General features: G+C 36.2%; 6 protein-coding genes and 1 long non-coding RNA gene across 8 annotated transcripts; all 7 read left to right on the top strand.

Annotated features, from left to right (window-relative positions):
• The first annotated feature begins 27,592 nt into the window (after positions 1-27,592).
• Positions 27,593-31,316, top strand: LOC121412514. The gene is made up of 5 exons (XM_041605309.1): positions 27,593-27,774; positions 29,040-29,281; positions 29,719-29,850; positions 30,491-30,691; positions 31,157-31,316. The coding sequence occupies exons 2-4, from the start codon at positions 29,072-29,074 to the stop codon at positions 30,677-30,679; spliced, it is 531 nt and encodes a 176-aa protein (XP_041461243.1). The 5' UTR covers positions 27,593-27,774; positions 29,040-29,071; the 3' UTR covers positions 30,680-30,691; positions 31,157-31,316.
• A 5,824-nt stretch (positions 31,317-37,140) lies between these two features.
• LOC121412513 lies at positions 37,141-39,210 on the top strand. Its single transcript, XR_005969627.1, has 3 exons — positions 37,141-37,326; positions 37,743-37,939; positions 39,170-39,210. It is a non-coding gene; the product is annotated as an uncharacterized LOC121412513 (long non-coding RNA).
• A 1,061-nt stretch (positions 39,211-40,271) lies between these two features.
• LOC121412512 (type I iodothyronine deiodinase-like) lies at positions 40,272-48,163 on the top strand. Its single transcript, XM_041605308.1, has 3 exons — positions 40,272-40,450; positions 41,232-41,404; positions 47,745-48,163. The coding sequence occupies exons 1-3, from the start codon at positions 40,277-40,279 to the stop codon at positions 48,013-48,015; spliced, it is 618 nt and encodes a 205-aa protein (XP_041461242.1). The 5' UTR covers positions 40,272-40,276; the 3' UTR covers positions 48,016-48,163.
• A 4,284-nt stretch (positions 48,164-52,447) lies between these two features.
• On the top strand, positions 52,448-58,800 carry LOC121413240. 2 transcript variants are annotated; one of them, XM_041605990.1, is made up of 7 exons: positions 52,448-52,571; positions 53,109-53,160; positions 54,548-54,736; positions 55,275-55,406; positions 56,563-56,760; positions 57,717-57,889; positions 58,516-58,800. In XM_041605990.1, the coding sequence occupies exons 3-5, from the start codon at positions 54,551-54,553 to the stop codon at positions 56,746-56,748; spliced, it is 504 nt and encodes a 167-aa protein (XP_041461924.1). In that variant the 5' UTR covers positions 52,448-52,571; positions 53,109-53,160; positions 54,548-54,550; the 3' UTR covers positions 56,749-56,760; positions 57,717-57,889; positions 58,516-58,800. The 2 variants fall into 2 exon arrangements, with proteins under 2 accessions (XP_041461924.1, XP_041461923.1); XM_041605989.1 differs by lacking the exon at positions 53,109-53,160.
• On the top strand, positions 57,318-58,786 carry LOC121412438 (type I iodothyronine deiodinase-like). The gene is made up of 3 exons (XM_041605249.1): positions 57,318-57,365; positions 57,717-57,889; positions 58,516-58,786. The coding sequence occupies exons 1-3, from the start codon at positions 57,318-57,320 to the stop codon at positions 58,784-58,786; spliced, it is 492 nt and encodes a 163-aa protein (XP_041461183.1).
• Positions 58,801-63,097: 4,297 nt separating the features above from the next.
• LOC121413239 lies at positions 63,098-72,965 on the top strand. Its single transcript, XM_041605987.1, has 5 exons — positions 63,098-63,365; positions 64,340-64,471; positions 69,102-69,302; positions 70,245-70,417; positions 70,885-72,965. The coding sequence occupies exons 1-3, from the start codon at positions 63,108-63,110 to the stop codon at positions 69,288-69,290; spliced, it is 579 nt and encodes a 192-aa protein (XP_041461921.1). The 5' UTR covers positions 63,098-63,107; the 3' UTR covers positions 69,291-69,302; positions 70,245-70,417; positions 70,885-72,965.
• Positions 69,667-71,152, top strand: LOC121412437 (type I iodothyronine deiodinase-like). Its single transcript, XM_041605248.1, has 3 exons — positions 69,667-69,696; positions 70,245-70,417; positions 70,885-71,152. Exons 1-3 carry the CDS (start codon positions 69,667-69,669, stop codon positions 71,150-71,152), a joined length of 471 nt encoding a protein of 156 aa, XP_041461182.1.
• Positions 72,966-113,956: the final 40,991 nt, after the last annotated feature.

Raw genomic sequence — 113,956 nt, 5'->3', positions numbered from 1 at the left:
AGTGACACTGGCTGTCAGCAACAAGTTGCTTGAACCTCGGCACAAAAGGTGTAAGGGAGTTAGTTCTTTAAAACCTTCATTGTGGAAAACGCTCTTTCAAACCTGTATGTACAGATCAAAACATGGTGAGAACAGCGCTGGTAATCTAATAAAGAAAGTATATCGAACAGGCAGAAAAGACTCCACTAAACTTTGTTTTATAGTTAAATTTATTTGACTGTCATTACTTTTTTTACGGTTAGGTTTAACATGGATACACAATGTAATCATATTGAGCGGTGTTTCATATTGTGACTTAAAAATGATTTTTAAAAACCCAGCAGAGTCTCGCGAGCCTGACTGAGAAGCTCCACGGGCCCGATCCGGCCCGCGGGCCGTAGTTTGAGAACCCCTGCTTTAGTTGGTTATCAATGTATTTTAATATTGGCAACTCTTGTTGTACTTTATGTAATTATTATATGATTTTTAATATTACCACCTCGTGTCAGTTAAGTGACCATGTCCTTAGGCTCTCTATTGTGCCTTATTTAATGTATGCAATTTTACTGTTATGTTTAAACTGTTTTTATTCGTTTTTGTACAATGAGGTGATACAAAACACTTTCATTATTTATACGCATTGTAGTAAAGAAAAGCTTGATTGTTATTGTTTTTACCCTTAGTTTATTGATATCATTTTAAATCCTTATACAGCATATTATTTCCTGTTTATATTACAGAACTTCTGGAACATGGCTACATCGTATACACCTTCTGGCATTGCAAATGACATCAAAAGTCTCACCTGCTACATTTGTTTTTCAATGTTTAAAGATCCTAGGTTATTAGTATGTGGTCATACATTTTGTCTTTCATGCTTAGAGAGAGTAGTTAAACGGGACTCAAAAATAATTACATGTCCATATTGCCGTTCAACTACCAATGTACGCAATGGCGATGCAAAAAACTTAACAAGTAATATTACGGTTAAGTCAGTTGTCGAGGATGTATTAGATTTGGAAAAGAAATGCGATATGTGCAATGCACTGTTTAAAAGGGTGTCACTTTTTTATTGCTACCTGTGTGCCATATCCATATGTGTGAAATGCAAAGCGAGCCATTCGGATCACTTCAAAGCCCAAAGTACTCACATGGATCACGTCACCACAAAAAACTTTCAAAAAATGGAAAATATCGAAACTCGGTGTAAAATTCATGATTCGATGATAAACACGAAAGTGTGTGTTACATGCGGTGTGCAGTTTTGCAGTCTATGTAAACGAACCCATCTTCAACATGAAGTCCAACATAATGATATTTTCCTTTCTGAAAATCAAATTCAGATTAACAAATTGCAAGAAGATTTCATAGTCTTAGAAAATAATTGCAAACAGTTTCATCAGTTTGTTTATCGAAATGTGAAAGATGTCAATACCGTCCTCAAAAATATTGAAAGTGAAATTAACCTTGAGTATGAAGACTTGATTGAAAAGATTAAAAAAAGAAATGAAAATATTCTGAAGTCTGTAGAGATTTTGAGAAATAAAGCTGAACAATATCTAGAGAGCGTAAGAACTTTTAGTGTCGATTGTTCAAATGCATGCATGCAAATAGGTGCATCAGCGAATGTTATGATGCAATCACCGTTTGACCAAATTTCTTCGCACATGGAACAATTAAAAGAAAGCCAAAATTTATTAAAACAGATGAGGATAAAAAAAGACAAGAAAAAACAGAAGTTTTCGGAATTTTTAGACACCATACATAATACTTGTTTTGAAAAGCCATTTTTTCAGAAAGATGTTGAACTCGGGTCACTTAGAATAAATGACTGGAAGAGAACAGATTTCCCTTTAAGAACTAATACCATGTCATGCGCAACCCTTAGTACAGACGGCCACATAGTTGTTGGATACGCTGACGGCGGAATCTCTCGGTTTGCTGGAAACGGATCACAAACGACCGCCTTGACTGAAGAGACTGTTATGGCAATTGCTTATCTGAAGAGTGGTGATCTTGTCCTCCGAGATTGGGATAATAATATTTCCATCTTTGGCAAGACACTTAAAAAGACTCGAGTACGATTTCTTACTTGCGGGAAAGACGGTGGAGACGGAGACATGGTGGTAAACATAAGAAATGAAATATTGATTAGCTACAAACATATCAAAGAAATTCACGTACATAATGCGCAAGGTGGGAGGGCAAATCGAGTTATCAAATGTAATATAGTTCCTCAACAAATATCACCCCTACCGAATTTAGGCATCGTGATTATGGATGCATCACTGGTGAAATTAGTTGATGAGGATGGCACTTCCATATCAACAGCGAATCGGCCTGGTTTTTTTGGCTATCCTTTTGTCTTTTCAGATAGCTCAGTTTTTATAGCTTGGGTCCACACACGTGAAAGTAACGTCCGAATTATGAAAAGTTGTGATCAGTTCAAAACTTCCTCGTTAGTACTGGCAGATTACTCATTTCCCTTGATACCGAGAAATTGGTGTCATCTACTGGTAGTTTCACCTGAAAAAATCGTATTGATTTCCCCAGGAACTATGCACATCTACTCTAAAAAGAAATTTGCGTTCACTGACGTCAGTCATGCATAATGACCAAGAAAATGATTGTATAAACCTACCGACGGGCTTTAATTAAAGTAACAGTATATATTTTTAAATATTTTTATTGCTATTGCCATGATCTTGGTAATTTACTATTGCTATCATCATATCCATTCAATATGCTCTAACTGCTTTTAATCTGTTGACTAGTACCTGATTTATACTAGTATTATGTTTGAATGCGGAATGAACTTAAGAAGTGAATTGAAAAGAATTATTACTTTAATTATTATGAATATTATCTTCATTATAAGCATTATTTTTGTTTTCATTATCATAACTGTCATTATTATTATCATCATTATCAGTATTATTATCATTACTATTATCATTATTATTACTATTATTATTGTTGTTTCATTATTATATCATAATTATGAGTATTCCTTATGATATGATCTACGTCAGGTGGGGTAAGTTCTACAAATTGCTCAGCTCGCACAAGGGTCCATTATTTCCGACTGAATCCAGAGAGCTTTCTTTGTTCTCCCAAAGTTCTTTCCAGTGGTCTTTCATATCTTTCATCTTATTATTTTGGGACGGATTACCGACATCCGACGACCATGAGCCATGAAAGTTCCTCATTCCCATCAGTCACATTTTATTTCGCCATACCCAGGGGCAGTTCCAGCTTACATCAATAGGTGGGGGTTTGAAATAGATTTCCATTAACATTTTCCCAGATCGGCCGCCAAAATCTAATATTCGTGTTTATCAATTAACAATTTAAATTCAGGATTTCTCCTAACCAAAGAGAGCAGCTATAAGTTCATCTTATATTTACTCTTGCAAAAAAATTACTTTATGTATTCAGACGTGAAAATGTAATATTCTGGGCATTTTTTGTTTTAATCATGAACAAGATGCGTATCTAACTAATCAATTCAGCCATGTCATGCGAGCGCGAAAGAAGAAAAGAAAGAAAGAGAAAAAGGGGAAAGACAGAGAAAAGGAAAAAAAAGAAGATGGAAGGGAGAAGGGCAGACTTGATGTTCGAAATAGCGGGGGGGGGGGCACAGAATTAATGTTCGACACAAGGGGGCCGAATCGATGTTCAACGTGAAATGATACTGACTTGAGAGTTGAGAGTTGAGAAGGGCTCTTAAGATCTGGTTCATCATCTTGTATTTTCCCCCTTTTTTTTCTTTTCTTCCCCTTCATCAATTTGGTGCCCCCTAAGTTGAACATGAATTCGGTGCACGTAGGTCGAAAAAGAAATCGTCGCCCCCTAGGTCGATCAAAATTCGCCCCCCCCCCCAAGTCTATCATCAATTCGGCTCCCATAAGGTTGAACGTCAATTAAGCGCACCTACGTCGAAGCTAACTTTAGCATGTTTAGCGCCCCTAGGTATAACATCAATTGGCGCCCCCTTGGTCAAACAAAAATTCCCCCCGCTATGTTTAACATCAATTTGGCACCCCCTACACTGTTAAAAAACCCGTGATTTTACAGAGAAATAAAAGAATATTTTGCAGAAAGCAATTACAGAATCATTCTGTAAATTAATAAAACATGATTTTTTCCTGCAATTTAACAGAACAGGTCTGTTTAAAAAGGTGAAAAGACTGTTTTATTCAAGGAAATTTGTAAGATGCCATACACCAAATACCAATTTCCTGTAAGATTACGCAATCTGTTAAGATTACAGGTGTTCTCGAGACTCTGCTGCAGGAACTTCTTTTATTTTAAGGATAAATTTTCTAACAGTGTAGGTCGAGCATCAATTCCGCCCCCTCCCTTTGTCGCGCATCGATCCGGCGCCCCTACATGTAGGTCGAACAGCAATTGCGGCGCCCCCGAATGTCGAACACATATTTGGCTCCCGTATATCGAACATCAATTCGGCACCCCACCATATGTCGAACATCAATTCGGCGCCCCTAGGTTGAACATTTATTCGGCGCCCTTATGTCGAACAGCGATTCGGCGTCCCTAGCTCGGACATCAACCCGGCCGGTGCCCCCTTTGTCGAACATCAATTTGGCGCCCCAGGTGAAACACCAATACGGCGCCTCCTCGGTCGATCAACAACTCCGCCCCCATGTCGAATATCAATTCGGTGCCTCTATAGTTGGGAAAATCTATTCGGCGCCCTTAAGCATGTTAAGTAAAACATCAATTCGGCGGCGCCCTTGTGTGATCATTAATTCGGTGTCCTACTATTTCGAACATAATCCCATCACCTTTTTTCCCTTCTCTCTGTCTTTCCCCTTTTATCTTTCTTTTCTTCCTTCTCCCCTGTTTTCTCCTCCCCTTTTTCTTTTCATTTCTTTCCTTCCCCCTTTGCGTCCCCCTTTTCGTCGACCCCCAAGGGGGGGGGAGGGCTGTCTCCCAGAGTACGAGCATGATTGTGGTATAGCAGCGTGATGAATGCAAATAGAATATGGGTACCATCTTACAATTTCCAGTCACTATATTACAACATTCTAAAAAGAAAATAGGCTATTTAGTGTAAGACAATTTGAAATAGCGTAAATTATGCTCAGATGTGTGCTAAACGTAGACATGGCACAGACATTTATTACTTTAAAAGAACGTGGATAACTCAGGTATAATGTGAAAAGCGTTTTGAAAAATGAACGGAAATATTCAGGTCTTCGAAAAAAAAATGTCATAGATGGGCGAACAGTATTTAGGAATATTAAGTATGACAAATTTACTCAATTCTCATGTCTTTCAACGTTAAGCAAGTTAAAACATTCCTCTACAACTTATTCTTCTCTCCTTTAATATATGTTTCGTATCTGTACTTCTAGTATCCCGTAATTAGTAACCATCTGAAATAAAATCATTGGAAATGTTTTTTTGACTGATTTGAGAAGGTATGGGTGTCAACATTTACCAAAAAATGTTAGGAGGAATACGGGTTGGGGAAAGTGCTTTTTTTAAAGGTCAAAGGTCAATGACCTTTTCATACATGTATATACTGTATAATGGTATCTCTGAGATGGAAAGGCACAGGTTGGTGATAATGGTGTCAAAATGCACAGATTCTTACCAGAATATCAAATAAAATCAAATCAAGTACCTAAAATGCTCATTCACTCATGAAATTCAGGGTCACAGCCTTTCAAAGGTCAATGACCTTACATATACGGTATAACGGTATCTCTGAGATGAAATGGCGCAGGTTGGTGATCTTGGTGTCAAAATGCACAGATTCTTACAAGAAGATCAAATAAAATAAAATCAAGTACCTACAATGCTCATTCACCGATGAAATTCAAGGTCACAGCCTTTCAAAGGTCAATGACATTTTTTACATTATATACCATATACAGTATAATGGTATCTCTGAGATGAAAAGGTGCAGGTTGTTGATCTTGGTTTCAAAATGCAGAGGTTCTTACAAGAAGATCAAATAAAATAAAATTAAGTACCCAGAATGCATATTAATCCATAAAGTTCAAGGTCAAAGGTCAATGACCTTTTTACATAGGCTATATATCGTGCGATTGTAGTTCTGAGATAAAACGCTGCATGTTGTTGATTTTGGTGTCAAAAAGCAATTTTTTCAAGAAGATAAAAAGGCATAAATTAATCATAATTGTTTTATCCTTCACCTTTGATATCAAAAGTCAAAGGTAAAAATTAATGAATCTTTATATATCCATGCATGATTCCCCCCAAAAAAGAAATCAATCAATGATATTCACATTTTATTTGTGAATAATAGAAAGAAAGATAGCTATTGGTAATGAAAACTTGGATGTTTAATAATTTCACTCTGAAATAAGGATAAATAATGGCCATGAAAAATATGTCTGGGGTTAGAGGTCAATCAACAATGTCAATAATGTCAATCAGGGAATATAAGTAAATAGGTCGATAACTTGATTGTGGCATGTAGGTACATGTATATAGCGATTCTGATGGGAAAAAGACTGATCTGCGTGAAAAATAAACACAAATTTAATAGTTGATTCCTTTACTAATAATGATGTCAAAATACAAGTTCGAGGTGAAATTGAGATCAAATAGCACTTTTTAATATATATTGTAGTAATGCATTGCCAAAAGTGTAAGAAAGATCATGTACGAGGAATGGTGAAGTTGTCTAAAGTAGCAGTATTTAGATATGCATTTTAGAAATCTAAATTAAGGTACTAATTTCTCTGTAGCAATATGTCACTAGCATCAAATGCTACAACCAATCTTATAAACTATAACTTAATCTGTAAATGGAAAGGATAGGCCTTACTCTTATGGCAAGCATCATCCAAGATTATTTTCATATAGCCAGAGACGTTTTTTTCAAGCAATCTGCTTATGATGACAATCCTTCTGCTACAGATTCTGGCAGCTCGCAATGAGTGGTAATTGATAATACTACGAGAATTCATCTTTGTTGAAATTGAAATACATGCCATTTACTATGACAGAAGCTGCAGCTCTAATGATGGCCTTTGTTTCATCTTCATCATCATCAGTCTGCTGTTTGGAAATGCTCTCAGATGATGCTAGCTGTGACATGAGAGTTAGACCTATATCCTATCCATTTTCAGAAGACTAAGCTAATAGTTTATAGTATTTATTAAAGCATTGAGGTGAGTGGCCTATGGAGAGAAAAAGACAATACAACCTTGATTTAGATATTATGATGAATTAAATGATGCTACTTAAGATAAAAATCATTTCAAATTATATACTTGATTTCATTTTCTTTCATTGCTTTTGGCAATGCATTGCAGGATATGAAGAAGTGTTGTTTGGTTATCAACGTTTTTTTTTTTTACTTAATTTCCACTGATATTTTGAAAAGAGTTCATTGACATCTGATACCTAAATACATTCTCCATGACCTGCATTATTTCGGACTGAAGAATATGAAATCTCCATGTTTTCATTACAAATTAGCCATCTTTATTTACATTATTCACAAATATGAACACAAAGAATTAATTTTTGGTTATTTTTTTATGTCATACAGATTAATTTATAGGGTGAAAGTTTATTCTTTGTACTGATTTTGGTGTTTAATCTTCTTGTACAAATCTTTGCATTTTGGCACCAAGATCACCAACCTGCCATGTTTTATCTCAGAGATACCATTATCATTATGTGAAAAGGACATTGATCATTGTCCTTGAATTTCAAGGGTGAATGTGCATTTTCGATGCTTAATTTTATTTCATTTAATCTTCCTGTAAGAATCTGTGTATTTTGACACCAAGAACACCAACCTGTGCCATTTTATCTTAGATATAACATTATATAATATGGTATATAATGTATAAAAGGTCATTGACCTTTGGCTGTAAATTTTACGGGTGAATGTGCATTCTAGTACTTAATTTTATTCTATTTGATCGTCTGGTCAGAATCTGTGCATTTTGACACCATGATCACCAACCTGTGCCTTTTCATCTTAGAGATACCATTATGCAGTATGGTATATATAATGCAAAAAGGTCATTGACCCTTTGAAAGCTTTGACCTTTAATGTTATTGGTGAATGTCCATTCTAGGTATTTACATTTTATCTTATTCTATTTTTTGTAAGAATCTGTACATTTTGACACCATGATCACCAGCCTGTACCTTATCATCTCAGAGATATCATTATACAGTATGGTATATAATGTGAAAAAGGTCATTGACCTTTTAGAGGCTTTGACCTTGAATTTTATCGGTGAATGTGTATTCTAGGTACTTAATTTTATTTTATTTGATATTCTGGGAAGAATTAGTGCATTTTGACACCATTATCACCAACCTGGGCCTTTCCATCTCGGAGATACCATTAAACAGTATATATGAAAAGGTCATTGACATTTGACCTTGAAAAAAACCATTTTCCCCAACCCGTATTCCTCCTAACTTTTTTTTGGGTCAATGTTGACACATATACCTACTCAAATCAGTCAAAAAACTATTTCCAATAATTTCATTCCAGATTGGCTATTTTAGGGTCTAATTTAGGGATACTATTCGGGTTTGCTGAATATTATGTTATTTTATAACGTGTTATCATTTATAACTTATCTATTAGATTTATATTTTAAGTGCAATATTTTCAACTACATCAGGCATGTCAGAGTTTTATATCATCATGTTGATTATTTCTACCGACATACCTTGAACAAAGAGTGGTTTAGTTCTACACTTGTGCACTATTTTGTTGATATTGTGTTAGATGACAGTTTGTGATAATTAATTAGCTAGTATTCGGAGGTCAAGGATCCCGGATCTCGTAATGTATACATCCAGTAAAAGAGATGATCAGATGACATGATCATGGATCGAAGATCTTGTCATCTTATCATCTCTTATTAAGGATGTCGACATGACGAGATCCGGGGTCTTGTCATCTGATCATCTCTTCTATAAGATGTCGACATGACGAGATCCTGGATGTTGTTATCTTATCATCTCTTCTAAAAGATGTCGACATGATGAGATCCGGGATCTCGTCATCTGATCTTTTGCTATCATGATGTCGACTTCCCAAGATAATTATCTCAATATCTCGGTGGCATGTTTAAGCTTCCAGAGTTTTCTCAAAATATTGACAAACTTGAAAATTCAATAACTTTATTATTCGTTATCCAATTGTAATGATATTTTCAGCATTTTGTTTTGTAATTTCTACCCTATTTGTTTGTTTTTTTAATTTATTTTCAGCCCGCACCATCCCCTTTATTGTTTAAGTGCTCGTCATGACTATGGAAACGTTTCCGTGCAGTGATTCGTATGCAAATTCGATTGCTGTTTTAGTTTAAGTTCATTTTACCAGTCAATTCCGAGTAAAATTAATTAACCATTACACTGAAATTGTAATCGAAATCGGATGTGAAAGTTTAATTCGCTTATTTTCGCAAATAAAATGTTAAGCAGTCACAACACAGCTGAATGATATGCAAACGAAGGTCTGATTTGATGAAGTCCCATACTCACTTGTTGCTTTGAATTTATTATATGAAATTAAAAATATGTTATATCTTATAGATATGACCCTCTTTATTCTTCAAAAGGTAACAACAGAATACTCATCCTCCCACAACTTCCGACATGTCCGATCAAGGAACCAAACACTCTTAATCGTTCCTGTTATGCAATACTTTCTTTGTTGGGGAAGGGGAGTGTTGCACCCACAAATGTAATAACGCCTACAAAATAATGTAATAATTTCATCCAAAAGTGTAATAATGCACTTTACCCACAAATGTAATAATTTTTGATCGCCCACCAATGTAATAATGACTTTACCGACAAATGTAATAAATATGAAGGGATTTTTGGCGAATCCGTTCTAAACAAAATTCCTTTAGTAATGCGATCATAAAGAACAAAAATGCAAAGTCTTTTTTCCAGACCCAGTTAATTAAAAAATTATGAAATAAGTCCAAAGACTTTTTTTCCAGATCCGGTCGTTTCAAGAACTATAATATAAGCCCAATCTTTTTTCCAGATCTGGTTGTTTAAAAAATTACAGCATATTGTAGACTTTCCTCCAGACACAGTTATTTCAAAAATAAAAAAACAATAAGACCCAACCCCAAACAATGAATCTAAGAAACAACAATCCTCCAAATTAAGCATACATTCTAATTCCGAGGCTTCGTTATTCCTTAGGTTCGGATATTCCTAAGGTTCATATTTCCAAAGGTTCGTAATTCCGACGGTTTGTTAGTGCGAAAACGAAATGAGGTTCGTAATTCCGAAGGTAGGGTAGTCTGAAAACGAAGTGAGGTTCGTAATTCCGAAGGTTCGTTAATCCGAAAACGAAATGAGGTTCGTAATTCCAAAGGTTCGTTAGTCCGAAAACGAAATGATTAACGAACCTTATTTCGTTTTTCGGATTAATGAACCTTCGAACATTATTTTGTTTTCGGATTATCGAACCTTCGGAATAACGCCACAAATGTTCGGATTAACGAACTCCTTTACGTTTTCGGATAAAGGAACATCGAGGTATAGGTAATCTACGTGTTTCGGAATTACGAACCTTCGGAATTACAAAGTGTAACCCACATTAAGACCATGTAGAAAAGCACATATTTAGATCGTTGTCTTTATCCCAAGCCCAGTCATTTAAAAGTAATTTATACAATACTAAAAACATGAGACTTTGTCATATTCTCAGTCCTGTGGAATAACACGAGTATTATGCTTAGTCTTTCGTCTAGTCCCGGTTATTTAAAATATAAACAAATATTGAAAAAAAAAATCAAAGCTAAGACCAATCTTCAAAAGTACACCCAGTTAAAATGCTTGGGTTTAGATTGTTGTCTTTACCCCACACCCAGTTCTCTTAAAATACAAATTAAGCGAAACATTAGTCTTAAAACTTAGACCCCAGCATCTTCCAAACTATGAAAACCCTGTGATAACGCATACCACAAAAACGACAAATTAATCATAGGCGTAAATATTCATATCTGAATGATACGCGCCTTAAAGCCCAAGATAATGACAAGAACAACAATTTTATTCTATATTAATGATATTTTGGGGTCTTCAATTGATCATTATCTATCTTTTATATGACTTGTTTATCTTAAAAACTGGGTCTTGAGGAATGACTACGGTATATTTTCACGTTATTCAAAATCAATGATATTGTGAGGTTTTTGTTAATATTGTTTGTTTGTTGCTATTTTGGGTCTGGACAAAAGACTACACCATATTTCCATACTATTCTATGCTGATAAGATTGCACGGTGGTCTTCGTTTTGCTGTTGTTGGTTTGTTTTTTAATGATCTTTTATAACTTGGTCTGGAGGAAAGAGTACGCTATATTTCCATGGTATTCAACATGAATAAGATTGTGGGTCGTTGTTTCTTTTAATTATTATTCATTCATTATCATTATTCATCATTTGTTGTTTTAAAATAACTGGGTCTTGAAGAAAGACTACGATATATTTTTAAGTTATTCAACATCAATGAGATTGTGGGGTCTTTGTTAATATTGTTCTTTATGATTTGCTATTTTGAAATAACCAGGGCTGGAACAAAGACTACACCATATTTCGATGCCAAAACTGGGTGTTGTGGCATGCGCCTGTAATGCAAGCTATGTGGGGGAAGTTACAAATTGATGCAGAGGTTCGTGGTTCGAGCCCTGGTCACGTCTTTCGGATGGTGACGTTAAAGGTCGGTCCCAGACGTAAATAATCATGTCTTGCAAAACCCAAATACACACACACACGCTATTCAATGTTGAAAAGATTGTGGGGTCTGTTTTTGGTTGTTGTTGTTGTTTTGTTATCGAATGATATTTCTATAACTGGGTCTGGAGGAAAGACTGTGCTATATTTACATTTTGTTCAACATTAATAAGATTATGGGTGTTTTTGTTATTATCATTTTTTATTTGCTATTTGAAATATTTGGGTCTGGAGGAAAGACTATGCTAAACTTCTATTTTATTCAATATTAGGAATAATTAATTCTTGGATCTTTATTTGGAATGTTTATTTGGATTGTCTAAATGTTTATAAAACCGGGTCTGGAGAAAAAAGACTGTGACTTTGTGCCATATGAACGCATTACTATAGGGTTTTCGTTTAAAACAGATTCGCCAAAATCCCTTCAAATTTACAAAATTTGTGGATAAAGTCATTATTACATCTGTGGGCGATCAAAAACTATTACATTTGTGGGTAAAGTGCATTATTACATTTGTTGGTATAGGGTTTTAGTTTTTAGTTTTAAGTAGCCGGGTCTACGCTTGATTCTCAATTTACTTTTAGCAAATATATTCGCATTGCGCGCCTTATAAGCTAAAACAACAACAAAGACATTCATCCACCAGATTTAATTAAATGGGTATGGAGAAAAGACTCGATTCTTATATTTATTCCACTGGAATATCAATATCGCATCTTAGTTTGGACTTATATTACAATTTTTGAAATAATCGGGTCTTGGAAAAAGACGTTGGATTCATATTATAATTTTTTAATTAACCGGGTCTGGAAAAAAAAACTGCACTTTTGTGCACTATGAACGCATTACTATAGGGTTTTCGTTTTTAGTTACCGGGTCTGGAGAAAAGACAATGCTTGATTCTCAATTTACTCTTAGCAAATATTTTCACAATACGCGCCGTATAAGTTAAAACAACAACAAATCTTTAATTCCACCAGTTTTAATTAACTAGGTCAGGAGAAAAGACTAAGCTCGATTCTCATATTTATTCCACTTAAATATCATTATCGTATCTTAGTTTGGATATATATTACAATATTTGAAATAAACCGGTTCTGGAAAAACGACTTTGGATTTATATTATAATATTTTTAAATCAACTGGGTCTGGAGAAGACTTTACGCTTTTGTGCTATATGAACGCATTACTATAGGACTTTAGTTTAAAACGGATTCGCCAAATATCCCTTCAAATTCATTACATTTGTGGGTCAAGTCGTTATTACATTTGTGGGCGATCCAAAATCATTACATTTGTGGGTAAAGTGAATTGTTACATTTGTGGGTGAAATTATCTTGTGGGTAAAGTGTTATTACATTTGTGGGCGTTATTCCATTTGTTGGTAAAGTGTTATTACATTTATGGATGTTATTACATTTGTGGGCGATTATTACATTTGTGGGTGTAACAGGGGGGGGGGTCTGATATTTTTTTTAACAGGCGAGAAAGAGGAATTGGAAGAGAGAGAGTGAAGAAGGGGGATAATATCTGAGGGTGTAAGAAACATGGGGGTGACACATTTGGATGGTTAGGCAGAATATACTGCAAAATCAGTTAATGTGTTGTTGGCAGTCCATCTTTGTTTAAAGTTTATATATTTTGTGTTGGGTCTAGGGTCTAAGATTGATTTCAGATTGACAAAACATAGTAAAACAAAATGTTTACTTCTTATAATCATATGATTCGACAGTGAATTTAATTTCACTACTCAAGAACTAAGCAACGTATTTGTTTTTGTGTCAATATGGTTTAATAGTATACAGATATTGCCTACCTAGAGTTTGAATATAACATTTCCTCTCCCCGACGGAGTAATATTTTTCCCAAGGGAATATATTTTGCCCGAAGCGCGCAGCGCTGAGGGAAAATATTATCCCGAGGGAAAAATATAGTTTCGGAGGGGAGTTGAAATGTTATTTATTAAAACGATAGACCAGGCAATATCTGTTATATTATATGTGGATTCGCCATCAGAAATTGCATTCATCATCTGGTTCAAAAGCGAAATTCTTGCTAGAGCTCTGTTCCATCTACGTCATAATAGATTTTTTTTTGTTGAAAATACATCAAGCGCGTTCTTAATGCAATCGACGCGTTAACACTAGCGCGTATATCAAATAAACTACCTTGTTGCGCAACTTGTATGCAGCGAGTGACGTCACCTTAGTGGCTATAACGCCGCAATTGAAAATACTACGCAATATATTCCCTGAGGTGACGTCAAAACCTAGAATATAACAAATGCGATCCTCGCAGCTATGGTCACGTGATGGCGTATTGACCTATCACTGATTCGAATCTACATAGCCTATGTAATATAGAACTCTATTTTACTGTTTAAAGAAATAATTAAGCTTTACCCTCCCCCAACTAAGAGTATGTAGTGCGGCCCGTTTATTTAATATCCTTTTGAATATTACTCCATTTTGCCTTGGACTTGACGTTTTCAGGCCTTGGCCTTGGCTTTGGGTATTGAAGCCTTGGCCTTTGGGTATTGAAGCATTGGCCTTGGAGGTTTGAGCCTCAATTACAACAATGGAACAGACTCAAGATTTTTTTTTTTAACATTCTTGTAAATTTATTTAATACCTTGGTCTTGCCAAACTTTGCTATGCATCATACTTATTCCAAAGGTTTTATTAAAAAAACATGCAATATGCGTAATAAATTGCCTTTTAGAGCTCATACCCAGATTTTATCTTTTTACATTACAAATATTAACAATGCGTCTCGGAATAGATTATTTCTAGATAGAAAGAAAGATAAATGCCTGTTATTATTATTAGTAGCATTATTAGCATTATAATTACTGATCGCGATATGCGAATTACTTAAGTTAAGAAAAACTAAAAATTCATAATTTCATGTATTTCATTGTACTTCCGATTTTGATGTGTTATGTTTGTTTTGACTTTTCTTTATTTTATAACAGCAATTTCATTTTGGAATACTTTGTCTTTAAATAATTGTTCAGCAAACAGTTTTGGACATTATATTGTATGACATCATGTGTTATGTGAAACATTTTCTTTGGTTAGTTGATATGTCACACAATTGAATTGTGCATTGGAATTTTAGGAAAATTATTTTTATGTTTGTAAAAATGTTGATACAAACTGTTACAACAAACACGAATATATTGTTCACTCTTTAACATGTTTAATAATACATTTTTTTGAATAAAAGTTTTTATTTTAAGTGTGAGGGCAGGCATGAGAAACAAATTATGAGGTGATTGACCCCCTCCCCCATCATGTGTCGAGAGCGTTGGTCTTACTAGAAAGAGCACAGTGTCATAGAGTGTGTTCACATTGTGGACTTTGTCATATTTGTGGAGATGTGAGCCAATCCAATTTTTACAGACAGTGCAAAGATAATTTCACACTGGACATCTCTATATTCGTGTGTTCATTGCGCCCATGCACAGTAAGAGAAGAATCCAGATGTGTTTCAAACTGAAAATTCTCACCTAAAAAAAATAAAAAGAAGATTATTTCGCACTAGGTTTCAAATTTTGAAGAAATAGAATCCATTATAATCGGTAATCGGACACTGTAATTGTTTGCAAGCAAGGAAACATAAAGTTGAACAGCGAGGCCTCAACGTGAGAGTTTCCTAGCTGTGCGAGATTCTATTATTGTAAAATGAAACAATCGTTTGTTCTTGCTAGTTTGGTACGAACTAACAATAGAATCTGCAAACAACTGTCATTCCATATTTTTGTAAGGCAATTAGAAAAAAAATATGGAAGAATACTCGACGGCCTATAATTCCCTGCCAAAACAAAGGAAAAAGGAGAGGCGAAAAAATAGAGAAAGATAAGAAAAGAAGGGATAAGGGATAAGAAAAGGAGGAGGGGTAAAGGGACAGAGAAAGCATATGGACAATGGAGAGGCGATAGAAAAGGAAGGAGAAAGAGAGGGGGAAAGAAGGATAAGAAGGGAAAATGGAGAGAACAAAACGAAAAATAAAAGAAAATAATAAAAGTGAAATAAAGAGAGTAAAGAATTACGAGAGAGGGAGAGAGGAGTTCAGGAATGCAAAGAAAGAGGGAAAGGGAATACGGACAGTGAGGAAAAGAGGCAAAACAATAAAAAAGAAGAAATGAATGAAGGGAACGGAAGGAGAAAAGGGCAAGCAAAATAAGGGAAACAGAGAGGGGAAAGAAATTAACTGATTAAGGAAAGTGAAAAGAAGTGGAGGAGAAAAGGTGAAGGGATAGGGTAAAGAAGAGAATGGAAAGAGAGAGACAAAGAGATATATTCAAAATACAGTGAATAGGGAAAAGGGGAGTAAAATGAAGGGAAAGAAAGATAGAGAAAAGCAAAAGGTGGAAACCGAGATGAGGAAATAAATAAAATGGGCTTCTGTCTTTGAGCATAGGTTGATAAAAAGGGCATGGCTCGCTTACCCTTTTTTTCATTTTGAAAAGAGAAAAGTAAAGTTTACGACGTACGAATGCGAATGGACCAAACCCCTCTACCTCCATCCCACCCACAGTAAAATCAAAAGAAGAGACCCCCAAATATACATATATATATTAAAAACTATATTGGCATTGAAAGCATTACCATTTATCTTCAGCATATTTTGTTACTATATATATATATATACCAAAAGCGAATTAGTAGGGGAAGGCGGGGTAAGTTGTGACACTTTTTGCATTTGGCATGTTACAATTGATATGACTAGTAATATTGTAGAAATAAGTACCTTACCTTTAAATTTGATTCTTGGGAAATCTTTTTCACCTATAGATAACTTTCTACCCCCACACTGAAAGTCATCGTGACCTTTGAAAAAAACGATGTCAAATGGCTTAACTTGCCCCATCTGTGGGGTAAGTTGTGCCACCGTCTGGGGTAAGTTGAGCCACAGACACTATGTAAAAAATGTATGCGGGAAGAACCAGGATGTCAATTTTTCATTTAAAGTCTTTTCACTTGCTAATTCTGTATAAATACTAACATTTTCTAAAAGTAAAAGAACTTTCATGTGAATTTGCTCCTTTCTGCCTGCATATCAATGGCTTTTTACATTTTTATTATTTTTTTATTATACATCACCATAAGAATTACCATGGCTCAACTTGCCCGATGTTGATTTGGCTTAAATTACCCCAGTCCAAACTTATTGTGATATTTTCACATCACACATTTCTCATGCATTCATTATGTAAAAGACTGACAAAAATGAGATCCATACCTGGACTAACAATATTGTTCTGATTTCTTTAATATATTTAAATACGTGTGGGGGTAAAAAACACTAATCTATTTTACACCCTTTTTTACTTTTTTGGCTGAAATTTGTATTTTTCCCCTCTAACTTTTTGTTTCAAAGTTGGAGACAAAGTGGTGGGGTTAGGGGTTATGCTATGAGTCATCAATTCATGACGCCACCACAATATCTGACTCATTTATTATTGGCCTGTGGTGGTGACTCAACTTGCCCCTATGCTAAACTTACCCCGCCTTCCCTTACATATTCCTACTAGGCAAAATAGAGCGAGCTGAAAATTTTTTGTCAGCATTAAAAGAATGCGCATCTGAAAAAGGGAGTTTTCGCGATGCAACGTTGACGGATTCAAGAATGCAATGAATGTATTCCAAAATGCCCGTCAAATTCTCTGTAAAAAATGTTAAACATAAGCAGCAGTGTCGTCCTAATTTTCGGAGCTGACGAAAATTGCAAATGTAAAACTGCTCTTTTCATTCACTAAATTTAGATATAGACTTTTTTGTTGGGCTTTGTCATGAAGAGAATTCGGAAATATAATCTTTTGAATCCGTCTTACGTCATGGAAGAGAGTGAAAACTCTCTTCCATGAGATAGCGCGCAACGGCGAAAATTGTATTTACACGATGACTGGTACTACTTTCCAATCATTTCCGTCCCTGATTCATTATGCTTTCCTTCCTCGTAGAGCTCTTCTTATTTATCTCCTCTCCTTTTCTTCTGTTTTTCCTCTCTTTCTTCTATCCTTTTTGGCTCCACCAAATTAAGTGGGGGGGGGGGGGGCACTTAGGCCTCCCCTGGATCAGCTTTGGCACCCAGGGAACTGAGATTATTTTAGGTGTTTATTTTTTTTTTATTAGCTCTCCCCCCCAAAAAAAAATACACTAAAAATTATTTTTCAGTTTGGTCACGAAAAATTCGAAATGCACAAAAGATGTTTCGCTAGAAAATGAGGGCGATTTTTATCTAGGATAATTTTTATAATCTCAAAACACAAACAAATAAACGAGCAAAAAAGGGTTTTACTAAAAAATGAAGGTCATTTTGGTCAAAATAACTTTGAAAAGCACAAATAAGGGTTTTGTTACAAAAATGAAATTATACTGGTTACATTTCGGCTAATACATCCCTACTAGGTTTTCAGGGGGTAATGCAAATGGTGAATAGTACACGCAGCATTCCTCCCCTCCAGGTAAATCTTAGGGGAGGCTTCAGCTTCCCCGCTTCCATGGCTAATATTTGCGCCGAGTATCTGCAGACCCATTACGCAATGTTTGTTGATTCCTTGTCATATCTAAACAACGAAATTAAAAAGAGGAAAAAGAACTTTACCCTCACAATCCATGCTTTGTATGGGGACCGTCGCACTTGTACAAAACGTGGATTGGACCTGCATGAAGACATACTTTTAGAGGTGAGAAATATTCTATTTTCATATTTTCCTTCAACGATGAAACCAGATCGTTGTACCCATTCACAGACGCTCTTGGTCCCTTTAAACAGCCTATTATATTTTCATACAAACATGATACCAATCAAATGATTATCGAAATAAATATGTCGTTAGATATATTGTCCTCTTAAATCAAACGGGTGAAGAATGTCATCAGACATGGCATAGTGTTTTTCATGAAGTTCATTATCAATCCAAACTTAGAGAAAATCGTTCCTTTTTAAGATTTTTTCACAATTTCATGAACTCTGGATTAATAAGACGTATAATGATGAAAAAAGACGAAAGAAGATGCAACTATTCTATTTAGAACAAATATATTTCCTCCATGGCAAATATTGCTTACAGGATTGTCAAATTATGTGCTTCGCAATCTCGATCTGAATATGCTGAAAGGCTTAGAATTCTCCATCCACATAATTATTGCAGGATTATGTTGGATAACTGACGATCTCAACGTAGGTGAGGTTGTCGTCAGAGATGGCCGATGCAAGAGCGACCATCCTCGATCAAGCTGTTCGTTCTTTCAATGGCCGAGGGGAGCCAGGCCAGATGCCACAGATTCTTGGTTCACCTGAAGTAGCAGTAAAAGCTGTCAATGAATTCCATCGACTGGTGGAGATGCAACAGAAGTACAATGAAATTTATTTTACAAGTCCAGAAGTTATGCTGGACGTCAAGGTAGGGATATCTATAACATTTCAATCACAATCAAACTGAACATTAGTTAAGCTGTTATTGAGAATAACGTGAACAATGGCGTTAGCTCATCATCTGGGACCCGATTATGAGCAAAATATGAAAGAGAAGTAATGCACGAAACGTTGTAAGAGTCATTTTCGTTCACAACCCAGTGAGTGATTCATGAAGCTGTTCGCAAGTTACGAGCGACTTTACATGCGATTGGTACCCTTTATTTTAGGAAATGATGTATACCAAAGATTGCCATAAGTATGGATTTAATTACCGAGATATGGCCACCAATCGCATGTAAGGTTTTAAAGTCGTTCATAACTTATGAAATGCTCACGAGGATTTCAAACAAATTATATTGCGCGCTTAAAAAAAAGATTTAAAGAAAAAAAAGTCATTTGCAGTTCCCTAGTTATAATATTGGTCATGTTAGATTGTTAACGGATATATAATGAGCTCATTTATTCGATTCTTGGTCTCCAATAAAAAAATGCGGATGGTATAATATCATTTTGGATACGTGTGCCGATTAGAGCTATAATAATCAGAAAATAAAAATTGGGCGTAAAGCCATGGATATGATGTCTGCATCTTGTTTCATATTGTATAACTTGTAAGCATGGTAGCGTAGTAATACGGATATTATTAATGTTAACCTTTAAATGTATTTTTGCATCCATAAACACCAACGTATATCCTACCCATCGTAGGATTAGATATATTTATTTTAAGTTGCGATGCGAACCACTTGTCCAAATCATCACTAGATTTTTTTTCTCTTAAAGAAAATGATGCTCCAGCTAAGTATCACAGCCCTTGAGAACCTTGGTTTACATAACGTGACCCCGATGTTTGGTCTTGATAAAATCCCTCATCTTATGATGGTGGCGCTCAGTGCATATCGGGATTCACCTGAAGTAAGTTTGTCTAGATCCATTATTTAATTTGATACCTGAATTTATGTCGCTTAGTACGTCAATTTTACTTCACAAAAACCGATTCGGAACCTGAAAATAATGTATTAGTTATGATTGATCTCTTAGCGTTTTCATGAGGCCTATATTAACATGTTCTGGGGAACTATTAATAATAACATAATAAAATCACCAAGCCTTAATTCTTTCAAATGTAAGTTCAAAAAAAATTTCCAAGATAACCATTGAATTTAATTCTTCATCACTCAAATTCTTGTATTTTTTAAAAAAATCAAACATGATTATCATGTCATGTACACTTTTCCATCTCTTTGGTTTCCTGTTGATCAGTGAGGTCCGTCTGTGAGTGTTGGGACTGGATTCTGGAGACATTTAATCTCTCTTTCTTATTTCTTTTTCTATTTTAATTTCCCCTATTTCCTTTTAATTTAACTAGTTCATGCTCAAATTGTTACTTTAATTTTTATATGCTATGCAACTGCAAGATTATTCTTTAGTAGGCTGCACTCTACAAGCTCCGCTTTTTAGCAACCTCCTCCATTTCCAACCTGATATGTAATAATCTTGAATATAATTTTTTACAGGGATACTTGAAATATGTTATGTTATTCATATGTCAAAATGTACAATGCAAACTGTAATTGTTGAAAATGGAAATAAACGAAATGAAATGTATACATGAATTATTAAAGCGTTACTTGGTTTTTAATTAACATCGGTTAACAGTAATTCGAGAGCAATATTCACCATATACTTCTGATTGTGTTGTCGGTATTACTAGTATATAATTCTAATTTAACGGGGCCCTCTGGCAAGGGTGTACTTTGCGTTCGAGCTCCTTGGGGTTTAGCCACGTTTACTTTAATATTTCATAAACAGATGTACACACGATTAAGACATGAGTGGATGAAATTATTTCAGTCTGTCATGTAATTATTTCTACTGAATAACCTTAGGTAATGAAAGCTGCAGCGTATTCCTGACGTCCGACTGTACGTATTCCACCACCTTGCCTGATAGTAGTTGGCGATGATGTACCGGACATGAGGCTTGTATCTCTATCTGGTGACGTCACCACTCTTTCTGATCTTCATATCAACAAGGATAGACCGATGATGATCATGGCTTCATCAGCTTCCTGACCTCCGCTTATGGTAAGAAGTGAAGTAAATATAACAACAGATATCAAAGACCATGACAAGAGCAAAAGCAAATAATAATCGCCTGTGGAAAGATACAAACAAGTACAATGATACAAAATTAATTATTTCCATCTGAAACCTGCTATTCTTACTACCGTACATGTATAAAAGCTCGAATTCGTGAGCTTCGAAAAAGGTTGTATATCAGTTTGTCAATGGCATTATGTTATATAACGTCATAATTGTGATTACGTAATGTTTGCTTGCAGAAATATTTCTTTTTTTCTCTCTTTGTTGGATTACGTACTATAAAAAAGTGTGTTTCCTATAAATTTTTGAAGTTAAAAAAATCAAGACCGTCTTTTCGTATATTTTGAGTTGTATATCATTTGGCTTAGGTTTATATATTTATGTGTCAGCAATTTAAAATTTTATAATGCAATTTGCTCAACATAGCAACCATCACGAAATAACAGGCAAGCCTGATAATGTCAAATATATTTTCTAGAGCTGAGCGAAGCCGTCTATTTTAGTCCCGGAATATTTCTTTCAAATTCGTAAACTTGAACACAAGATAAATCAAACATGTCTAAGAGCTTGCCAGGTATTGATCTTTTTTTTGCGGAAACGAAAGTGATTGAGCAAAGTAACGATTATAAAATAGGCAAACCTAATATTGGGAATCTTGATGTGTGCCCAGGTAAACAGTGTGACTTGACGCATCAATTTAATTGTTACAAATAAGTGAATTCATACATTATGTATACTACTTGTATTTTTTCCATGACATTTTGTTACTACTCCTTGTCATATTTCTGTTCTACTTCTCTTTTCCACATAAAGGCCTGTTTAGTAGGTGGTACGCTCGCTCGAATTGTTCTCGACTACCGAGGCCATGTCGATTTCATAGCTGTCTATTTAGCAGAAGCTCACTCGAAAGGAAGAAATGCAATGGCGAGTAATCTAAGCTCACAAGACCAGTATAGTTCCCTTGAAGAACGAATCGTTCCGGCAAAGTAAGTTAGATATCGTAATATAGTACAGTAAAGTATCATCTTCATCATCACGATCATCACCATCATTATCATCATTTTTTTAATTTGATATTGCTGATTGACAAAAATGAATGAATATGATTGACAATATAACATTGATTCTAGGGAGGGTACCTACTGAACTTCCTTTTTCCTCAAATTTGGGAAGATATATCACCACTTTGGAAATATTTTTCTTTTGAATGGCAGAAGATTTAGGTCCATTTTACTGTCTTAAGTGATGAAATTGATCCTATCAGGTGTAGCCTTCATAAATGCGGATTTATATTTAAAATGAACTTGTCGATGTACCCATTTCTGGTCAGATATGGAATGTCAGACATAAATTGTATATCATATCCACTGGTAGTAAAAAGAAAAATAGTTCCAAAGTGGTGATATATCTTCCCAAATTTGGAAAAAAAGGAAGTTCAGTAGGTACCCTCCTTAAAATTACATTTTTATTTTGTCAATCATATTCATTCATTTTTGTCAATCGGCAAGATTCCTTCTTTGTAAGCACGGTAAAGGACTGGAATAACATCCCCTCCTCGATTGTAAATTTCCCCTCCCTGGAAGCATTTAAACTAAAAATGAAACAACTTCAATACAAGTCATTCCACACACGTTGCGCTACTCTTCATTACGTTAGCGTGGATGTGTCTCCCAACGGTATTTGCTGACCTTAGATTCTGATTCAGATTAAACATTCAACCCTCGTATTTCAACTTTATTTTTTATTATTTTTTAAGTGCCACTTTAACAATCGAGTCTATGGGAAAAGTTTTAGGACTGTGATACCTTGCCTCCACGCTAGGGAAAGCTCTGATACTATGCCCCTTTCCCCCGAAACCCGCTTTAAAGGGATTACCTAATTGACACACTTGCATGATTCTAACTCCTTCAGGGATCTTTTCCAGACATGCCAGATAGACGTAGACACATACGATTGTATGACCGATGACGTCACTGATGTTTCACGATTCCGCGCCGTCGCTAATCAGATGGACAACCTCTTCTCCAGGATGTTCCAGGCGCACCCAGATCGTGTGATATTCATACAAGATGGCAAAGTAGTTTAAATCGGGAAAAACATCATTGAACATGTGGATAACTCATTACGATTGATGACGCACGAAGCTCGTGATTGGTTGGAAGAAAATTTCGGCCCAGGAATGAAGAAATAAGGATTTTAGATCGTGCACAAAATAATAGATCTAATATCTGTGGCTAATTCAGTATCTTACAAATATGAAGTATTAAAGATCAAAAGCAGGGAGCGTAATAAGGTTTATCGATTGATCTTCGAGCTGATATCTACGATAGATTAGATTGATTATTGTGTGGAATCAGTCGTAAAACCCGCCCCATTGTCTATTGCTATTTTAAAATACAGCGCTGTTTACTTTATGTACCTTACAGTATTTTTTTTTTCATTTCAGACAATCGTTCACATAACTTATCGTGACTTGAATGTTTGACATTCACTTTCGTTGTTTAAGATTTTGAAAACGTGATTAAACCGCTCAAACAACTACCGTAAGGATCATATGGTAAACAGCGCTGTATACAAATTTTATACAATGTTTTTGTTTGTATAATGCTCTCTTGTACGTTAACGGATACATGTGCTCTGCAAACAAAGGAAAATACAATACTACATAATTTTTCGAATAATCAATAAACATAAGGGTCAAAAATAAAAGAAAGAAAGATAGTAAGAAAAACAGTAAGAAAGAAATAATAACAATCCTTCAGAGCTACTGTAGTAGCATCAATTGTATGTAATCGTACATTCAGTGTATGTAGAGACTTATTAATTTTGTTTTATAGTAACCGGGAAAAACCAAATATATGAAGTATCCGCAGAAAACTTTTTCTGTACGGACAGATGAAAGTAAACTGCTTTCCAAGCTTTATTATGATACCGATTAACGAATTCTTTGTTCATCTAAATTTGGTGATTAAATCATGCAAAAACAAAATTTACCCTTTTCCAGTTTTATTATTATTTTTTTTCATATTAGATCCATATTTGTTAACACCTCATTAAAGTGATATTCTGTATTCAGTAGTGAAAGGAATATTGCCTTTGGAATTATATAGTTCAAAAGTTTTTGGAATAGTCACATTTATTTTTTTTTTCATTTGCCCAGAAAGGTGAAATTATTTGTCGAATTTCATGGAATGAGGAAAATACCCCCTTCCTTCCGAAAAAGAAAAGAAGTGGCAAAGCAAAGAAACATACTAAAGAAAGAGTATTTCTAGATAAAGCAGAGAATGCCTAATAGGTTTCTTAACCAATTAATTCCCGTGGGAACCAATAGGGCACACAGAGCGCCGAGGCAACCATTATGGAGTATCTGCACCGCGACGAAGAACACTTTCAAGACCATGCATTGTCAAATACTCTTCATGACAATGTGCAACTAAAATGTCTTTGTCGAAGAATGTGTAATCAAAACAGCAGTTTTGTCTGGACAAACGACATATTTGCAATTTTGAGCTCTGAAACTTAAGACGAACTGCTTTTCTGGTTCATCAAATTTCGATAAATTCCTCTTATCTATATATTTCTACGGCAATTTTCACTAAATTGGTCGTTTTCTTGAATTCGCTCTCGAGCTTGTGCAAAAACTCGCTAGTGTCTCTTGATACGCCCCTCCATTGAGGCAAGGATAAAACACACAAGCTGTTCAAACAATGGTAAATATATAGATGAAGAGAAAGAGATGCGAACAAAGTGGAGAGGGATGGGAGACAGAAAGAGAGGGAAAGGTGTGTGCAAGGGTGTGTATGTGTGTGTGAGATTGAGAGAAGGAAACAAAGCGATTGAAAAAAGAGAGAGGGAAGGGGGGGGGGTGAAGGGGAAGGGGAACGCCTTAATTATTTGTCATCATATGTTTTCAACCACACCGACTCTCCCCCATTCTCACTGAAATGTCATGACTCATTTCAATTAATTCAGGAAAACATTTTCTTTCTTTCAACTGACATTCTTTTCTGTATACATGTTGATATAATATATAAATCAGAAGTACACAGAAATACTTATTTATCCTGGCAGCATAAGACTTAAACTGGATTCACGTGTAACACTGCAACTAAACAACAAAACACAGGCAATACAACACAGATAAGCATGATAAGTGAGAATTAAAATAAGGGAAGAAAATAAACATGAAAAGTTAAGAAAGTAGAGATGGGACTAAGTTGAAGACTGTAATAGTTTACACATTTTTAGCGAGAAATATCACGTACATTCCATTATTTCAATCTGTTCCCAGAAACTTGTTTAATTCTTCTGAAAAATCTCCCTCCCCCTCTCTCGGTAAGTTGCTGATTCGTCTTCTGCCAACTCGTCTACTTCCCACATGGTCTCCCTGAAGTCTAATGCTCTTCCGTCCATAAACATTTCGTCGAACAACCAATTATTTTGCACAGTTAACACTTGGTTCAATTAGACCGAATGATCAATACATGTAGACTAAATGGCTAATGGATGGACTGGTTATTAGATGAAATGATGGCTGGACGAAATGATGATAGACCAGATGATAGTAGATGAGTTGGTAATTAGACGAATTAGCATTAAACCAATTAGAAATACCCCACCCCTCTCTTTTTATTTCGATCTATTTACTTTCTTTACTTAATAACAATCCTCTCACTGTGACTCCATAAAAAACACATTTTAACCGTACAAGATGTTTTTTAATGGTGTAAGTGATAGTCTTTTCATGACATTTGTTGCTTATTTAAGTTAGGGATTCCAAATGAGCAAAATATCTAACATAACAATCCCAGTGTCAAAGTCTATGGCCCATGATTGCTTACCCAGCCAAAATGTAAACAGCGCCCACTTTCAGTATAAATAATATAATCCCACTAATATCACACCATTCCTCATCTAATTGGAGTTCGTTGTATTTTTGTTTATCTAGTTTAAGCGAAACTGAGAAATAATCTTAAATTTCAAAAATTAAAAGAACCTGTTCTATTACACAATGTCTAATCCAAATATCTGAAAATTTCAGATCATTTTAAACTATTTGGTTTAAAGTTCTTGTAAGGTTCTGTAGCATCTTCATTCTCCTGAAGACGGCAAGAACACACTTGTCATGCTTGTCGAAACGCCAAGTTTGGGTGGTCCTTTTTAGGACCAACAATTGCCCAAGAAAGATGTATGGTGTACCGTGAAACCTATCACACAATTCTTCTTCACCTTGGAAACCTTCAGAAATTACAGCTTTAGAAGCAAAATAATACCACTGGAGCAAGGCATAAATTCTGCTCATGATTATCCCAAGTTAACCGTTTTGGGCTCTTTTATTTCCAGTTTGATCCCGAAAATTCACATTTGCATCCTATAAGATAAAACAATGCGCCCTTTTCGGCGTAACATTTCTAGCATATTCTAGAACCCACCGCACAATTCGATGCTAATATTGAGACATGGAATATCTTACTTGGTAATATTCAAAATCATCATACGAATACCTTTGTTCAAATATTTGACTATACTATCATCCTTATTAGAATAATAACCCCCAAAGTATTAATGATATTCCCTTTTTATGCTTTGTGTATTTTTTTAATTATAATTTGATACTGCTATGTTTAATGCTGTTTTTTATGTAAAAGTTCTGTACAATTCACCTCTTGCTGCGAACAGTCTTTGAATAAAATACCATTATTATTATTATCGAATTTAATACACTGTAAAAAATGAAGTGATAATTTAGCACTTACAGTGCTTGTATAAATTGGTACTTCATTTGTTTGTAATGTATCTATAGTCGTAATGACGTCGAAGGAATCGTACGATTGTGTACAATCTGAAACTAATTTGACCTTTACTCCGAAATAAAGGCTTGCAATCATCCAAAATTGTTAATGTATTCATTCAGTTACTTTGAACTTTAAATAAAAATGCAATTTTTATTCTGAAAATAAGCAAACTGCACTTTGTTCCATAATCGGTTCGTGGACCAGTTACAAGATGTGCGGTGGCCGGCAACAAAGCACACAGTACAGTGTTGTATTAAATTACTCATTTTTTCTGCATGTGTAGGGATAGGTTGTATAATATACTGTACAATGCATCACGAATAACGAAGTTAAAATGACACTATTATTATGTGATACAATGTAAAACAAATAGAAAAGAGGAGGTTTACAGTGAGTTGACTGTGGCTGTTTAATACATTGAAACTTAATTTACCCTGGTAATGAAGGCAAACGTCTTCCTGTTTCGATATACACATATTACTTACTACCTTCAACTTCACATTGAAAGGTGAATTGTAGTTGAAGTTTCTGGGTCTCTTAGTAACACACTATTGTTTAGATAGTTCATGTACTATTTGCATACCGCCTATCATATCATCTGAAATAACAGTTGTAGAATTAAGCAGGACATCGTATAACCTTTAGCTTTGACTGTCGGGCATGAGATTTGCACAGGTCGTGTTCGACACTCACATAATAGATTTCATATGTGACGACGTGGTTTAAAGGTAAGTGTGAAAAACATGCTTGGTTTTCAGATTACATTTGAAATGTGCTGTTAAGAAATTTTCGATACGTGACACAAATTGGGTTCAAGAACATCGACACTTATTATCAAATTCCTTTCACAACAATGAAAAACCAAAATGTCTTGTCAAAGATTCGTTAACCTACATGTAAACAGAAGTTTCGCCCTTGACTCTGGACAAACGCCACATCTGCAATTTTTCGTCAGCTCCGAAACTCAAGAAGAAACTACTGTTTCTGTTCACCAGTTTTCGACAAAGACTTCACATATGACTGTCTTTGTCATTTGACGGGCATTGTTTAATACAGTAACTACGTTCTTGAATTCGTCGTGCGTTGCGATGTTACGATTGTACGAACTTTAAACCTTAAATGCGAGATCGGTAAGAACCGTCATTTGAACCTTTTTTATGTTCATTCAGCAGGCTTGTTCCCAACATGTTTTTGTTTTTGGAAGTACGTTTAAAGATAGCCCCAAACAAAAATTGATTCCGATTTATTTATCATGTTTATGTTAGTTTACTGTATGTACGTATCCAAATATGTTTCGTATTATCTTATAGGGAACAGATTTTACATTTCACCGACATTATTTTTAATCATAGACATGGTGTCACTTAAAATATATAACATAACATTATGCACCTTGCCATACCAACGTGCTTTTATTAGCCCATTATCAATTGCCCGATGATGACACACTGTAAAAAATGAAGTGCTAATTTAGCACTTACAGTGCTTGTATAATGACTGCACTTCGAGTGCTAATTTTCTAGTTCAAATTTGAACTAGTAAATCAGCACTGGTAGTGCAGTCACTATACAAGCACAGTGCAGCAGGGTTGTTTTTAAGTCATCTAAAAATCTACGAAACATGTATAAATTATTTGTTTCTGCTGTTCAATGTTTTTAGGGAGGGTTGCAAGGTCCGATTAACTGATTCTGATAGTGATATTGAAGTTAGGTATTTGGAAAATCATAAATGTATGAATGTATCGTTTTCCTAATCTCATGAATCTGTTGTTGAACAGGTATAGACGGAACAATTGGAAAAAGTTGGACATATTGGAAGGACTTATGAAACCATTTCTATCTTATCCAAATAAATGATGCAGATATGGTATCTGCAATTTAACTTGTAAATTTAGAATTTACTGTGAAGGAAAATAAACTAAATACACTAAGGAATTTACAAATACAGTGTTCCAGAATTAACAAGTTAACTTATTGTCTTCCTCCATTTACAGGAATATTGGATGAAGTCCTGTCATCCTCAGAGATGGCGGAGATCCACACTAAAATCGTCGACCAAACAATACGGTCCTTCAATGCCCAAGGTCAGAAAGTAGACATACCAAGAATCCTTGGATCACCTGAAGAAGCTTTGAAGGCTGTCAATGAGTTCCTTCGATTGAACTCGCTAGAAGAGACTCAAAAGAAGTTCGATGATCTTGACTTCACAAGTCCAGATGTCTTGTTGGATATAAAGGTTAGAAATAACTGACTAGTTCTAATCTTGGTTTCATAATATTATTTCATAACATGCAAATATAGTGGATATAATTTGAAAATACAAGAGCACGAACAAGAATTTTTTTTATTTCCTTTGATAAGAAAACTAGGTCTTGTTTTTGCAAAGAATTTTGACTAATCAAATAATCTTCAACTTTTTAGTTTAAAAACATTATCTTTAGTGTCCCTTTGGAAACACAGAAGAGCACATTGATTCGCCAAGACACGAATGCATGTAAGAGTATACATCTATAAAAATATTTAAACAGATATATTCCTTTTCTAATTTTTTAAAACAAAAATCTCACAACAAGCACGCATAGTAGGACTGTCGTGGTTTATAATCTGCAAGTTGTATTGGCCTAATACATAGCTCTATTGAATTATTTTCTATTTTTCCATTCTTTTCGGCAGAAAATCAATGTTAATCTGAGCATTACTGCCCTTGAGAATGTTGGGTTACATCACGTGACATCGATGTTTGGAGTTGATAAAATTCCCATCCTTCTGATGGCTGTCAGTTCAGCATATGGTGATTGCCCAAAGGTAAGCTTTCTAACTTTCTCATAGTATTAAGAAAAGTGAAATTGCATATTTAAAACAAACAAAATATGCCAGCTCGAAGGTTGAATTACACGTAGTTTACATTGGTAAAAAAGTTTAAAAAGTTAGATACACGTTTATCCGATCCGACCCAATCCAAAGTTCATTTGATATAGTGCCTTTTCCTATCAGTTACAAAGCGCTGTACACACTACTTCATGTGTGGGCCACTAAAACAAATTCAACACCTCAGAACGGTAAGCTTAGCATTTACATTTGGATAGTCTAACAATTATGGTTGAAATATAAGTAATCATCTGTGCAATCATTCACTTATATTCATTTTCCATCATGTTCATCTTTTTTTTATTGCAAACACCTTTTATAATTTTTAGTTACTGATTATCAGGATAGTTAATCATAAAGGTTTAGAGTAAATGTTTTTCATTCCTACTTCATATTCCTCTAACTTTCATGTGGCAATTCCTGTCAAAATTATGCACCTGAAACTGTTTAAGCATCATTCCGGAATAGAATGAACTTGGTAACTCAAATCTTGTGATTTGAAATAAAGAAAATAGGAGATTACAAGAAGACCAGAAACATTTGCAAACTATTTTTTTGCATGAATATTTTTGTTCAGTTGAAGGAAGCTATGATGGCAGTCGGAATCGATCCAACTCCAAATATAGCTCCACCACACGTAATGACGGTAGGTGATGCGATCCCTGATCTTCAACTGGTATCCTTGTCTGGGAAAGCCATGGCGCTTTCTGATCTTCATATAAACAAGGATAGACCAATGATGATCCTGGCTTCATCAGCCTCCTGACCTCCGCTTAGGGTAAACCTCATTCAGATTTAATGTTTTGTATTTAATTTTGTTCAGAAATAGATGAGAATGATAGTTAAGGGTCATTATCCATGTGCACTGGGTCTCAAATATGGTTCAAATGAGTGCATGATTTTGAGGAACTTTCTATGGAACTTCAATAAAGTTAACCGAACTAAAATTTAGATGATAACACCATCAGTAGATTTGAACCTCTGTTAGATCTCATTGGATCACAAGGTTGACCGTAAGTTGACTGTAAGATTAAAGTACTGGAATTGAGATGCGCCTTGAAATCCAACTTGTTTTTTTCTATAAAACATCCAATGTTGGTGCTCATGATACGCCTAGTAGTATTTTGCATTCAAATTAGCTAAAATTGACATGACTATCATCTCAATGTTTCATATTTTCAGTAACAAGTATTTTAATTTCCATTTTAACATGTTTAATGCGTAATACTCTATATTTATTTAGGCCTGTGTAGTAGGTGGTACGCTTGCTAGAATTGTTTGCGACTACCGAGGCCAGGTCGATTTCGTAGCTGTCTATCTCGCCGAAGCTCACCCGAAAGATGGATGGACCAGGGGAACTAAGTTAAGTCCGAGAGATCAACATAAATCACTTCAGGAGAGAATAGCCGAAGCAAAGTGAGTTTACGGATTGGTGCTAATTTCTGGTAGGGTGCAGGTTGCTCCCAAAAGTGGGTTTTGTTTTTCTTTTTGACTGAAGCCCCCCCTCCCTCCCCAAAACCAACATGAATATAACATCTTTCTTTTCACCCCTCAAAAAAGCACCATTTTGACGGCATTTGGGCCCTTCGCTCCTTCCCAAATACAGGCACTATTTGAAAATTTACGTTGACCTTAGATAACATGGTCATCAGTTTTACTTTACTTTTGGCAGAGCCCCCGAAATCCCTGTTACTGTTAAAGTTTATTACTACGTCACGCCCTAAGGTTGGCCTGAATGATATAAACGAAACACACAAAAAAAGGTTTCATTGGGGTTGAAATCAAAATTATATTCAGTCAGGTGCAGAATCGAAATAAAATACTGTATTCATATTAAAGATGATTAAGCATGGGAAGGGCTGAAAATGTCATGATGTGATCTTTGTCATTATTTTAATTTAATATTTTAAGAAAATGTACCGATGGATATTTGAAAGAAGATAAGAAACAATACCGAGAGAGGGCGCTAGATATTGATTTAGATCCCAACTGCCGGAATTGCCTTTTTTAATTTGAATGGGTTACAAATGCAATCGATAACTACTTCGGTTTGTAACGTTGTAAAGTTCAATGAAACTCGTGTATATCACAAGTTACTGACCTCTCACCAATAATAACAAAATAGTATATTTTACGCAGGGTAGCCCTTCAGTTCTGAAAACCATTTCCAGGGGGGCCTTCTTGACATGATAATGATTACCCAGACTTTAGCACGCCTACTAAAGCTTTACAAAGTCATTACATTGCCAATTTTCTATCCAGAAATCTTCTTCAGCTAGATACTGAAACGCATGATTGTATGACTGATGACGTCACAGATGTTTCAAAGTGTCGCATCGTCACGGATCAGATGGACAACCTCTTCTCCAGGATGTTTCTCGCGCAACCAGATCGTGTGATTTTCATAAGAGATGGAAAGGTTGTCTACATGGGGACGAATATCATGGAACAGGTGAAGAACCCCACTCGATTAATGACGCATGAAGCACGTGATTGGTTAGAAGAAAACGTCGGTCCAATGGAAAAGAAATAAAAGTTGCTTAGACAGTTAGCTCCAAGATAGGAATGTTTCGTGTCCGGACCCAAATATAAATGAATCGGTGTGAGAACAATCATGCATTATATCACATGTTTCATTTATGTTAAAAAAAGAACTTAAAGCGGTTCGTCAGGCTGAGAATAGGTAGGTCTCAATAAAATAAGTAAACTTTAACGAGCTCAACGCTGACAATTCCACAAAATGGGATGCTATTGATTGGATATGAAGTATAATAATGCATGATCAGTATCATGGACACGCTCAATGATAAAAACATGAAAGGATTAAGAAAATTGTAATTCATAAAACTCGATTTTACTACATTTAAACTGAATTTTGTGTTTTGTTTTAAAGTTAACTCAGGTATGCTGGTGGAATGTTAATAGTTCATATGTCCAAATTAATTTAGTTTGATTGATTGGAAGATTTTCTCAGTGTGGGCTTTGCCTAGTAGCCCCGTACATTTATACACGTAAATATTGCTGATAACGTTGCGAAGTAGGCGTAGATATTCACACGCGAAACACACGATTTAAATGTCTGAATTAACAATGTCGTATACCTGTCAAGTCGTTTCTAATGGTTTAAATGTGATAGAAATTTGAAAATAAAATCATGCTGTTTTCCAATATATATGTTCAATCTGCACAAGTATGATATGACTGGGTGGCAGTCCCTTTTGAACACAATATCTGATCCGTTAAAAAGAAGTAGAAAAGCGATATGCATATTTTTTCAACAAGATTCTGAATATTATCAAATCCTGAGAAAGATTTTATGAGGTTAGCAATAATACACGATAACACTCTTCATTATGAATTACCTTTTATAACACAATTAACATTTATCTTGTGGTAATTAATAGTAGGCTGAAATGATATGTCAAGAAGGTGTTGTTTCATAGTACATGGCGAAACAAAGCAAATGAAGTATCCATAGCAAAGATTAATCTGTGGGAACGGATGAAGGAGTTTGTTTCGTTCATGCTCACTATGAAATTATTTCCTTTTTTTATAACATACGTTTCTGACCCATTCGAGTTTTGATTAAAAATGATTTTGTAAACCAAATGCCAAATTTCTCCTCTGAACTTCTGTTGTCTATTGATTATGATCCTTGAGTGAAATATAAAATGTATCTTCTCCCTGCAATTTTTAATGCACATTATCGTCTACTTTAATAGGGGGCTCTTAAATCACATTCGTATTCTTACAGCTAGCCACTTCGCTAAGTGTATCCTTATTAATATCCCCAAGGTCTATACAGTGGAGTAACTACGAGGGGGCGCACGGCGGCATGTGCCCCCCCCCCCCCCCCACTTCATCTTTTGACGAAAAACGGTGGAAAAGGGATAAAAGAGGGAGAAATTAGACAATGGAAAGGAGAAAGAAAAACTAGTAATATATAATATTACATAAACAATATTGTGTTCATAACTTTATGAAACAAACATAATTTGCTTCGGGTCTCTGTGTTTGATTAGGTGATCCTGCTGTTTTCAAGTCAATATTGTATTTCGAGTTAATAGCTTTTTTATGTGGTGACATATTTTTAAGGCTACTTTACCGGACATGGTGGCTCAGTGGTAGAGCGTCCGCCTCATGAACGGGAGGTCATGGGTTTGGTCCTCGGCCGAGTCATACCAAAGGCTTATAAAAATGGGACCTTCTGTCTTCTTGCTAGGCGCTCAGCATTTAGATTGGAGAAGGGTAATAATAACATATAATGTTATGCAGGGCCTGCTGGTAGAGCAGTTTCCTAACTGAAGTGGCTACCCTGGGTAAATAAAACGTTATCATTATTATTATTATTTATTATTAAATAGTTCTTAAGATTTTCCTTTGTATAGTCTGAATTTCAGAGATTTCCAGCTCGCGCATCGCACTCGAATGATTTAATTGTGAAATACGTACGGTCTTAGTAAATTCAATTGTTTGTAGGCTTGATATTTTCTTATTGTGATACGTATCATGTTCATCATTACAATGACTATAAAACAAAGTACGTCATGATGTGTTTAGGAATAATTTTAACAAAATCAGTAAGCGCCTGGCGCTTGCGGTAGATGAATTTGGTGCAATGTGAATGCCCTTCATGAATTTTCAGAATATAGTCTATGAAATAGACTTGCTTGGGATCAATATGTGGAACAAATATCAGCTCGCGCTTCGCGCTCGTATTGTTTGTTTAGTCAGACAGGTGCGTATCGTGATTACATTAATTTGCTTATAATTTCCCCTTTTGGATCTGAATATCAAAGTTTTTTTAGCTCGCGCTTGGCGCTCGCATTGTTCATTATTGGCACAGACCGTGAAATATTTTCATTTAGTCAGTTTACCTGGCAATTGAGCGCCTACTAAATGACTCAACATTTTTGCTGCCCACCCCCCCCCCCCCCATTCCATGACCCAAGATACGCCACTGGGTCTATATAGCACTGGTTAGTCCAGGTAGGTCTGGACTATCAAGCTATTTCATGTTTTCGTGAAATAGATGGGTTGAACACTAGCTGAGGGTGTCCTCTTATCGGAGTTAAAGGGGAAAACCGTAGTAAGAGGGGGAGGTGGAAAGAGTACGAAAAACTGTAGAATAGGGGAATGATATAGATAAAAGAGGAGGGTCGGGGGGGGGGCTAAATAAAATGGGGGAAATTAGGGTAGACTGCTAGAAAGACCACATTGTAACGTGACAAGACGGAAACAGCATTTCGAAGATATTCATGTTGCTTGCCCATCAATGTCAATAATTGTATGTAGGCCTGCATTAGTATTTATAAAATGCCCTGCAATTCCATTTAAACAACAAAAACACAAATTACTTTGTATACATAAAGTTTGCATGATTATGCTGCATTCCCAATGGGCCTGGTTAACCTGGTTAGGGTACGTGTTTGTTTAGATTTTCATGTCTATCATGCAATTGTATATTGATAATATGGTAAACTGAATAAGGATTATCACTGTCACATTTATCTTTAGGCTTTCAAAGAGTGATAGGCCTATTCAAATAGAACTTTGTTCCGTATAACAAGAAGGACAAGATCAAGGACATCTCGAGAGAATGCTTTGTCATTATTGGTCATGTGTAATCTCAGCTTGCCGTAAGGAGACAATCCACTGTTTGTGATTCGAATACAAGAGTATGATGATAGAATTTCATGACATTAGCCACACTGTAAAATAGTTCACATAGCGCCTTGTCATGAGATAACAAAGCCTTTTCCCTTTTTAACCTTCCATAAGGTCCCTTCTTTAATAATCAACTTAAACATTTTTATACAATAACATTATTGAATACTCAATACAATTAATATGTCACAAAATTGAAAAAAAAATATTAAGCAGTATCAATTCATTGGTAAAAGAGACCCAGCTATATGGACAAAACGGACCACTTTGCACCCGTAGGCCTATCAACTGGATTCTTTGGAGATTGTGCTACCTGCACTATAAAAGGTCATTAACCTAAATTTGCTAAGCAATGCACTATTCAATCAATACCATATTTCCCCCAAAAAGTACTTTTTATATCAACAATTGTCTAAGTAATATAAGGAGGCATAATTGTCTCTTAATCAGGTTTCATTGTCAGATTTCATCAGGGGTTCTTGCTAAATCTTAACATTCTTTATCTTACCTATATTGATATACATGAAACATAAATTTGATTGTTCTGGCATAATGTGCTGAAATCTGCAACAAAGGGTGAGCCTTTGTAAGAAGTATTTCTAAATCCATTGGGGCAAAACGGGCCTATGTTACGCTGATTTGCATTATATGCAAATATCTGGAAGTCTCAATTATGGTGTTAGAGGGAACTTCATGAATATCATAACATTGACAGGACCAATTCTGAATTCAGAACAAGAGTGACTGATCCAATGTATATAGATCGCCTGTCCAGCGGGTAGTGAATGAGGCCCGGGAGGTGCAGTCATATTTCCCCAACGACGTCCTCACTGCGATTCGAAAACAGCCCTTTTATTAAAGATCAAGTCCACCTCAGAAAAATGTTGATTTGAATCAATAGAGAAAAATCAGACAAGCACAATGCAGAAAATTTCATCAAAATCGGATGTAAAATAAGAAAGTTATGATATTTCAAAGTTTCGCTTATTTTCAACAAAATAGTTATATGAACGAGCCAGTTACATCCAAATGAGAGAGTCGATGTATCACTCACTCACTGTTTCTTTTGTTTTTTATTGTTTGAATTATACAATATTTCAATTTTTACAAATTTGACGATTAGGACATCCTCGCCTGAAGCACAAAATGTTAAAATAATGGAATTCCACGTGTTCAGGAAGGAATGAAACTTGATTTCACATGACAATGACGAGAAAATAGAAATATTTCATATTTTATATAATAAAATACAAAAGAAATAGTGAGTGAGTGATGTCATCAACTCTCTCATTTGGATGTAACTGGCTCGTTCATATAACTATTTTGTTGAAAATAAGCGAAACTTTAAAATGCCATAACTTTCTTATTTTACATCCGATTTTGATGAAATTTTCAGTGTTATGCTTGTTTAATTTTTCTCTTTTTATTCAAATCAAGTTTTTGTTGGGGTGGACTTGTCCTTTAATTTTATTCAAACCAGCTTTGTATACGTAGCTGATACAAAAATGTAAAAACTGCTGTTTTCGACTCCCTCTACGGCCGCCGTAGAGCAAATGCGACTGAGCTATGTTCATGCCATGTTTGTAGTTCCATCGGCTATGTTTGTTGGTAGATAAACCTTTTCACATATTGACAAGTGCTTACAATAATCTAAACATAGAGAGAAGGGCTACAGCCTTTCATTTCAAAAGGAGTGGTTGATGTGTATAGGAGAAACTCAATATTGGATGAAGCGACAAGTCATAGGTGAGTGTATCAGTAAAAAAAAAACAATAATCATATCATGTTTTCTTTTAATGAATTGAATGAATATAATCTTCACAATAACCTCATTTCACATGTCACACACCTGACGTGGTAAAATGTTTATTAAAACTACCTGTAACTGAAAGTGTATTCAACACGATTTGATTGAGCCCATCTTTTATGAAAAAAAGACCACTTTGCACGTGCTTATCGAAATCGAGAATATTGAGCATGATGACTGTTATGATCGCTGGGATTGGAAATGATTGTTTGATCTTCATGAATTCAGTGGTGCCTCGTTTCTCAATGCCGGATTTCGTCGGAGCTTGTCAATGTTCATATTGTCTTAAAAAGACTTATTTTTCCCATTGTCTAATTAGTCCTTTCAATGTTAAATCAATGACATATAATTGCAGGCACGTTTTGAGGTTTAGGAGAGGACCTTCAGGACTCCAAAATGGCAGAATCCAAAGCTCCACCGAAAGTCTTTAGTTCTCCAGAAGAAGCAATCAAAGCTATCATGGAGGTTAATCGATTGGCGACGTTAGAGGAGACTCAGCAAAAGTACAATGAGCTTGATTTTACTAGTCCCGAAGTCATGCTCGATATAAAGGTATTGCGCTTCTATCCAATGGTAGCGGTGTTGGGTGAGGGGCGGGGTATGGGGTTGTATTCGCAGATGAATACACGGGGCTATATGTCTCTGGCAGGGGCGGTAGAGCGAAGTTGAACATGGTGAAGGGGGCGCAGGAAAAAGGGCATCTTTTCTTGTGAAAGGGGCAATATCTTAAACATGGTCGTATACAGTTTTTTTGCAGGTAGGGGGCACCCTGGCAGCATGCGTAAACGATTTGAAACAAACTTGAAAGCAAGGAAGCGAAGCGACCGAGCTTATAATTGAGGCACTTTTGCACTTTGCTAACTAAAATTGATGGATTTTGTGCATAATTTGGGTGAAGTTGGTGAAAATCTGCAGTAAAAAAACATGCGAGTTAAAAAAAAATCGGGGGGGGGGGGACTACGAGAAAGGGCACCTATAAGAAGGCAAACGGGCACTTGCTAAATACATAAAATGGATCCTTCTCAGGTGAAAGGGGCAAATGACATGTTCGTGGGGGCATTTTTCTTTGGTAAAAGGGGCAATTAAAAGAGAGAGGGCACTTGGCAACACCTAAACTTGGTTCTATTTCGATGAAAGGGTCACAGTATACACGTCCGTTAGGGGCATTGTTCTTGATAAAAAAGTCACATTTCGTTGCTTGAAAGATGGGGGGCACTGTTGTTCTCCTGACCCCCCAGGATTGCCGTCCCTGAACTGGGAGCTAGTGGATGATGCTAGAGGTTAATTTACTGCAATATAAAAGGGTAGTAGGAATATGTTAGGCATGATTATTAGGATTTTTTTTTCAAAAAGACATCTGACAGTAATTGTGATATGTATCATCTATGCTTATTTATAAACGATTGCGTTTTTAAACTTATGACGTAATCGCGTTTACATTATTATCAGTACTAATGCAATTCTCCAGCCTTCGCTTTCTATAAATAATGAAAGTACCATGCATGGGCGCACGCACATCACCCGCGTTGCAATGGTAAGATACGCAATGTAGCGTATCATCTATAGATATGCAAGATAAAATTTAAACTGAGAGATCATCTGAGAATACCAATCTCATTTTAAGAGATAAAATTAGATATTTTAAAGATAAAATAACCTCAGAATACCGCCCTTGGACGTTATATTGTCAATAAATATCAATGTACGAGTAATTCATATTTTGCCCTTGATTTAATTTTGACTTACGAATGGATGTCTACTTTTATTTTTTTTATCTTTCAGAAAATAATACTTGATTTGAGCATTACTGTGCTTCAGAACCTCGGCTTAAATCACTTGATTCCGATGTTTGGACTTGATAAGATCCCAAATATTATGATGGCAACTATGGCATATAAGGATTCACCGGAGGTAATTCAAAGCAATTTAGTGAGATAAATTTTTGTGTTGATTGGGCATGCTATTGATTGTTAGTAGTTAAACAATGAACACAAAACATATTTAAAATATCATGAATAAGGTAAAACATATACCAAGAAATGAAGAAATCTCTTTCTTTGGACTTGCTCTCTTTCAGGCTGAAAAGTAAATACTTTGCACAAACCTATCATTTTCACGGATGACTGCTAAGAATGTTACCATCTGGACACTGGAGTAATTTTTAACTTTTTATTACAGTTTTTGCCATCACATTCATCGCGTCTGGCAATCGCACATCCCGATCATTCGAGAAAAAGGGGCCTTTTAAATTCCCGAATCGTCGGATCCAGTTTACCCAATCATTCAAAAAAAATTCACAAAAAAACAGGTAAACTAGATCTGACCATTCGGGGATTTAGGGGGCCCTTTTCTCGAATGGTCTGGTTACTTGATTGCCCGACCCGACTCGATAACCCAATGTGAGCATACAGGCATCTAAGACTATACAGTACTGAAGTAATGACGTCACAAACGACCTTTTTTTTGCATTACAGCGGTTTTGATACCATATTTGGCTGAGCTTGACACCCCCTCCCCCCACTATAACTCAAATTTGGTGGGAATCGGTCTATAGGGGCCTTAAATATGACATCCTGAATAAACATTATTTTAATCCCTATATTGTATAAATGTCTCACATTAGAACCGGGTCAATAATACATTGCCTTCAACGGGTCTAGTTATGTATTCATGAGGTCATATTGGGGCCCAATGGACCGATTCCCACCAAACCTGGGTTATATATATAGGTTTTTTCTTATCATGCTCTACCAGAATATGATATCATAAATGCTGAAATGCAAAAAAAATGGAAGTTGATGATGTCATAATTCTCGTTACTCTAATATCATCTTCTGATTATGTCTATTGATATCATTTTAGGTGATGAAAGCTGTTACGAAAATCAGAATGAACCCAGCCTTGCGTATTGCACCACCTCGCCTGATAGTAGTTGGCGATGATGTACCGGACATGAGGCTTGTATCTCTATCTGGTGACGTCACAACTCTTTCTGATCTTCATATCAACAAGGATAGACCAATGTTGATCATGGCTTCATCAGCTTCCTGACCCCCGCTTAGGGTAAGAAATGTAAAGCATTGTGTAAGGGCTGAGAAATGGGGGGGGGGGTGGGGGCTTCAGCCCAAACTTGTATCTATAATGGGCGCTTGCTTGACGAAAATGCTCCACTCAATCTCGAATTCGATTATGGTAAAAACCAATTTGTTTTGTATGCTGTCTATGCCTTGTCTCTAATCATTATTTCGTCGCTTTACCACAGAAAGGCCGTTAATGCGAACGTGTGCAAAATGTACATTTTCGACAAAACTGCAAATTATGTTTTGATTGTTTTGATCTTATGTGCTTTTAGTAGCTACTGGTAGTGTACTTCTTCTGTCCTAATTCTCCTGCTTTCTGACAAAGCAATGTGTTTTCTTCATTGATATTTATATATTTTATTTCAAACACTCTAAACGCATTTTAATGTTAGGAATGAATACCTCACGCCCTTTTCCAGATAACACAAATACGCAATCCACTGATCCAGTGACCGCATAAAGGCCGCTTGCGCGAATCGGTTAATGCGCGTACGCAACGTTGAACGCAGAAGCGTCTTGTTCCCAGAGAAAGGTCGCGTCTAGCACATGGAACTGCTTTTGCTTAGAATGTCACAATGACGTCAAATTTAGGTTCGAGGGTGGATCCAGAAGAAAGTTTATAACATGCCTTTTTTCATTTTAGCAATAAAGCACAATACGATTTTTGGCGCCAAAATACGTTAACGGCCTTTTTGCGGTTAGGCGACGATTTCTACCCGCCTTAATTTGACTTAATTTATGCTTCATATTTTGTATTTATCAAGGCCTGTGTAGTAGGTGGTACGCTTGCTGAAATTGTTCGCGACTACCGAGGCCAGGTCGATTTCCTAGCTGTCTATCTAGCCGAAGCTCACCCGATAGGACCTGCTGCGATGGGAACCAATATAAGTCACATTGATCAGCACAAAACCCTTGAAGAAAGAATTTCTGCTGCAAAGTAAGTTGATTCAGGAAGGGGGAATGCTTACAATATCCCCAAGATTTCCTTTGGGGATGCTGCATGTACACTCTAAATAAGAAATGCTAATTAAGCACTTATAGTCTAGGAGCCAGGGGGCTTTATTCAGAATTTTTGGTGGGGAAGGTTTGACAAGCTTATCCGGGGTAAAATTGTGCGCTGATTCCAAAAATGCCACTCTTATTGACCGTACTCACGCCATTTTGGTCATTTTGGCAAAATTTTGGCAAAAAATGACCATTTTGACCACTCTTTGGAAAATGGTCCCTTAACAGACTGCTTTTGTAGCCACATGCAATTAAAAGGGTCTATCTTAAGTAAAAATGCACACAGATTCCAGATAAAGTGCTTTCATTTGCCAAATCACAATAGCAGTGGTCATTTTGGCCATAATTTGGCCAAAAATGAAAATTTTCATGATTTTTTGGCCGAAATGTGTTACAAATATTGATCAGAGCTACGACTGGATGTTTTTAGAAATCCACATTTATTTTCAAAATGTGCGCTGGATCATAACCATCAACCTCATGTAATTTATTCCGTCAGTTTTGACCTATGAGGGTCATTTTGGGTACTTAAGACATAACTGACCATTCGCGCAATTTGCATTATTAACTGTTCAAATAGGCAGGAAATTGAGGTCTTCAGCGTGTTTTTTCTTCTTCCCTCATAAAATGAGAAGGCATTTAAATGTCCTTTAAGTGTAAAATTTTATGCTGATTCCAAATATATCATTTATAATAACCCTATTTAATAGCTTGTGGTAATTTTGACCACTTATGACCCTCAATATGGCCAATGACATAGGTTCATTTTACCCCCAAATACTTCGAACGTTACCAGAACCACTACAAGGTGTGCTGTGACACCTAACATTGGTGTGTAAATCCTTTAAATTGAACATCTCACAAATTATTTTGACCTTATGTAATTTATTCCATCAGTTTTGACCTATGAGGGTCATTTGGGGTACTTTATACATAAGTGATCCTTTACGAAGTTTTGCATAATAAAGTGCACATATACATGTAGGCAGGAATTTGAGGTCTCATAGCGTGTTTTATCTTCTTCCCAATATAAAATGCAAATGCGTTCAAAAATCCATCTTGTGTAGAATTTTATGCAGATTCCAAATATATCAGTCTTATTGGCCCTATTCAATAGGTTATGGTTATTTTGGCCACTTATGGCCCTTAAAATGACCAATGACATCAGATCATTTTACCCCCAAATACTTCGAACGTTACCAGAATCGTTACAAGGGTGTGTTGCGACACCTAACATTGGGGTGTGTTAATCCTTTAAATTGAACATCTCAAAATTATTTTGACCTCATTCCATCAGTTTTGACCTATGAGGGTCATTTTGGATACTTTAGACATAACTGACCATTCGCACATAGGCAGGAATTTGAGGTCTTCAGTGTGTTTTATCTTCTTCCCTTATAAAATGGGAATACATTTAAATGTCCCTTTTGTATAGAATATTATGCTGATTCTAAATATATCAGTCTTAATGACCCTATTGAACACCTAATGGTCATTTTGGCCACTTATGGCCATAAAAATGACCAATAACATCAGTTCAATTTATCCAAAATACCTCAATGTTACCAGAATCGTTACCAGGATGTGCTGTGACATCGAACATTGGTGTATTAATCCTTTAAAATGAACATTTCAAAAGTATTTTGACCTCATGTAATTTATATCATTAGTTTTGACTTTTGACCATTTTGGGTAACTGACCATTCGTGCAATTTTGCATAATAACTGTGAAAATCGGCAGGAATTTGAGGTCTTCAGTGTGCTTTATCTTCCTCCTTTATAAAATGGGAATGATGCATATGTCGTTCTTGTGTAGAATTTCAAGCTGATTCCCAATATGTCAGTCTTAATGACCCCATTTAACAGATTATGGTCATTTTGGCCACTTTTTGGCCCCAAATGACTAATACCATCTGTTCAATACTTCAATTTATCCAAAAATACTTTGAATGTTACTATAATCGTTACAAGAGTGTGCTCTGACACCTAACACTGGTGTATTAATCATTTAAATTGAGTGTCCCAAAAATATTTTTGACAACCTTGGTCATTTTGGCCAGATTGTCCCCTGCCCAATGTGTATACTAAATTAGCCTATAGTGAACATAGTGAGGAGACAATTCAGGATTGTGTTAATATTAGCATCAATTATTGTTAAATTGGAAAAGTTTGAAAGCTTTGGGGTGATAATCAATGCAATGATTCCATATAAATCAGTGTTATTGGCCGAACTATTGGACTTTGTGGTAATTTTGATCACCTTTCCTCAATAATTTCTCGTGACCACACATTATTTGATTTAAAAAGGGCTCAAATGTTGCTTAATATTATTTTCAGCTTGAGCTACTACACCAATAAACATTTACATCAAGTACACATAAGGTTGTTTGACCATGCACTTTGGTCATTTTCATGATTTTAGGCACATTAACCATTTTGTAATTCATGGAAACGAATTCAAGAATGATGTTAGATAAGACATATTACAAAAACTTTCTGCACCAGATTAATACAATGATTTAGAATATATCAGTCTTAATGACTACTTAGTGGTCATTTTGGTCCCTACAATTAGCACTGACAAATTATTTAATTCAATATGATATTACTAATAGTACATAATAAAAATGTGACCACTTTGGCCACTTTGACCGTTTATCCAATGTGTGAATTTTGAAATAAACATGACTTAGCAGCAATTGTAGGTCTATGAACATGATGAAATGCGTAATCCCTTTTCATGGGAAATATTAAAGGCTCACCTTGAGTAAAAATTGTGCCAGATATCATGTGACTGTCTACTGTGGCCCCTTTGATCACTGTATGTTCCTAAATAGCCAGAATTATTTTCCTTCTTTAAAGTCAAATTGTACTGAGAATCATTACAAAGCAAAATAGGTCACAGTGAAGTTCTCAAAGAGCTTTGACTATCATTCATTTTTACAATCTTTGTTTTATCTTGTTCAGTGATTCACAAAGCTCACATTGGCATGATTGGTGAGCAGCAAACTTACCCTCAATTCTTTTGAAGACGTACTGGGTAATAAAATACATTCTCCATATGAAATTATTCTCTGTGCCGAATTTTGGTCACTCTTTAACAATTTAGGGCAAGTTTTCCACTTTCAACTTTACCAATCATGCCAATGTGAGGTTTGTGAAACATTACACAAAATGGCAAAGGTAATAAAAATGCACCATGGTTAAATCTATTCGTGAAATCCACTTTGACCAATAGCTTTGTAATGACGCACCTTTGAGTTCAGGATTAGTGCCTTCCTCTAGAATATAGTTATCTGTATAATTTAAATAAAAAGGAGGGAATGATGTTATGGCTACTCAATGACCACACAATAACCAAATGGTGAGGTATTTGGCACAATTTTTTTACTCAAGGTGAGCTTTTAATATTTCCAATCGAAAGGGATTGAACGCATTTCCACAATTGCTCCTGTCATGTTTATTTACAAAAGTCATACATGCGATAGATAGTCAAAATGGCCAAATTGGTTTCAAAATTTTGATAATGTGCTATTAGTCATATCATATTGAAATCAATAATTGATATAATACATCTTATTAACAATACGGAGCGACAACAACATTTGAATCCTCTTTGATACATGCAAATGTGATTGGTCATTTTCGGGACCAAAAGCAACCAAAATGACCACTAGCTCATAAATGGTCATTAAGACTAATATATTTGGAATCATTAATCTACATTAATCTAGAAAAGTGTCTTAAAATAACATGTAAATGATGCTAAAGTGTCTCATTCCTGAATTTACTGCCCCATATATGTGAGGTTTCCATAAACACTTACTGTGTGGTCAAGGTGGCTAAAATCATGTAAATGACCACAGTGCCATGGTCAAACAACCTTATGTATGCACGATGTAAAGGATTTATCACAATTATCGACACTCTTCACCGATTATTGGTAGCTCATGCTGATAATGATACTGACCAGCATTTGAGCCTTTTTGATTCATCAAAGCATGCAAGGTCTCTCTCTTATCAGATCTCTCCACTAATTGGAGATTCCTAGGGTCCATGGTCACTGGTCAATATTGAGGGAAACGTGGTCAAAATGACCACAGGGTCCAAAAGTTATGGTCTGTGTGGAATAATTTCATTGATTTCCACCAAGAAGCTTTCAAACTTCCCCATTTAACAATAATTGATGCTAATATTAAAGCAATCCAAAATTTCTCCTCACCATGTTCGATATCACCTGAATTAACATACACAATGAGCAGGGCTGGCCGAGGGGATCAAGGTGGCCAAAATGACCAAGGTAGTCAACTTTGGGGATGCTCAATTTTAAGGATTCATTCACCAGTGTTGGGTATTACAGCACACCCTTGTTAAGATTCTGGTAACATTCGAAGTATTTCTGGATAAATTGAACTGATGTTATTGGCCATTTTAAGGGCCATAAGTGGCCAAAATAATCTATAGCTGTTTAATAGGGTCATTAAGACTGATATATTTTGAATCAGCATCACATTTTACATAAGATGAACTTTTGAATGCATTTCCATTTTATATGGGAAGAAGATAAAACACGCTGAAGACCTGAAATTCCTGTCTATGTGCAGTTTATTATATGCAAAACTGCGTGAATGGTCAGTTGTGGCTAAAGTACGCCAAGTAACCCTCATAGGTCAAAACTGATGGAATAAATTGCATGAGGTCAAAATACTTTTGAGATGTTCAATTTCAAGGATTAATACACCAATGTTAGTTGTCACAGTATGCCCTTGTAACGATTCTAGTAACATTCAAAGTATTTTTGGATAAATTGAACTGATGTCATTGGTCATTTTAAGGGTCATAAGTGGCCAAAATGACCTTAAACTGTTAAATAGGGTCATTTAGACTGATATATTTGGAATCAGCATAAAATTTTACACATGAAGGACATTTAAATGCATTCTCATTTTATGAGGAAGAAGAAAAAACATGCTGAAGACCTCAATTTCCTGCCTATTTGAACAGTTAATAATGCAAATTGCGCGAATGGTCAGTTATGTCTAAAGTACCCAAAATGACCCTCATAGGTCAAAACTGACGGAATAAATTACATGAGGTTGATGGTTATGATCCAGCGCACATTTTGAAAATAAATGTGGATTTCTAAAAACATCCAGTCGAAGCTCTGATCAATATTTGTAACACATTTCGGCAAAAAATCATGAAAATTGTCATTTTTGGCCAAATTATGGCCAAAATGACCACTGCTATTGTGATTTGGCAAATGAAAGCACTTTATCTGGAATCTGTGTGCATTTTTACTTAAGATAGACCCTTTTAATCACATGTGGCTACAAAAGCAGTCTGTTAAGGGACCATTTTCCAAAGAGTGGTCAAAATGGTCATTTTTGGCCAAAATTTTGCCAAAATGACCAAAATGGCGTGAGTACGGTCAATAAGAGTGGCATTTTTGGAATCAGCGCACAATTTTACCCCGGATAAGCTTGTCAAACCTTCCCCACCAAAAATTCTGAATAAAGCCCCCTGGCTCCTAGACTATTACAGTGCTTGTGCAGTACTGCACTACGAGTGCTGATTTTCTAGTGTGAATTTGAACTAGAAAATCAGCAGTCGTAGTGCAGTCACTTTAATAAAAGCACTGTAAGTGCTAAATTAGCACTTCATTTTTTACAATGTTTCATTATCCATTGGCAGCACCTTCATGTATTCTGGAATGCGTGTAAAATTTGAAAAATGTAACTCATGTCCTTCATTTTTCAGTGAAACCCCTTTTTTCGCTTTTCAAATTCTCGGTACCAATTTAACCTACATGTTGTAAAGAAAACGTTCTAACAATTAAAGAAGACCAAAATGAACTCGGATTTGTATTGAAAATATGATATTTGTTTCTTCAAATTAATATCAGCACCCCGTATGAATAAAAATGCTTGCCATGGCCCTGCCGTAGACCCAAGGTTTACCCGGAAGAAGTCCAGTTTAGACCTTTGTGAGAGGGAAGTCACATTCCGCTATTACATACATGGAGGGATACTAACTTCTTCGCCCCAAACCCCCACACAAGAAGTTTTGACATTCAACATGTGGGTACTTTAGATACCCAATACACACCTTAATTTGGGATATCATTTCACGACATGGCATCCATGACAAATAATAAATAGAACACAATATTAATGCTGAAACATGGTCTTCATTATAAGAAATCGAAAATAGGATATTTGAAAGCTAAATATCCCATATTACTTCAGGATATCCGTTTGATATATTTCCAGAGATCTTCTACAGATAGATGAAGAAACACACGATTGCATGACCGATGACGTCACTAATGTTTCACGGTTTCGCATCGTCGCTGATCAGATGGACAACCTCTTCTCCAGAATGTTCCAGGCGCACCCAGATCGTGTGATATTTCTACGAGATGGCAAAGTGGTTTACATCGGCAAGACTGTCATGGAACACATGATGAAACCGTTAGAATTGATGACGCATGAAGCACGATATTGGTTAGAAAAGAACGTAGGTCCTCCACTCAACAAATAATATACACATGGTCAGATCGGTTCTATATATTGATAATAAAAATGCATAAACATTAAAAATTGCTCTTTAATTCATCCATAATGTTTTCTAGACGTGTACTCAGTTTTGTGGGTACGTGAGTGATTTACAGCCCAAGGCCGCCAAGCAAGTCTAATTCCCACCTTGGCTACTTGTCATTCTGCCTGTTGATACACCGTTTTTTTTATGTATATTTCGACTATCTGAAAAGGGTGTTACAGTTTGAAAGCTTAATTGGTAATTCGACAAAATGGTAAATTGGCTAACTGTCAATAATAACACATGGCTAGAAGATGGTTGTAGAAGAATCATGATTATTGGACCAAAGAAAAGCAGCCCAAATGTAAATGTACTGGTTATACAGGTAGGTTAGGATAAGGGTTCTGTATTGGGATCTGTGCAGTATTTGTATAGATCACTTTATAGACATCATGCTAGCACAGCATTACAAAACGACTTGAAGCTGTTCCTGACATAGATATGAAAGCCGTAAAACAAATCTCTCAAGTTAAGGATTTTCATTGTAGGCCTACACTTACCAGAGGCCGCAAAACGGTGTGGGGGCTGAGCCAAAAGTGCGTGTGTCTGGGGAGGGGGTGGGACTGACCATGCAAAAATTATAATCAGAAGGTCGTTTTTACGTTTTGTACACGGTTTTGGAAAAAAAAACAAAGTGCTCACTACCATTTCTTTATTACGGACTATATCATTTCTTATTATCATTTATGATTATTTTTTTTGGGGGGGGGGGATGTGAAGATCGTTAGTAGTTCTATATTATTGTGGTATGATTAATTGTCTAGAGCATGTAAAAGGTGCTTCACGAAATGAAGTTTCCTTGGGGTATGATTAAGTGTTTAGAGCATGTAAAAGGTGTTTCACGAATTGAAGTTTTGTCAAACAGGATGTTGTTTCATAACATAAATCAAAAACAAAGTGAATGAAGTTTCAACAGAAAAGTTAAACCTGGGGAAACTGAAAGTAAGATTTGTGTCGTTTATGATTAATATGAAATGATGTCCTGTGTTTATTCATTCGTCACCATGGCCAGTAGATGTTTTTGCTACTATTAAATATTGTAACGAAAACTATTCACTGTCTTATGTTATCTGTGATTGTAAATGTTAGCTATGACTGTGAGAATGCTTACCGTTAAGAATTTCTCCTCAATTTTTTTTTATTGAAAAAAAAAATATGTAGGAATTTATCAATTGGATTCTTTGAAAATTAGATAAAGGAATAACTGGTAGATAGATGCTTTTCAGCAGAATGAGGGCATTCACAGTGTTATTTGTAGTCTCTCTGACTCTCTCTTCCTGGATCCAGATATTTGCTGTCCTCTAAATTCCACACACTACTGGAATGAACACCTTCACCCCTACCGTACAGTATACCCTTCCATAAATCTAGCATAAAAGGCCCTATTGCAACCCTACCCCTAACCCTATATCTTAAATGAAAATAAAGCCCGGAGCAATTGCCACAGGAGCATATGTCATGTCAACCTCTTCTTTACCTTTTCTACTTCCCTCTCACATGCACATACATACACACACACACCCTCACACACAAACATCACATGAAGGTGGGGGGCTAGATGTTATGACCGATTAGTTTTATTTCTTGTTGTTTTGGTATGTTATTTATATATTGTGTATAATTTATATTTGTGTAATTTTCTTTTATGCTATATGAGGACCCCTCGGTAGACCAGCAGCACCATGATTGATGCTGCTGAGTAGGGCCATCCTCCCGTTTTCTATTTACCAATCCATATGTATAATTTTATATGTATTGTTATCTGGTTTTTTTAACGGAAATAAATTCAATTCAATTCAAAAAACACGACAGACAGTGGAAGATTAACAAATCTGGAAAATAAAAGGAATAATGAGAGCATTGCTTATTTGCACTGAGAAAGACAGGTAAAGATCACGTGATCACAAAAAAAAAATAAAATCATGTACACGTTTACAAGTTTGCAACAAGAAAAAGAGTGGGGAGAACTGAACCGCCAAAGTGATAATTGCAGTCTTTAAACATTTATACTACCCCGTGAGAAGAAATGGAGAAATAAATGCAAAGAAGTGGAAATGTTCGAGTTGATGTATACTTGGAATGCTATGAATTCAGTGACCGGGTAATAATAATTGTGAAGCGCTTTTAACAGTCGTAGATTGATAAAGCGCTATATAAATGCCAATTGTTATTATCATTGTTACTGTGGGGATAAGGAATAAAAAGGTGAAGTAGGATTAGATAAAGCATGCTAAATACAATGCACTGATAGCAAAGGTTAGAAAGATGATATGTGGGGAGTGAGAAAGATGGGGGGGGGGGGAAGAAAGGAGAAGAGGGTGGTGAATACAATTGAAAAAAAAGAGAGTAAACATACATTTGATTAGCAGGGGACAACAAATGAATGGTAGCAATTAATACACTGAACATTTAATCGTTCAAAGTGTTACTTGAAAATGCTAGATGGTTCTGATTTTTTTGTTGTTGAAAAACTCTGTCTCCGTTCACATTGACCCCATGCCCAGCCATGTACTAGATATTTTGTGCAAATGAAATTGTTTATTGTTTATTGTTTATTCAAGGGGTAGCCCATTCAACATCAGTTGATCTCCCATGGGGCCCCTATACACAAGAAGGTAAAAACAAAAAATATTTACAGATAAAAATATTCAAAATGACATAGTATATGCAAGAAAATGTAAGTAGAATTGCGAATACCTCAATAATGGACATCGTAAAATTAAAGAGATTATTTCAAACATTCAAATATATAGATTTTACAAAGTAGCGGGTGCCATCGAAAACCTTAATTATCAATCGACCTGAGATGCTTTTTAAGATTGTATTTAAATGACTGTAAAGATAATGATTCACGTATGATAACCGGCAGGCTATTCCACAGTTTTGGACAGGCGTAAAATAAAGTATGTTTGCCATAATCAGAACGACACCTTGGAATAACAAGATCGTGTCTGACGGACTGCCTCGTATTTTTCGAATGGGTTTTATTAAGATCCTGAAAATAATTTGAGTAGTATTCAGGTGCGAGTCCATGAACACATTTATAAACAAATATATATCGAAAATACATGATTCTGCACTTGAAGGCCGTCCAATCAAGATTAGAAAACATTTCTTTAGATGGGGTATATATGTGACATCTAAGGATCAAACGGGCTGCTCTTTTTTGGAGCTTGGTAATTCGATCCACATGACATTGAAAACGATTTCCCCATATCTCACAACAATAATTCATTTGTGATTCAATAAGGCACATATATAATGATTTCAGGGTATCATTTTCTACAAAGGGACGAATTCTTTTTAACATAGCAAGTCCAGCAAATACTTTTTTACAAACAGAATGAAAAGCTGATACGCACCTTTTTGAAAAGCGATAAAATCATAGATGATATCAATGAATAGTTCGACTATTCTGAAAAATATCAATACAATGTATCATTATAGAGCACTTATTGATAAAATGCGTATACATTGCTGTCAAGCGGTGAGCCTGTGGCACTGATCACTACGTGACGTTCCATCATTATTTTTAGCAGACAATACATATGTGGTTCTGCTAAGACTCCATGCTGTTAACATTACTCAAAAGAATTTCCTTATAAAAGAGAATCTATCACGTATTGTGTTTGATTTCGTCCTTCTTTATTTCAGCCTTGATTGTAATCGTCTGGTTAGAGCAAATCCAATCTATATTCTGTTAAATATGTTCATTAACGCTACAGTCACATTTCCCCTTGCTGTACGGCCTAGGCGAAAAAAAAAATCATTTTTTTTTTCATTTTTATTCAAATTAACAGGTATAGCTGGTACATAAATGTTAAAACGGCTGTTTTCGTATCGCCGTAGGGTAAATGTGACTGCGTCATAAGTGTTGTATCAATCACATGGTGACATCAGCTTCTGTGCTGTAATTTCAACTGCAAAAATGACAAATAAAAACAAACGTAATTATCTGTGCTAATTTCCAACGATTCCAGAATTTTGAACTGTTGATGTTTTCCTTTCTCTTATCTTACCTTTTTCATGTCATCAATGATGATATTTTAAAAAACGGGTTTAATATCAAGCGTTCACTGAATGTTAGCCTAAACTAGAGGAGTTACCGATACAAAAATATTGAATAGTTGAATTACAAGTTTTGTCACTAAACATTTCCAGTCATTGTTGTATGCAGACATGTCTGAATTGAAATGGGCTGAACAGAACAATCGTCTCTGTAAATACAATCCAAGCAGCAACGTGCACGCCAATTGAATTGAATAAAACAGATTGGGAACAGTTCGCCTAGGCTAGGCTTCCCTGAATACATAATTCATTCTTTTGTTATTGCATAGTTCTTAGCTCGTTGTTTGCTCACTATCAAGACGCCATTTACCGTTTAAGTAAGTGGCTATCAAGGTCACGTGTTTTATTTACATATTACCGTTCAGAGAGGTGGCACAGTAAGTGTGTGGAAGGATCACATAGAATACTGCTGAACAGAAGGTATTTTACAGGTAAGAATGACCCCGTTTATATATCATTGTAATCTATTCATTTAATATTACATATTCAATGTCCGTTGCAAAATGTCACTAGAATAACTTGGCCGTTTATCCAAGTAATACAACACTTAAAGTATGCATTTTGATATTAATATGAGTAAAACTAAACTAATAACAGACCAACATCCTGAGTCGGTGACGTCTGTTGGATGACTGGCATAGCAACACGCGATATAATGCGAACTTTATTTAAGACAATTAACCGCCCTTTCGCACGGTACCAAAATCGTAATTTGAATGATGATTCCCGTGAAAAAATAATTCTTATGACGAATTTTAGCAAGTATAAAACCAAAATAGGATCACGAACGCTAATCACAGTCACGAATTCAAATTCTACACCAAATTGCGGTACGAATTTTACGCCTTAAAGGGCTGACCTCCGAAACATTTTTTTGAGGGGGGGGGGGGCTTACGTGACCTCTCAAGGACTTCCATAGATAATGCAAATTGTCATGCACTCATCGTAGTTTCTTGTTTGCGATGCAGTGCTTTGATCGGGTTTGATTGACAAGTCATCACCAATACCACCTTCGCTCAGGTATATATTCGTATTAAAATTACAGTTTCCAAGTGAACGTGTGAATGGTACAATGATTCTAAAGACGAATTGCAATCATCATCGCAATGATGATTCAAGATTCTCATGTGAAAAGGCTCTAAGGCCTTTAAAGATGATTTTGCTTGAATGGACTATGAGGTAATCAGGGGCCTTTTCACACGTGAATCTTGAATCATCATTGACATGTACTGATGATTACAATCCGTCTTTAGAATCATCGGACTTTTACACAGAAAATTTGTACCGTAATTTGAATGAATTTAGAGGAGAATGAAACCTTGGGAACAAGATAGCTTGTGTGAAAACAGAAAAATGAAAGAAACAGATCAACAACAGTTTGAGAAAAATCGGACAAATAATAAGAAAGTTATGAGCATTTGAATATTGTGATCACTAATGCTATTGAGATAGCAAATTGGCAATGCGACAAAGATGTGTGATGTCACTCGTGAACAACTCTCCCCATACTTTAGTATATATTTCACTTGAATTGCCTCTTTTATCACATCTATCCATAGATCATGTGTTCTTTCTACATGAGGGCATGTAAAACATATTTTTTTAAGAATACATCATGGATAAAGAGTTTGTATGATCATAAGAAAAAGCAAAAAGACATTTTGAGGGTATTTTACAGTCCACCAAAGGGAAAGTTGTTCATCAGTGACATCACACATCCATGTCGCATTGCCAATGGGAGGATCTCCATAGCATTAGTGATTGCAATATTCAAGAGCTCATAACTTTCTCATTATTTGTCCGATTTTTCTCGAACTTTATTATTATTCTATGATTTTTCTGTTTTTACACAAGCCTATTTGTTCCAAAGGTTTCATTCCCCTTTAAGTTCATGATTGTAATTAGCGTTCGTGATTCTAATTTGGTTACACACGTGCTACAAATTCGCCATTAGCCTTATTATTCATTCGAGTCATCATTCAAATTGCATGTTTTTTATTGTGTGAAAGGGCGGTAAGATTGTTATGCTACTGTTCACTTACGGTACATTTCATGATACCAAGATGTGGGAATTCTTTAATTGAGAGAATTATTTTTGTTTTTCTTCTGTCCGTCTGTCCGTGGTACACTCAGGGTTAAACATTTCAGGAAGGGAACTTAAAGTTATCCATGGGATACTTCTTTCACTTCGGAGGACGGGAGAGGGTTTTCTTAATAATGCATACAAGTGAACATTTCAATTACTAACGACTAAATGAGTGTGAAAGTACGGGTGATGGCCCTCTGCAATTCATTCCATAGTACAGGTGCTGCTGACTGAAAGGCACGATGCCCAATTGAACAAAGGAACATCTTTCAGTATGTACAGTATTATCTCGTATCTTGTGCCTTTCTGATTACTGCATAGAAGATGGAGGTTCCGGAAGGGCCTGATGATTTTGAAGGAATCCCAAACATACCGAAAGTGTTTGGCGATGCAACGCAGGCTGTTAAGGTATTCTCAGAATACAATAGACTCGCATTCTCAGATGAGTTTCAGCAAATCTTTAATGAAAGGATGGATTTCACTAAGCCAGACGTCCTAGAGAAATTACAGGTAATTGACACACAATATCAATAAAATGATTAATTAGTTAATGAATAAATCGATTAATTAACTTGTTTATTTATTTCGATTTCTTTGTTTTATTTTTTTTGGGCTGACAAAGGAAACCACAATGATAATATTGTATTTGATTGCTATTTACTCGCCAGTAAAACATCAATCTATATTATTCTCCTAATAAAATGCATGTGCTATCTTAGTCACATTTGTTCTACGGCGGCCGTATGGCGAGTCGAAAACAGTCGTTTTATTCATTGTTATTCAAACCACCTATATGTAGCTGGTACAAAAAATGTTAAAACGGCTGTTTTCGACTCGCCGTACGGCCGCCGTAGAACGAATGTGACCAAGGTATTAATAATAGTCTCGTATAGAAAAATATTGTTTTTGATAGAATACGCATGATATATAAAGGAAATGATGTCTTCAGAATATATGTAAATGGAGAACGAAACAAATACCCAGTATCATGATTATGATTATGACGGTCAAATATTAATATCAGCTGTTTTCTATTATTGTTCCTCAGAGTGTCTGGCTACAGGCTAGCTATAAAGCACTGGATAACACTGGATTTGGTCATCTGAAGGATATGCTAGGACCAGGGAAGATACCAGACCTCCTTAAACTGATGTTCATGGCATACAATGATTGTCCAGAGGTAAAATACAATACAGACCTTTTTTAATGGGTATTAAGTACCAAAATTACAAAAAGGTTTTTAAAAAATCGTTGTATATATGAAATAGAAAAAAACACGAACAAATTTTTTTATTACGTGGCCTATAGGGGTGATTGTAGAAATGAACTTCATGAAAAAAACTAATATTACTTTAAATAGTTAACAACATTGTTAAAAATGATGGTGTGAATGTTTGAGACAGACGCAGATAATAGGTGGGGGCAAACGCATGCAAGGAATAACAATCACCGAGTACCAAGATTTTATTTTGTTTTATCTTGTTCATCATGTTCGTCATGTTCGTGGTCTCATTTAGAGGGAAGGTTAACGTAACTAAATACTGGGTGCTATACTGTGCCAGGGGCGGAAATCTCTCCCAAAAGGTAGGGGGGACACAGCTCTCGAAAATGTGACAAGCAAAATAAATATATATTAATTTAAGGTCATTTTGACGTAAATATAGTTGACAAGCAAAAAAAAAAAAAGTTCATCTCGTCCCAAAACACACGTTTTATTCCAATGTTTAGTGACATAATTCTTAGCATCACCAAAGACCCAAAATAGTAGGGGGGGGGGCAGTTGATATTGTGTCCCCCCTGGGATTTCCGCCCATGTACTGTGCATATAATGATATAAAACGCAAATTAAACAGACACTACCACGAGATGATGCATCAGACATACATTTCAAGTCTATACCCGTTGCATAGCTGATTTGTAGCAATTTATCGAAATCGGATGTAAAAATTGAAACGACACAGTTGTGAAAAGTAACAAAACCCCAAGAATCGGTGTCAGTGGCTTGCTTTTTGGAGAGTCTGTAGTCATGATGGTAAATTGTAAAGATTGGGAGATATTGTGTACTCTTTATATTTTCCATCAGGTGATAAAGTGCGTTTTTACGCGGTTCTTATGCCCGGACATCTACTCGTGATAATGGAGAGTTATATAGAGGGGGGGGGGGGGGGGTAGCAATTTATCGAAATCGGATGTAAAATTTTAAATGACATAATCATGATAGCAGTAAGAAAACCCCAAGAATCAGTGTCAGTGGCTTGCTTTTTGGAGAGTGGACAGGTCATGATGGTAAATTGATACGATTGGGAGTTATTGTGTACTCTTCTATTTTTCATCAGGTGATTAAATTAGGGGCGTTTGTACGGGGTCCTTATGCCCAGGCACCCCCTCCTAATGTGGTCACTGTTGGAAGTAGCATGCCGGAGCTCAATTTGATCTCCCTGGCCGGCGAGACTGTAGGACTTTCTGATCTTCATATCAACAAGGATAGACCGATGATGATTATGGCTTCATCAGCCTCCTGACCTCCGCTAAGGGTAAGAACTATCATGGTCCATGGAAATATCAGCATAGGTTACCATCCACATAGTCTATAGCATAATTGCACAAGTTTCAGATCGTCTTACACCATCTTGGCTATGTAATCATGGACACGAAGTTCTATATGACCAAGTTAACTATCTGATTATAAATAAGACAAACTGGTAAAATTAAATAGGTAAATGTCCCGGGGGCCACTTCCATTCACGAGTGGATACCATGCGCGACCATGGGGTCTCGAAAAGCACCCTAAACACGTAATTTCCATATTCTGAAAATGCACCCCTTAACAAGTATTGGCGTGTGAAACCCTACCCTTAACAAGTATTGGAAACAAAACGATACTCTTGGCAAATATTCCCTGAAATGAACCCCTCAACAAGTACAGGAATGTTTTATTGTTACGGGTCCTTCGGTCGTCGGCTTTACCTTATTTGGTTTAGTACGACCCCACCTTCTACACCTCGCGCAAATCGAACTCTAAATCACGTTACGTACGTAACGTGCCCTATCGTGAAAAAGACATCCTTTTTATGTCTTTTTTTGGTCGCGCATGGTACATTATCTACTCGCTAATGTTAGTGCCCCCCCTGCAGTAAATGTAAGTTGACAAGCTGGTTTGGGGCTGACTTAGATTAGACTATACAGGATAAGACCAAACGTCCATGTAGGACATAAAGTACATGTGAAGCAAAAGACAATTCACCATAGATTCATTGAATGTAGTACATTTTGGCATACATGTACGTCAGCCATTTATTACATTTGAATACGAAGTTGTTTGTCCCCTCCCATCGTAGATGCCTGTTATGAAATCATCCTTTCTAAAAAGAAAGTGATAGTTCAAATAGAATAATTCATATATCTGATAATGCACTAAAATTACACGACGTTAGAATAGTATGTGCATTTTCTTGTTAATGTTATCAGAAACCTTTCTTTCTCCTCAAAGGCCTGTGTAGTAGGTGGTACGCTTGCAGATATTGTTCGTGACTACCGAAACCAGGTCGATTTCTTGGCCGTCTACCTTGCTGAAGCTCATGCAGGGGAAACATGGCCTCTAGGAAGTAACACCAGCTACATGAAGGAACATAAGTCGCTTCAAGAAAGAATGTCTGCAGCAAGGTTAGTGAGAAGATGTAACATCGTCAGAAATTTGTCAAAAAAGAGCCCGCATGTTTGTTTGTTTGTTTTTCAATTAGATAGCAGTACATGTTATCACATTATTAGAGACAAAAAAGTATCAAATTCAAGAATGATGTTGATATTAAAAATCTAACACAAAATAAAACTAGTGATGCATATAACACAAAACGTGACAAGTATAACAACAATGACCATGATGATACGACAAAGAAATAGAAAAAGAAGGAGGAGGAGGAGAAGAAGAAGAAGGATGAAGAGGAGGAGCAGGAGCAGGAGCAGGAGAAGTAGACGGAGAATACTATTAATAATGTTTGTCCACATTGAGTGTTTGTAAAACAACAAAGGTAGAACAGCCAACAAAGTTTGAACAGGAATGATCATATCAACCATTTAAACCGGATATGGTAACTCATGGCGGAAATTAGGCTGAATAAATCGTGGGTTCGGTCAACGGTCATGCCAAGAACATCATTCTGCCTTCTTATTAGGCGCTCAACATTATTTTGTAAGGGTAACAATCAAATATTAGTACAGGGTCCCCTGATGGAGCATTATGTGGCAATCCTGGGTCCAAGAAATGTTATCATTTTTTTTTCTTCTTCCAGAGATCTTCTGAAGATAGATACAGAAACACATGGATGCATGACTGATGACGTCACTGATGTGTCAAAGTTCCGTCTCGTCGTTGACCAAATGGACAACCTCTTCTCTAGGATGTTCAAAGCGTTCCCAGATCGAGTGATATTCATCCGCGAAGGGAAGATTGTGTATTTTGGTAAAAACATCTTGGGACAAATGCAGGACCCTTCAAGATTGATGACACACGAGGCACGTGAATGGTTGGAAGAAAATGTTGGTCCTGCCTTGACGCAATAGGCCAAGTTTGATTTTGTCTCTATTAAAAAAATATTAACGTGTTATATTGTGCAAAAATTAAATAGAATATGAAATCTTAACGTAATGTTTCAAATTATTCGACATTTATACTTACCACGGAACGCCTGTATTGGGTCTGGTCTTCATGTAGGTAGGCCTATTACTCGTGTTTATTATAAAGCAGTCATTGCCTCTGGTTTTTAAACGTTGGACCGACAACGTTTTGGTAAGTCCAAGATTTTCGTAAACGCAAGAAAGGGTCACCAGTTGTTCGTAAAGTCGCTCGTAACTTGAGGAGATATGCTCCGCGCTGATAGTCATATGATTTCAACAGATACATAAAATCAGACAAACAAAACAATGAAATTTGATAAAAACCGGACAACACAGAATACTAAAAGTTATGGCATTTAAAAATGTTGCACTATTTCACTAAAACAGTTTTAGGCATGTCTTCATGAACATTCAACTAATGAGGAAATTGATGTTGTCATATCTCTATTTGTTCTTTTGCATTTTTTAAATTAAGGTTTATTCAAATCTTTTCTACAGAGAACTGGAAAAGGATCATCCATAGTGTTGGGTTTAGATATTCATTGCTGCAACTTATTTCATTACAAAGGAGACACATCATTCGCACGTGTATAAAAAATGAATTAATTATAATTTTTATGTACAAACATAAGAAAAAAGAAAGTGGGAATGTGATATCATTAGCCCACCTGATGAGTATTCATGATGAGGTGCATATTCATGTTCACAAAATAATGCTCAACTTTTAAATTCTATAACTTCATTGTTTGTTATACGATTTTGAAGAAATTTTCAGCATTTTGCTTTGTGAATTTTACTCATTTTACTTATTTAGATATAAATATTTTCAGCCCGAAGTACCCTTTTAAGTACAACTTTGTGAAGCACCCACCCGGTTATACCAATTGAGTGCCTATTTCCGAAATGGGGTATGTCGGGGTGACCTATTAGGGTCATTTCAACCGCTTTATGGAAGAAAAGCCCCAGGAAATCCCTACTTTACCTCATACCCAATGTTCAAACATTTTACGTCCACAGATAAACAACTATCCATCCTTTACTCTTTTAAACGTCACCAGCGCCTTTTAGCAGCCCCCCTCCTTCACAAACTCTCTGCATGATAATCTTACTATATAATTTTTGCACGCTGAAAGTTGATATAAGTTTTGATGTTTATCAAGATGTATGAAAGTAAACATTATAATGCAATCGTTGGAAATGAAAATGAATGAAATAAAATGAAAATGTCAGTTCATTTTTTTACTTGTACATTGACAAAATGAACACGGTCATGATGGGAAAGTATAATATTGCGTTTGCTTTTTATTTGTAATACAGCAGTCTTGAATTATTAGGCAACCGTTACTAGATGATTTTCCTCAGATTTCACCTTCATGGCTATGTCTGTATCTTATTAATGTGTACGTACTAATGCGAGTCCGATGATTGTTTTTTACATTCTTGATGTTTAGGTATTGCGTTTTTATTGGAATATACGATAAGCGGGTATTGTTTCATATTGGTTGACATGACATTTTTAATGACGTGTCCGAGGAAAAATTTAAGCCTTTGGTGCAGATACACACATTTGTCATTGTCAATACTGTAGGAGCTGTTATTTTCGCGGGGGTTTTATTTTCGCGGATTTCGCGAATTGCCGATCGGCCGCGAATTTAACAACACGCGAAAATATTGACACATTTCTTAGTCAGCGCCAATGCCCCCAACAGCATAGCTTTGCTATTGAAAACATCCTGCATATTGAGAAAATGGAGATATGCACCTCTATATGTACAAAAAATAGGCTTAGAAAGTACAGTTAGTGATTCAAAAAGTTAGCTAGAATTTCACTTTTTTAATTTCTCAAATAAAATCAGGGCCTAAACTATTTTCTAACATTATTTTATCAATATTTATACACTCACTGTAATATTTAAATGTATTTTCCATGAAACAATTTGATTTTATTGTCATCTGATTGACTCTATACACACGTATTGGTAGCTATTTGCATACTCATTAATATTCATAAGTCACATGACCAGAATTTTGAGGTGAACATTCTGTTCACAAAATTCCACAATTTTGCACTTTTTACTAACTTTTTGAAAAATGAATCGAATCAAACACAAATTCCAAAGATTGCTTAACCCTATAGATCCTGTGGCATGATGAATTTTTAGATCTAAAGGTTAAAAAAAGTGAAATTTAAGCCACTTTTTCCACAATTTGTAACTGTTTTTACAGGGACATATTTATGTACAAAAGACATATCAGCATGGTGATTTTGAGAAGTGTAGATTTGCACATGAATTGCACTAGTTTTGCTTCTTTGAAATGCTGTGGAAATGTATCATACATCTTCCGATCGCGAATTTAACAACCCGCGAAAATGTCGGGACCCCCGCGATTCGCGAAAAATTCTGTACGCGAAAATAACAGCTTTTACAGTATATTGTATGAAATAAAATCCTCTGTAGCTCGTACATTCTTGTGATGTGTTATTCAATAAACGAAGAACAATAATAATACATGTGTCGTTTTGTTTCATTTTCGGTCAATATTTAGTGCCTTTTAAGATGTGTTCATTCTTGTCTATTTTGCGTGAGCAGTATTTTAAAGAACTACATTTTCATGATGTCTGGAATTTTAAGTTTTGATTAACATAATGCTGTACTTTGTCATATTTGTGGATGAGTCTATTTCGGAAGGAGGCCTGGGGGGGGGGCTTCAGCCCCCATTTTTCATCCAAAACCGTATACAAAAACTTAAAAATGACCATATGAGTGTGATTTTTTTTTGCATGGTCAGCCACCCACTTTTGGCTTAGCCCCCCCCCCCCCCCGCCATTTTGAAAACCGTTCCGCAGCCCCTGTATTTATGTTCTATCATCAAGCAAATCTACATATTGCCAATAAATAAATAATAGGCCCGAGTCATCTTAAACATCCCTAATGAACTTGCCAAGGCCCTTTATTGCGTATTACACCCGACTTTTTTCTTCTTACAATCACCAATTAATTTATAAATTTTGGGATGTTCATATTTTTTTTAATTGTCTCCATGATATCTCCATCAGATGTTCGTTATGGGAGACCGAAATAATGTTTAACGCGTTTGCAGTGTTGGAGACGTCAGAGAGTTATCTCTTATGCTGAGATGCGAGGCCATTATGTTAATATGCATTTTATGGCCTCGTAACACAAAAGTTTGCAAAAAATCGCAAAATTTTATTTATTCATTAATTTAATTGTGTTATCTTTTATCCAGGATGGTCTCTTCAATACAAAGCTGCTTTACAAGGGAGCCCTGTTAAAATACAAACATATTACAATATTATACAATATAAAAGAGAGTACAGCATTACATACAACATACAGACCAGCATAATATGTAGAAATACTTAAAGATGGACAAACACATTACAATCAGTGAAGGGTGAAGACAAATTATACCAACAACTGCAAGTTAACGTCATTAAAACAAGATTATGGAGGTATTATCATTGAGTTTTTAGATTAAAATTTCGATTCATTTTATTCAATCATCTAAAAAATCAATATACAAACCAAAAGATATACAAAATCATACATGAATGTACAATATAGTTCAAATGATTAGAGTCCCCCTAAAAGCAAATGCTTGATGAGCATGATGAGTGGGACACCCAATACATATATATAAACGTACATAAAAGTGAAAAGGTAACAATAACAAATACAAACAATACATAAGAAAATAAGACGGTAAACATACAGCATGTACAGGGGAGAGAATTAGTAGGGCATGTTAATATCCCAATGACAGTGCCACATTGCCCGTAGGAGAAAAATCTAAAACATCAGAGCCATACACTAAAAATATTGGAATAGCCATATATTTTACATATATTGTTCACATTGCTAGTGAGAATCCACACTGTTTTGATTGCGCCTTCAAAACACAAATTGGCGTTGGCTATATGAATTATTTGTTATCTCAATATCGCTGTTCAAAGGGCCTGTTTATTTTAGGTTAGGTCACACTAGTCTATGTCAGTGTGTCATTTGTCACACCGAACAATTCCCTTCATTGCTGTGGGAAAATACGGTATTGTCATTTTATTTCATTTTGTATGAAAGGGGTTAACTATTATGAACTATTACATGGACGGACTTGAGCATGATTTGATTCAAACGTCGATTTGTGTCTGATAATTATGTAATAATCTGTAATATTTCCTGTACATCCATTATCGGCTGTATGCTTTGTCTATTACAGTATACTCTATGAAGAAAAGTAGTCAACGATGGAAGAACCAGAAGGGACTGAGCAGGCGGGTCAGCCTGCAGATGGTCAGTCAAACACAAGTGAAATGCTGAAATACCTTAACATGCAAAAACCAGGATCGGATCAGGTCCAAAGACTCCCCAAGCTTTTAGGAGAACCATCAGAAGCCATCAAAGTCTTTGAGGAATACAATAGGATTGTCTTTTCAGACGAGATCCAGAGCATGTTTAATGACAAGCTGGATTTCACCAAACCTGATGTACTCTCAGAAATGCAGGTATAGTATTGAATTCTAAAGATCATGAAGATTATGACCCGTATTCTGAACCCGGGCTTAGTGTAAAGTTGGTTATGGTCTAACTCTGGAGTGCCACTTGTGACACTAATCTATATCACGAGAGATGTTATTCGTCAGTACATTTGGTGCCGAATCCATGCGTAACTCTATGAGATGAGAACAATAACTTCCATATTTTTTCTTCACCATTTAAACATGTTCAAAAAATACAATAAAAAGGAGATATATGATGTAATAAACATTTTGACGTTTCCAGCACCTCACAATTTGAGTACAGAATAAGACCATAGCAGTGGCCAATGACCAAAAAATTTGAGGGGACTAGATATGATAGGGCATTATTTTAAGTGCGTGCGAGCAAAGGGAGCAAAATATCGACAATTTATGACAAAAATCAAATTTTGTGATAGACTTTTACATAAAAAAATAGAAAATAGTATCAGATTTTACTCTTCTCTCTTTTCTTTTCTTTCATTTTCTATTACTTTCAACCCTCTCCCATTTTTACGCCACTAGACAATGATCTAACATGTCTAAGGCCTTTTCACACGTGAATCTTAAATCATCATTGCTATTGATATCATGACTGCGATTAGCCTTCGTCATTCTAATCATGTTCTAGTTTGCTTTCACACGTAATAAAAATTCGTCATGAGCTTTATTTTTCACTGGAATCATTCAAATTACGATTTTTTTTTACCGAGCGAAAGGGCGGTAAGTTAATCATGAGACGAATATTGTTTACTTTGATTAAAACATGCAAGTTAGCCAACTATTACATCTTCATCCCAATATGTTCATCATAGAAATGCATAGTATTCCAACACGCATGATCACGATCGTAGGGACAATGCAAAATTAAAGTTCAATTATCTCTTTTTTTATTTGTTGTCTATGAATTTTATCTTTAGACATCTTAATATCGTCTTTGTGTGTATTTTTTTCGAATTCAGAATGTTTGGCGCCGTGCAAGCTGCCTTACTCTAGAACGTTGCGGATTGGACCAATTCAAACCACTTTTTGCACCAGGAAAAATCCAGAGCATGCATCGCCTTATGATGGCTGCGTATGGAGACTGCCCAGAGGTAGGAACATGGTCATTGGAGTACAGGCTGCAAGCAATTAGTTAGAGGTAGTAGGAATATAAGCAGGGTGACCAGATTTCACAAATTGAAATACGGGACAATCGACAAAAAGATCAAATAAGAAGGCTACACGTGTTACACCTGTGAAAGATTATAAAGAACTGGAAGGGAGGGTGAACGAAAGAATGAAGGAGAGAAAGAAAAGACGAAAGAAAAGAGATGAATTGAGAAGAAAGAAAGAAAAAATTAAGGAAAAATGAAGGGGAAAAAAGAAAGTTAGAATAAAAGGATGAAAGAAACGGATAAAAGAGAGAAAATGTTCCCGTCATTCTTTGAATTGAAAACAGAAAGAAAGAAAAAAAGGAATGGAAGAAGAATACAATATGTGAAAGATAACATAAAGGAGAGAAAGAAAAAGAGTAAAAAAAATGAGGAATAAACGAATGAAGGAAAGAAACATGTTTCCTTCATTCTTTGAAAGAAAGAAGCAAACAAAGAAAGAAGGAAAGCAGTAAGGGAAGAGGAAAGGAAGGAAGGAATTAAGGGAGGGAGGGAGAGAAAGAATAAGGGAAAGCATTAGAATAGTAAAATGAAGAATGAAAGAAAGGAGGAAAGAGAGGAAGAATTGGGGTGAGGAGGGAATGAAAACATAATGAAAGAAGCAGTGGCGTACCGTGGGCCACGGCATTGGGGGGGGGCACCAGCAAAAATTCGAGTCACTTAGGGAGCGCGCGAAGCGCGCTAAGTTTTTAGGTATACTGACCTAAAAAGGGACATTATAAGCATTTTTTTTTGTATTATGTACCTGCCTCGCTAAACAAACAATGCGAAGCGCGAGCTGAAATTTTTGTATATATTGACCCAAAATGGGGAATATATTTTAGGAATCCATTAAGAGTATACATATCTCAGCAAAGTCATCTAATGCTAGTACCAACCTTTGCTGATTTTGTTAGAATTACATATAAACACATTAAGCATTTTTTGTAGACATGGTAATCATGATTATCATACGCATCTCACTAATCAAATACTGCGAGCGCGAAGCGCGAGCTGAAAATTTCGGAAATTCAAACCTAAAGAGGGGCATTCTAAGTCTTGTTTGTTTGCAGGAATTCACTAAGACTGTACGTATTTCATTAACCAAATGATGCGAGCGCGAAGCGCGAGCTGAAAATTGTTGATATTGAGATCAGAAAACTAGACATTTTAAGGACTGATTTTAGGAATTCATTGAAGAGTAGACATCTCACCAATCAACTAATGCGAACGTTAGCACGGACAGGAAATGTTTTATATTAGACCTTAAATAGGGCAATCAATTTAAGTAGTCATAAAAAAAAGCAAATGTCACTACATGAAAAAATTATGACTCGAATTGCGAGGTAATGTATTTGGTGTACAGTATTGATTTGAAAACAGGAGGTTATAGTACATCAGGATTATCTCTTTAATCGGTCTATGCGAGCACCAGGAACAATAAAGTCATAGGCCCTGTGAGCAAATAATGTTTCATAAAGTTATGAAAAAAAATGTTTTTTCATGTAATATAACATAATTATAATATAACATTTATATTGAACATAATTTCTTCTTTCCCCACTTCGTTTCTCTTCCTTTCTCCCGCTTTTTCTCCCTTTCCCCGTTTTTTTTTCGGCCAGCCGATTGGGGGAGGGGGCACGTGCCCCCCCATGCCCCCCGTAGTTACGCCACTGGGAGGAAGAGAAAGAATTAAAAGAAAAAGGAGCGGAAGGGAGGGGGAGAAAAAAAGAAACAAAGAATATAAAAAAGGGAAATTTGATAAAGAAGACGGGTAAGAAAAAGGAGGATAGAAAGAAAAATGAACAGAGAGAGAGAGAAAGGATCAGGAAAGACAAATATGAAATAAAGATAGATGGAACAAAAACGGGCAAGCAGGGAGGACGAAGAAAGAAGGATAGAAAAGAAAGAAAGGTGAGGAAAAAAGTTCAAACATCAAGTAAAAAAATCCAATCATCTAGCAAAAATCATAATATTTGGTGTTTTTTCAAATATATTTTTAAAATAAAAAAAAATGTTTTAGAAATGAATAAAATTTCAAAGTGATTTTTTTACTTAAAATTAGATGAAACATAGCGGCATCATACACAACAAGACTCAAAACGAAAGCTGAAACAACTAGATCTAGTTATGAAAACTCAATAACTTGTTCCTCCGAGATTACATCTCCAAATCGGTAATCTGAGAACCCATGATATAATCATGCAAATTTCCCGCCGATTTTGTGATTATTTTGGCATGTTTGGTGGAGAGAATCTGCTCAGATCCTACATGCCTAGCTAGTAGCCTGCCACACAATGGCATGAGGCCGTTTCGTTTGCGATGTATTGGGTTAGCAAGAAAATCACCGCAGAACTTGCAAAAGTTTATTTAGATCTATAGATTTTATTGTCTCTGCTTCGTCATCTGTTGCAGTGTTGGTTATTTTGATGAAAATTCGTCACTTTTAAATACATTTTGTTCAATATTCTGAAATACGGGACAAATAGGCGTCCCGGGAAGGGTTCGTCGGGACGCCGGGACAAAGAAGCAAAATACGGGACGTCGGGTCACCCTGAATATAAGCATATAAAGGAAGTAATTGTAGAAGCAGGAAGAGGATGATTAATACATGTAGTTATATCTGTTTGGCGGTGGTTAGGCATTTTGCTGTCAGGAGATAGTAATAACATAGAGAGGAGGAGATCACAAAGGAAGGAGAAGAAGAAGAAGAAGAAGCTGAACGAGAAGAAGGAGAAGGAGAAAAAGAAGAAGAACAAGAGTAGTAGTAGTAGTAGTAGTAGTAGTGGTGGTGGTGGTGTTGGTGGTGGTGGTGGAGTTGGTGTTGGTTGTAGCAGTAGTAGCAGTATTAGTAGTAGTTGTAGTAGTGTTAGTACCAGTAGTATAAAAAATAGTTTTAGTTGTGGTGGTGGTAGTAGTAGTAGCAGCAGCAGCAGTAGTAGTAGTAATTGTATAAGCAGTAGTAGTAGTAGTAGTAGTAGTAGTAGTAGTAGTAGTAGTAGTAGTAGTAGTAGTAGTAGTAGTAGTAGTAGTAGTAGTAGTAGTAGTAGTATAGTAGTAATAGTATAGACAGTATTGGTAGTAGTAGTAATAGTATAAACAGTAGTGGTAGTAGTAGTAGTAGTATAGTGTTAGTAGTAGTAGTTTTAGTACTAGGAGTAGTAGTAGTAGTAGTAGTAGTAGTAGTAGTAGTAGTAGTAGTAGTAGTAGTAGTAGTAGTAGTAGTAGTAGTAGTAGTAGGAGTAGTAGTAGTAGGAGTAGTAGTAGTAGTAGTAGTAGTAGTAGTAGTAGTAGTAGTAGTAGTAGTAGTAGTAGTAGTAGTAGTAGTAGTAGTAGTAGTAGTAGTAGTAGTAGTAGTAGTAGTAGTAGTAGTAGTAGTAGTAGTAGTAATAGTAGTAGTAGGAGTAGAAGTAGTAGTAAAAGCAGTCGTAGTAATAGTAGCAGTAGTAATATTAGTAGTATTATATTAGAGGAGGGTGACATCATATTAGAGAGTAACCGAGATCTATCTTCTTAAATAACATTTTATGTCCTCTTTACGCTTTTTTTGGGGGGGCATACTTGCAAAAATTTTAATGTTTAAATACTTTAAAAACCGAGGGGTAATCCTTCGCCGCCACCTCGCATGCGTAAAATGCAGGGGGTGATTTGGTATGATAGCATGTCGTATGGCTGGATGCGGGAGGCACATGTTATGCCAATTCGTTCTATAAATAGTAATCATGTTATCGTAATTTTTTTTTGTCATGAAAGGAAATGCTTCCGGTTTTGAATCTTTTATTTCATGTGTCTTCCTCTGATCATTGAAAGATCATTATAAATATTTCCGAGTGATCGAGCATGTGAGAAAGAAAGATCCATCCAGGTCCTTTTGATGATGTCAGAAAGCATTTGTTTTCTACACAACGTAGAACAAAGTAGAACATTCAACACCAAACGAAGTTCGGCAAACATTAAAAGAAAAACTTTCTGAAATGGTCCTGCTGTGGTTATTGTTTCCTCCTTTCACCAAAATCGATTGTAAAGAAGAGTTAGTATTATAACTAGCATTTCAGCATAAACGAAAATGCATATCTTAAGACGTCGGATTCACTGCTTTTTTTCCTCGAACTAAATATCATTGACCTATTTTTATACTTTTGGGCGTGTAAAAAGACTATTCCCCAAATGATTGATTTTAATCGTCCTTTAATACTTAAGACCAAAGACAATTAGATAGGTATAAAAAGCGATATTGCAGTGCAGTGGGGAAGGCCAAACTTCCCAATGAATTTCCAAGTTATGGTGAAAAGAAAACCAAATAAATTCAGGTGATAAAAAAGGGCAACCAAAAAGGAACACATTTGAAAGATAAGGGTTGGTCGTGTAATTTTTTGGGTACGTCTTTTAGTCAATTATGGAGATACCACGCCATTTTTAGCCCTCCCCTTTTCTTCTTACCCTCACGCCACAACTTCTGGATGCCTAGGCATTGGTTATTCATGTTTTGCCTTCAGTAGATGTACAACACCTTTTTACGAATCACATGTATACCATATAAATACAGTAATGTAATGAAATATATAGTGTGTGTTTATTTTTATTTGTACAGGTGGTAAAGATGCTGTCTTACATGAGTGAACCAGCCACGCCCTTGCCTCTTCCTAGCGCATTGGAGGTTGGTGATGAAATGCCTGCCAATCTTCAACTTGTATCATTGCACGGTAAACTTATGAAGCTTTCTGATCTTCATATCAACAAGGATAGACCAATGATGATCCTGGCTTCATCAGCCTCCTGACCTCCGCTTAGGGTGAGTGTAATTAGTTTTTAGAAATACATGTATAGGAGACCTATATTGACTTATTTTGGTATCAATTTTTAGTCACCGTCCTTCGTTGCTTCATAATTTTTAATATCATTAATATTCTATTTTACAGGTTACCAGGCTCGGGCTATTGTTTTAATGGTTGATAGCAGAAGTTGCACCAGTGCAGCAACGGATCCGGTGCCATGCAGATATGGTTCTTGGAATACTGTCAAATATCTTTTTTGCTATCGTTTTCAATCTGCATGTACACTGTACCCATTTCCTTCAAAATTATATAGGACCTAACATTTGTATATATCTACATTAAATAAACAAAAAGAAAATCAAACCGTGTCAACCGCCAAGTATGGTTCTGGGTAAAACACGATATCTGCAGGCGAATATCGAAATTAAGCGAAACCTCAAAATGTCATAACTTTCTTCATCCGATTTTGATGAAATTTTCAGTGCTACACTGTAAGAACTGTGATGTTAAAACTGACACCAATTGGTGTTAATAGAGGACCACACCCTGAGGTGTTAAAATAACACCCTAGAGATTGAACATAACACCAAAGAGTGTAAATGTAACAACCATAGATGTTGTAATAACACCTATAGGTGTAAAACTAACACCACCAATTTAATACCGGTGTAAAATAACTGGTGTGGTCCTCTATGTACACGGGTTAACACCACAGTTTTTGCTGTGTATGCTTGTTTGATTTTCCCCGTTTTATTTAGGTCGATATTTATTTGGGTGTACTTATCCTTTTAGAAGTGGACCGTCTTTCAACTCAAATCAATGTCAATAAAATTTCATGGAAAATAGAATGTAATACCATAAGGACAGCAAGTTAGTCAACCTCTAAAACTAAGATTTATGATAGCGGAGCCCTAAGGGTATTTAAGTATTTAAATTTGTATCCTATCATGCCTATGTAGGCCTGTGTAATAGGTGGTACGCTTGCAGATATTGTTCGTGACTACCGAACCCAGGTTGATTTCTTAGCCGTCTACCTCGCCGAAGCTCATGCCAAAGGTCAATGGCCTCTAGGAAGTAACAACAGTTACACGAAAGAACACAAGTCTCTTCAAGAAAGAATCGCTGCAGCTAAGTACGCTTTAGAATTTTCTTTATTTGTATTTACAAGTATGTATAGACATAAAATAGTATAATCTTTTGCATCAAATGGAATTAGATTCACTCCCTGATACAAAAATATAAATTAGTGAACAAAACAATTTTGAACTTTATATACAGATAAACATTTTATAGATAAGCATCATTGTAAAATTAAAAACTCTGCTACTATACATAACCTTCCTTATATGAAAATGTTTCTCTCAATAGTCTGATTACACAGATGAACATATTATTAAATCAAGATAAATTATTTTCGTTAGAAAATCATTAACCTTTGTCTTTCAATTATCTGCTTTGACATGTATTAGCAGTTCAATCACAGTGAAATTTGTATTTAAGAATATCTAATGGAATTCGTTTGTAGCAGAATTTTCAATCCTAGCATTTATTGCCATTTGTATGAATATTCCTTCTCCACATGCTCTTAATTTTTTTCAGAGACCTTCTAAAAATAGATGCAGAAACATATAATTGCATGACCGATGACATCGCTGATGTTTCAAAATTCCGTATCGTCGTTGACCAAATGGACAACCTCTTCTCCAGGATGTTCAACGCGTACCCAGATCGGGTGGTATTCATACGCGAAGGGAAGATTGTGTATTTTGGTAAAAACATCTTAGGACAAATGCAAGACCCTTCAAGATTGATGACACACGAAGCACGTGAATGGTTAGAAGAAAATGTTGGATCTGATTTCATGTAATATAGAAGTGTTTGTCATGGTGATGAACATGTGTTCGACCAAAGAGAGTTTGTTCATAAACTTACCAAATATTATGGCTTGGGTTAACAAATAAAATATAAGCATCGCCTGTGTCACTATTTACCAGTCCTTTTGGTCAACCTAGCAAACACAACAGGTTTTCAAAAGGTTGACATTGTTTAGGTCACTTTTTCATTGTACATGTTGTAGGTGTAAATCAATTAGAATACTGACAACGACAATATCTCTTATGTCATGAGTGTACGGTGATGATAATATCGACTTGTATTGCATGATGTAGTAAGCTATAACCGCACCGACACAATGGCGCCAAAATATCTAAAGGGGCCTTGTATGACGTATAAGCCAAGATTTATAAAATAGCTCCGAAGGGGCGGAGTTAGCAAGCATTTTTTGTTTACTTTATTTAATAAAAAAAATGTATTCTTGTGATGAAATTCTGATATGATATTCAGAAAAATGATATCTCATATCTCCCATTTCCCTTTCTTTTCTTATTTTTCATGGTCGTGAAAATTGTCATTATTGAGTGGGTCCATCATGACCCCCAGCCCAACTCTCCTCATAGGTAGCCCATTTTTTGTTATAACATCACCGTTTTAGGTTGGTTGTAGTTAGATATTGATCCTATGATGTTCTTCCAAAACCACTGCAGTTTAAGGAACAATTTTTCCCATTGCCTATACATTTTATGTACATTTACACAAAAGAACACTCAGCCTGACACACACTATCACTTTCCATATACATGTACGTGTATATTGCCTCATTTTTCACAATGAATTACATACAAAATAACAAATTTGAAAATTGAAGAAGTTCTTGTTGACTTTTGACACACAATTTGAGATGTTTACATCATGTACATATCATAAATAATTATTTTCATACCGGGCTTGCATCCATATGGTTCAGAATAAAACGCCACAACAATTAATGACTAACAAATAATTAACAAATTACCACAAAGAATGCCGATTCTTGTAAATTGAACAACAAAAAGTTTTATTATATGACAAGTGAGAGCGTTATGTACATAATAGTAATGTTTAGATATATTTGCAATATTTGTTAAATAAAAGCCCCTGCATTGGATTTTGTTCAATAGACCTATATCTAAAGCTTTTACACATAGGCCTATAGAGTCAAACTACACTGATATAATTCACTTAACATGCATTGTTATTAACATCGTATTCTTATTAATTATTGCTAATAAGTTATAATAATATGTTCTTATTGTTATTACTTTGGTCATCATCTTAATTGCTTCATTGTAGATTATACGTACAACAATAAGTGTCAAATGAAGGTATGAAATGATTTCATTATATTCATTCCGTAAATATATATAAATATATATATATATATACTCCATAGAAAAGGCATTAAAATATACGTTCTCGACATTTTATAATCGTAATATTGAAATAAAAAATGGATAATGTGTCTAGCATAAATTGGATTTATTGGATTGATTCTTCGATTATGCACATCATCTCCGTGTGAAACATAGCCTATATAAGCACGATCAAGTTTTCATCTGAATTTAGAATATGTGTACATGGTGTAGGTTTATAATTCGGGTTAGTAATCATATTGGCAATTGATATCTTTGAGGTGATTGTATATATTGATTGGCGTAGACAAAACTTATGACATTCTAACAAAAAATAAACCACTATTTGTGAGAATTGATGAAATATACTGTTTCTGCCTTTCAATGCATCCAGTAACCCTCAATAATATTGTGTTTCGTGTGCAGACTAAAATAAAGTTTACGTAAGATTTATCTTCATTGCGTCTTTTATTTTATTTTGGTTTTGCTTTCATCGTTTAGATATTATTAGCATCTATTTAAGGATGCTCCGGGCTGAAATTTTTTATATCTAAAGAATACAGTAAATTTAACACAACAAAATGCTGAAAAATTCATCAAACGCGGACATGAATAGGGAAGATATTGACTTTTTAAGTTTAGCAATATTTTTGAAAAGAGTGATATGCACGTCATCATGAATATTCATTAGGTGGGCTAATTGTGTCACAGCCCCACTTTTCCTTTTCTTATGTTATTACATGAAATGATAAATGTGACGTTTTCCATACTTGTGTGAATGATATGTCTCCCTTACAATGAAATACGTTGCAGAAATGAACATCAAATGCACTACAGTTGTCGATGCAATATTTTAAGTTCTTGCTAGAAAAAAATGAATAAACCTAATATGATATGACATGTAATAAAACACTAACAAGAACACAAATAATGCAAATCTTTAAAATGCCAAAGCTTTGTTATTCCTTGTACGAATTTGATTTTAAAAAATCATTGTTCTGTTTGTCTGATTATTCTTAATTTGTTCAAAGCATATCATTTTCAGCATTGAGTATCCCTTAAAGCTTTGCGACGAAACGTTTTGAAACGCGATTGCGCAGAACATATATTTCTTGTCTTTTGCATGTCCATATACCACTAATGATTTGTTACTACTAATTGAGATCGGGATTGCGCCATCACGTCGGGTTATTGCGTAAGATCGGAAAAATCGTGTGAATTACTCGAATTCCCTAAATTTTTGTTTTGATAACCTTTTTTTTTTGCTTGTCAATTTTTTCCTTCCAACGCCTGGACCCCCCCCCCCCCATTGAAACGTGTGTTGCCCCCCCCCCCTAAAATTTAGGTTGAGTACCTTTTTTTTTTTTTTTGGCTTGTCTAAAATTTTTGGGGCCGCTGGTCCAATTTTTTACCTGTGTCCATCCCAAAATTTCAGGTGGGCACCCCCTAAATTATTTGGCTTCCGCCGCCAATGCACCCCTCCCCATCCCCTGTATTCCGGAAATGTTGGGTTATATGTACCCGACGCGATGTGAACATTTTATTGTCAATCAAAATTCATATACGAATGTTCAAGTCTAATTTAGTGAAAATTATCAGCCAAATATACAAAGGGTCGGAAGAACTGGACCCGAACTTAGGGTGCCCGTTTCTCGAATGATCGGGTTACACGATTGCCCTACCAGACGCGATAACCTGATGCGATGGCAGAAGTCTTAAAGGGGAATCCAGCCTTGGCCATAAAATGTTGTTTTGGGAAGGAGAAAAAAAAATTAAACAGAATGGTGAAAATTTGAAAGAAATCGGACAAGCAATAAGAAAGTTATAGCTGTTTTAAAATTGAGATCACTAATACTATGTAGATTTCAAATTGGCAACTGGGTAAGTAAATTATGACAAGGGGCAAGGACAACTTTCCCATAGGCCATGTACTTTATTTTCAGGAATTTGTGGTTTTCTTTTAAGTACCCATTCCCCTGGGGCAGTAATCTAAATATAACCCAGGTAGTATATTGTTTAATGTCCTCATGAAAGAAAAATATAATTTTAAATAAATCTTATCGGAAAAATTACATTTTAGCCATGATGTGTAGTGGAGTACATGGAAGAGTAGTCCTTGCCTTACATCACTATGACATCCCAGATGTGGCCAATTCGAAGTCTCCATGAGTATAGTGATTACCAATATATCCAACTTTTAAAAATTTCATAACTTTCTTGTTGTTTATCCAATATTGTTCAAACTTTCACATATCAACTTGTCTGATTAATCTTTTTCTTATAAAAACAAGTTTTTTTTAACATCTTCAGTGAAGTTGAGTAACAAGGTGCATCATAGCAGAAGTAGTGGTAAATGTTACAAATGGTGGTGATTTTTTTTTTACCTGATCGCTATGCTATACTAAGAAAGCATGAATGCTGTTCAGCAAACAATCAGAGGACCAACGGCTTAAGGCCATCTCCGATGGACCTGGTAATGAGGATGGGTCTTACGAAAGGGCACTTGCACACCAAGTGGGAATCGAACCCGGGTCACTGGAATCCGAGCCCCCTTTTTACCTTTACCGACTAAGCTATCGTTCAGTGGTAGTTATCTTATTTCTCACTGACAGTCATTGCAATTTAGTCCCAATGACGTATTGCCAGAATCTCTAGATGCCATCAGCTCAGTTTCTTCTTCCACGACCTTTGGGTGATTTTGTTTCTTTGTTTTTCCATTTTGTTGAGTTTTGAAATAATAACAAAAAAACTAGAAATTATTATCACAATCAGGAGCCCTATTATCCCCAAACATATGACAACGATTTATAGCATATTATCTTGGGTGTGAGACGTCATCGACTTGACGGCATCATTCAACTGTTCATTGGCAGGAACGGTCATCAATCATGTCAATGTACTTGGTTTTGTATCTGTTGACAACTCACGAATTCCTAATGTTACGTGTGAGTAAAACGCTGAGATGGTGGGCTGAATTTCTGTATCGATTTGTAGAACTTCAAAAGAAAAGTCTGCGAATGAACCATATTTTTCACCTGTAAAGTCTGTGGCACAACATTTTACAGGAAAGTTTGGTTTTACCCAAACCTGTTGAATCAAGTAAGTCGTATTTTGAACCGGGTCAGATTTATGTGGGACTTGTTCGCCTTTTTGAAAACACACTATTATCCCAGGTAAACTACCTATCGTGGCCAAACATCTTATTGCTCGCCATATACCACCGGATTTCAATGGGGGTAAAGGTATTATAGAACATTTGGGTACTCCTGGCATATATTCTACAGTAAGCACAATTTTCTGCGTGAGATTACTCATATGCTCGCCATTCTTATACATGTCACAGTGGTATGTTGCCGAATCGCTGCTTGAAACATTGAATATAGTTAATTTAATCAGGATGATATAAGCTTTAAAAATCACTTCCTCGACAACAATCCGTTCATATTCATCACCACTTAATTGATCTCTTAGAACGGTATTATTGGTATAAAATAGTTGAGAATTCTTATTCTTCCTTAAGGAAAAGGACATTCCAGCATCAGCTCTATATAAGAAAAACATTTCAGCTTGGTCTTTTTCTGAAACAATAATTTGTGAAGGCGTGATATTTCAAAACTATCTACATAGATGAACAAACAAGTAACTGCAAGACATATGGCTAAAATATTTGTGTAGAGTTTGAATGTCATGTTTATTATTTGTATCATACTTAGGAAACGTTATTTTGACACATACACTTATCAGAAAATGCAAAGGAATTACTACCTATTTATTATAATTTGTATACAATCTCCAAAAAACGAAGCTGACAATTACCACGTAAGGGAGTACCAAGAAGATTATGAATATTTTATCATTTGGACGATCTGGAGCTGGTGCACTAGGAGGATCAAGATAAGATAATGAAGTGAGGGCTATTTTCTTCGTCGACTTGAGGGTTGTCTCCTCTTCCAACTTCGAAGTGGTGGATTTGGGCACCGTTTGTTCTGCGGTAGAGGCAGTGGTGACAACAGGAAATCGATTAGAAAGGTTCGACGTGAAGTCAAGACAGTTGTCTTTCGTTTTAGGATATCTCAGGCTTATTGAGCAACATGAAAAACTTTCAACTTTTCGGACGAGAAATAATGCTTTGAAGGCGTGTTCTTCTGCGTAAATAATAGCGGGTGTATGAGCAGTTGTTCTAAAGAGATGACTTGAACAGCAAATGATGTTTCCTTTAGGATATCCGTTTGATGCACGGCATTCTAGCACGGAAAGATTGTTTTGCCCAATTAGGGACTGGAACTCGCTTTGTACTTCTGAAGAAGCCTTCTGACAACGTGCGGGGTCAGGTGGGAAGTAAACTCTGATGGTGTGTCTGTGAGAAAAATTACTCGTTGCTTTGTAAAATGTGCACGTATAGTCTCCGGCATCGAGTATCCTAGCGTGGTGGATCCTGAGAAACACGTTGATATGTCTTGTGTGGTTTTTAAAGAAAGTTTCTACTCGCGCTGTCTTGTCAGCGTGCACGTTGGGTTCAATATCATAATCGTTGTTGTTTATTAAAATGTCCTTATGGAATATTTGAAATGAAATACAAGAGTGATCTTCATAACTAATTCAAATTTCAATTCAATCGATGACCCTTCTCTTGAATTTATAAAATCGCGACTATGACGAAGATTCGCTATGACGAGGATACATGTAGGCAATGCCCAAGTAGTGAGATGAGAAATATAATCATGTACAATGTCCATGGTTGTTGTAATGTTCTTCACAGCATGCGTTTTTTGATAAGAACCTGTAAATACAAACCGATAAAAACAATATTACCAAAATCAGTGGTTTAGTAAGATATGTCCAAAATCGAAAGGGTACCATGGCCAATGGCCAATGGCGGCTAAATTGTATGTGTAAACAATAATCACCAGGGGCCGCGGAACGTATTTTCGTTTTTTTTTTTTGGGGGGGGGATAAAGCAAAACAAGGCACTTATATGTAAAAAATTGTATTTTATCGGGAACTTATATCATAAGCTTGACATTAACATTTGCGTGTGTTTTGGGGGTAATTAAGTAGGCAAATAATATATATTTAGGTTTGACTTATAGCGAGCAAGCAGTCATGGCAGTTATGAAAAAAATCTAATCTGAAGCTCTCCTTTTTGGGTCAATTTTGGCACTTATTATTTTTAAGAGAACATCCTTGCGAGATTTTTCGAGTGCAAATTGCGAGTTGAGATTTTTGGACATTTCACCCTAACCCTATGTTCCATGTAAAGGCGTGAAAAGTAAACATTCCAAGCAGCTTTTGTAATCATGAAAAAGATGTGCATCTCACTGAAGATATAAAAAAACAAATAATTAGCGCGAGTGCGAAGCTGAAATTTTTAATGCACCGACCAAAAAGATTACATTTAGTGACTCATAAGGATACATCTCACCAATCGAATAATAATGATAATAGCTGGATTTATAAAACGCCTTTTGTCTGAGGATAATAATCGCTGCTATTATTATGAATAATGAGTATTCTAACCTGAAAACTTAAATCATTTTAAGCATTTGTGTAAGCATGAGGAGGATGAGTACCTTAACAAACAATAATTGATTGTTTATTTAGGTACCCATCGTTTTGAAAAAGTGCAAGCTTTGCTTTAAATTTTTTTTTTTTTTGGGGGGGGTTGGGTCAAGTGCCCCCCCCCCCTTTGTTCCGCCGCCTCTGATATGCATTAACTTTTTGCTTGATCAGATCACTCCAGCACGACCATCATACCTCTAATCTCAACTGAAATTAATTAACCACAATCCACAACCAGGTAGGATTGAAAAATCACTCTAAACACCATAATCTGCATTGAATCAACGATATGCCCTCGCCACTCAACACCACATCCAATTTAAACTTAACTAAATTCAAAATATTAGAGCATAGTCACACATATCATGCCTATGTTCACGCTAGCCCGCGTAGCATCATTCACTGCACGATATCACCAACATTTATTGTAATTACTACAATATTCATCGTCAACCAATTTGTGTGTAATCACCGATACGACAGACAGCATCTCCATTTTTTCATACATACATGAACCCTTACACAAACACACACCTATATATATATATATATATATATATATACATACATACATAATGACTATACAAAACTGCAGTTACTGAAAAGTGCTCAACTACATGTACATATAGGAGCTTCACGTAGTATGGTGGAGCGAGTTGCTTAGATTTTAGTTGTACAGACTGTTTCCCCTGAGGGTTCATCAGCAACTCCTCAGGGGGAAACAGTCTGTACAACTAAAATATAAGCAACTCGCTTCACCCTATTACTATATATATGTATATATATATGTATGTATATATATATATATATACTGTATATATATAAACTTGAGAAAGTAAATCTTAATGTACTGAAACGGAGATTATTAACCCATGTCTCAACATTACACGAACTCACCAAGGGATGAACCATCATTGTGAGAGAGCAAACGAAGCGAGTGGGGGAACCAGAATGAAACATTGTCATACAGACGATAATGGAAACTTTATTAGATTACAAGTTTTACAAGGAGTATTTTTTATGAATTGTTCGTGGTCTGAGATAAGAAAATCGCAACACCAACAGATTTAGACTTACATCAATGCTTGGTAATATGTAGTTGACTTTTATTGGCGATATGATATTTAGAGTCTGTTTGCTTACAATAATGTCAACTTAGAATTATCAAGTGAGAATGTCAAAGTTCTATTGTGAATATTGAAACTGGTTTAAACAAAATACAGCATTATCTACACGCCAATTTATATCACCGAACGTGTTTTGTATCGTTTATTGCTTCTTTATCTTTAATAATAATCATCGATATTTCGGTATTACTTAAACCACAACAAAGGGTGGAGCTGTAGGCATTTTTCATCGGGGGAAACTTTAATTTGAAAAAAAAAAGGATTCAGGGTTTACCAAAAGATGAATGGCACCTCACTAAAGAGTATCGTCACAAGATTGAGTTACATGTAGAATAAAATTCTGACATTTTTTTCGAGACTACATTACAGTACTCAAACACTAAAGGATATTTGTTTTTTCGAGACTTCGTTTTCCGAGACTACATTACAGTGCTCAAACACTAAAGGGATGGTCCAAGCTGAAAATATTTATACTTAAATATGTCCCAGACGTATCGTAACCTAGGGGTCATGCTAGATTGTGAAATATCTATGTCAAATCAAATCTGCTTCCTTCTGTATTTACCGATTTCTTTTCATATAATAACAACTTACATTCATATCCAACACGGACTTGTCAGAATATTCACTTAGAAAATCCTAGAACACTATTAGCACATAAAACACTTAGACATCATGGGCCTGACATATGGAATACATTGCCTAGTTCGCTGAAACAGTTAAGATTCATTTCTCCTTTCAAAAAAGGTATTAAATCACTATTATTGAATAAATATTCACAAAGTTAATAGGCTATTTCTCTGTATCATATGAAACACATGTTTTAAAAAACAGGAAAACAACAACTATAAGAATACAAATAAAGCATACATTATGAGGACCAAGCGCCCCCCCCCCCCCTCCCCCGTCATTATGCACCTGCACCCTTACGTTAAGATAATGTAGTAAGAATAATTATCATCGTTTTCTGGGGTTGCCACGCAGTCAAGCTCAGCTTATAGTGGCAACCCCTGCAACCTTCTAATAATCGATGTTTTTTTATAGAAAATGCATTATTTTTTTGTATGTTTTGCTTGTCAGTTATATGTATATTATTATTGTATTTTCTTTGTTAATATGATGAAAAAGTGTTGCAGAAACCAATAAATGAAATGAAATGAAAAATAATCAACATCTGTAGATCTGTAAGGTACATTATAAACTCAGCAATATTGGGTTCATCAGGAACAGGATGGGTATATAATTAATCATTTTATGAGAACGCGAAGCACGAGCTTAAAATCTTTGTCATTCCCACCCCTAAAACTGGATATTCTAAGCACATTTTGTAAGCATGTATGATGGGTATCTATCTAAACAATTGATGTGAGCGCGAAGCCCGAGCTGAACATTTTTGATATTCTGACCCGAAATTTAGACATTCCAAGTATTACTGGTGATAATTAACTGAATAGTTTTCTAACAATTAATTTTATGTCCTAGCACTAGAGCCCTAGCACAAAATCTTTGGAAAATTTGACCTTCTAAGCAAACTACTGTACGAGAGCGAGGCGCTTGTAGAGTGGCTTCCCTTTAAAGAGCTGTTTTTTTTTCAAGAATATTTTATTTCAGTATTTAGTTATCACATTATAGTGGCAAAGTAATTGCTATGCCTGCAAACTTTGTGAATAGTTGTCTCGTGCCATACACTCTTGAGGACTGGGTGCTAGTTTGGCGCTTTGGGTGCTTGTGGAGTGGCTGGTTTTTGAGTGGCGCCCCCTGCGTTGAACATCAATTACCCACTCCAAAAATAGAACATGAATTAGGCAACCCCCCCCCCCCCCAGGTTAAAGATCAATTCGGCGCCCCTTTGTTGAATTCAAATCGTCTCCTTTCTTGGTCGAACATAAATTTGGCGCCCCTATATTAAACATCAATATTTAGCGCGCCGGGGATCGAACATCAATACGACGCCCCAAGTTTGAACATCATTCGGTGTCCCCTTCTGCCGAACATCAATGCTGCGCCCCTACACTGCAAAAACACCGGTGTTGATTTAACGCCAGCTCATAATCTTCATATGTCCACACCAGAGAAGTATTGAAAAAACACCAGTTTGGAATAGAACCGATGCTGTTTTAATACTACTTGGTGTTGTATCAACACCTTTCTGGTGTTAGACCAAAACGAAACTGGTGTTGTTCAAAACTTCTCAGGTGTGGACATATATAGATTCCCGGCTGGTGTTATATCAACACCGGGATTTTTGCAGTATAGGTAAAACGTCAATGTGGCACTCCTCCCCCTAGGTTGAACGGCAAATCGGTGCCCCTTAGGTTGGGCATCAGGTCGTGTCCCGTATGTGGAAAATACGGTGCGCCCAAAGTTTGATATATATTCGGCGCCCCCCCCCCCCATGTCGAAAGGCGCTTGCAAGTAAAACATAAATTTGTAACACCTAGGTATAACATGAATACAGTGCCCCCACTGTCAAACATCAATTCGGTGCCCCTAGCTAAGACATCAATTCGCCCCCCCCCCCCTTAGAAGAACATCGAATCGGCGTCCCTTACATGCCTCAGTCGAAAACCAGTTCGGCGCACCCCTAGAACCGTTGGACGACGTCTCGTCGGCGCCCGTAGGTCGAACATCGATTCGGCGCCCCTGTTGAATTCATACAAATAATTTCTTCAAAATCATCCTTGTATTCCATGCATTAGATGTTTTGCGTTCTTTTAATGTAGTGTGCATGTTTGTGTGTGTATACGTCAGTGCAGTGTGGTGCGAGTATGAATCCATGATGTGAATGTTGATGATGGGTTTTTTTACTAGATATTTTCAATTTCCCCTTCAATTGTATCAATTTGTTTTGCAGGTTCTTTTTTCCGTATCCTATTTTCACGTGCAGATGTGTTTATTTGCTCATACATTCGTAATTCCGAAGCTTCGTTATTTCGAAGGTTCGGATATTCCGAAGCTTCGTTATTCCGAAGGTTCGTATTTCCGAAAAAGAAATGAGGTTCGTAATTCCGAAGGTTCGTTAGTCCGAAAACGAAGTGAGGTTCGTTGTTCCGAATGTTTGATAATCCGAAAACGAAATGAGGTTCGTAATTCCGATGGTTCGACAGTTCGAAAACTAACTGATTAACGATCCTTATTTTCTCTTCGGATTAACGAACCTTCGAAACAACGAACCTTATTCCGTTTTCGGATTAACGAACCTTCGGAACATCGAACCTTATTTCGTTTTCAGATCATCGAACCTTCGGAATAACGAACCTTGGGAATAACGCCACAAATATTCGGATTAACGAACCCTTTTACGTTTTCGGATTAGCGAACATCGAGGTGTAGGCAATTTACGTGTTTCGGAATTACGAACCTTCGGAATTACGAAGTGTAACCGTGTATAGGAATATCATGTTTGTGTATGCATGTTTTGATGTTTGTTTTTGCTGATGTGTGTGTGGGGGGGGGGGTGAATTTTCAACTTAGTCTAAAGCCGGATAAATGGACAATGCAAGTCGTAAAATTCAAATTGTATTTATTATCGGCGATTCTAATCTATTTCTCTTTTGTATCTCATTTTCACACACTTCCTTTATAATTGTTTAATTATGGTAATTCTTAGAAATAAGGCCTACAGGAGTTATATTTTTCTAAATCTGAAATCATTAGCGGAAGTGAAAAGGTGCAGTGTATTCCGGCATATATAGTTTAATTGCAGTCGATATGCGTCTATACGACATAAGAAGAATGTACAATAAAATATGTGTGTACTAAAAAAATGCTTATAAGCATACGTGTGGTACTACTAACCAATTTTTATACAAAAATGGTGCATAAGTTATCCTATCAAAAACTTGAAAAAAGAGAGAATGGACATGAACTCATATCATTTGACGTTTTTACCCCAAGATGACCTTTGACCCCTCATCCTCACCAGCATACAAGTGGCATTACCCAATGAGTATGTTAATAAGTGTGAATACAATTGACACAGAAATCTTAGGCTTTTCCAACGGTTCTCTTTTTCAATTATCAGTCTTATGTACACGAGGAACTTTCTTCATCATGAATTATTGTTTATATTTCAATATTTGTGTATGTGCATGTACATTGTTCCTAATAATTGCGCGAATAAATTTACGAGTAAAAAAAACATGATACGTGTATGAATTAAAAAGTTTATTCTTATTTAGTTAATCAAGGAACATTATTCTCATAACAATTTCCTTCAATTAAAGAGCAAAATACAATTACAAAAAACACCAGTAACAAAAGACGATGTTTATACATGGTACTGTGCCAAAAAAAAGTTACAGTAGTTCATGTAAATTATGAATGATAGAATACGATATGAATTCTAGGAACAAGACAAAAAATGAACTTTAAATCATAAGATTAGACAGTTCATAAAGAGCAAAAAAAAAAAACCGACAAGCAGGAATGATTTGCACCCAATCATAAATTTCAACACACTTCTTTGCTAATCAGCAAAATGAACGGCATGGAAACACATTTGTGTAAGTGCAGGTTATAATCAAATCAACAAATTCATTATCGTTAACCATGGTAGACACGAAAAAACAACATTGCATCACCCCATGGACAACACATTAAATTACTCATTGTCAACTTTAACACAAGGCTTAGATTACTTTACATTTAACATACGCATTAGTTGCCATAACTTTTGGCAATAAAACATACATTTCGGATTGCCGTATGTATTTCCACTTTAGTAAAGAACCAAAGATCATAATAGCCTGTCTTTCACAATGATTGCGGGATGGGGAAACTTCGGAAGGAAACAAAATGTATAATGAAAAATGGCGATGGGAAAAAAACAAGAAGGAAAAGAATGAAACGAAGAAAGGAAATTATGAAAAGATCAAGCCTATTACTACAAATTTAAAAAAATAAAAAATAATCTCATCTCTGTTCATGGATACCAGTTTTACATTCTAGTATTTTTTCATCTTTAACTTCCTCTTTTCAAATTAAGTGCAAGAAAAACAATATACATAATATAAATGTATGAGTGTTTTGTTATTCTAGTGATATGTCAATGCTGAATATGATCTAATACTTACAAGTCACTTTAAACGTCATTTAAAAGAAAGAAAATCTGAACACGATACAACTAGATGTATTCGTAAACAGTATAAAAAAAGACATGTATTCTCACTTCAGTCACCATTTTACTGAATTTCATTTCTTATTTGTACGGTTCAGTAATTCTGTTATCCTTAAGATACTTTCATCCTGCTTATGATTTAGGTTTGAAGTAATCAAAAGATTAAATTTTGTCATTACAAGAACGAAGGCTGTAAGCAAAGTAAAAATATGTTTTAAAATCACATCATCCTTAACCATATTTGTACTTGTCACTGTTACTCTCTCACTCATGCACCTTGCATAGTTTCTTGAAATTGAGGATTTCCCGTGTCGTTCTTTAGAGGCCACCTGAAATGTTTTTGCAAGCATATTATCACTGGCTGGCAAAAAATGTAATTATCACAAAATGATTTGACTGATTTATTGTGATGCATTTCATTTAAAGTACAACATGACATGTCGCTAACTTTCTTCTCCATATTAATCGGGATAAGGTTGTATGATCATTTACTATTTCGGACATTGAAAGTGCCATTATATCATTTTGAAAGCAAACGATATAAAGAGGGTCACTCCCCGCTTCAACTCGACATTCTATAATTTGCCAAACATCGCTGTGAAAACCAAGGGGAGAGGGAGCGGCCGAACATGACAACCCAACGGCTGAAAACCCCACCTCTTGAAATACACTCTGGCAATCAGTATTTACTCCATCATCGCCATCTTTACTGCAACTGTACATTCCTATGTCCGTGCGAGAAATGTTTTTATTGTAAGCTTTATTTCCATACCGTTGTTTCCATAAATTTCCTCTACTCCAAAGCGCACCTGCTGACTAGGACCGAGCCTCTCCTTCGTGAGCTGGTGGTTAATGAAGAACGGCAGATTTTGGTCCTTCTTCAAAGCTACTGAGATGTTCGGGTCTTTGAAGTGGAAGCTGAAGGAACCCTGGCTGCGTTCTTGGTGAACGAACGCAGAATGTACATTATGGCTTGTACTCGCAAGGCATATGAAATTCACAAGAAATATATTTGTTAAGGCTAGGATCATAATGATGAGCAAATGTAAATTAAGAGGCTTTTATAGGAGGAGATTATAATTTGTTTAACAAATTTTCTTTCGACATTACTCCTATTTGTTTAAGATCACTATGCTCAATCTGTAATGAAAATCATAATTCATAAGTCATTTTTTTTCTGACTTATGAATTATGATTTTCATACAGATCGAGCATACTGATCTTAAACAAATAGGAGTAATGTCGAAAATTTGTTAAACGATGAGCAAATGGTTTACTTGATTATTGAAAATGCCGCTGAAAGGGCATAGGAGGAGGTCACTCGTTGACACTTCAAAAAGGAATTTGTCATTGGAAAAAAAGGATGAAGACAAATGTAAAAGAAAATCGTTAACTGTGATAGAATAAGGAAATTTAATTTTTTTACAATATAAGTTATCATAATGATGGGGCCTGTTAATATCAATAATTATTGTGATAGCAATATAGACAATAATAAGAATGATGATTATAATAAACAAATGATACAGCAAATGCTCAATGATCTCTTACCCTATTTAGCCAACCACAACTCAAGTATTGTATCAAAGGGTCACTTAGTAAAATAAATTAGTTCGAAATTACAGTAATGATCTATCTCAGAGAATTTTACAACTCAAATTGCTTCTTACCGTTAACATACAAAGTTTAGATCGATATGGGTGTCAAAGAAGAAGATGTTCTCAGGCTGTCTTTTCAATAGTGACAAATGTCGATCTTTACTGCAATTCCATGTGATGAATAGGTTTTGGCAGAATACCAAACTTTTCGATAAAACTGCCATGCATCGCGGCTGTTTATGTGGCTGACATATTATGTTTATATTACCTTAATCACACATTGGGCAATCTTTTTATAAATTGTCACGAGTGTATATTGATGTTTTATGCTGTTTATTTTTAAATCATATTTTGGAACACGTACATTCAATATAATTGGGCGTACTAAAAGTAATTCGAAAAATTTATCTTCCATTCAAAATGTTATTGATATCCTGTCATAAAGAGATCAATGATGTAAAAAATATTAAAAGAAAAATAAAATGTGTCCATTGTTTCATCCTTAATTGCCTATTAATCGCCCAACGCCCTATTTCTCCACTCTTGTAGTGGTGGGACCAAAAAATCGATTATGTGATGTCATTTAATTCGTATAATGTTTTTCTTATTCATTCTTACACAGGACAGTAGCCGCAGACATGGGAGGGGGGGGGGCTGCGGGGTTCATCTTTTTTTCCAAACCCGTCTATAAAAACTTAAAAATGACCATCTGACTATGATTGCTTGCCTGGTCAGCCACCCCCCCCCCCCCCTTTAAACATGTTCAAAACTGTTCCGAGACCCCGCAGGGTATACATACACGTATGCCACTAGCAACCTGAATTGTATTTGGTGTCTTCACTATTACCATTACTGGTTCATATTTGGTCTACATTTATCTCGCGTAAGTTATTTCGTTTTTTGTCCCTTTTTTCTTTTTCTTTTTTTTCTCACTCTTTTGTCACCATGATTATTAAATTTTAGATTGGACACACCGTCATGTTTTTCATTGATATTACTAAGTTTGCTCTCCTCGAAAAATACAAAACGCAATATTCCAATAATTTTTATTTGCAGTGACATAACAATAAGAAATCATCAGTACATTACTTTCATTGAAGTAATGTGAGATTTAATAAAATACAAATTACAGAATCAGTTCGCAATAGATACACCATCACGGCCTGAAGCAGACAATTTGAATGTATAAGACACTATGCACTATCACCATTATAAAATGTTAAATTCAACTTAACTAGATTACACTGCAATCATCATAAAACATGTGTCTTAAATACATCAGTTACAACAATCTTATCATATTTCCTCGTACAAATTAGTAGGTCTTATCTAAACATAATTGACTGTGATTGTCATATTTTTTATCATGTTGGCTTAGAAGTAAAGTTAACTTCATCTGGCAATTAGTGAAAGTGTCATGTTTACATTGATATAACATAGCCCTATACAATCATTTGAATTAAAAATACGTTTACTGAAATGACTATCTATTACTCTACGTGATTTGTATCAATCATTACCTTGTATTATCATAAAGATGATGGAAGGTAATGATTGATACAAATCACGTAGAGTGATAGAAATATATAAATAAACAAATCCGTCCCACAAAACTTAATTACAAATACAAACAAATACAATACACAAATGACCTACCATTATAAAGCTTAGAATCTCCTCTTTCATCTGTAATTACTTAGATTATACTTCATCAATAAATGAGTGAGCAAAAACAATTTGAAGAGGGTATGCCAAAAAGTCACTTGGAGGGTTGTATCTGGGTTTCAAAAAGAAAATCAAATTTTTACAAACTTCAATATCTGCTCTTTGATTTGATACTTCAATTTCAGAAAATGGTCAGGTAAAAATAAGGTTCTGTTTATTTGAAATAAGGCCTGAATTTCAATAATTATAATTATTCAATAATATTGCAAGCATTTAGGCGAGGGAACAGAACTTTTTTTTAATTCTTGACAATGTTCGGTGATTAAGGTATAGGCATATGACTTTCTCTTTGAAATTCCGATACCCCCGCCAATGATTTTTAAAATCCTTTCTTGCAATTGTTTTTTACCCACTCATGCGTGAATGGAAACCTTTTTTACTTTACCAGATGAAGAGATTCTAAGCTTTACGGTGATAGGTCAATTGTCTATTGTATTTGTGATGAAGTTATGATAAATCTCGGTTTTGGTTTTGTGGGACGCAATGTATATATTGTATATATATTCTTGAAGGATATTATTACAGAAATATAATTTCGTGTAGTGAAATACAGGCTAATAAGTGTGATCAGGTCCATGGCGTTCAGAGACAAACTTGAATAATTACTTATTGATCACAAGCCGAATATTTTAGATGACAAAGATAGGGTTCATCGCGAAAGAAAATCCTAGACATGCTAGAAAGGCCTTTTGGGTGATCTTTCGAGTAATAGCTCTTGGTTAGAAAAACGGATGGTCTAGACGTTTCGAAACTCTGCTCATCGTCAGAATATTTTATATTTAAAATTTAAATTCCACATCACCACGGGTTATACCATTTGTCAGATGTTTGTGTACGATGATATCGAATGCGACACATATATATCATGTATATATTGCCTTTGGATTGTAAAGACCACTTTTCTTTTTGTTCACATGCACAAAATGGAATATGTTCATTCATGCTGTTATATACGATATAAGTCAGATAATGAGAGTAGGGCAAACGAAATAGCCGTAGAGGTTGATGAGGAGTCAATAGAGCCTATAATTTGATGGAGAGCCATGCCGAAATGAACCTGATATTTAGGGCGAATGTTGGAGTTTCTTCAACATTGAAAGTAGGTCTACCCATTGAGATAATGCACTTACTGAAGGTAAAGCAGGCAATCTTTCCCGAATCAGAAGAGGAGATGGAAAGGACTGCGTTGAGTCTCTATCTGATGGGGTGAAAGTTTTTTGCTCCTCCAAACAAATATCCCCTTCTTTTTTCCATGTAACTTGATCACCTTGAATCATAAGGGACGATGGAAAGGACTGTGTACTCAGAGTTGAGAAACTGTCTGACGAGCGAGATGTTTTTCCTTTATCCGTATAAATATTGTTTTTCTTATCACCTTGGACTTTCAAGAGCAAGACACTCAGTGTTTGGTTCTTCCGCAGTTTAGTTCCGAGGATTTCAACCACACGGGGATCTTTGTATACATTTCTAAACTTTGAATATTCTAGAGAGAGTTCCTCAAAATTTCCCCGTGATAGTGGAAGCGATGACCGTTTGAAAGCAACAGGACCAAAATCGGTAATGCTGCTCCAACTGCTTGAGGAACTCGAGGAGCTAGAACAGCTTGAACTAAGACTTTGAAACACATTCGTTGAATAACAATGTTCATTGGGTGTAGAGGTAAAAACAGACGATGTCTTAAAGTCAGTAAAATCTGGTATTGCGTATATTGGATCCCTTTCGATTTCTTGAAATTGGATATGTAATTTGTTTTTAATATCCTCATGGAGTTCGGGATCGCCCGAACTCGCATAACTTGCATTTAAAGACTGTGCATTTACAGCTTCTTTATAGGTTCCGTTTGATTAGGAAACTTTGCAATTAAAAAGCAAACTGAGCTGACGATAATGAATATAACAAGTACACCGGCAAACGCAAAAGCTAGCCAGTACTTAAATGTTGTCACGTTTGCATGACTTTGGTCTTGCTTGGAAAGTAAGATTGAATCAGTGACAAACCGAAAAGAATGGTCAGCGTATTTTCCCGAGCCCGGAAAAATTCTAGATGTGTGGTCATAATCATCATTATGACTTCGGGCTACTATCGAATTATTTTTATCAAGTGGGGATGTGTTAACGTTTCCTTCAAAAGTTAATGTATAGTTTCTTCTCACTGTCTCACGCCCGATTCCGACCTCGCATTCCACAACTCTCCCAATGTCATAAAAAGATACATGAGTGAGTTGCATAACTGACATCTGTAAGGATTCGTTGATGGTATCACTCTTTGAAATTTGTGAAACATGCTGATTATTGAAGTGCCATCGAACCTGTGGATAACGAAATGTGTTGCGTGTGAAAGTACAAGTAAAAGTGATAATCCATGATTCGCTGATTTTGCTGATATTGTAAACCTCTAATGCCACGTAGCGATCTAAGAACATGTTTTCTCCGTCACCTTGTGGGAGCTGAAATCTCAACTGAGAAACATTGGATGCTAGCCAGTTCTTTCCATCGACAAGGGCTGAACACTTGACCGAAACAGTAAGATTATGTTTAATGTTCACATCGACAGAACGGTTCACTAAAACGTGGATAGATGAAGTATTTGAATCACACCCCATTAGGACGCCTAAGGGTGAACAAGTCCACAAATATTCAACCGGTTGGGGAGAAAAATTACCAATGCATGAAAGTGGTACTCCAGATGAAATGTTAGTCAAGATATCGATAGGGTCAACAGTTAAACTGGGAATTGGCAAGATGTTGAAAGGCCCAATAAGACACTCAAGTCTCTGCCCTTGATTTCCAGTGATTACACAGGTCAATGCTTTCGAATGCATCTCTAAATACATCACGATATCAACTTTTATCTCCCTGTTTTGTCCATTGTAGGAATCAGACTTATTGTTGAAGATTATCCGATCTTGGAATTTCCAATCAATGCTCACAGGTGGATGGCACCTAGGAAATACACAATACACTTCAAATGAAGATCCTTCTTTAAATGGACCAGGATTCTGAGGACCACATGCAACTTCATTACGTTTTGGAAACTTCCGCAACATTGTCTTCGCCTCTCTGGACGTGAAACAGATCCTATTTTGAATGGATTGACCCTTCCGCTCGGAGATCAAAATGATGTTGTATGTACATGTACATCTGAAAAGCGTCCTTCCTGCGTCAGTAATGACGGAAGTAATACTTGACGTGAACGAACGACTCTCCACATCATACAACTCCGTCACCTCTATATCTTGGATAAATGGATGCACTTGCCAAGTGATGTTATCCGTGTGTGGATCAAAATTTCGAACTTTACATGTAAATTTAGCATTTCCTCCTTCACTTATGATGACATCTTGCGGCTGTTCGATAAATACGAGGGGAGTTGGACCAATGCAGTAGGAGTTCACCTTTAGGGCATGGACGAAGCACATTATCAAGTACAGTCTCAACATTGTGTTAGCATACATGATATATTAATAGCAATATATGTATTATCCAAGCTTACTAGAGCTTTCAAACGATGGTTCACATTACTTTGATGCTTTTACATTTTATGTTCCTATTGAAACAAGCAGGCGTTTCTTTTATACCATGATGATAGCCCAAGCACGAAGTTTGATTTCCCTCAATGTCAACTTATTGAATGGTGAGTTTGATTAAGTGGACTCTTAAATCTCCAGGTTACTCTTATTCTTTTGGAACATTATTTCAAGATCACCTGGATCGTTAAACCTCTTACTCTTTAGGGTGCTTATGGAACAACATTTATGTTACTCGCGGAAACAAAACCATCTCAACATGCTCAAGTACATTACCATACACATCTAATCTTTCACCAGAACTACATATATTTCTTTCAACAAAAACAACGAAAGACTGACGTGATTTTTTTTCTTTTTGTTTAGTGGCCTTTATTTCATAATAACATCACTTCGTGACAATGTAAGCAAATGAAATATCATCTCTTTACAAATTAGTAGAAAATAGATACATTGACTGTACTCTTACAGTCATATACTTAACACTGACAATAATTTTGTCCTTTCTTTCTTTTGGAAGAACTAACGTTTAACTTTTTACCTGCTTCCTATTTCGTTTTGAATATGTATTAATGTGCATTACATGGAATCTCCATATCACACTATCTTCTAACACATTGTTATAAATATTGAATATTGAGTGTAAGGTCTACTCATAATTTAGTCTATTAAAAATCGTTTCAAGTGCCGCAAATACGAATATTAAGAACAGATCATAAAACAGAGATTTCTCAAATACACAAAAACAAATAAATCCTAGACCAATTGAAGGTATTATAATTATTTCTAAAGCACCAATTAGGCATCGTTTTAAATCGAGGTGCAATCATCGTATTGCAATGACAGAGAATTGTGAGTATATATATCACGGCAAGGAAATGTCAACTTCACGATGTTAACAGTTGTCGATTTTTCCCACATTAAGCCCCCCCCCCCCCATAATGGACACGCTAATTTACAGGTTTTTAAAATGATAAATAGTTCCCCTAAGATTGTTAGAAATATAAAATGTTATTTATCATGAATATATGAGAATCATTTTATATATATTTTTTTTCTTATGGCTATTCGCCGGTTTGTAACACCGCCAATGAGATAGAAACGGAAAAGGGAGAAAGAACGGAGGGGTAAAAGATGATGATAAATGGTTCTATTGAGCAAAAGTAACAAAATTACATATAGGTAAAGTAGTTTTACAAACTAAATTGAACCATAAATTTACATTAAAGGTATATACATTGACAGTATATTAATTTGAAAACTGAAATATTAAGACATTACAAAACCATTTACAAGGACACACTCATTATTTATTTCAACACTCATACTCACAGTGACGCACCTACCCATACCCCCAATCCGCGCCTAAACACCCCCCCCCCCCCTCCCAACACACACACACGTACAATCAAAAGTGCATACCTAAATCACTGAATGTGTGTAACAGAAACAAAAGTGGGAAATAGAAAAAAAATTGATTCACCATGCAAATCAATGCCTGATCAGTATACGTTCTGGAACCAATGAGCACAACCATTATCTTTCTAATGGCCCATTCACATTTCCCCTATTGGCGGCGTACGGCGAGCTGAAAACAGCCGTTTAAAGAAATTGATACCACCACCAACTGTACATTATGGGTGGAGTTAATAAATCTAAATTAACGGATTTCTTCGACTCGCCTTACGGCGGCCGTACACCGTAGGGGAAATGAAACTGCAGCGTGATCTTTACCAAAATCAACGTACTCCCGTAGTATCAATTGCCACCTCTCGCAAAACTCAGGGACGGTATCGTTTGGGTCCCCTAAAGCCCCTTTTACACCTTCACGGATGCAACACGGATCATCACGGATCTCAGTCCGTGATGATCCGGGGTGCCAAATTTGTATTTTCCTAGCATTCCCGGAGTGAGTACGGAGTTAACTGGTTATTAACACGGATATGTACGGAAAAGTACGGAGTCTACAAGGATAGGCAAGGTAGCAATAGGGATCCTGTTTGATATGCTCCCGGAACCAACACGGAATACCCGGATGATCACGGATGTTACTGGGTCTTTACACGGACCTTACCACTTCTTGTCGCCGGCATCTTGCTAGAATGAAGTCTCGTCCCTTTTTGCAGCATCTGGAGCATGCTCGTGCTTGGTTATGAATACGGACTATTGTTCATGTACGCAAACAATACAAACATTTGACCCCGGATAAAGCCGGTATCAACAAGGATCACCCGGTACTTACAAGGAGCCTCCCGGATGCATTCGGTAGCTACACGGATGTACAAGGAGGCTACAAGGATGAACACGGATGATTATCAGTCCGTGTACTCCGGGATGAAAAATTGAACATGTTCAATTTTTCTCCCGGACATGCCGGTACATCAAGGATGGTGCCGGATGAGTAGCCGGAGTGTACACGGTAGTCCCGGACTGTACACGGATGACCCCGGATTGACAATCCGGGATGATCCGTGTTGCTTCCGTGAAGGTGTAAAAGGGGCTTAACACAAAAGTTAAAGATTAATCATGCACTTGATATAGAAGATTGGTTGTACATTATTGTCAATAGAATCAAACGTAGAAATCTGCTCTACAATCTTTGCTAAGCTATGTGTTAAAGGCCCTTATAGATCTGCTTTTCGTGTGCAAAATTCTTTCACGCGACACCCGCACCATACATACATGTACATTACGACTGATGGTCATCATCGTATATGCTCCCTGAGCCGGCGGCGAGCCTCTACTACGACAGCTGGCTGGAGTTATTCGAAATTCAGGGCCCACAAAAGATTATGACATGGATAAGAAAGTGTTTTTTTTTAACAAATCAAGTACATATTGAGTGAGGAAAAGTTACTAAATTAAGGCTTAGATATAGATCATAATAGCCCATCGAACCGACATTGCATTTAATGTGGATTATTGGTGGATCACTGGCAATTGATTCCATGGATCAGACCACCTCTCCAGCCGAAACCATTTCGCATGCGTTGATATGTACACAAAAGACCATCTTTTGACGTTCTGCGCGTCACCACAGTCGCTTACTCTTCCTTTGGTCTGATTGTAACAGTCATAGGGGGTGTTGCAAGAAAATATTTGCGACAAATTGCAAATATTTTGTTGCAAGTTTACAACTGATAGATTTACGTTTTCTGTAGCAAATCAGATTAAATATTTTGTTTCAAGAAGCAAATTAGCAATCCATCACTAATTTGCAATTAACTGCAAGACATATGATTGATTTAGAGACAAAAAATTGAATTGCAATTGATCTCAAGTTTCCTGCAGCACCCCAATAGTTTGTAAAGGGGCATACTTGATATTCCCAGTCAGGCACTGTCCCGGGGGGGGGGGGGGCACTCGACCAAAAAAGTGGTAGGGGTGTGCCGCGGGCGAGACAAAAACGGGGGCATTGGAGCTGGCTAATTGTAAAAAGGAGGGTCGTCGGAGTGGGCTTCGGAACTACAAATGTTTGTGAAAACGGGGGTCCTTGGAACGGATCACCAGATCATGAGTGCATATGCATCCCTATGGAACGGGTATGCGTGTATAAGGCAGCTAGCCCGGCGGCCGTGCCGCCTGGTGCGCTCGCGCAGAGGCAATGGTCGGACAGTGCTCTGCGGCCGCTTTTCACCAAAATTGCAGCTCATTGTAGCGGATCAATGCGACCGGAGCGGCGTAACGAAAAATATGCTAAGCTTTGGAGCGGATTTTTTTTTTTTTGTCGATAAGAAGAAAACGCTATGCCTTGCATGGAGCGGCTTTCTTTGTTCTTTTTCTCAATAAGACAAAAATGCTATGCCTTGGAACGGAAATTTGAGTGTAAAAATGGGGGTCCCCTCCGCGGCACATACCCACTATGCATTATATACTGAGTGCCCCCGGGGGGCACTGTACAGAGAAATTGCCTCAGATCGCCAACAAGTAAGTTCGGAAGGAACTAAAACATCTTTAACATCCTGGCTAAAAAATCTAGGGTCAATGTTAGACAGTTTTCTAAACACGGCCATCCTCCCGTTTTTTTTTTATTCATCAAGGCTGATGTATCATTTTATATATTGTTATTTGTTTTTAACGGAAATAATTTGAATTAATCAATCAATTTGGATCTGCCTATGCGTGTCTTGGTATGAATAATTACAGTTTACCAGTTGTTTTGAGTGCAATATCTCTTTCACCTTGAAGTTAACGAAAGTTTGCTTGTTAATAGATTGCCATCTCATAAAGTACTCATTCCACTATTTATAGTTACCCTGAAGCGCATCTCATATCAGGAAACGAACCATATAGGACATGAAGGATATCTGCTCTCTTCAGTTCCTGTCACGGTTCTGCTTTACTTTGCTATCCCTTTTTCTCATTTCTTTCTGTTTAACTTTTCGGTGTTGTTCCCTCTACTTTTCTACATCGTTTATGGAACTAAAACCCCTGTTCTTCAGTCTGAAGATAAAATGATAACACGTTCATCCCGCTAACAATAAGAATGTTGCCAATAGAGGTAAAATTAACAATTTTTGACACGCTAAATTTTCCACGTATTTTTTTCCGGTTATTATTTCAAAATTGAAAGTTTTTTCATTAGCAAAATTGTTAATATTATTAGAGAGCAAATATGTTTTACAACTTAACGTAAAACAAAAACACATTTCGACCTTTTTCGAATGTTCTACTTGTTAGGTTATTACATTAATTGAGATATTTATCCTTATAGGAAAGGGGTGTCATCATTCGCCTTCACAAGAACACCTACCAGACTCTTCAGATAATCAATCGTTACTTTCAAAACATGGGTCAAGTTCCAATCATGAACATTGCAGAAAACATGCAGGACTTATCTTATTGGTTTGTTAGTAACCTGACGATTATGAGTCCAATGCTCTAACCACTGGACCACACGACCCGTGGCTATTTGGTGCTATTTTTTTTTAGTTTCGTAACAATTTCATAGAACCTTCGTCGTCTTTCCCTAATCTGAAATTGAGAACTGTTGTAAAAAAAAGCACTAAACACATTTCTATTTTCAAAAGCTGGGATATGGCGGATATTACATCACTTTCTGCGTATCCGTATGTTAGTTGACAATATACAGGTCAGAGAACGCGTTTGAGTTGTCAATTTGAAGAGTAAATATCTATTTCCCCTTCCACATGGTTCCTTTATTTAAAAAAATATGATACACAGTTTTTCCGCAGCAAACAACTCCTTTTTAAGATTTGTTTTATATAGTATACTTGTCCATTTCATAATATGATTCAATTTAAGACAAGTATGATTCAAAAGTAGAGCTGGGAAAAAAGTTCGCATTTAGCTGCAAAAAAATGTTTTATAACGATTAATTCATTCTGGTTTGAAATTATGAGTGTAAGTTATTACGAAAGAACCAAAGTTCGAGATTTGACAATTTGTGTGCACCAACAAAAAATATGCATAATATACACCAAGGCAACAATACAGAGTTGGACCAACGATGGATTAACATTGAAATGTTTCCCCAACGTTGCCTCAACGTTGACAGGCAAACGTTACATCATCGATAGAAGTGCACGCGCATACATCGTCAGACCAACAACATTTCCAACGTCAGTTCAACATTGTCCAGCAACAATGTTCTAACGTTGTCTAGAAACGATGATCCATTGTTGGCTACTTAGTCAAATATAAAGTTGCTACAAAGGAGATGGGCAACGTTGCAGCATCAATGGTAGTGTACGCGCACACATCGTTGGTCTAACTATGTTTACAGCGTTGGCTCAACGTTGTCTAGCAACAATGCTCCAACGTTGCAGATATCATTGCTCCAACATTTTTTAAATGCTGTTCCATCTATACTCCAATGTTATTCCAACATATGGCAATAATTAAGAATATATTAATTGTTTTCCATCGTTACAACTATACACTGTAATCTTTGTCATTATCTTATCCCATTCTAAAATCCTACATCCTACTCATACATCCTATTCTTATCATCTTACACCTATCCACTGAATCCTGTCATTGACCCCTATACAGTGTGTATCCCAAAAAATACGGGACAGTTTTGAAAAGACTATAGAAAATAGTTTCAAATTATGATATCTATATTTTAAAGTTAATAGATGCTCTGAAATCTTATTATTGAAATGCCATTTAAAAAAAAATAAATTTTGTTCATGATTGAGCGAACACAGGGCGTTTTTGTCGGGGGGTTCAAAAAGAGGACTACGCCAAAATGGCAAAAAATGAGAAATTTGATGATGAGACTTCTTGCTAATCAGCAGACTTCCTCCTAACCTTTTCATTATCTTTGCCATGAATTTGAAATTATACTGTCCAATTTCATTTACAAATTTATTTATTTACTTGAATTTATTTCATTAAAACTTCTTTAACCTTTGAATTTTCCTTCGTAAGTAATAAAAAAGACTTTTGTCAACCTAAACAAGAAGATTTGCATTTTCAATAGGGAGAACTTGTAATTATTCAAATCGTATTTCATTTGGTGAAACAAATTATGTTATGGTACCTTTAGAAATCATGAATCATATCTTCAAGGGGTTATTGATTCTTTGACAAAGTTTAATTATGTGCTTGATAGGACAAACAGGAAAGGATTCATTTCTTTCAATGGCAATGACGTATTGAGTCAATTTTGAAAGAGCTAGATATGGCAGGTCGGATAAAATGTATTAAGACAGTTGTGAGAGAGCGAAGCGAACAAGCCAAAATTTCCACTTTTTATTGAAATGTACAATATTGTGATAGATTTTGACATAATATTTAGAAAATAAATCATCACATTTCACTTTCTATCTTTCCTTTTATTTCCTTTCCACTTTTACTTCCTTTCCACTTTTATTTCTTTTCCACTTTTTTTTTATTGGAGGGATTCCCCTACCCCCGCCCATCTGTATTCCACTGTTCCAAGGCACCATTACCTTTGTCATGTTTGTAGCACACAATAAACGGATTTGAAAAAAAATGCACGCTCTCCCATACTTCGGTTTAAAAAATTGTGTTTTTGCTTGGAGAAGGAATATTGAAAGCTAAAAGGGAATATGTTAAAAAGAAACAACAGATTTGAAATGAATTTTGACCGCATGATCAAAAAATTATGGCAAAGATAATGAAAAGGCTAAGAGGAAGTTTGCTGATTAGCAAGAAGTCAGCTCATCATATTTATCATGTTATGCCATTTTCTCGCAAGCCTCCTTTTTTACCCCGAACAAAAAATATTCCATGTTTGCTTAAGCATGAATGAAACTATTTTTTAATGACATTTGAAAGATCAGACTTCATAGCACATATTAACATGATTGACATGAAAATTGTATAGACTTTTCAAATCTGTCCTTTTTTTCTTTTGATACGCACTGTATAGAGTAACTTTGTTATAGATGAGTGCATAATCATTATGCCCAGATCAGGCAGATATGGCAGCGTTGGTCCAATGTTGGTATAACGTGGATAAACGTTGGACTAGTTTTGGTTTAACGTTGATTCAACGTTGGTTTAATATCGGTCAAACGTTGCAGTATAGAGTTGCAGGCGCGCCGGAACACTTTCAGTTTTGGGGGGGCAAAATCCCGAAGGGGGCACAATATTTTTGACAGCGTGAGATACCGAAGCGATCGAGCGGGAGAGGCTATGGGACCCCCACCCCCCCCCCCCCCCACGGTAAGGTTTTTTGTAAAAACGGAGTATAAAAGTTGCGTTTCTAAGTGCATTCAAATATGAAATTTCTTGAGAATTAAACAGTCTTGGAGTTCTTTTTGCTCCTTCTGTTTCCTCCCTTCTGACCCAGCCTGGTGTTTCTTCATGACCAGGGTCGCAGTTCCAGCAAATTACGAGCCTTATTGCAAACGAAATTGTTTAAAACCAATGTAATATAGGCCTTTTAAAGACTTTAAGATGACAAACATGACCGTACGCAGCCGGAGGCCGCCGATCGAGAGGGCAAAATTCACCAAAAGTGTGCACGAAATCCTTCAATTTCATTCTAGAAAATGCAAAAGCTCCCCCATCACAAATCCCCTCGCTCTTACGTTTCTTCGAAAATTTAGGTCTTGCAGCCCCACCCACTCCCGGGTTTTTTTTTATTTTTGCAAACGTCCATGAATAACAAAAGCTGGGATGAACCAGAGAACATAGCTGCCATCTCGATCTGATTAGTATCAGGTAATGGGAAGAAGCTTTGGAATCTAAAATACATATGAGCTGAAATAGTATCAGACAAAACGCCTTCCAATCATGCCAATGAAAAGGAATAGAGGAAAATACGGGGCTGTGAAAATATCTTAAGATTTTTTTTTATAGTAGAGCAGTACTGTAACGCTTATTTTTTTCTTTTATATTCTTTACATTTTTATTCATATCTCGGATAATTTGAGTCCGGTCAGGAAAACACTTTCACAGATGATTTTATTTTTTTCATGTCTAAACATTATCTCTAAGTTGCTTTCGAGTGGGATTCACCATTTTTACAAATTATAAATTATAATCCTCTATACATGATTATTCTGAGTGTAATTTTCTGATAACATGTCTATATTGAGTTGAAATGACCTTGGTATTTTCTTTAGGGCACTGAATTGTTATTATTATTTGTTTGGCGTCACCTGTGCCTGGGAGGCGAAAAGAGAACTGAATCACTATGATCCACAGGTCTCTCCTCCCGATATAACTGATGGGGGGGGATGCAGGTGGACCTCGACACCGGGGTTTCCCCCTACTCTTATACGAATAGTGCAGTGGGTTCTTAACGTGCAAAGGTGGTGACTCTCCTCTACAAGGGGCCTCCATTTAACGTCCTATCCGAGGGACGGAGTGTTTTCCATTGTAACATAGCCTGCATCTATGAAACATGGGAGAGACGTTTACACACAACGCACTGACTTCAGTCATCCGCCCAGGGTGGACTCGAACCTACGATCTTTGGTTCGACTTCGACGGGCAGACGCGTTACCGACTGAGCCAACACCGCTCTCTTGTTATCACTGTATTAACTCAATTTATATTTAGTTGAAAATTAAATAACTGAAACAAGTTTCTCGAGATGTTATGGTTTCTGGGCTTGACAGCTGTGACATAGATTCCATATCTTGCTCGAGTAACTAGTGTTCACGCGCGTTAGTGATATCGGGTCCGGTCTGAGCGTTTCTGGGCGACCGCGCGTTTGTTAGACGACACAGCCAGCATCATAGAATTATAAACCTAATCATTGGTGGACCACTCCGGGGGAGGCTTACTATGATAATTTATTTGCCCCGTCAGGGGCAAAATTTTTTCATTTTTGACAATAGAAATGACAATTTTCAGGCAGAAAAGTGCCTTCATTTACTTTTGTCCTTAAATAATTTATCATTTTTCATCTTTCAGGGGGGCACGTTGGGGGGGCAAAATCTCGTTTTGCCCCCCCAAAATTTTATTTGGGGGGGCAAGTGCCCCCCCTGCCCCCCGCTTCCGGCGCCCTTGTAGAGTTGTAACGGTGGACTTCACCTTGAAACCAAATAATATTTTGTCAATTATTGCCATATGTTGGAATAACGTTGGAGCAATGTTGGAGCAACGTTGTCACAATGTTAGAGCTATGTTACCAGACTATGTTGGAGTATTGTTGCTGGACAGCGCTGAATCAACATTGTAAGCATAGTTGGACTGACGATGTATCGTCGATTGTCCAACAATTCCCCAACACACTAGTTTCCAACGTTGTGTCATTGTCAGTAAATTATTCAACAACTTTCCAGCGAACTAGTGTTTAGCTTTGTCAATGTTGTGTTATTGTTAGTTGTTTGACAACTTTCCATCCACCTAGTTTAAAACGTCAACGCTGTGCCTTTGTTGGCTGTTCAACAACTATCAAATCGAACGTATTTGCAACGTTGTCACATCGTCGACTGTCCAACAACTCTCCGACTAACAAATTTGCAACATTGCCAACGTCGTGTCATTGCTGATTGTCAATCATCTTTTCATCAAACTAGTTTCCAACGTGGATTAAACGTTAATCTATCAAGTTTATCCTCCGTCCAACGACTTTCAATTTTACAACCTGGGACAGTTAATGGTAAACCACGCACAGTCCGCTCCCCTTTAAATGGCGAATATGTAGTTTAGTTTAGATCATTCTACATTTAAAGTAATTTGTCCAGTAGATCTGCATATCAAACTGTATGGATAGGTCATGGGAAAACGGTTAGGAGTTTAATTTGACAAATTCCTCCCTATTCGTGAGAGCCTGCATGGTTTTAGTAACGCGTGAGTCAGATTTAACAGTCGAATATGTCCATATTGAGTCCTCCAGGATGGTATTTTCTCTATTGCCTGTCAGTGGCGAAAACAGATCTTCTAACCTGGGGGTAATCAATACGTTTTACATGAAACGGTGTGCTTGTGCGTTCGTACGAGGGTGTGTTTGTGTGTGAGGGTGTGTGTGTGTGTGTGTGTGTGAAGCATGGTGCCGTGGCCGTGTTGTCTAAGGCGCCCGACTGTATCATGAAAGTCCGGGGTTCGATTACCGGCACGGACCTACACCAAGACGTTGTATCCACTAAACTCTTTTATCTTGCAATTAATAAATGAAAATGCTTCACGCATTATTGATGCCAACTTGTGAACGTGTTTGCGTGCATACATTGTGTTAGTGTGTGAATACCCTTCTACCTATTTTCTCAGTATAGATTTTCTGACTTGATTTCATAATTAAACAGGTACATAAAGAATAACCACAATTAATATGGCTACATTTCAACGTTTAAAGACCAGAGAGCAAGGGTTCGGTTCCTGATTCAGTTTCAAACTACAAGAGATTAACTGAGGTCTGCAGTTGTGTCGTCAATCTTTCAATTATACCAACCATCCCAGACTAGAGACGTATCTACAACCTTGTGCTTCTAATAATAGATAATCTTCTTCTTCGTCGTCGGCGTCGCGATCCGTGCATAGCGCTTTCCTGTAGTAAAATGAACTATCAGAAGACGTTCAAGGGCAAGGGGATGGAACTTTAGAACCAATGAAGTAGGTATGCGTTACGGGTAGATCATCTGGTGTATCCTGATCAAATTCTGGGTCTTCATACAAATGATTTCCAACATGTAAGCTTGTTTCATTATTGCATCGCACTGCTTTCCTGTAGTAAAATGACCTTTTAGAAGACGTTGAAGGGGGCGATGATTCGGAACTAATGAAGTAGGTATGTGTTTCATGTAGATCATCTGGTGTATCCTGATCAAATTCTGGTTCTTCATACACATGATTTCCAACATGTAAGCTTCTGCTTCCACTTGTTTCATCACTGCATCGCACTGCTTTCCTGTAGTAAAATGACCTTTCAGAAGACGTTGAAGGGGGCGATGATTCGGAACTAATGAAGTAGGTATGTGTTTCATGTAGATCATCTGGTGTATCCTGATCAAATTCTGGTTCTTCATACACATGATTTCCAACATGTAAGCTTCTGCTTCCACTTGTTTCATCACTGCATCGCACTGCTTTCCTGTAGTAAAATGACCTTTCAGAAGACGTTGAAGGGGGCGATGATTCGGAACTAATGAAGTAGGTATGTGTTTCATGTAGATCATCTGGTGTATCCTGATCAAATTCTGGTTCTTCATACACATGATTTCCAACATGTAAGCTTTTGCTTCCACCTGTTTCATCACTGCATCGCACTGCTTTCCTGTAGTAAAATGACCTTTCAGAAGACGTTGAAGGGGGCGATGGTTCGGAACTAATAAAGTAGGTATGTGTTTCATGTAGATCATCTGGTGTATCCTGATCAATTTCTGGGTCTTCATACACATGATTTCCAACATGTAAGCTTCTGCTTCCACTTGTTTCATCACTGCATCGCACTGCTTTCCTGTAGTAAAATGACCTTTCAGAAGACGTTGAAGGGGGCGATGATTCGGAACTAATGATATAGGTATGTGTTTCATGTAGATCATCTGGGGTATCCTGATCAAATTCTGGTTCTTCATACACATGATTTCCAACATGTAAGCTTCTGCTTCCACTTGTTTCATCACTGCATCGCACTGCTTTCCTGTAGTAAAATGACCTTTCAGAAGACGTTGAAGGGGGCGATGATTCGGAACTAATGAAGTAGGTATGTGTTACATGTAGATCATCTGGTGTATCCTGATCAAATTCTGGGTCTTCATACACATGATTTCCAACACTGTCATTTCCATTTGTTTCTGAATTACGGGGTAAGGTTATCGCCCGATTCGAAGTAATGGGTACATCAAGTTTGTTCTTGATTTTATTATAGAAGTAGATGAGTGCCAGTAATATACATATACAGCTAAATGCAACGCAAGTTACACTAACTATTCTATCGATACTCTGTTCCTGTAGACTGTCAGGTTCAGTAGAGGTAGGTCGAAGAGTAGAGTAAAATAAAGCTTGTGAAGGTGTCTTGGGATGTGTATCATCAAGATGGGAATGTGACAAGTCATTTAATTCTTGATGAATTATAGGCAATCTAATACGACAGTCCAGACTCCGACCAGGAAAAGCAACCTTGCTTGTTACGATGCATATCAGAGACTTGTTATTAAATTCTGGAAGTATTTTAACACGAATACTCGAGACACGCAACAAGCCTTCTTCGATGATAGACTCCATCTGCTGAATAATATTATCATCCTCAATAGCCCAACCAATATCAACCGGTGGGCTCCCACGAATGACGTCACATCGTCCATGGATGATATCACCGACTCCCAATGGTACGGACTCAGAAGAATAATTAGAGCCGCATGATATCTCGTTTCTTCGGGGAAAATAAAGCACAGTTGTACTCGCAACTCTGGAACGATGACATCTGTCTTTAAGCTCTGACTTACTTTGAAACTGTGAAATGCATCGAAAATGTTGTTCCGTCCTTCCGACATCGTAAATTGTTAGTTCAGATGTCTTGATATTAGATCCACCATTCTTCGCTTCTCTCATCGTTGTGGCATATATATCAGGGCAGATATCCCAATCAATTTGTTTGTCATCAATATCGGAATATGATAGGGAACATGTAAGAGTGACATTATTGCCTTCTCTCACCACGACATCATTGGGTTCAACAATGAATATGTCTGAAATCTCATCATGCTCATTGTTACATGGAACCGCGCTAGACCATCTCGTCAAACAGCACACGACGATGATGGTATAAAACCTGATCATTGTGTAGGACTGATCTGAATATGAAATACTAAGCAAGTAGCAAGATTCATTAATATCCATTAAAAAAAACCGTGAAAAGATGTTCGCGTCCTCTGAAAATACCAATTATTCGTTGTTGGATATTTCGAAGAAGAAGAAAATGAATGTTAATTTGAATTGAATTGTGATTTTTTTTTTAGATAGCAGCCGATGAAGATCACTGTGTTTCCTGTATACTCTGTTCTGTTTAGTAAAGTTTTAATGATATACTCCATAGCAAAGAGTGTTCACAAGTTGTTGCTACTCTATCTCATTAATTATTGTTTTTACTTTCATTTACCGAAAATAAATTGCAGTGTGATACTTTCAAATCAGTTAATGATTAGATGGCACAAGGAAAATACTTTTCTATATACCTCTATCTCTCTCCTCTCTCTCACTCACCCTTTCTCACTCTCCCCATCAGGGCCTCTCCTCCCTTTCTTTCCCGTTTTCTCTCCCTCTCCCTATATCACCCCCCCCCCCTCTCTTGTTCTATCCATCTGCACCAGTTAACACACGCCCACGCTCACCCTTTTAAACACTGATATAAACTACCACATCCCCACACAAATCAGCACTTTAACACAACTCTCTCTTTCTATTTTCCTTTTATGTTTAGATTAAAGTACATCATTTATTTTGCATGATTTCTATTCTTACAACTGAATAACGCATCAACGATTTTGCATACGATTTCTATTCAATTGTAGTAATGAATTAAACTAAATTGAAATACTGTACTCAATTTGAAGAACTATAAAATAACTACCGCAAGTTCATGCCAGGTTCCATCTATGAATGGTCAATTTTGCCTTACCATGTAGTTTCAGATAAAAGGGAGGCAATTCATCACCATTATTATCGACAAGTTGTAGTATGATGTCAAAAATATGAAGGCCCGGGGGTATTTCACAAAGATTTAAGTATGACTAAAGCCCGTCTCACACTATGCATTGTGCGATGGGATTTTTCAAGAAATTGCATTTTGCATTAAATATGGAACTTCCAAGAAGTAAAAGTATTTTTAATTTAAGTTTGGCACACTGTTAGGAAAACTAAAATCATATATTTACTTTGCGGCAAGCCCTATGGTCGGAGTATAGTCCAGATCGGCTTCAAGTCGCAGCCGATGATTTGGAATTGAATTTGTTTTTATTCATTCAGGGAGGCTCTAACTGGATTGAATTTCGATTTCAGTAGTACTATGCCACTTTTCTCAACTCTAATCCGTAATATCTTATTGGTTGGGATATCCATCATTATCATAATTATCACAATTAATGTGAAATTCGGATCACAATGAATCGCATAATGTCGACGCGTATCTAAAATACAACGCGCTATCTTTACACGTCCCTTTTGGCACGGTGTGACCAATGCAGTTACGTCTTTTATACCACGCGCATCTAGGCATTTAAGTGCGACTTTAATGGGGCGCACAGTGGGCCAGAATGAACCCAAAGTGCGCCAAAACCCTATATTCACACATTTGTACGATTAAATTTGGTAGACAGGGGTATTTTCACCCGTAAAATTCAATACAAATATTTTCGAATATTGATGACGTCGTTAAAATACTGTTTTCTGATTGGCTGTTAACATTTGAGAAGAAATTACATGTTCCTAATTCTTCAATAAGTTTCAAATTTTCAGAAACTAGTTTTAGAGAAATTTCAGCAATGAGGAAGCATATTAGCAAACAGACAAACAAACGTCTTTGTTCGGGGTGCAAACAATTCGATTTGTGACTTAAAGAGGGCGCCCTACAAAATTATAAGTGAAATTGTTTTAAAAAATGCAAAGGAGTATTTTCATTCCCTGGGTACAATGATTAACAACTGGTACATGAATAAAAATGGATTGATACCAGAAGTGGACAGTGAAATCTTTAAAATAATTATTCCAATGATAAATAATAGAGGCCGGGTCCTCTGCAGGTTAATCGGACAAGGCCCTACAATAGGCCTACCTATTCCACCAAGAACGGCGTATACAAAGTTATTCCGAATCGATTTTAACAATAACAAAATTATAGCAAATTTAGAATGAGCCCAGATATAAACGAATTGATACGTGTATGTGAAGTTACAAACACTTTTTTTTTGGGGGGGGGGGTAAATACTAATACTGATAATGCCACTTATACATGTATAGAGCCCACGTATATTCCATCTCTGTCCTTTACACATTTTCATATTTTGGCAGAAAACAGAGTGAGACCAATCACATCCCTAGACATGTGTTGTATAGCGATATACAGTAGCCCCTACTAGGTTTATGAACAACAAAACAAATTAATGATCTTCCCCTGAATATTACCTCAAGAATTAAAGGAGAATGAAACCATTGGAAAAAGATAGCTTGTGTGAAAACAGAAAAATCAAAGAAACAGATCAACGAAAGTTTGAGAAAAATCGGACAAATAATGAGAAAGTTATGAGCATTTGAATATTGCGATCACTAATGCTATGGAGATAGAAAATTGGCAATGCGACAAAGATGTGTGATGTCACTCTTGAACAACTTTCCCCATTACTTTAGTATATATTTCACTAGAATTGCCTCTTTTATGATCACATCTATCCATAAATCATGTGTTCTGTCTACATGAGGGCATGTAATACATATTTTTTAAGAATACATCATGGATAAAGAGTTTGTTTCATCATAAGACATGGAAAAAGCAAAAAGAGACATTTTGAGGGTATTTTACAGTCCACCAAAGTGAAGTTGTTCGTCAGTGACATCACACATCCTTGTTGCATTGCCAATGTGAGGATCTCCATAGCATTAGTGATTGCGATATTCAAATGCTCATAACTTTCTCACTATTTGTCCGATTTTTCTCAAACTTTCTTTATTCTTATTCTTTGATTTTTCTGTTTCTACACAAGCCTATTTGTTCCAAAGGTTTCGTTCCCCTTCTCAGGATGACAGCATATCAGATATCGAACACGCGATAGAACAGTTTGACGTCAAAATTAAGTTGTGTTACATATAATGTCATGTAGTTAGTGGAAGTGGAAATGAAAGCTTGTCTTTACGTATGTTTAACGAAAATATTTTAGGAAGATACCAGTCACAAGAACCAGACACTTGAGCCAGACATCCCCCCCCCCTCTCTCTCTCTCTCTCTCTCCAAGCACGCGACGGTGAGTTGGGATACGGTCTTACATGTCTTACATGTCTTACGTATACGTATAAGCGCCCGAAGGGAGCGGGGAGTTTCTTTAATTGCATATATTTATTGTATCAATGTGATCAAAACTAAATTTGGAAGTTATTTATATGATTGTTACACGGAATATAGATACCATACCTCACATCTTTGCAGATAAATTGAAACTTGAAATATTGTTTTAATGAACGAAGACAATTCTTTAAATGCTCTTCACGCATCGACAATCAGTGCCCTATATAAGGATTATATCACCACTTAGGCCTACATGAATAAAATTCTTTATGAAAGTCTAAGTAAATAATTATTGTATTGGCGATAAAATAATTAAATTACTCACACAACTATTAACAATTTCGTATTGAAATTCAAAATTTTGAAGCAATTCCATTAATTATCAGTACACTGTCAGGCCTTGAATATGAATATAAAATTTTGTGGGAACAATCTCAGGGGATAATAAATAACAGCTCCTTTAAAATGTAAACCATTTTGCTTTCTTCAATAGGTTTCATCGTAGTTTGTTTAATTTAGATGAGTGTGGAAGCAATTAATACGCAACGGCTGCTTTCCGAGCGAACATTGCGAAGCAAGGGAGATAGCGAAGCAGAGCGACTCGCTCGCGCCAGGCCTGGAAATCCCTCGCTTCGCTCGGAAAGTAGCCGCCAGGGCCTCGACAAGAGGCTACCGAAGGTTCGACATTTTTAATGATATGTTTGCTACTAAATTTCCAAAATCATAGTCTGTAAAAAGCTTGGAATTATATATATATATATATATATATATATATATATATATATATATATAATTAATATATAAATATATATAATTAATATATAAATATAAAGAATGAAGGAGATAACGTACTCGATAAAAACAAAATATCATGGGCCAAAGCAGACGAGTTAAAGATAACAAAATAACACGATCTGCCTCATGGATTATCTCGTGTGTCTTTTAATCACTTTGCTTTCAGCAATAAACAGGGCATCCAGTAATAAACAAACTTCCTTGCACATTTTTCATGGCAGTAATCTTTTGTTTGATTAATGACAATGAGTAAAGATGATCATAAGAGAAATGTCATTTGTCGGATGTCTAGTTATCATCTTGGTCATAACAGTCCTGCTAAACATGATCTAGAATAACTAGTATTCCTTATTTTACTAGTATAGTAGTATACTCTTTTAAAAGTAGCGATATTGTTAATGATCAAACGAATGAATCAACAACTAAAGGAATAAACAAATAAACAGCCAAATAACTGAAAAAAATATCAATTACAATTATAGTAATAGGGGTAAAATAAAAAAAGCTCAACATTATATTTCTTATCCACGTGCAGATATGCGGACACTAAAATGATAAGCACACTCTGTTTAAAATTACCATGATTACAAAGGCTTGATTGAAATAAGTATGGAAATGAAATAAACCTCACCGGGTTGTCGGAAGTAAACTGTATAGATAGTAACTTGTTATAATTTCGATTAATTTCTTATTATGTACCTTGTTATGATTATGATAAAAACATAGGTAAGGAAATGTAACAATTTAAAACCTTCAAACCTAGAAGACTGCGCACGTACAGAAATCACTGGTATAAGTAATTCCAAAATACATACAAATACGCCAAAAATATTGAGTGAAAAAACCTCGGATATCACTGGAGGCCATCCAAAATTTGCACTTTCATTCCAAAATCATTCATTTACTAATTCGCTCCTTAGAGAACTGAAAATTTTCACCTTTCCTTTGCAAAGTAGGGTTGAGGACATGGCCAGCAGGGAAAAGGGTCAGTGTATGTGTATAGGTAATTTCTTATTAATTCGTTTGAACAGTGTTAATGTGTTATGAAAGCAATTGCTCTGAAAGGGAGTGATTAAGCGACACTTTCTTAAATCTGTAATGAAATATTTGAACTTATCTCCTTTGCAAATACATAATTATTATAAGGAAATGTACTTGGTGAAACTCTGAATAACGATCCTTAAATGTATATGACGACGCAAGACAGTTGTTATTACTTAAAACTTGCAAGTTGTAAATGCATATAAGATGATTGACTCTGAATAAAAGTCCAATTTTGATCATGTTTGTCATTGCTGTACGTTATGATTATTACTGCTATTATTATTGATTGATTTTAACTAGCATTCATTGCTTTATTACTGTATAGTTTTGCTTCTTCCCCCACAGAAACCTGGGGGGATGATTGTACACACCATCCCCCCCCACCTAAAATTCTGGGGGGATGCATCCCCCCATCCCCCCGCTATCTACGCCCCTGTCTTTAACTCAATCTTTGTATCCACTGTTCAGAGCGACATTCTTTTCCTTTAACAGGTCTCTATATTCCTTTGTTATCCAGTGCTTATTGTTTGGGTAAGCCTGATGGGTGTTTCTTCATAAACCATAAACCAATGGGCATATAATTGTTTTAAGAAAATAAGCGAAAATCTACAGCGTTATAACTTTGTTATTTTACGTCTGGTTTTGATGAAGATTTCAACGTTATTGTTTTCTGATTCAAATAATAAATATCAAATAAGGTTACCCTTTATATCATGAATGAAGATTATAAATAGAATGGACATCCACAGTGGTTTACTAACACAATGATTTTATTTTTAAGTTTAAGAAAAGAGGGTTGTTTCTTTTGATAGATTATGTTTGATTGACTAGGTACAGGCTACCGAGAGAGGGTGCAATTGTGCAACAGCATACGCGTGATAGACCGAAGAATGATGACATGTCGATTCCAATCTTACAAGTCACCATGAAACAACATGCCACAGACCTCATTAACGATATTTGTCTGCGAGTATACTTCGGTAAACCTGAGTATTTACCTAACGAGGAGAATGAGTGATAAAATTACTTTGCATATAGTAGCAGTATGCATTAAAAGAAAATCATAAGAAATTTATTCAAATCATTAACAAAAACAAAAACTCATCTATTTTCAATTTCGTTGTTTTTTTTAGTACAGTTACTAGCAATTACAAGTGGAAAATGAAAGTTACAAAAGCATTTACAAAAAGCTAGTGGTATTACTACTTGATGAATAAGCACACATTACCGTTGATAAGCACCAACTCTTTTACACAATGTTTCAAACTTGTTTCAAGTAAAAGGAATTGTATATAGCATGTACAGGTAATTTATACAAAAAAGTTAACCTTTTTTTTCCTTCCGTTGCTCTTTAGTGTATGCATTTATTATTGCTTCATTGTTGTATATATTGACATTTTTGTTTCAATATATTTAAGCTTAAGCCAGGGTCAAAATAAAATTAAGAGGCTTTTTTTGTTTTTGCAGATAAACAGAATCTTATTTTAATGATCAAATTGAAGACAAATAAATCTTCCCGCATCGATACTCAGTATATAATACCAAACTTATATTTACATTTACAAAAATTGAATTCTGTATTAAGATTCAAGGAAGTATATTTTTAATCGAGATGCTTTTACTGAATTACTCACACATCTGTTAAAAAATTCGATTACTTATATATTGTCAAGGTGACAAAATACAGATTAAAAAAATAAAAATGTGTTTTATCCTCTCGTTGTGCTCATGCTCAATGGTTTACATTTCTGATTATATTCAATTCTATTTCTTTTAATATTCAATTTCATTATGGTTTGTTGTTTGTAATGTTTTTATATACATATATTTTTTTAGGAAATGGGTGGATATATTTGAAATCATTCATTATAGAGTTTGGAATTTTAAATATTTCTTAAAAAAATAATTTCCTGGGGATTACAAACAAATCCCTTTGATATTTAAAGCATCCTGTTCTCTTCAATAGAATTATCGTATTGTAGTTCCGCTCATTTGAAGTTCACAAGAATTTATTTTGTGGAAGTAATCGCCCCAAAATAAGCTGTTACAACTTAGTTTCTTCATGCAACTCTGCTTCCACGCATTCTTTTGAAACGAATCTGCTCGAATTTGATTCATCTTGATCACAATGGCCAGGACCAGTGAGAATTGATGGTTGATTATGTGGTTTTCTGAGCGTTTTTACGGTCGCTTGTTGACTCGATAATGACAAGGTAAGACTAGTTGTCTGTGAGCAACCTTCGATTGAGAGGGGTCTCTTCATCAGTTCACGAGGAAGCGTTAAAGGACTTTGATCTGAAGTGCTACATACTGCCTCGGGATGGTTTAAGAGAAGAAACCCAAGTGATGAGCGTCGGCTGTCAACACAATCAAGCTTCTTGATCACGTACACATCTGATATGTCGACAAGGAACTTACCCCCCAAGGAAATGGGAGCAAGTAAACCTCTCTCCGGTTTCAAAGACACATTTGCAGTGTCCTCAACTTCTGCAGAAGAAAGACTCATCGAACTCCATGCATCCGAATATCTCACAGATGTGCGATTCATGCATTCCCTTTGTAATGACGTTTTGTTTAGGATATTGTTGTCAATATCATTACTGTCTATGTTTCTTTTTTCATGAATGAGATTTTGTCTGCCTTTCATTTTGTTACATTTGCCAATTGTGAATCTTAAATCATTGATATCCGAATCTGATATGCGTGTAAGTACGGGGCTGTCCTTTATGTCACTTTGTTCTTGTTCTTTATCGCATCTTGCTCGTGGCGTGCACAAGTGAACTCGCTGGATACACGTAAATGATGTCACAAAAACTGCTAATAGGCCTACTACTCCTGAAATTACAAACACCACTAGTAAAGCATTTCTTCGCTTCCATGTTAAAACGGCAGTCTGTGTGGTCGGCCATTCTGTAACTTTTAAGGATGACTTGATATTGTCCAGGGGAACCATTATGAAAGATTTCTGCCAAATGAGACAGAAAATCGTGTACAACTCTTGAACGCACACACAGGTCACGGAGTGACCCTGAGTGCAAACAGCTGACTGTGTTACAACGTAGGGGTGATACATTTTCGCAATAGGTGTGATCAATAAACTCACTGGAGGGACTTTAATTCACTTATAACAAAGAAATGTGTACTACAGTACTCCTGTTGAATGCTCTGATGAAAATTATATGAGTTTCACATTCATTTGAACGGGAGGACAAGATTATTGTATATATCGAGTGCATTATCCATAAATCATACTACCATTGCGACCCCTGCCCGGCCGATGGTTCAGGCATGACGATCCTGAGTGACGTCACCGATAGAGACCTCAAATGCCAGGACAGCCTATTCGACAACTAACTTCATCTAGTAAAAAACACGTATTGAAGATATCCAATGGGAAAATGGCTTTCATTTTCATGAAATATACATTCCGTTCCTCAATAAATCTTTAACCCCGTCGTTAACTGCCCATTCATTCTCGAGCAATGGGGAATGAATACAGAGTGTCTCAAAGTTTGTGTGAAAAAAGGTGCATTTTCCATAGAACTTCTGCCAAAAAGCAATGCGTAAGGGAAAGATTAGCCCCAAAACACGAATAGATGAGTTAATCAAATGGAATGAATCATGAAAATCAGTGAAATATAGTTTCTCCTGTACTCATTACTGAATACCCCGACTTGATACGATTAATTTTTCCCCCTCTCCATCAACTTTTAAGAAAAAGGGTGCATATTTTCATAAAAATATCATGTGTTATATCGACGGACGCCCGTGCGTACGAGCAGGAGGAAGCCAAATGTCTCGTATTTTTCATAATGTGACATTGTTTCAACTGTATTTGGTATAGATGTTGAGACATCATCCAATGCATCGCGTGTATGATCATGGACAGGATTGAAGGTTGTCACAGCGTCGTTAGTCACTCCAGTGTTATTGGTCTGAACATCCAAGGGACCGATGGAACACGAAATTACGTCACCAGGGAATAGCAATCCACTCGATACGAGACAGCTGAAAGATTTTCCTTGCATTGATCTTGAAACAGTTGTTCTCTGTACCGATGTTCTCGTTAGTCCGTTCTGTTTGTAGGTTGATCTCTGACGGAATGTATGCCCATCCATATGCCAACCGATATCAACAGGGGGGTTCCCCCGTGGCACCTGACACTGGATGTACATATTATCACCTTCACTGACATTAAGAGAATTGTTAAGCGTTTTGCAAGTTATTTCATCCCGTCTTGGAAAATAATTCACAACCATTGTGGCTCTCCTCGAAGTAAGCCTATAAGAACACGGAGGTTGGTAAAAGATTTCAACCTTGCAGAAAATATAATATTCCACTCTCCCCACATTGTAAATCGTTAACGTTGAAGTTGTATTTACCCGGACAGAATAACTCCTGGAACCTTCGGGAGAAACATACCATGTAAAAGATGTCTCACCCGAAGCGCTTACTGAGCAATGAAAATTGGCATCGCTTCCTTCATTTACTGTTACATCCGTAGGTTCTTTTATGAAGATATGATGTCTTTCTTGAAGACATGATCCATTGGTAATTGAGCATCTTTGCA

Source organism: Lytechinus variegatus, chromosome 4 (genome assembly GCF_018143015.1).
Source record: "Lytechinus variegatus isolate NC3 chromosome 4, Lvar_3.0, whole genome shotgun sequence".
NCBI classification, from domain to species: domain Eukaryota; kingdom Metazoa; phylum Echinodermata; class Echinoidea; order Temnopleuroida; family Toxopneustidae; genus Lytechinus; species Lytechinus variegatus.
Note: the sequence above shows the minus strand (reverse complement) of the source record. Positions and strands in the feature narration are given on the sequence as shown.

What these genes read in the sequence shown, in the direction of transcription:
- LOC121412514 (XM_041605309.1), top strand. Translation starts at nt 29,072, where the DNA reads ATGGCGGAGATCCACACTAAAATCGTCGACCAAACAATACGGTCCTTC. An exon ending in ATGTCTTGTTGGATATAAAG is followed by an intron (nt 29,282 to 29,718) that starts GTTAGAAATAAC and finishes TCTTTTCGGCAG; the next exon opens with AAAATCAATGTTAATCTGAG. An exon ending in CATATGGTGATTGCCCAAAG is followed by an intron (nt 29,851 to 30,490) that starts GTAAGCTTTCTA and finishes ATTTTTGTTCAG; the next exon opens with TTGAAGGAAGCTATGATGGC.
- LOC121413240 (XM_041605989.1), top strand. Translation starts at nt 54,551, where the DNA reads ATGGAGGTTCCGGAAGGGCCTGATGATTTTGAAGGAATCCCAAACATA. An exon ending in ACGTCCTAGAGAAATTACAG is followed by an intron (nt 54,737 to 55,274) that starts GTAATTGACACA and finishes ATTGTTCCTCAG; the next exon opens with AGTGTCTGGCTACAGGCTAG. An exon ending in CATACAATGATTGTCCAGAG is followed by an intron (nt 55,407 to 56,562) that starts GTAAAATACAAT and finishes ATTTTTCATCAG; the next exon opens with GTGATTAAATTAGGGGCGTT.
- LOC121412438 (XM_041605249.1), top strand. Translation starts at nt 57,318, where the DNA reads ATGGTACATTATCTACTCGCTAATGTTAGTGCCCCCCCTGCAGTAAAT. An exon ending in GTGCCCCCCCTGCAGTAAAT is followed by an intron (nt 57,366 to 57,716) that starts GTAAGTTGACAA and finishes TTCTCCTCAAAG; the next exon opens with GCCTGTGTAGTAGGTGGTAC. An exon ending in GAAAGAATGTCTGCAGCAAG is followed by an intron (nt 57,890 to 58,515) that starts GTTAGTGAGAAG and finishes TTCTTCTTCCAG; the next exon opens with AGATCTTCTGAAGATAGATA.
- LOC121413239 (XM_041605987.1), top strand. Translation starts at nt 63,108, where the DNA reads ATGGAAGAACCAGAAGGGACTGAGCAGGCGGGTCAGCCTGCAGATGGT. An exon ending in ATGTACTCTCAGAAATGCAG is followed by an intron (nt 63,366 to 64,339) that starts GTATAGTATTGA and finishes TTTCGAATTCAG; the next exon opens with AATGTTTGGCGCCGTGCAAG. An exon ending in CGTATGGAGACTGCCCAGAG is followed by an intron (nt 64,472 to 69,101) that starts GTAGGAACATGG and finishes TTATTTGTACAG; the next exon opens with GTGGTAAAGATGCTGTCTTA.
- LOC121412437 (XM_041605248.1), top strand. Translation starts at nt 69,667, where the DNA reads ATGGTTCTGGGTAAAACACGATATCTGCAG. An exon ending in GTAAAACACGATATCTGCAG is followed by an intron (nt 69,697 to 70,244) that starts GCGAATATCGAA and finishes ATGCCTATGTAG; the next exon opens with GCCTGTGTAATAGGTGGTAC. An exon ending in GAAAGAATCGCTGCAGCTAA is followed by an intron (nt 70,418 to 70,884) that starts GTACGCTTTAGA and finishes AATTTTTTTCAG; the next exon opens with AGACCTTCTAAAAATAGATG.